This window comes from Gavia stellata, chromosome 2 (assembly GCF_030936135.1).
Source record: "Gavia stellata isolate bGavSte3 chromosome 2, bGavSte3.hap2, whole genome shotgun sequence".
Taxonomy (NCBI): domain Eukaryota; kingdom Metazoa; phylum Chordata; class Aves; order Gaviiformes; family Gaviidae; genus Gavia; species Gavia stellata.
The window spans coordinates 31,697,989-31,832,872 of NC_082595.1; the positions used below are offsets into that span (position 1 = coordinate 31,697,989).

Genomic DNA, 134,884 nt, shown 5'->3' on the forward strand with positions numbered 1-134,884 from the left:
GGTGTTGCACAACCAAAAAGTTAACCTGCATTACCTTCTTCCCTGCTTGGGCCCCTAAATGTTACTCACCAAGGGGCTACAAAAGGTCTCACTCATCTGGGGGAAGATTATTTCCTTGTGAGCTCTGCAGGGAGCAGCCACAAGGCTATATGCTGGGGCATTTGGCAAACTGGGCAGAGATGAGCTGGGGTATCATGAGTTGTGGGGAAGGGGTACATAAGGAAAGGGGAGGGCAGCTCACTCCACTGCCATTTCTAGACAGGACCCTTTCTCGTGGGAAAGTCCTGAGAACATGCCCCTTTGGACTCCAGCAGAGTTTCTGCGTTACTCAGAGCATTCTGGAACAACATGGGATGGGGTAACGTACAGGTGGCTAAAGGCTGCCATGCCTTGATCATAGAGGTTGTGAGCTCCCTGCTGTGCCTCTTACAGCTATTTTACTATGCAAGGGTGTGCTTACAGCTCGCTTGGGCTTCATCTAGCTGTCGCAGCATAGAGCGGAGCCACAGCTAAGCCCCATGTGTTTATTAAGATCCTGGACAGACTTTGCAGTCCATACTAAACCCCACATAGCTATATTCCTACTGTTTTTAATACCGAGCTAACGTAAAACTAGGTGTTCTATCAGCTGCAATTGGTACTCTGGCTTGTAATATATGCATAGCTGGAGGGATGGAGTACAGAAACTTACCCCAGCTGCAGGGGACATGAGCCAAAACTGGGAGCTGATGGGAAATGTGAAAAATGTGAGGGCTTCTGTGAGGACAATAGCCAAAAGCAATAAACATATAAGTAAATAAATCAGTAAATGGCTGAGGAAACATATTCCTGGGTGTAGTAAGAAAAGTAAGTGGAAGAAAGGATAGAATTAGAGAAAAGGACTGGAAGAGAAGGAAAGGAGAAGAGATGGGGAAAAAAAAGAGGATTTTACTGGGTGTTCATTTTTCTTAGGGGGAGTTGGGAAGGGAATTGGGGAATGGGAAGAAAGAAAATAGAAAAATTAAGAGCTGTGAAAGGAAGGTGAAAAAGGAAGATGCTGAAGGATGTAAGAAATCTTATATGGGATGGGAAAACATAGTCTATGAATGGAAGTAAAAAGCAAGTAGAACCAGACCTTACTGTCTTTATGCACAACATCTTGCTGTTCAGTGTGGGTAAGCCAATGAACCCAGGGGGATGCTCTGCAGAGCAAAGGACCTGTCTGCATGAGAGAAGGGATCAGAATCTGGCAGGAGGGTGAGGTACATGCAGAATTGGACGGCTGAGAAAGTGCAAGAGAAAAAAGAAAAATCAGTGTTACTGTGGAAAGGCTGATGCCAGAATGTTGTAGAAACAAATTTTGATTTTTCACTTTCTGCAATGCATGATTGCTGAGAGGCAGGAGAAAAACTGGTCAGGTCTGGTGGTGGCTAAATGGTGTGCACACGAGCCCCTGCATTTTGGGTGCAAGTGTGAATCTCCTCTTCAGAAGTTTTCTTGAGCTTTTCCGTGGTGGCTAGGGCTCACCTCACTGCATCCACGCAGTGACTTTTCTTGGTGCATGCGGATGTATCAGAAGCCCAACAGCTTGTTACGAGCAAATTAGAGTTCCACCAGGAGCCTTCCTTTAGTCTGACTTAAAATCTTTTTCGAACAAAAAACGTCCTCTGAAAATACAGGCAATTGCACTTTTTTATACTTTCCAAGAAAATAATTACTTGCATGAAAGCTTCTACATTTTGCTTTACTACCTCTTCACACAGATTTGGTTGTCTGTCAGAGTGGGGGAAGGATATTCTCCAACCATAACAAAAGCACTGCAGGGTGATGCAAGGAAGATCTCCAGTCTGTTTACCTCCACCAGTCTCAGTCCTGAGGCTGCCATCCAGCTTAACTCTCTGTGCTAACTGCATTGCTGGGGTTTTCGGGCTGCGAACAAAATAGTTTGTAAGAGCTACTGTGAAGCAGGGCAAATCAGCCTGTGCGGTACTCCATCTTTCTGCAGGTAAACCATTTCTCATAATTTGAAGCTCTCTCACACACATTGATACTGCACCACAGCCTGCAGCACACAACAGAGCAGAGACCAGGACAAACATTGCCCATACTACTCCCCACCACTAAGACAGGGAGCAAGTGTGGCGATGGTGGTTTCTTCATTTTCTTGCTGCACAGGCACTCCCTTGTGCAATATTACAAACCTGCATGGAGAAAGAGTCTGGTCCTTCCCTCCAGGACCCTGGATCATAAAGCTGTTGCAGGTCTGCAGTGCGGTGGGAGAGGGGGGAATTTGCCAGGGGTGCTGGGTTTTTGGGCTCTGGCAGAGACCTTCGTTTCACTCGACTCCTTGTGAAGCAGCATGCAGGGGGTAAACTGGAGCAATGCTGTGGATTCCTCATTTTCGGGGCTCTGGCAAGCAGGGATGCAGGACTCACAGCAGTTCAGGGCTCACACAGCACCTGCACAGCAGCCCACGGGTCAGGTTGGGGGGCTGCAGCATTCCACAGCTCAGGCTTTGCCTTCAGCGGGGTTGATCCTGGGATAGCGATTGGAGCCTGAGGGTCTTCACTGGCAGCTGAAGCCTGAATAAACCTTCTTTGCTTTCAACCACAGTGAGAACAAAAATTCAGCGTGACCTAGAAAATATTATGAGTAGAGTCCCACATCAGAACAAGATCTAGGAGTGACTGGAAAGGGAGTTTGTGTGACCACTTGAGTGTATCCATGTCATGTAGTTGGGAACATGCACAATGTGCTGGGGAGAAAAGGGGGAACGCAACCCCCTCAGGACTCTCACTGCTGGGAAACCCACGTGTGCAAGCAGGGAGCAGAGTTAGATGATGAGAACGGTCCCTGCTTGTCCAACAAAAGCATGAGAAAGGAAAGGTGTCTGATCCTGAATCTGTAACTGCCAAAGTGTTGAAGCGACTAAAAAGCACCTGCACCTCAGCTTCAACACTGCTGTTGCAAACAAAAAGGAACTGGATGGAGCTGTTGATAAAATAGGATTAGGAATGTTGAGAAGCTATATGAAACCACTGAGATAATTTCCCTGCTCCAAGTGGGATCAAATATACCTGTAGCACTGCCAGTTCTATTCCTAAAATCCTCCGCTAGCATGGAGACCCAAGTCTCCCTAAGGATTATTAGCCAGCCTTGGATTTTCCTCCAATATCTAACTGCAATTCTTCAGGATCTAGTGGATTCTTTCCTGAAAAAATGAGCAAAGGGAATAAAGGATTGTTGTCCTTTCTTGGACAGTCTTTCACATACTGGAAAACTATTATAAAATCTCCCTTTGGAGCTTCTAGAGTGGCCAGCCTAATTATCTGAGCTGTTTCTGATAGGCCACATTCTCTAAATGTCTTATATTGTTGTTGCTCTTTTTAAAAACCACCCAGAACTAGATCCAATACTCCAGCTGGGTCTTCACCAGTGCCTTGCAGAGCTGAATAATTCCCTGTTGCATATGACACTCCTGTAATAATACATCTCAGTATGGAATTTGCCTTTCAGGAGATTTACCTGCTTTGGTCGTACTTGCTTTGAGTCCTACCATAGCTCTCACATCCTTTTTTTTCAGTCCTGCCACCTCTTCTGTGATTCCTCATTTTGTATTTGTGCATTTGATCTTTCATTTCTTCATGTAGTGCTTTGTACGTGTTGTTACTAAATTCCATCTTGATAGTTTTAGACTATTTCTCCAACGTATTGAGATAATTTTGAATTCTAATCCCATCCTCTGAAGTGCTTGCATCCACTCCCACCTTGGTGTCATCCGCAAATTTTATAAGTGCACTCTCCACTCCATCATCTCTGAGGATGGCAAGAAAATACTGAGCTAGGTAATAAAACATTATTTTTAAACTTTGCAAAGATAAATAGTGAGTTAAGTTCTGATAAAGAACACTTCAGGATAAAAAAGATATGAATATATCTTACCCCTGGTTTGTGTGAATAGTTCGCACGTGTTACATACTTGAGTAAAGACTGGAAAAATGCAATCCTAATTTTTGTGAGGGGCTTTCTTCCCCTACCAGCCTAACTGCAAATGAAAAAGGATGCTAGTAAACTGAAGTATAAAAAGAGCCATATTGTATAGCACAAGATAGTACCAGAAAGAAGTTTAGTATTCAGGGAATGTACAGCACTAAAATACTTGTCAGTGCTGCAGTATTTTGACATATAAGTGGGACACATCTGAGGCCTTATCTTTGCCCTTCACTGCCTAGTGCTAAGAATTGGCGCAGTGACAGAATTCATCTTGCTCAGGAGTCAAGATGTTACAAGAGCCGTCTCTAGCAAAAAGAAATTAAAAAAAAAAATAAATGGCAACACCTATATATGTCTTGCAGCCCTAGGTTGGCAATTGCAGCATCTATACTTTTGACAAGCCTGGGAGGTTTTGTCTGAACTCAGAAATGCACAATTTGTGAACTTGCTCTCTGAGGTAATGTCAAGAAGCATTGGATGAAGAGGATACTTTCCTTAGCCTTTGGGATGTTGCCAGTTCTCCCAAATTGCTGTCAGCCTTGCCACTGCTTGTATGATTTTCCCATCTGTGTAATCAATTGACAAAATATATCTTTTTGCTTCCAGCAGGTATGCATCCTGACTTTACTTGATGCTGCTTTTTCTGTGTAGGGTGGAGATGTAACTGGAACAATGAGCTGCAAATACATTAAATTCCAATTGCATCTGTTCTTTTTGTTTTGTTGGTTTTAGCAAATTTAATGGTTCTGAATGGTGCCAAATCAACAGCCTCTGTACCTATGTCCCCTTTCTTTTCAAAAGATCAGGTACAGGATCAGTGCTGGCTTTACTAAGGCTTCCTTACCGGAGTGTATCTCAGCCCAGTAGCAGTGTACTCGCTCAGTTGTGGTCCCTGTAACAACACACAACGCAAGTGCAAACGTTGATCATAACCTATGCTGTGGACTCTGATCCACTACGAGTGGCCTGAGACCAGGCCATTTCACAGACAGCTATTGAACGGCTTTGGGGGACTGAGCAGCCCGGGCAGGTCTCTCTGGCAGATGCTGGGAGCTCTGTGTACTGTTACCAGCTGCCTGAGGCTGCCAGCTCTCACAGCAGACGCGTGGAGAGCCTGCTTGTGGCAAGACCAGCCTGAACGCTTCTGGGCTTTTCTCAAGGAAGCAGGGGAAAATCTTGGCGGGGAGATTTACATTGGAAGGGGGTAACTGGTTACACACTGAAAAGAGGACTTGGCTCAGCTGATTTATTTATTCAAACTTTTCTCAGCTCTAGGTAACGTCACTCCCCATGGGGCATGCAGAATAAAAGCACAGCTCTGGCAGGGTTTCCTACATTGAAAAGGTTCTTCTCTGAAGGCTTTATTTCCCTTGGAAGGAGAAACTCCTCCACCTGGTAAATCACAAATGCAGACCTCTGTTGTGTTTGTAGGTGTGAGCCTTTTGGTTCTGCATTTCTTGGGATGTTTGAAGCACATTGACTCCTCTCAGACACGTATCAGCTACTGCCTCAAGTTCCCACCAGGACCCTGTCCTTGGCTGGGGGAGTGGCGTGTGGGAGTCCTGTCAGGACCTCTTCTGGCTCTTGAAGGCCCTTTATTGCAAGTCTTTTTTCTGTACAGAAGCACAGTACAATTTTTCAAGAACTAAAAGAATGACATGTGCAGACTGACCCTGACAAGCACTCGAGATCTGTTCAGGTCTTTCGTATGCAAACTTCTCATCTTTCTTTCCTCTCTCTCTCTCTCTTCGTAAGTGTTGATATGAGATCATGGCTGATCAAATTCAGCAGCTGAAGTACCAGTGGGTTCCTGAAATAATTTGGTGTCCCATCAAATTCTTTGATACAGCCATACAACAGCTCAATGTTTTAGTCAGTAGAGGGAAAAAACAGCTCTCCTTAGTGTACTGGGCCTGCTGATGATTTTTGGCTTTTAGAACAGAAAATCTAACTGAAATAATAATCTTATGAACTGCCTCATTTTTCCTGTTTATTATTGTTACTCAAGCACATAGTATGCCTGAAGGTAACCTGGCCAAGAAAGCAGCGTAGACAGCAAGCAAACGCTATGGAGAGCCAGCACAGAGCATCATGATCTAACCCAGGGAAACTCCAACTGCTGGGTTAATTATTGTTATTTAGTCACATGCCAGAAAACATGTGATTAATTGCAGCAAGAAAACGCACTGCCCTTTGTCGAATTTAAAAGAAGTCTGCCTGCCAGAAAGACAGACAAAATCTTTGAAGCTGATAAACTGAAACAGAAGCAGGAAAGAGCAAGATAAAGGCTAACAGTGGTCCTGCAGCAGGTGAGGCTTCCCATTGCATTCAGCCCCTAGCAAGGTCCCATCAGAAAGCAAGGAAAACAATGACACCCAAGCACAGAGGATGTTGTTTTTGTTCTGGCTGAAATCCTGTACCAGTGGCTTGACAGAGCCCTGGGGAAGTGTGGGAGCACAGGGAGATAAATTTCTTAAATACAGGGTTTCTCTGCAGTGCGTAGGTGTGTGCCTGACTAACGTGCAGTGACACGGCTCTCTTCCTGATGGGATCCTTGCCTTCAGGTGTGATGGTGTCCGCAGTGTCAAGCTGCCATCTGCTCTGTGCTCACATCAGCGAGAGCTCTGGGTCTCAACTGCTCCAAGGCACGTAGCATGCAAGATCCTGAAAGGGCAGATGACTCGGCCAAATCATGGTTTAGGTGAGGCACTGCTAGGCTTGGCAGGGGCTGTACTGGTTAAAGGCAGGATTTCTGCTGGTGGGCTGCTAGGATTTCTGCTGGTGCTCCACATGGCATACAACTGCCAAGGTCAATATTGTGTATGCACATTTGTCTCACCACTGTCACGCTGTACCTCTGCGGGTACATCAGTGTCCCTAGGCAAGTATTTAGTGAGCTCTTCTGTAACAAGGACACGCAGAGAATAGCTGGTAAATGTTTTATACTGTGCAGTACAGTCAAGGATGTTTGTTCCCGTAAGATTGTCCTGGGACATCCATCTAGAGGGGATGACTCAGGCAGTACAAAAGAAAAATAAGTATACAGTAGAAGTGCCGCTTACAAAGATGCGACACCAGAAAGAGTGCTTTTCTTGTTCAGGATCACAGAGTTTTCTATTCCCAGCATCACAGCAGGAAGCATTTTCTAAAATGTGGGGGGTTTCCCTCCTTAACAAGTGATGTGTGAGAGGATACAGTGCGAAGGCATGTCTCTCGTGCTGGGCTTCCTGACACAACCAGTATATGCCCATATGTAACCACGCAGAGGGCATGTCCTCTCTTTTTTGATTCTCCCCTTCCCCTTCCCCTTCCCCTTCCCCTTCCCCTTCCCCTTCCCCTTCCCCTTCCCCTTCCCCTTCCCCTTCCCCTTCCTTCCTTACCCTTGCCTCCCCTGCCACCACCCCTCCCTGCACACAAGCCTTTGGGGCTGACAGTGGCCCCGTGAGCATTTCCATGGACAAAGTCTCCTGTGGTGACAGTTTTAAGACTGTTCTGTGCAAAGTATATGTAGAAGTGCCGTACTCTGTGTAAACGCCTTTTTCTCCACTGTGTATTACCACCTTTCAGTGAGAGAAGAAGCTGTATGAGAAACCTAATTATTTTTATCAACTTACATCAGTTTTAGTCTGTTGTAGTTACATGGCCTACTACAGAGTTACTCCCAATTTACACCAGTGCATGTGCAATGGCAATCAGATGAAGTATCTCTCTCTTGGACTTATAGAAGGAATGACCTCACTGGGGAATTCCTGAGGCTAAAAATGTTATTTCAATAGGGAAGGCCTCATTTACACCTGTACGCACTGGAAGAATCTAATTTACAAGTAAAAGTAAAATCATTATTTGACCATCTCTCCACGAGGTGCATGTCTCTCTCAGTTTAGAATTAGTTTTGAAAGCTAGAGAAAACAGTGAGTGATACTCTGGCAGAATGAGAAAGGAAAAAGAATCTTAACCTCAGTTCACAAACCCCCAGATCTTCAGCTTACAGAAACAGGACAGAAAGTTCTTTTATTTGCCATTTGACTTCTTGGAAGAATACACTTGCTCCTCCTCTACCTGAGACTCTTGAAAGAACAAAAAGGATGGAAAATACATGGTCTCCGCAGGGCAATCGCAGTTTCTCTTTCAATTTATTTTGTTTGTGTGATAGGCGTCGGGGCCAAGTTTGTTGTGGTTCAGTCGCATTACACAGAGGGTGGATTTGGCTACTTCTGTTGGAAGAGGAACAGTGTAAAACTGATTTCTCCAGGTTTGCTGGTTTTGGTCCTCTTTTCAGAAACAGTGTCTTTCATGATTTCAACAGATGATGATAAAGGTTTGAAGCCAAAAGGGTTGTGAAGACTACAGATGGGGTCAATTTCCATCCCCTGTGGTAAGTGAGCCTATTTACTGTCTGTTCCAAAGTACTGAAAGATTAAATCTGGGAGAAATCAATATATGACTTCTAGAGGGTATGTGAACTGAAATAGCTGTGAGCATCTCTTTTCCCTCTTACACGAAATATGCTCTTGAGTGCAATACAGAAGACCTGTGTAATTTGTTATAATGATTGTGGGATCCAAACACCAAATTTCGCAAATTGGCAAATATGCAAACGAACATGATAAAGTAACATATTTATTGATGATATGTGCTGTGTGAAAAGACTACTTCTAATTGCACAGTGCAAAATATTCTTGAGCAATATCCGGGAGTACAATCTATAGCATTGATAAAAATACATCACTGGGGTTTATTTGTTTAGCCACAGTTGTAATGCAAAAAGCAGACACGGTGCTAGGACAGGTGTGTGGGGAGTGGCGTCCTTCACCTGGTGCAGAGGAGTCTCTGGGGATGTACAGAACTGCTGACTGTCAGACTGCACTGTGTCCAGGAGGAATGCGTGGATAGGATGCTACGGGCAGCATGGGCTCCACTGTGTGCATCTGGGTAGGAGCCAACAGTATGAACATGGAAGAATGATATTTTTTTAAAGAAAGATTAATTAAAGTCATCTGAGCTGTATTCAGCCTGTCCACTATAGCACCTCTGGAAGTAACTTATCATTGTCAGTTATTAGGATGCTTCTTGAGAAAACTGGAGAGCTGCTTTCCATGTCTCAGGCTGAAAGCACTTTCTTTAACTCCTACTGTAAGGGAAGTGGGGAAGAAAGAGATGCTTTCTACTGTATAGCTGAAACTACAATATTGTATAGCAAGGAAAGATTTTCTCTCTCTGCCCCTCTGAATCATATACAGTCACTGCAGAGAAGCATTTGCAATACCCAGGTTGAGCATTCGCTAAGTGTCAGCTTCTCCCTGCCATCTGTATAAGAAACCAGGGTCTGACATCCTGGGGAGCTGGCGATCTGAATTACTTATCAGTCTTTTCAATTCAGACACTGCAAAGAGAGAGTCAGAATACGGTGCAGTAACTTTGGAAGGGAAAGGCCTATGTTGCTTCCTTGTGTTCTCACCTCCCTTCCACCACATCTCCTTCATTCATCTTTGCATTTGTTCTTTCTTTTTCCCTTTCCCTCACATTCCCTGTGGTGACCTGATGATGGTGCAATCAGGAAAAACTTTATTTAAAGAGAGAAGCAAAATCTGCTTCTGGTAGAACACTTTGACTTGGGGAAACCCTTTCTTGATCTCAAGGAATGTTATTGTAGGCTAATTTAGCTGCATTTTCTATGCCTTGCTATAGCAAAACTGTATCATAGATAGATAGCCTCATATTACTTGGCTTACTTACTGATCTGGATTATGAGTTTGAATAGACAAAGTACCAGCTGAGATTTCAGCACCGTTGTGTGATGCCTTCACATTTGCCTTTGTTGCTCAAAAATGGACTTTTGTATTATGCATTAGCACTTAGTGTTTACCCCTAGCCTCAAATGACTTACTGTACTACAGCCGCACATGACTGCAACGTGGTCTTGCTTGAGAGGAAAGGATGGAATTTCCTGCCCTGTCTCAGACTGTAGATCATCAGTCTTTACCACTCCTGGCAGCTATGAAGAATCCAGCATGACCCTCAGAATTCAGATAAATGCAATGAAGGGGGATCAAATTACTTCAATCAAAGGTGAGGTCATTGTTTCAGCAAGTCTCTCTCCAGAGATGATTCTTTCTTTCATCTATCATCACTCTCCTATGAGAGATGCTTCTGAGCTGTATCACATTTTGAAATCTGATCATCAGCCTACAGAATGCCACAAGAGGTTTTTTTTGTGCTGCTGAAGTTCAGTCCAACACGCTAAGTGACTCAGCTTGGGAAGAATAGTTGGCAATGGGACTGCAGTTTGTACTGGCTTCTGCCATCTTTAGCGGGAGGCCTACCAAAGGCTGAGTTGTTCTTTCTTTGTATTCACCACCCATAGGAAAAGAATCTGTTTCCTCTGTTTGTAGAATTGAACAACTCCAAGGAATGTTGAACCTTAAACTGTATTTAATAGAGAGGAAGGACTTCCAGATTTGGATCATTTGCTTTGGAAGCACAAGGGCTTAAGCTGGTACTGCAAACCTTTGTGAGAAAATGCAGTGTTTACAATATCTGCATTGTATGACGTAATGTGTTGATCGATCTCTAATGGGGAAACAGCATAAAAACCCTACTATCAGAGGAAATAGCCATTGCTTTATGCTTTGAAAGTGAAGACACTACCTTCCTGATACCAAAGTCTAGGATGAGAGAGCTTTAGTTCTAAAAGGCCTGAATGCATTCAGACCTTGCACGGCAAACCCTGTATAGGTCAGGCTGGGTGACACATTATTTTCAAGGTAAAATGTGCACGATGCAGTATTTGCTACTTGGGGTTTTAACAGCTCGAAAAACATTCTTGGAGGGTAACAAGTTTTTCTGGAAGTGAGCCACTTTTGAATGCTATTGCCAGCACGTCTGCCTACTCTGGGTAGCATCAGAAACTGTGCTGAAAAATTAAACAAACATAGTTCTTGGCATCTAAACAGATGGGAAAGGACATGTTGACTCCCAAGTCTTTAGCTGAGGAGGTAGTCTGTTTCTCATTGTTACCACTGTGCAGTGAGGAATTGCGAAACACCCACCCAGATTTTCAGACCTGCTAGCTGCACTTAACCTTTAATCCTGCAAGTACTCAGCCATGAGCATATAATTTTAAACGTCTGAGTAGTCTGACTGACTCCAATGGGAATATGCACTGAATGAAGTTAAACATTTGCATAAATGTTTGCAGGATCAGGATCTTTCACTACAAACACAAACTTGGCTCAGGCTGAGTACTCAGCTCAAGCTCTCAAGGCATTAATAAACCTATATCCACTACAGATATATTTTAAATTTCATGTTAATGTGTGATTTCTGTGTTATAAAACAACTTACATTAGGGTAATGAGTAACCTTTCTCATGAGAGCGAAGGAATGATATACTTTCTGACATAACTGCACAGGTTTCAAAGAACGTAATCGGAACTGGATCATTAACATGTTAGCTTCTGTGTATCAAAAAGGTTCAGGCATCTTGATCAGATTTTTGGCCTTTTAAAGTTTTTAAAATCTATTGTCTGTGGTTTAGACCTGATCTGAAAATCCTCCTTCCTGTCTTTGCAAGGACAAGATTGCTTGCATGAGTAAGGGATTGACTCACGTATTCCTAAAGGTGAGGACTACTTCCCATTCGCACTGTCGGAGGATTCATTCACCTCTGACTGAGTCATTGAACTCCAGAAAAGGATGAGCAAATTTGTGGTCTTTAGTTTTAAGAAGATGAACGCTAACACTCTGAATTAGACTGTGGTTGCAGTTGTGTCTGGTTTTACACCTGCTCTCAAATAAATTTGGTGAAATTCCCTCTGGTTTACACCCTAACTATCTAGATCAGAATTTGGCCCATCGAATTTAGGTGTCTGCATTACAGATCAGAGGCAAAGTTTTGATGACTCCTTCTGCAAATTTTACTCCTATTGGTACTCTCACGTGCTTGATCTCTCTTTTGTTTAAAAGGCTGTGGTTGATACAGAAGCATTGATATTCTGTGAATCATTCTAGCAACTCTGCTTTTAAAATATGCTAATACTTTCTTTTGAAATGCACTGGAAAAATAATTTAAAAATATCTTACATTTTTCTTGAATTCTTTGCTTTAATTGAAGTGCTTTTTTTTTTCCAGTTTTGCTTTGCTGACTAAACATGTTAGGACTTTTGAGGCAAAGAGGTATGTGCATGTAAATGTGTTGTAATAGAACAGGCAGCTTTTCCTAGAGTTAAAGCAAAGTAGCATTTTCCATTCTAAATCTCTGTGTTTTCTGTGGTCTCTGAAATATCAATGATTCAGGATGAAATCTGCCGGATTGGGACTTTGTCCAAATGTGAATATTTTGGAAAGATTTGAACAAAACTGGTTCAACCAGTTCAGAATATCAGGAGAGTGGGGAAAAAAAAAAAGTGTTTCTCGAGCTAAATAGGTTCTTAGAGCCTTTTTTGAGCATTTCTGTAACTTTATCAGCAGAAGGCTGAAAAATGAACTCTGACATGGAAGTAGCCTTCCTTGAAGCAGACATGTATTTGCTTGTTTGAGAAGAAATTAGTTCTGATTTGACTGAATTATAAACCTTTGAAAACTACGATCGAGCATGTGCAGTGGATTATTTTGTTAAGTTTGTGAAGTGTGCAGCTACAGAAGGATTTTCTGTACATGCATGGCTGGATAATTTTGCTGGAAAAGGAAAAATCTATCTGAGCACATTGCTAAAATCAGTAAAAATACCTGGGGCTTCAGGGAGACCATTGAAGACCGTCTCAAGATCTTTTAGATTATGAAAAGGGCAAGAAAAGATTCTGTAGGCTTTGCAAGGTGTTTGAAGAGTAAGTGGCTTGCAGATTTTGTAAGGTTAAATGGGATTATGGCTCCAGAATTGGGCACTTTACACATGCAAGTATATGATGTTTTCTGTGGGGGAGCATGTCACGCACAGCACCCTCTCCCTCAGCAGACCTGCCCAGTGAAGGAATCCCCCAGCAGCAGGGAAGATGCTTCTTCATCTCACTTCTAGCTGATGGTACAGCTTAAGTGGCAGGAGTTTACCGGCATGCTCACCATCCTGGGCTGCTGAGACTGCTCTGAATCATAAAGAAAATCTTGCTAATTAAAATTTAGCCTTTGGGGTGGTGTATGTGTGTCTTTTTAGATGCAGGTACTGCTCTCACTTGCATCAAACACACTTTGGATAAATCAAAAAATCTCATCCAGAACATCTGCTTGTCTCCTGGCTGCCTGTGCTCTCCATTGCACCTCACTTCACTAGATGCCCGTTATTCGATTCCAAAACTTGTATTTTGCACAAATTGGGTGTCTCTCTCCAAGTCCCTCCAAAACCAAGAATCGTAATGCTGAGTCTATTGAAAGAGTCATTTGCTCTGAAGAAAGAGATCTCTTTATTTTACATTCCCTGAACTAATACTTATTTGGGATTTCTTCCTTTGTCTTTTCACCCATCCTAGCTCTCCATCAGGGCTCTGGCAGGTGGAAGGTATGCAGTCATTCACTGAAATCTTTGCATGCCAGACAACTCCTGCTCAGGCAGTGCCAACACTGACACAAACCACCTCCCTGATGAGAATGTCAGCAGAGTGACTGAGCTGGTGAGCAGGTGAGCTTTTGATGCTATTTCTTTTGGCTGCTGGATCTTTTCCTGTTCATGCAACAGAATTTCAGCCAGACCCCTACCACATCCTGGCACAGCTTGGTGAGCAGTCTTCTGCAGAGGCTCTGTAGCCACTGGTGCAGATGGACTGGCAGAGGTCTGACATCGGTACAGACAGAAGGAGGACAGAAATGTGCGGTACAGTCGGAATGGGCGGCACTAAAACAGTGTATTGAAAAAAAGAGGTGACATGACAGAGAAAACCTTTAAAAACCTGGAATGTTCTGCTCTGAGTGGATACCATGGCTCTGAAATAGAGGTGCTTTTTAATTGTTAGGGAATGTGTCTCTTCCCTTCTTAGTTTTGTGTTCTCATTTCTTGATGTTTCAGAGTGGGATGAGATAGCAGCAAACGCTGAACAACAGGAAACAGTGGTGTGGAAAAACAGCAGCATGATCTGTGCACACACAAGTCAGTGAACCACAGTGAAAGCCAGCAGCAGTGTAGCGTCCGTCCTGAGATGTTTAAAGCTGGAACTGGGTAAGCAGAAAGAAAGGTAATTTTACCAGGCAATGAACCCGTATCAACAGACCAGCCCCTAAGAGTGGAGCCCCACTTGGGTCAGCCTCCTGGGAAGATCCAGGCAGAGCCCCCGAGAGGTCTCTTTAGCCCTGCATAGGAGTAACCACGCTTCAAGAATGGGTACTGCTACCTGAGTAATGCAGCGACCCCAAAAGTGCAAGGGGAACGGGTACGTGACCTCAGTGGGATGGCGGGGTTGCCAGGACCTTGACATCTCCTGTAAGGCTGTGGAAGAATCTCTTGAACGATGTGAGAAAGGCTTAGACTTATCAAATGAGATGCAGATACCTGTCACGCAGAGGACACTGGGCACAATCCAACATGACTTTGCTTTCTGACTTTGAGGTTTAATGAAGACCAGCCTCACTACCTGCCTCAAGTGACTTCAAGGACAACACCCTCATAAAGCATGTTCAGTAGGAACAGCAGGGAGAGAGACACAGATGGGACTCGTGGTGGCCAGCCTGGAGTTTCTGTGAACCTCGGAGTTTCTATATAATCAGCCAATATGGGTGGGAGTTGGACAACCCAAAAGAGGAGTGATCAACACATCAGTTGGCACTCGGATCAACACTACGTAGTTAGTGATCAACACTACGGCACTCGGAGACTGCACTGACCGGGGGTGCAGCTACCAGCAAACCCTGCAAGCCGGGATCACCCCTCATGTCAGCGGTCCCGCTCCCGGCGCTGCCCATGCCCCAGCTCCGCAGGGAGCCCGCACACCTCTCCACCGACCGCGGCCACCGACACTTCGCCGCTTTCGGCCAGAGGCAGGCGTGTGGGAGGCGGCGGGCCGGGCCCCAGAGCGTACCGCGCCCTCGAGGCGGCCCCCAGAGCGGCTCCGAAGCCACACGGCGGCGCGGCACCCGCGGGCCGCCGCTCCGGGCGCGGGCCGGCTGCTCTCCCCGCCCGCCCGGGGAAGACGCAGCCGCGGGAGCGGCCCCGCCGCCTCAAGGAGGGGAACCGGTTGCCCCCCGCCGCCCGCCCGTTGGCCGCGAGGCGCGGCACCAGCCTCACGGAGCGGGGGCAGCGCGCGCGCCCCTCAAGCAGCCGCTGGGGAGCCCGGCGGCCGGTGGCCGCCGGCAGGGAGGGGCCGGCGGCGGGAGGGGCTGGAGGGGCGGGCGGGGTCGGGCCGTGCCGGTGCGCGCCCCGCCGCCGCGGGCGGCGCGCAGTCCCTGGCCCGTGAGGGAGGGGGCGGCGGCCCGGCCGGCGGCCCAGCGTGCTGCAACCATGGCGACGCCGGTAGTCCCGCCCCGCCCCCCGCGGGGCCGGGCGGCGCGGGATTGGTCGGGGGGCGGGCGTTCGCCCTCTGCCCCCTGACCCTGCGCGGCGGCGGCGGCGGCAGGAGCGGAGGCTGCTGCTGGCCGTTTCCTGGTGGCCTGGCGGCGGCGCGGGAGGGAGGATGCGGCGCAGGTCTCGGCTGCTGCTCTGCTTCGCCTTCCTCTGGGTGCTGGGCATCGCCTACTACATGTACTCGGGCGGTAGCGCCGCGCTGGCCGGCGGCGGCGGCGGCGGGAGGAAGGTGAGAGCCCAGCCCGGAGCCCTGCGCGGGGCGGGCGGGGAAGGCGCGCCCGCTCCGTGTCCCGGCGGCGGGGCGGCTCGGGCCGGGCTGGGGGCAGCGCTGCCCGGTACTCGGGGCGGGGGCAGGGGCGGCGGAGGGATCTCCTCACCCCCGCGGGGCGGGGGGGCGCTCGCTTTCGGGCGGGGTGAAACTCCCCCGGGCTTCTTCCCCCCGCCCGCCCTTCCCCTGCCCGTTTCCCGGAGGCAGATGGCTTCTTTGTGGACTTCAGACCGGTTTCAGCCTCGTCACGTCGCTCCCTATCCAACTGCGGCCGGCCACGTCCCGGGCCGGGGGAAGTTGGTATCGGAGGGGAGAGCGGGGCGGGCGGCGGGGGGCCGGGGCTGCGCTCCGGGGCGGGGGGGGGGGCCCGCCTCGGCTCCCCTCCCCTCCCGGCAGATAACGTCTGCCCTTCCTTCCTTCCCCCGCCGGCACCGGAGTCGCTTGGGCTCCTGTTTGCACCTAGAGAATACGCAAGGAACCGAGCTGCAACTGCATTTTCCCTTTCTTTTCCCTCTTGGATGCACAGCGATTTCCCTTCTCCTTATCGCTACGCCTGAAAGATACCGTTTTCTGATCGGTTGTGCAGTATCTCAGGAAATAGCTGGATTTGTCACATTTCATATCCGTGGTGTGGAAGGTCTGTCTCTTCCTTTTTTTTAACGGCTCAGTTGCTAATGTTCAAGAAATTGTCTATTGACAGTACCGGAGTAATTCCGCGTTATTCTGTCCATCAGCTTATTAAGTAAATTTTTCAGTGTGTTGTAGTAATTCATCGATCAGGAAAACAGCTGGAAGTTAAGTACATCAGAGTTCACGTTTGTGTCAATCGGAACAGGTTTTTGTGGCATGATGTGGGAAGTGGCAACTTTATCCGCTAAGTCTGTTTAGAAAAATTAATTATGAATAAGTCTTTTTTTTTTTTTGCGGGCTCTTTTCCCACAAAGGCTAGCAAAACCAAGAGCATTTAGAAACTGTTGTTTAAACTTTATGTTTTGGAATAGGAAAGGTGACAAAGCATCTCATAATTGTGTCATTTTTCAAAAAAAGCCAAACAAACCCAGAAATGGGAAGAAGGCAAGTGAGCCACAGTTAAGCAGTGTTATTTGCTTATAAATGGCAGTCTCCTGTTAAATGAAAAGCCGTGTTTCTTGAGTCTAGCTGTGTATAAGAAGAAGAATCTTTTTATGTTGCTTTGATGCAGTTCAGTTCATCAAGGCATATATTCCCGGTAAAAATCTGCCAATGACTGGTTCCCGTGGCAGTCGTGGAAGCAAATACTTGCGTGATTACTTACAAGATTACGTAGGTGAGCAAGGGTCTAGAAAATGAGTCGCTGCTCGTTGATGATTGGCTCTCTGTTCTGATGCGTCCTGTTTCATTTTGTCCCTGTAGCTTAGGAATGTGTTCAACAGCAACTTTTGACGTAATGTATTAAAGTAAGTGTTAAGTGTGTATTGCTAAATACAAGCTCTTGGTCCTTCAGAGTAGATACAGTAGCAGAAATAGATCAAGCATGTGATTAAAAAGTAAGGCAGTAGCCTAAAGCCTTTCTTGAAGAACCACCAGAGTGTATTTAGGAAGTAAAAGCAATCTTACGCTGCTGCTGATGTATAATGGGATAAAGAAAAGCTGTCTAAGTCAAATATATCTGCAGATAGGGAAAAACGTTTTTAACTCTCATGGTGTGTTTCAGTTGGAGTTTCCAGACAGATTTGCAACTCTGTTCAATTCATTTTTGCTGCTGGGGAATCTGCAGTGTGGGGATAATGATTTGCCCAAGGTCACCTAGAAGACTAGGTGAGAATGAAATAGAAAAGAAACCAGGTTTTCTGAGTATGAGTCTGGTACTTAATCTACTAGAACCTACTGCTGTTTATTATTGATATTTGTAGGAGTTTTTATTATGGTTTTAAGATACCTGTGATCCTGATACTTGCTTCGGTAGTATAATTTGTTCTCATTCTGTGCAAAATTTAGTCAACCTTACTGGTCTAGGTAATTGAGAGAGTTTAGTAAAGAGAATTTAAAGAAAATGAGACATTTCGTAGGCCTGAGCTGAAGCTCAGTGCTAGGTTTAAAAATGTGAAAGTTTAAAGTAAGGCCGTGGTAAGGAAGAAAGTAGGTACTGTGACCACAAGAAACAAGTGGGGAAATTAACAATTATGTGTGGATTGGTGATTTAGGATTCTATTTTCTGTCAGCGAAGCGTAAAATTTAATCCTGGGCCTCAGCGTAGGTTAGCAAATGTAAGTAGAGGAATATGTGTGTAATGTAATAGCTTTTGAATCTCAATGAAAGGCTTATTAACTTAGTGTCAGACCCTGGTATAAAGCAAAAACACAAACTGTCTTAAACTTATGAACAGAAATCCTGCTGTAGTAAATTTCTTAGTGTATATGACTTCATGTAGTCCTTATTACTTGCCCACTATTTCAATATAATGGAAACAGAGTTGCTTACCGAAGAACATCACTTTTAATAAATTGAAGTCTCTGCTGTGTTCAGTCTGTAAAATTAATTTGTGTAAGTAATTTGCATGTTAATTACAGATCTGGTTATACAAACAGAATGTTTTTTTCCATAAAAATGATTTTTTTTTTCTCATACACAGACCTAGTGTGTTACCCAGACATACTGGACTTGTTTGGTACGGCAGCCAGTCCTGTGACGTGATGAACACCACCAATTCCCTTTCTCTTCAGTAGAGTTGAAGGTGTTTGCCCTTTGCCAGGATTGCACCTGAATAAGAGAAAAGAGTGATTTTTTTTTTTCTCTTTGCTTTTCTTATTAGAGTAGTGTCAGATTTAATGTAAGCTTCTACTTATTTTGGTTCTCCATTTACTACCTTTCTAATGAGATCTATGAAGCTCTTTCGATGTTGCAGTGTGCAGTACAGCCTTGCCTAAGTTTTTGGCCCCTGGCAGCAGTGGTGGAATCCATAGCCCTGTGTGCGGTGCTCTGGCCTGGTAGGAGCTGAGCAGGTGTGAAGGAGCTAAAGTACACAAAGTAGAAGCTGTCTCATTGGTAAATGTGTAAATAATAGTAACAGAAAAAATAGGAAGGTGCAATGCTTCTCATTCTGGACCTGGTCATAAAAACTGTAGTAGAAAGAAATGACGTCTTCCAGGTCTGGAATTTAGGGTGTGACAACCTTTTTCTTTTTTTTTTTCTTGAAAAGAAGAAAAGGGTAGAGTTGAAGCCTTTCATTCAAAATGTGCTTGGAGGAGGCAGAAATGTCTGTCTTTTTTTTTTTTTTATTCTCTCCTCCAGTGAATCTCCAATTAAAATGATTGTAAGCATGAGAGACCCATGCGTTCAGTTCACTCCTTTTGCAGCCAGATCACGGGATTGTAGATTGGAAAGAGTGAGTCTGATTCACTTGTTTAAAGGTTAGAGAAACAGTTCCCAAAACGGAGCCTGTGACACAGAAGAAAGCAAGTTGCAAGCCCAACAGTTGTGAGACTGAGAAAAATGTGGGCTACTTTTGTGCTCACTTAATGTGTTTTATATTAAAAAGCCTTTGGAGTGGAGACTGGAACTTCCCTTCTTTTTGTGGATGAATTTCCTAACCCGTAGCAAAAGCGGTTTGTGCTCTGTCTCAGGCTTGCACAAAACAGAGCAGCTTCTGCAAGGTGGTTAGAAAGCTACTCATACCCTCCCAAGCCGAAATCATCCTGGTGATGTGATCCCCCTCCTAAGACTGGTGTGAATTTGAATTTTTGTATTTGTCACACACGTTTTGAGTTCTTTAACTACTAAGCTCTTGCACAATAGAGTGACTGGATTGAGAAAACAACAACAAAAGAAAACCAGCCAAAAATCCCAGCTGTTTTCTAAAGAACCTACTCTTCTAGGCATTAAGAAAGTAGCCCCGTGTAATTGAACCTTTCAGGCAGGACAGAGGAATGTCTGCATCTTGCTGAAAGCACCAAAAGCTTCACTGCTGCCAAGAGTGAAATCCCCCTAGGCGTACCCTAAAGGAGACCTGTAGGCAGAAAGGGGATTTACCATTGAAAGCTAAGGCATCAAGAGAGGCCTGCTAGGTTAAGCTGCAGCTGAGCCAAGGTTTGGAGCCTCCTGGGTTTAGGTGCCAGAGAGCTGACACTCTTTTGCTTTTGTTGCCATGTAAAGAATGTCACTTGTTTTTAAGTTGGACCTCTGTCCCCTCCCACCCCTTCTTTGCTATCTAGAGGAGGAGGCTAAAAGCAATCTTTCAGTAATGAGAGATGGATAACTTATGCCAGTGCTTCTTAAAACTAGAAACGTCTTTCTTTTTCAAGAAGTCCCCCCCGCCAAAAAAACCCCACAACCCAACCCCCAAAAACCAAACAAAAAACCAAACCCCCAAGAAACCAAACCCCCAAACCACCTTGAACTAGAAGCTTGTTACCCTCTTGGCTTACCAGATTTACTGGGTGTAATGGAATGAATTGCAGAAATCTAATTTATGGTTAGTTGAGCCACAAGGAGGCAGGCTTCTCCTGTAGAACTCGTTATTGCCCTGTACATAGTGCTATTTTTCCTTTCCATATTCTGGTTTTGTTGGTTTTTGTGTGTGGTAGGTGTTTTTTTTTTTGAGCAGGCTTTTTTTGATAGGTGGCTGTATCATGGAGCTAGCTGAGATGAAATAATTCCAAAGGTAAAAGGTGATACTTTGCCTTGAGTACGTGACTGATTAAAAGTGACTCAATCACTTTGGGGAAAGCAGGGGAAAAAGAAGCAAGCTTTGTAAGTTCTTGTTCTACAAGGATAAAACTTTAGAATCACTCCTTTCAGCATAGGCAAAGCTTCCTTTTCCTCTTTCTTTTCTCCTTTTTTGGAACCCGTGAACCATTTCAGTTACTGTTAAATGAGGCTCTTGTTGCTGTTATACATAATGATGTACATAGGAGAGCAAGAGCACTACATGTACTACAGATTTAGTGTACCTAAGTTTCTTCTTGAAGGTTGAAGTAGGAGGAAAAAGGAAATGTGTTTTAATTTCAGGTGCATTAACCTGCTTTTGTCAGAGTATGAAACTGCAGAGTGTAACTTCTTTTGACTGTTTCTCTCAAGGTGTGTGAAGGCAGTAGAGCTGCTTTTTGGAAGGAGATTAAAAGTAACCTCTCCAGTTCTGTTGTTTTCTTTCATTTGAGGAAGGCATTGCCTGTTTTACTTGCTAAATACTAAGTTTAGTTTGCCACATAGTTTTTAAATGTAATTTCAGTCCCTTATAGGACGTGACATTGGATGTGATTTCTGATATCTTGATCTGTAGACAAGTAAAGATATCAAAGGTTAAAAAAGTCAAATTATCATGTGTCCTTTCTGTAGCATTCACTTCCTAGAAGATGCAAGGAGATAGAAAAGGGTGTTTCTCTGTATAACAGGTAACAGTTTCTGCTAGTAGATGTTTTTCTTCTATACAGCTCTAATAAACGGGAAAGAAATTAAATGCCCAGGCCCTTCAATAATAAAGCTCTCCTCTCACTAGAATGTAAAAATGAGTCTCTCAAGTTTGTCACGCATGTATGTTTTCTTAATCTAACATATGTCACTTGACAAAATCACTGTCTTGGCAATTCAGTCACTTATTTTTGTGGATTACTTCGTAAAATTTAACTTTGAGTGCGATGAAAAGACAGTCAAATGCAAATTTTGTGCAGTCTGTTTAGGTCTGTGGTTGTACTGGGCTCTTCCCTTTTTCTCCCCTGCTATTTGAAATGCTTCAGTGGGGTTTTTTTCCTGTTGATATGGAGGGGTAGTGAGAAATTAATTATTGGCTAGAAGACTAAAGTTGTGTTGTCCCCTGCAACCTGCCAGATTAGAAACTGATGACTCTGGCTTTGGTACAGATGCTATTGCTCTTGGTTTACTGATAGCTGTTTTGTTTCATAAATGGAGAAGTAGAGCAGGGCTGTAGTGATGGCAGAAGGGGTTGGGCAAACAAGAATAACTTCTTCAGTAGTTTCATACAAAACGTGGTAGTTAACCAGCTTTTCCCCTAGTTTTTCCCTTTCATGTGGGTATTGTAGTAGTTTGCTGTGCTTCTTCATGTTATTCCATTGCTGCTGTGGTTTGCTGCTTACTGTGATCTCCGTGTACAAAGTTTGTAAGTTGTAGTGATGTCCTTTGACAGATATAGTTTAAAAATTAGGTAGTGCACTAATGAACTGTGCCATGTACCTTACCTGTTCTTTCTTGTTGGTCTTGTGTTTTGAGGTGTATTGCTAATAAATGCCAGTCGTTCTTCCCATGTGTTCTAGATCCTTCCAAAAATACAACATGAAAAGCAATATAATAGCACTTTTTTCTAATTTAGAAAAGGTACAATATTACTTCATATGAAGTAAAAGAATATTAAAGAGCCATCGCAGTGATGATTACCAAAATGAAATTGTCATCACTTGGTCTTTAGACCAACCTAGAAAAACAAAATATAATCCATTTAAACATTTGTTAGAGAACTTCAATCTCAGTCTTCAGAATTACATGATAATTCCACATTTTTTCCTTAGAAATCCTGATTATTTTTTCCTCTTTTGTCTTATCTGTTCTTTTGGTCCCTTTTTCTTTGGTTTACAATGTTATGTGGCATCCAAGTGCTTGTGTATAACTGATACTGTTTTGTTAAGGTAATGGTAGGTCAGATAAGAGATGTGGTGTTGTCTGCTGGAAAGCTGCTCACAATTATACTCTACCACAGAATAGAAGAGAGACCTTTGTATTGGTACTGGGTGTCACAAGAGAGTAGCCCTTGTTGCATGCCTAGAAACTTTAAAAATAATAATTCCAGCAGACAGTCTAGAAAATGTTTTTGCTTGGCTTTTTTGTAACTACATGTAACTTACAAATAATATAATATACAGTACTTTTGGTTAAGTTAAATCTGTTTGAAAAGAAAACGTTAGGACACCGTTGATCCTGTGAAACTCAGGTGATGAATGTAAGCTGCTGAAATGAAGTCAATGCAAATGATAAATATAAACTTGTATTTTTGTTTATTTGGACCACTTAAATCTTTCCTTAAATAACCTGCTCCTGACAGTAGTTTAGCTATAGCGGTACAAATCAATGTATAGCCAGGTGTTGTACAGACAGTTTTTCAGCTCCCTGGCTATTGATAACCTGTTACTAAATGTGATTTTTATTAGGACTTAGTGGAAAAGCTGTGTATTGCTAATATGTTGGCAATGCCATGTGTTGGCAATACATTTGAATTCTAATAATGAATCTGCAGGAAGCAGTGAGACATTCGCATTTTTTTTGCAGGAATATGGGGCTGAATGTCATTGCCCAAATATATCGGGATAGTGTGGAAACAGAATATCAGCGTTGGCATTACAGAAGGAAACACTAAGCAGGTTGTTTCATTGTCATCGTGTAATGCACAGTGGTGGTATCTTAAGCTATATAAATTTTAAAACCTGGGTGCATTCCTTCATGCTGTTTGTTTTTTTTAAATTAGTAGGTGCTCATCTTCTCTTCTGCTTTTCCCTTTCATGTAAGCTTTCAAAGGAATAAGGGATGGATTGAGGAGGGAAGATTGAAAAAAAAAAAAAAAGTCTACATAAAAATGTTAATTTTATGTGTTTGGGAATTTAAAGGCATAGCATAAGGTAGTCTAGATAACACTAGAAACTGAAGCATTTCATGTTCCCTCTGGGTCCGTAAGGATCTTTCTGTGAAAACTTCATAGGGTAGATCTTTCATGCTAAGTGGAAGTGAACATATTTAAATGTGTGGTGTTTTTTTTTCTCCATTATTTGGAGAATGAATTATTTCATGAAACTGGTATGTTACTGATGCATACCGAGTACATGCTTACCTGTCATTCTTTTAAGTGTTCGTTCCAGTTGCCTTCTCATCTGTCTAAACTGTTTTTTTCCCCACTATCCCTTTTTTATATACTGGTTTTGTTAAGCGCCCAGGGTACCTTTATTTTCATTTAAACAAGTTAAAATATGCTAGTTCAATAGTTCAACATGACAGAGCACATGTGTGTAAAGGGACCATCCAGGCAGATGTTAGTTCTGAGCTCTGCTTATGAAATTCAAATGGGAAAGGAATGAGATAGTAAAAGAAGAGAAAGTCTGAATTTTAGGGCATTCTATATAGCCCAAAACCTGCTATGTAGTGCACATCAAAGGCAATAATTTGAATTTGTCTTCTTTATAACTATGGTCTCTTATGGAAAAAAAGAGCCTATTGGAAAGGTTGCAGGTTCGGTTGTTAAATAACTTCTCTGAAGTTGTAAAATGGTCATAAAACCTGGGCACTTTTTTAAGGAAAGCAAAGAATAACTAGAGATTCTGCTGAGTTCAGGCATTATCAAAGTGCAATAGACTGTACTGAGTAACAGATCTGCTTGAAACAAAAAGACTTTAGCCAAGGAAAGATTATACAAAGAACTGGCACTGAACTAATGCTATTGTGTGCAAATTCTCAAAGAGCTATGATTTGATGAGGAGAAAATGTTTTCTCCTTGTATAAAGTACCAAATGTTTAGCCACTGTGGAAATAATCAGCACAGCTGAAATTAGTTTCCATTACTAAAATAAATTTGCTGTAGCTGGTCTGTTGGTTTAAGGATGATCAATAAATATGAGTGTGATATGGATATATGCTTTACTGAGATGAAATGTTAAGGTTTTTAGGTAGCTTGGCTCTTCTTTTTCTTGCTTCTCTTAAGTGAAATGGAAAGTCTGTTCACTCAAGTACACTTAGGTTCTCTTAAGACCTTGGTAAGGAAAAGGAAAATTTTCTTCTCATTAATTACTTCGTTTGATAGCAAACTGCTACTGGCTAATGGTGGGCCAGCCTATATCCTTACAGGCCATTGTTCAACTGTTGGGAAATGTCTCTCTCACAAAACCACTACTGTGGTCTGCGGACCTACCAAAAATGTGGGGACAATTGAATTACAGTATATAGCTGCTGGAGTGTTTTGCAAAATTGGGTTTGTGTATGTTGTCCAGAGAGTGTTCTTGCTATGGGTGGTGGCATGTCTCCTGCTACAGTGGAATGCACCACTGGTTACCATAGCAGACCATCCATCAACAGCAACCTTGCTCATTTTCTCCTGTGTTATCTATTTGGAGCAAATAGGTGGTGTTCTTTAGTCCTCTGATTTGTGCTCTCACCAACACAATGTGTTGCTTTGCCAACAGCTGCTGACGTGAAGATGTGCTATGTCATTTAGCCTCAACAAATGGTCAACCGACTGTTCTACCATGTGGAATAGTTATTCCCCATACGCACTGTGTTAGTGAATACTTTTAAAAGTTTTTATTAAGGAAGTGGTCCTTTTTGTTTCCCTGACACAGCATCTAGCTTTCTTGCTGTGTCCTCTGTAGGTGCTGATGGTGAAGTGTAAATGTAGCAAGTGCCGTGAAGACCCTGTGAGCGAGCTGGAGCTTGGCTCTGTGACTTGGTTCACTTTTAAGAACCATTCTTAATACCTCTTAAACTGATAGATGTCTGTCAAAGACAATGCCCCCACCCCATTTGCTAAGCTGTGTGCTTTCTGTTAATAAGCACATCTTAAGAACTTGCAGGTCTTGACAGTTAAATAAAAAGGCATTTTGGAGTCTGAAAGAAGTATTTCAACTAACAGTGGTGGGCAGTGGCCTAGCAAAGAGCAGCACTTCTTTGCATCCTTAGGTTTCATACTTAAAGTTAACGTGCAAAAAGTGAAGGGGGAGAGACTTGGCTTCTTTGTACAGCAAAAAGTGTCCTGAACATTTTCTGAGGAAACGCCTTTCTTTTTTTTCTTTATAGAAATGTAAGTGCAAGTGTTGTTTAGCCTGGTAGATTCTTAGTGGGAAGATCGAACTGACTGGAAGATTGTTGATACCACCACTGAGCTATCACAAGAGTTAGAAATATGTTAGGACAAAACTTACACTGATCAGAGGAGAAAAAAATTTTTGAAGGACTTGTCCACAGTGACTGTCATGTTTGCGAGAGACTCGGTAAGGATGCGGTACGCCTCAATAAGGTGCAATTGTTCAGTTATTCTCAATACTTTCTGAATATTCTCTAGCAAAAATAAGCAGGAGATTGATCTTGATGTTCACTTTAGTCTAGACCTAAAGTACCTGGCTTTATACAGAACGAAAGCTATTTGCTTAAAAATCCATTTCAGTTACCTAGTGAGATAACTAATGCGGATCATAGTAGTGTTCTAGGAAAAATACTTCTTGCATCCTGGGAACAATAGCTAGAAAATCAAGATGATAAAATCAGTCTGCAATCATATAACGTCTCTCTCATGTGCTTGCAATTCCAAGAGCCAGAAACTTAGGGAAAAACTGCTTTTATACACAAGACCATCCTTGGAGTGTGACTTTTTATTTTTTTTTTTTAATTTGTCATTATTATTTCTTAATGGTTGCAAATGTTTCAAATTTGGCCATGATTGTTTCTTTATTTAGTGATATGCCAAAGTAGTTGTGTGTGTTTTGTGGGTTTTGGGGGCTTTTTAAGTTAAGCATGTAGAAAATACTTTTGACAATGTCAAGTAGTACATTTGCTAGGTTTTCTGTGTATAAGTAATCTTTTTCTTGATAAACTTGGCTGTTGTTAACACTGTCCAACAGTGTTGGAAAGTCTGGTGAAAAGATACCACCACTTGTTCAGGATACTTTTGACTGTTGTTTGCATTATAGCATTGTCTAGGGTCCCCGTTCTATTGTGCAAAAGATTGAATGGTCTTAACAGGTTATTTCTACACCATGAACTTAGAAAAGAGCTACTTCCTAGTAGGATTTGGATATCTGTGTCGGAATGCTAGCTGTGGTTTTACAGTAGAAATTCTCATGTGGTCATCTCTTGGTGTGGCCTTTTACTCAAAACCAAACCTTTTTGTTTATGTGTATCTCAAAAAGCTATATTAGACAATTGGCTTTTATGGATTAAAACTCAGTAATTGAATGGACTTTAAGAAATGATAATATCCCAAGTTATATATCATATGGAAAAGATAGCGCAAGCTTTTCCGTCTTAAGCATTGAAGTTTGATGGGATCTCATGCTGCTAAGCTTACTAGAATGTGGGTCTGGATCTGATACAGTAGTCAAGCTGTGCAGTGAACCACATCTAGTGTCTGTATCTTAGCGTGGTTGATGTTGACTACTTCTGAAACCTCCAGTTCATGCTTTTTCAGTTTTGTTTAGAATTGTGATATTCTAATATTTCCAAGAGCAGCTACAGCTCAGATGCAGGCAACAGTTTGGAAGTATCATGGCATGTGTTCAGATTAGCTGTGATTGTGGCTGTTGTCTCACGGTGTTGTTATCCCAGTTACTGAGAAAAGTTTCCAGTGACAGATCTGGATAAGTATGCAAGAAAATTGATTAAAAACCTCTTTCTTCTACTCGCTGAATGTTATGTATCCTGTAATGATTTTTTTTTAAACTTACAGAAATGTTCTTGGTGTTCCAAAAGGTGTATTTAAAAAAAAAAAAAGGCAGTTTAGGAATGTTGTTAGATGAGTCTTGGGGTATAGGAGTACTTTAGATGTTACTTCCTTTGAATACTTTACAATGCCTGAACTGATTGCTTTTCAATTGTAAATTGCTTTGAAGATTTTTTTTTTAAGGGAACTGCTGCAAGTAATTTGGTAAAGTCTTGTGAAGACTTCTAAAACTATGTTAAGAAACATCAGTTTTAGTGCACCCAATTTGTGATGAAAGCCAGTTCATAATGATGAATAAGCAAGGTGTTGGATGTTAGTGGGTGTATGTACTTGATAGTCTTCCAAGGTATTATCTTCTCTTTTTAAAAGATGTGACTAGTAGAACTTAAGGAGAAACCCTGTACTTAAGATGGCAATTTCTATTAAAATAATCCTTAGAAGCACTGAAATTATGGCACTTCTTCAAGACTCTTAAGCACTCATTTACGTATGCAAAACAACTAATAAGTGTCTGCAGTTTGCTTCAATAATTAATACTTTTCTGTTTGAGCGTTATATACCATCTTATTTTGAGTTTATCCCTAATTCCCCTTTAGCTATATGACTGTGTGACTTTTGTCTTGTTCTGACAAAGTATTATGACAGTACATCATGGCACATGGTGGATTTTTTTTTAACATTATTTCTTATGTAAGGCAGGTTTTTAGTAGAGATTCTATTTTATTATACAAGTGAGGATAGATGTAAAACTGCTTTTGGCAAAGTGTGTGTGGTTTTTGGTTTTTTTTTGTTTTTTTTTCTTTTTTTAAACTAAAGACAGTGGCCTCTATGTAGATACTGATACTTTGTTTGTTATTGTTTCTCCTAAAATATTTGAACAAGTCTGACTTTCTTCTTTTTGCCTAGAAGTGTGAACTTCGCAGTGATGCAGCTTGCTATTTGCCGTTTCAAGTGAGTTAAAGACATTTGTCTGCGTTCGTCTTCTGTAGGTTAAAGTAATGCGCCCCTTTTGTTGGAGGGAGGTGATTGGGAGCGTTAAATGATCAGTCCGGAAAACACGCTTTCACATAAGCATCTTACCAGAATAATTAAAAATAATTTTTTCTAGCTTTTTGTGATCAGCTAGTGCTTGCGGATATCAGTTTTCTAGCTCTGAATTTGTTTAGCTGGCTCTTTTGTCAGCTGAAGGAAGACGAGTCTCCAATGGGAGAGTGTTTTTGGAAGTATGTCAGTATAACTGTTGTTCTGGCAACTGTGCGGTGTTTCCATTTAGACTGTTCTCATGCTCTTACTGGCAGCAGGCTGTAGCAGCTGGGATGTCAGCATGTTTGCTTTCTTGTGACATGGTTTAGTCTTCTTTTTCAGGCTTATCAGTTTAAGACAATAACTTTGTAGTAATTTTTTTTCTCCTGTATTTGAATGGCCTTTGCCATTATACAAATAGTGAAGAAAATGGCAATGAGATGACAGGAAGTGCTAGTATTGGCTTCCCTTCTGGTTTTGGATGTTACAGTGGTTATTGCACGCCTGAATGGTATTTTTTGCCCATAGTTCAATGGTCAAGCAGTCGATTCTCTTCCCTCTCTTTCTGAATTCTGGATTTTGCCAGGAAAACAAAGCTTTTCTCAGCTCTTCCAGTAAACAGCAGTGCTTGCCAGTTAATGCAATGATGTTAGCGTGGATAGAACTACTGTTGAGATGGGTATTGTCCCAATTGTACTGTTTGAATAGGTGGATAACATGGTATGGGCTGTATTTCTACTGTTCCTTTGAGTGCTAGCATGCCTAAGTATGTGGTCTTAATTTGTCCATGTTAACTTTAAGGTTAATCCACTAAATGCTTTAGCCAAGAGTATTCTTGTTTGCTGTTGAAGAAAATGGTAATTACTGGCTCATGTCTAGTAAAAATGCAGATGCCTTTTAGCATTTTATAGTGGGAGTAATTAGTCCCTACCATGGTATTAGTAATCACAGTTTTTGTTTACTTTTCCTGGTATAATCTATCTCACATGTAGTACCATGTAGTTTTTCAACTGTTAACTTGATTCTGCCTGTTTTTTCTGGAAGCACAGTTCTAGCTCTTACGGCCGTTCCGGTAATAGAGGTGACTTGTAACATACACTGCCCTTTTACTCCTTTGAGGACTGAAGATGTACAGCAGAAGTTGTATTAGTTCTGTTTGCCCAGTTTCTGTGCTGTGCTCCTGGGTTTGTATTTGAATCTCTAGTGGCTGTACTCTTTATATCTTAGTTGAAAAAAAGTACCGCTAAATAAATTGCATGTTCTCTTTTCCCTGCAAGTACAAAAAGCTACTGATATTGACATGACAGTATTCCTGCCATGGAATAAAGAATGTATGGTGGATACTTCTTGGGAAATCTGCTATCTAACCAGGAACTTATAAAGAGAAAGTTAATGGTCACTTGATTATTTTCCATTAACTAGAACTTTATGATCTTAGATTTAAGCATTAAATAATTGCACACTGGTAGAATACAAAAAAAAGCTCAATGTTTCTGTTTCAGTAAGTAACTTAAACTAGGAACTGGCTGTTTCCCTTTCTGATGCCCAAAACTAGTGCTTCTGTGGGGGAAGAAGGGCTGCAAGTATCTAATAATTCTAATAGTATCTGGCACACACCAACACACATTTTATTTGTGTTCTGCAACAGAAAAGGGAAAGGTAATGATATAGGCTGCTACTTTGTTTTAAAAGGCATAGTATCTGTTGTATGTAATTTTCATTGGTCAACATCGTGTGTAAGAAAAGAGAGAAATGGGGTGAAGATAAACTGTAGGTCAAAAAGTGAAGAATGGTATGCTAAAGAAGCATAGACTTTTACTTCCCTTTTCTCGATCTCAGAAAATCATTACAAGTCATAGGAGAACAAATGTAGTTTTTACTAATCTTACCATTAGTATAAGACACTGCCTGTATTACCTGGTTTCTGCATGAAAGTCAAATCCAGTTGAACTGAAGGAAATCTGGGGAGAATACCATGCTGCAGATGTTTTTTTGGTTGATATTCATTTGTACTAATGACAACAATATATAATTTTAGTTATCCTATTAAATAAACTTGGCTTTTGAGGTTTACAAAACAATAAATAGTATCTGTGCTAAGAATAACAATGCAGTTTTAGACTGAGCTGTTCAGTATACCCGTTAACCAAGTTTACTTGTAGAGAAAACCAATTATTTCCCATTAAAAGCAAATGTGAGTGGAAAGTTGTTCTCTTCATGTTTGTTTTGTTGTTTGGGCTGTTGTATCCCTCTACTTGACCATTTGGTTGGTTCTTGACAACTTGACTGATCTATTTCTTTTTCAGTCATGTTTGGATTTTAATGATGACAGTTGGGTTTTTTCGTAGACTGTGTCAGCTGCCTTCAGATTTGCATTAGCAGAGAAGGAGGCTTCTAGAAACAGAAACCACATCCATCGTGATACTACAGTGTCTCTTTTGGCAGCTATAATGTGTGTGTATATAGAAAGAAATTAAATATATGGTGTAGGGGTGTACAAAACTAAGAAAAAAGATATGCCACAGTTGTGGTGCTTCATCCTAGGATGCCAGGTGATTTGGATTGTACCCACTTCTGGCGGGTACATTTCAAAAAAACTTTCAAGTCACAGTAATCTATAAAAATCTGAGTTTTGTGTAGCCACAAACCATGCTTCAAAAATCGCTGAAAAGATTCATATGGGTGGGAGAACCCACAAGAGAAGTTACAGCTTGAACTGTGGCAAAACTAAGGTACTGAAAAATCTTCTAAGAGAAGGGTCAGTTTACTCTGTAACCACCACAGTGACTCCAACCATTGAAATACTGGGTTTAGGTTATCTTTAAAGCTAGAATACATGTCTGAAAGCTGAAATGAAGCTGCTTTTTTCCATTGATGGCTGTTTGGGAATACACAATAACTTTTGGCAGGTAGTGAATTAGGTTCTGGTGAGCATGAGATGCCCCTGGCTCCCACCACATTCAGTGCCTCTCCATGGTACAAAACAGTTGGCGTTGAACTTGTTTTTCAGTCTTCTGTCTTCTTGGACCGTCGCTTCTACTAGTAAGTGGCACTGGTGCTAGAAATATCAATGGCTATCTTAATGTTGCACGACTTCAGCTTATTTCAAAATTGATCAGAAGGTGTTTTGTGAGGAGATCTGCAATTGTGAAAGGAAGGTGAAATTGCCAACTTAATTTTTTTCCTGTGGTTGGGTATCTACAAATTTTAACTTGTTTGCTATTTTATGATGTGGTTTTCAAACTCTACTCCAATGGTAGGCTTGGGATGTTCATTGAGAGAAGCTGTATATTTCACAACAATGTTAATTTGGCAAGGCTCCGTTTTGCGGCTGCCTTCTTAGAGATGCACTAATTCTGAATGTGTTTGCATGTTCAGCATCCCTCTCCATCCACCTTTGTTACTTAAAACAAAACCTCTCATGTAACATTGCTGTAAAAGAAATTGGAATGGAGATTTCTACTATTGCAGCAAGAAATAACAAGCAACATTTTTCCAAAATATTTTTACCATTTGATGTAAGCATGCTATTTTACTTTATAAACTGTCTACATTGAGTGCAAGTGGAAAGTATTATGTCTTATAAATAAAAGCTAATTTAATCTGCTTGTGATATTTTTGCTGTTGTACTGTTTACAGTCTTTAAGACTTAAGTATGTTGGAGCTTGTTTCTTTTTGAGGATGGCAAAATGTGTCTGTTCCCTCTTTCACATCACCATTTACTCTGTGCTACAGTTTGAAGTAACAGGGGTGTCAGAGCCTTCAGTTTTCTACATAAGGCTGCAGACCAACACCTTATTTTCTAGATCTCTGGTTACTAGACAGTTCTAGTTGAACATATTTTTCAAACCAGAGGAATGTTGACCTGAAATGTCAGAGATAAGGACATTGTAATAATTTCCTCTATAAAGGGCTGATGAAGTAGATTAAAATCCATGTGGACAGGTCATTTGTACTTTATTTTTGTCTATAGGAGGAAATGCACTGTTACTGAACTGTCTCATGGCACGATACTATGACCATATGGTCATGATTAATGCATAAGTATACATAATTAAGAATTTGACAGTCCTTTCTTTCTTTCCCCCTCTTGCTCTCTTGTTGTGTAGTGTTAACTAATAGGAAAGAAATCTTAATACACACAAATATTTTCCTCCTTGAGAGTTGCAGAAAGTGATAACCTTTGGGAGACTAAGTAACTCCTGGGAGTCCTTGAAGAAACACGTTGTTCTTTATAACGAAGTCTTTCTTTCTTCTGCAGAGCCTGAATGGCATCTTCTGCATATGGTTGTCATAATAAAAAAATCTTGGTGCATAGCCAATGCTTGAAATGAGAGTAAGGTTTAGTAGGCTTTCTTTGACTCTTTATATAGAAGTAGTACAGAGGCTACCAAACTTTACAAGTGAAAATTAATGTTGATTTTTCAAGACTGTACTTAAAAAATCAATTCTGCGTTCAGAGGGTTAGTTCACTGCTCTACCAAGGAGCATAGTCAGCTTTGCCCCAGGAAAGGAGCTTTGATTTGGTTTATAAAGATCACTGAGTAGGTTCTCCTGTGCTGATTGACTTTCTTTTGTATCTGGTAACTGTGTGTTGTCCCTCCGATTTTTATCTGTTTTCTTCCAGCTAATACTTGACTGCTGCAAATAAGGAGCCATGTAGTTCCTGTCCTCACAGATAGGTTTGTTTTTTTTTTTCCTGAGGATCTTCATACAAAGTTATGCTATTTTGTTGTTCCAGGTTTTAAAGAATTTGGCTGCCAGTAGGATTATGCTGGATTATCTATTTTACAGTAGTGCTTTTTCTGATGCAAGCCATAAATGTAGGCACTGACTTAAAAGAAAATAGAGTTCTTGCCTGTTGAGGTTTTTTGGCCACCAGTGCAGACCAGTACCCTTTGGGGAGGAAATAATGTAAAATGTTGTCATAAAACAATAACAATTTTTTGCTCCTCTTGCTTAGAGAATCCTCAAATTAGTGTGAAAAGGGGAAGTTCAGAAACAGCAAAATAACACGGTTATTTTCCTGCTGGGTGGTAAGTGTGACATAATGCTGTGCTGATGGAAACCAGAGCCCGAAGAATATAATGATTTTACTAAAAAAGCAGTGCTTCAGAGTGAGAGTGTGTGTGTTGGGTGGTGGGACGGTGGATGGCAAAGCTTCAATTTACTACGTCAGGCAATTTGATGTTTCAAACTGAACTTCGATATGAATTTATAGAAAAGATTTTGAATGAAGGTTAACTGAAAGATGGCTTCACAAGGACATTTTGAAAAACAGTTTCTGCCAGATCTGAATTTATTGTCATTGTGGGCTTTCTTTTTCCAAAGAAATCTGCTCTGTGGCAGTTTTGGAGTCTGTGTTTGTGTGGCATGGCATATCTCCAAAGGTTTGGGAGTTTGTTTTTGAAGAGTGGTGATGTAGCTATTTCTTTATTCTAGTTGCATACAAAATCAACCATCTTTGTTCTGCTCATTCTAATATATTCATTCCATAAACCAGATATAACCCTCAGTATTTTTCATTGAAGCTTCCCTTGCCTTTGTGACATTTTCAGTTGCTTGACTTGAAGAACTGGTTTTCAAACCCAGGAGTTAGTATTTACTGAGAGGGATATAAAACTTCACATTTCTGCTTTTCATGTCTGAGATTTGTCCATAGCAGGTACTGATGACAAAAGTACAGTAGTGAACTGCAGAGAAATATGCTCTGTTGGTGCAGATTATCAACACAGACATATGGGTAGAAATTACCATGATGCAGAAGCCCCTTCAAATGTAGCCTCTGATGCTGAAGCTGGACGTCAACAGCTAGATTCAGAAGTTGAAACATTACTTGGTTATTATAAGCAGTTGAGAGCGGCTTCTGGATTTTAAAAGCTTATTTTAACATCTTTGACTGTAAGCTGTACCTTTGTTGTACTTCTGTTCAGTGAAGCCAGTATAAGCATTCGTCTGATGTATGAAAAAAGGAAACTGTTCAGTGGCTTTTCTTTTTGAAAGCTACACGCAGGAATTCTTGCCTGTCATTGCTCCCTCTATCCATGTGACTGCTCTTCAGGGTTTTTGTCAATCTGGTGTGGTTTGCCAGTGGAAAGGTCAAATTTTTCAAGCAGTCTTTCTTTCCCATGGCCATAACAGTAGTTTTGCCATACTCTTGAGTAGCCTGTTTTCTGATCAGAAAGCAAGTCTTACGAAGTACTGCATGGGTACTTATCTGTTAAATGGGTGAATAAGTGGTCTCAATTTGTGCAGACAGCAAATAAACTGACATAATTATTTTGTTAAGAGACAGATTTTAAATGTGTCCAATTCACTGTAGTTACTGATTAACTAGTTCAGTAATTGGCCACTTCTGCAGAAGGTGCATCTGGTAGCCTCAGACCGCTGGTGGAATGGTCCTTGTCTTGAAGTTTTGGGAAACGGGACACTAATTGTCAGGCTGCCACAGACTCCAAAGGCAATCATTCTGGAAATAATGTTTCTAAAACAAAAGCTTTCTAATTCTGCACAAACTTTCCTGGAAGTTTTTTATAAAGAAAAAAAGCAGGTTTTCCTTGCCCTGTTTCAGAATTCAGTTTCTCAGGAAATGCTTGTACTGAGGGGAGTGGAATTCTTATGCTGAACACAGTATTGGTGCTCCTGTTTTTAATAAACTAATGTTTTTGATAGTTTTAACTGTTGCTACGTTTTAGAAAAATGTACTTGAAGAGCTGATTAATTGTTCACAACTGTTATGAGACTGAGAATTTTCACAACATTTAAATTTCTCTTTAATCAATATTGTCCTTTTAAAGAGGTAAGAACAGCTGTTTGTCAGTACAGGATATGTCTGAATGAAGGTTTTTCTTTTGAGTGCCCATATCCAGCCCCCAGTATTGTTATTCCCCCACACCTCCTTCCTCTCTTATTTGAGGTAGATTGAATTGATTTCTTCGTAACAGATTTTTTAGCTATAAATCTTTGTGGCTTTTCCTGTGGAGGAGGGAGAACATAAGGAGAAGAAAGAGTCTGAAGAGGGGTGTTACTGAATTCAAAGGGAGGTCTGGTGTTGGACTCTAGATAATTTTCCCAGTGTGTCTTGCTCAGACAACTGTGCATGAAAGTGTGTTTTTACAAGCAGCTATGAAGTTCTTTTCTTTGGTGGGTGGGAGAGGCTGCATGGTTGCAGATATTCTTACTAGCACAATAGTAGTATTATTTTTTTAAATCCAAGTGGTGAATTTCAAAATTCAAGGGCTGAATCTGTCAACTAATACTGAAGGTATTTCAGTACCTCTAAAAGTAAAATGATGTTCCTCCTGGGTAATCTAGATTTCCATTTCCTCCCTGCTTTGGGGGTATGCAGCATGATTGGTAGCATCTTGTACCTTATGTTTTAGTCTGTCTGGTTAGACTCCAAAGAGCAAGCCTATGAACAACTTCACAAACCCTGTGATTTTTTTATTATGTTGGAAGCTCTTTTGCTTTGAATCTAAAAAGGCAAGTAGTAAAGAAGAAAGCCTCACAGCCAGGCATACAAATACCCTTTCTTTGGTTTTGCTGTGTTGTACAGTAATAAGCGTAGCCTATAAAAAGCATTCTGTTTTTTTCTTAGCTCCCACTTGCTGTGAAGATCCTTTTTCTAGTAATGTGACAATTTTCCATTCTCGTATTTATGCTGGGATATGGATAGACTGTGAACTCTCTCTTCCTCATAGCTGCAAATGTCCTAGTGAGTGCCATTGAGAAAGGCTGTTGTAGATGTAAATAAGTCAAAATAATGGCTGTTTCTTGCAAGTTTGGCTGCGCTTTCTGTGAGATTTTTGTTGTCAAAGGACCGTGGGGTGAATCCATGACTGCAGTAGAGTGCAAGCCCACCGAACTGCTGCAGCAGCCATAGCTAGCACCTTCGAAACACAACAGCGTGCCTGTATTGCAATGGAGATTAGACCTGCTCTTCCTGCTTATGAATGACTGAGTACTGTCAGCCTTGGCTCTCTTAGATGAGTGGGATATGTTTTGCTGTTCTTCACCACATTAGGGTGGATTACAATAAACTTTTTGGGTTGTGGCTTAAACTGTCAGGAAGATTTGACTCTCTAGTCCATAAGACTGCATTTGCATGAGAGTATTGTAGAAAAATACTTAGCAGCACAGGGTAAAAGGGAGATTCTGGAAGCACCGAGGATGTTTGAGGGCTATTAATTTTCAAGTCAAGAAAATGACTAAAGCTCCTCACTCAGCTGTGCTCAGTGTGGTGGGTTAACCTTGGCTGGCCATGAGGTGCCTACCAAGCTGCTCTGTCACTCCCCCTCCTCAACAGGACAGGGGGAGAAAATACAATGAAAAGCTTGTGGGTTGAGATAAGGATGGGAAGATCACTCAACAATTACTGTCATTGGTAAAACAGACTCAACGTAACTGGCAATAAATTAAATTAATTTTCTTAATAACAGTAGGATCGTGAGAAATTAGAACAAAAACTAAAACCACTTTTCCCCCACCCCTCCCTTCTTCTCAGGCTCAACTTCACTCCCGACTCTTCTACCTCCTCCCTTCCTATTGTCATATAAGACTACTGTAAAATTCAGTTGTTTTTTAATTTTCAGCTTGTCCAACTTTTAAGTCAGTAGAAACTCCTGACATAACTTAAAAATGTGGAAAGGTAGTAAGGCAAGAGAGTAGTCAACAATTCCAGTGCACAGTTCATATGCATATGAAGTGCAAGCTTGTCTTGAACACAGGAACTATGACTGGGGATAAGGGGCTTCTGTATGATTAAGCGTGATCATGGACCTCTTTGTACAAATTTTATTGCAGATGGTATTGGCACATGCGTTATAAGATATAGATTGCTGAATGAAACAGCAGTGGTAATCAGGTCAGTAAGTGTGCGTGTGTAAAATCTAAACAGATATGTTCACTCTTACGTTTTGAGGAAATAAAAGTGCACAGGATAGCACCATTGATATAAAATAATTGCTAGTCCTGCTAGAGGTCCAGTGAGCACGTGTGAGGCCCGTCATCTAATAACTGGGTTGTTAGTCAACTGCAAGAGAACGTGGTAAGTGGCCATGGCTCTACCTTGCCATGCTGTTAAAGTTTGGTTGCCTTACAGTATCCGTCACTAACACTTAGGTGGTTTTTCAAGAGTTCTGAGCCAGTGCCCTTTATCTGTCTATAAATTCTGGTAAGGCAATGCATCATTTGGAAGCAAAGCAATAGTGATGAGGAAACAATTTTCTGTTTACCTTGACAGCCTAACTAAAAGCAGTCTAGTTCAGGTGTGAGCTGACTGCCCTGGGCTTTTGCAGGAACCCTCTTCGATCAGCTTATTAACATTAATAGTTTTATGTGATCTCAGTTACTATGTATAAATGCAAACTTAGCAAGAACAGGTAACTTAGTGGGCAGTAAAAGCCCTTTACTGGGCTAGTAAAAGAAACTTTGCTAGATCCAGCTGTTCTGCAACCCTTAAAGCAAAGAGGGAAGAAAGCAGAGTTTGGGAAGGGGGCAGAAAAGAGGCTTAAAAAAACCAATTAGGACTGAAGAAGGGCAGAAGAAGAAAATATGAACGGGTGTATACCAAAGGGGTATCATCAACACAGACCAATAGGAATAGTTGCTCTGCTTCAGGAGAAAATAGTTGGCAGAGCACAGGGAGTGGGCACTGTAGAGCTGAAGGAGCAGATGGGTCGTAGCGAAAAGAGGGTAGATCACAGAATGAATTTAAGCATGTTATTTTTGATCTTGTGCCTTTAAAGTGACAGTGAGTAGACCAAATAACAGTTCTTTATCATCACTTTTTAGGAAATGTGGATTAACATTTAGGCTTATTCGCTTCTAAAACTTCACCTCAGCTTCTAAAATATTTGCTGGTGTGTTTGTTCCATGCACAGATGGGGAATTTTGAGGAAACCCAAGATTTTTGCGAAAACACCCCACCCCCCAACCGTGACAACCTACAGTAATATAGGACAAGTTTAGGAGGTAGTTAACTTAGGAACCAATTAACCCATTTTGGTGTTGGTATGTATGTAGTACTGATATAAGAAGTTGGTTGAATGCGTCTCTGTTGTTGGTCTGTGTGGCGAAGAGAGGCTGTTTGCTGTGTTCCATTGTGGTTCTAGGACTTCGTACCCACGAAGTGACCCTCTCATGTCAGAAAAGTTTGCATTAGCTGTCAGTCCTTGGAGTGCACTGTGCTTGCGTAGAGAACAAACTGTTAGACGATCTCGCATCTTTGTTAAAAGTAGGGAACTACAGGAAGAGACCTGGGGTAGGGCTTCAGCTTTGGCTTTGCCGGGAGGGGGGATGCTTTGCGCATGCTTGGGCTATGCCTTAATAAATGCTGCAAAACTCCAGATACATGCACAATGCAAACTTGCACTAAGGAGTACTCCTTTGGCATGCTAAATCACTATTGTAGATGCAGCTGGTGTGAGCCACATCTATTACTTCACTGTTAATGTTTTCAACCAGCTGTAATCTGCTTACTGAATGCTTAATTTGTCCCAGATAAGTAAAGCAGGAGGACAGGGAGCACTTCAGAAGTTTAGAAACTGTTGTGATGCTAATTCATACTTGACAGGGTCAGATGTGACATGTCTCCTTTTGAAGTTTAAATGGCATCCAGGTAGTTGGGATCTGCAACAGAGTTCTTTGCCAGCAAAAAGTTGGTGCCAAAACAGTGTTGCCAGTTAGACGTAATAATTGCTTCTATGCTATGACGATATAGGCATTCAATTCCAGTGCTTAATATTGACCATGCTGGAAATCTGTCTGCATTTATTATGACATTGCATCTCCTGAAATCATGTTACTTGGTATTGTCTTAGAAAGGAAAATGCATCACATGAATTCATTCAAGTCCCAGGGAATGTGTTTTATTTGGTTCCTGGCCAGGATTAAAGGGAATAGTTGAGAACGTGAGTCTGGTCTGAACTCATTTGTGTTCAGTAACTCTAAACTGTTCCATTTGTTGAAAAGAAAAATGCTTCTGGGGTTAAAGCGGAAAAGAATTAAAACACAAACTCAGTGACTAACAAATTCCATGATTGTAGGCCTTGCGTGTTGTCTGTGGTGGTTTTTCTGCATGTGTATGTTCTTTCATTAGCCATCAGGGTATACGTGAGTATAAGCCTTACAAATTTACATGAAGAAACAAGTAGGTTTTATTTGATGTTTGTTTGCATCTTCAGAAACTCCTAGCACTAAATTGTTGTGCTAATTTCTATGAAATCAGAACTGTGAGATTTCTATAAGGTACAGCTAGCATTAAGCTACACAACTTGAAGTTGCGGTTTTTCTAATCATTCTTGATTGCATCTTCATCTTTTGCATGTCAGGGGTAATTAAATGTTGACTAATTATAGTGCTTTAGATTTTTGCTGACAAAATCCTGCTTTAGAAATTGTAAATTCCTGTTCTAGTCATAGCTGTCTTCTTCTAGCCTACATAAAAATATCACTGAGAGACTGTCTAAGCAAAAATGAAAACGATCTGAATCCCAGTGTAATTGGCTGCCCTGAACTACAGTAAGCTGTAGAATTAGCTGCCCTGAAATGGTGGTACTTACTGGGCACATCTCTCTGTACAGTGGTTCTTTTTATACCTGCCAGTCACTTCTACACTTCTTTTGCTGAAGTCCAGGGTAGCAAAGGGTTGGGCCACAGCAAGTGGATTTTAATTCCCATCAGTGGGATCTAGAGCATAGTCTTAGTAGAGAATTGGGTGGGTACGTAATGGTGTTTCCTTCCAGAAGATCAACAGTGTTATTCTCTGTCCCCTGCCATTCCAAAATACTGGGCAAACTTTTCCTACCTCTTTTACCAACACTCTTGAAATCTTGAAATTCTAGATGTACTTTTTTTCTGCTATGGATCAGTATGTTCTCCAGCGTACTTACTGACTAACTGAATTCAGGTGATGAAAAGTTCAGTTATGTTTCACAAAACAGCATACGAATTTGTGCTGCATAAAGCTGGAATATGGAGAAGCCATAAATGAGATCTAGTTGTGAGTTAGCAAGGTAACATTGCACTTTATTGTGGAAAGCAGCTACCTATGGAAACTGCAGGAAACTGGCTAGTGTTTGAGGACATCTTTCAGAAATATAGAAGAGGATGAAGTTATGGTGATGCTCTTCAGTATTTTAGAATGTAAGACTTGCTTTTTGGTATGCCAGCTGGCATAACTAACTTGTATACCTGAAGTGAGTCTCTAGAGGAGTAGAAGATAAAAGGTGATACCACTTTTGTCGATATAGTTCTATGATGTTCTGTTTGTTAAATTGGCACCTGTGTTCAAGAGTTAAGATATAAACTGCTTAAGATGGACCTCTAGTTCTCTTAAACTAAAAAAAAAAAAGGTTTTATGGAAATTCAATCATCAGTATCTTATGTTCAATATAGTGAGTTACCATACTAGAATGTCTTTTTTATTTAAAGAAGTACAAACTCTATATCCTGTATTTCTGTAACAATTTCTAAAAAAGTGTCACGTATAGACTTACACTTCTTCACTTACTGTGAATATATAGGGTTATAATTTTAGATAAGATAAAATATTCCTGGCACTTCTTGTGATAATTCTTCTTTAGTTGGTTTGGAAAATAGAGAGATTGCAGTGATTTCATGGCAGAATGACCACAGAAAAATTATTCTTAGTATTAAAGCAGATTTTGGTTTTGGCTTTTTTTTTTGTTTTGCTATAAGGGACACTCACAAGACATTGTGAAAACAAAACTTTACTTATCTAGCCTGCCTGGTGTGTTAGAAGTGTATTGATTGTTCTTGAAATTGATTTAGAGATGCAGCTTGCTGCATGCCTCTGTGATGACTATATAAAATCTGTGGATCTGTTCTAAACGGGTTTTTTCAGTGTTTGTATTATAAACAGCCTCCTGACTGTGCTATCGGCATTGCTCTGTGTGTGTTGCCCAGGAAATGGACTGAAGCTTTGATACAACCCTCCACTCCCTGCACCTTGTCAGTGGCAATTTTCAAAGCAACTTTTAATGGCCTTCTATTAGAGATTGAAAGCATCTTGCTGCAGGTATGAATGCTTCCATATTCCTTAATGGCTTGCTTGTAAAACTGTATCAGTAACATTTTCTTTGTTTAATGTTATACTAGGCAGATTAGGTTTGCACGAGATGTTGTATCTTGTTTCTGCAGTTTCAGAACTGCTCTTTGTCTTCCACTAACAAACAGTAGAGCCGGTCATACAGAGATCTGCCATTTTCTCAAAATGGTTTTGACAATCAAAATTTGATTTCTGTTGCTGAAGTCAAATGCTGCGTTTTCCCCTCTGCACTAATCTCCCTTGAGTGATGAGCTTTAAAAACTTTACTGTCAGTTAAAAACAAGAGTTAGGGCCTGATAGTCTGGGTGGAAATGCAGCTGAGCCGTTTTGGTTGGGACCTCTGAACTTGGTGGTTTTTAACTGGAAGTCTTGCATGGTATCTTAACTCTTCTCCTTAGTCACTTCACCCCTTCCTCTCTGTCCTATTACTGCAGGAAAGAAGCCTGGTAGGTGCATATAGTCAGCTCTTCCCTTGGTTGACAGGTTATGTGGTTGCTTAGCATATTGGCTGTAAATCATCTGTGTTCAGTCGGTTTCCTGATACTGCACCCATGAACTCCAATGAATCTTTCACAGACCTTAATGTTTCTGAAGACTCAGTTAGTAATTGGAGTACTAAACGAAGGTTTAATGGCTCTGATCCTGGACTGTTGTTCTGAGAAGAAATGGGTTTTACTGTCACCTCCTGCCTGCTGGGGCTCCAGAAGGCTGCCCAGACACCCCAGTTTCTCTAGGCTCTGGTAGCAGGTGTAGCATCCATCTGAATGGTGGAAGTGAGTGGTTTTTTCCAAGGGTACTGGAAAAAGGTCTCTAATCTAAAACTCTGTAATTGGTTTTCATAACTGTTGCAGCTATAGTTAGTAGCCAGATTTTTGTAGGTTCCGTAATTTCCCAGGTGACATTTAATAACATCTTTTGGATAAGTAAACTCATCTTTTTCTAGTGGTTTGGGAAAGTTTTGAGCAAGAATATCAGGATTTGAACAGGGATGCTTCACTGTGAATTTGCTTTCTCTTAACTCCTGAAAGATTATCTTTAGGAAAGGATAAATCTAATGTCTGACCCTCATAAAGGAAGTTGAGAGATGCCCCGAGACTCTTTCCTTTATTTGAGGTGATACTCTTCTTCCTAATGGTCTGCTGCTATTTTAGAAAATTTAGAGGAAATACTGTTATGATCTAGACAGTAGCCCTAGCTGAAAATGACTCTAACATATATAGAGATGTGCTTACCTGTTTAAATACTTGTTGCTAAAGGCTTGTTCTGTACCTTCTAAATTTCTTTGAAGAATAAGGTCCATAGGTAATAAATTTCTAGACCTGTTTGAAACTTTTTGATAATAATAGGAGGAGGAAAATGGAAAACAGTGCAAATTAATATGAAAAGTCAGCAGAAATTGAAATCTCTCTTTACATGTGATTCTTGCTTTGGCTAAAATTCAGTTATTACATTGTCTTTTGTCTGCCCTTAATTTCTCTGAGTACTTAAAAACTGACACAGAAATTATATTCCTGCTGAAGATTATTAAATATTGAAATGCAAACAGCCATAATGCTTAATATTCCTTGTGTTAGTTCCTTATGTTGTTACCTTTTCATACTTGATTCCCACAAATTATATGTAGGTCCCCCTGATGACAACTTTGTACAAATATACTTGTTTTTGAACTAATGTGGGTGCCACTTTCATGATGCTCTGAAGAAGTTATGTTTTTTAAGGCTGTCAGCTGCAAAATGATGTTTTTGAAAGTGCGTTTATGTGAGCTGAATAATGAAAGATGTGACTTCTAACGATTGTCAGGTTTTTTTGGATGGAAAGAAACTTTCACCAATTAAATGTGTGAGAAACATGAGCATATTCCAGCTGTGTCTGTGTAAATAGTGTTCCAGGCTAAGCAGACCCTCTATTTAACACACAGCTTGACAGTTCAGATTATCAGATAATTAGGAGAAAAGATGCACACAGTCTATCAGTTCAGTGAGGCGAGGAATGACTTCTTCCTTTACAGTTCAGTGAAGAAAAATGTTTTCTGCTCCTTAATGTGAAGGTGCACTATTTTTAAGAGTTTTGTTCTTTACTTCACCTATGCCGTCTACTAAGGTGTGGCAATTCATAGTCTATGTCCTTTGACAAATCTGAGACCACCAGAACTTGATGTTTTACCCTTTGTTCTCTCATTTTAAAAACTTTAAGAAAACTTATAGGACAGAGAGCCACTTTGCAAACAAACCTTTTTTTGGGTCAACGTTTAAAATGTTCAATTAAGCAAGACTTCACTTGGAAAAACTACGGTATCTCACTTCTTGCTGTTCTTTTATTGAAAGTTATTGGGAATAGTGTTAAAGATACCTTTGAAGCTTGTTTCTTTTTAAAGCTGTGAAATCTCCAGTGGTTTGGATTCCTGGTTATGAAAACATTTGTTCAGAGCCTGACTGATAAATTAAGACAAAGCTTCCTTCCTTAGCTTAAACTGGAAAGGAGTGTGGTTACTTTTGAAGACCCTGGGGGGCTAGGTTAGCTGGTATAGAATGTCTCTCTGGGAATTCTAGTTAGCTTCTTGCAGAGATGTTTCTTGAAATGCAGGTAGAGAAGGAACTACCCTTTCACTTGCAACTTTCTTCACTTGTGCCTGCAGGAGAAAAGAAGTTGCATCTCAGGAGCTTATTTTTGATCTGTATTGAAACCTATGGCAAGGATTGTAATATTTCAGTGGCTCTCAAGAGCTCCTTTGTAGAAGCATGATAATTATTCATTTAAGGTATTTTGTACCTTTTGTTAGGTCCTGGATGCTTTAAACATCTTCCTGGAGTTAAAATGGTTTATGAAACTGCTGCTCAGCATTTCTGGACTGGAAACTTCTATCTAACTTCTATATGCATGCTTATAAATCTCCATGGTTAATTTGCAAAGTATTTATACTAAGACCATGCCTTCTAAGGATCCATGGTATTGTCTGATTTTCTTCTGTTCCTCATAGTCACGATGATTTTGAATTACTCTGAAGGCACCACAGAGAGATCAGGTTTTCCCCAAAGCAACTCTGCAGAACTGACAGTTATTAGAAACGTCATAGTACTAATCTTCAATATTGCTTCAGTAATTAGGTGGATCTTAAGTGCTCAAAATCCCTTTACCAATTAATGATGGCAGTCTTCTAACAGCATGCATCTCTGAAAGGAGTTTTATACAAAGGACCTGCTTTTACATGGTAAATTACTTCCAATCTTCTTGCAGAGTAGGGTTTGGAATGCCTCTCATATAAAAGGTTTATCTTAAACTTATACCAAGTAGGCCTAATATATGGGGTACTAGAGATACAGATATATATTTATATATCTTTTTTCTTCCTCTAACTATTAAGGTTTGGGTGTCTTATCTTTTTATGGCACTGATGAAAATCATTCACTGATTTTTTTTTTTTTGTGTGTGTTTGTGTAACTATATACCAGAGCTGCTTTGACTTCTTTACCCTCCCCCAGATTATTCTCAGTATTAGCTCAGAGTTTTAAAGTAGAATAATTGTTATAGCTCTGCCTTTACTTCTGGCTCGTTCATGAATGACTTCTCTTCATCAAGAGCCCAGCTGTAGCAAATCCCTAAAGCTTTATTCCTTAGGCTTTTTTATTAAATTTCATCTGACTTGATTATGCATTTTGTATGATACAGTAAGCCAAATAGTTAATCTTTTCAAGCTTCAAACTTCTTACTGAATCTCAGTCAAAAAACGTTTGATTAGGACTCTTAGTTTTGTACAGATAAATTGTTGGTGGGGAGGGAAGGAAGGTAAGGGTTTAGGGAGGATTGCTTGTTTAAGATGAGAAGGAGCTGTCTTAATTGACTTCTGGTTAACTTCTTTGTCTCCATCTGTGTAATGCTGAAGAGGTTCTTAATCAATTTTTTAATTTTGTCTTATCTGGGGACCTGTGTGATATCTTGACTGTTATTTGAGTTCTTCCGTTCCTTGAAAGCGTTGCATATATATTTGTAGCATAGTCTTTTAATGCTACAGCATTTCTTGTAATCAAGATACCTGAAAATGAGGCTAATCCATCCGACCTCCCCAAATCATCAATTATCGCAGGGAACTAACAGTGATATGAAACAGTGACTTTTGTCCTCTAAAAGTGCTGTACAACTATTAAAGTAATAAATGAAGTACTGTAATGCAAAGTTTTCTTTCTTCCTCTAAATTTGCAGAAACTTAATTCTGTAGAGTTTTAATCTTTTGATCAATTATTTCTGTGTAAGTATAGAAGTTTTGCCTTTATTAAGAAAGGTTGGCTTCAGAAAAGTAATCCTTGGAGTAATTGGGAATTTCGTTGTCAACATGAACTAATTAGTATCACAATGTTTGTCTTTTAGGACTTACTAAATGAAATAAAATGAAATTGCACGTGCCTATTTGTTTCCAAAATAATAATTTTGGATGTTTGACAAATGGGCTTGCCTTTGTTATCACACACTCATTCTGGGATAGTTTCCCCATTAAAAATGAGAATAAGGTTGCCTGTGAATCTAACTGGAAAACTAGCAAAGTAGCTTTGTATTTAAACATTCAGTAGAGCTTAGGGCCCAATTGTGTCTTTAGATGTCATTTAGACTCTGCAGCAATACAGGTTAAGAAAAATCTAGCATTTCATCTTTTGACATGATGTCTTACCTCAAATAAGCAGTGAAGTCACAGCCCTGTGTGAGAATGTGCACTGTACAGTGCAAGATGGATCGCAAAACTGGCTGTTAGTCTGTCTTCTGCTTTTTATGCTATTTAGTTAAATATTTTTGACTTCTGTATGTCAACAGGTGAGTCTGTAGGCCATGCAATGTAGGCCATCCCTAGGGAAGTGAAGGGTTGCCTGTTTTTGAGGCACGTTTATTCAGTTGCATTGATTGCAACTAAGGAGTATATTTTCTAACAAATAATTTTTCTATGATTCTATGATTTATTGCTAATGTGGCTGATGAGCTGATTGGAGATCAGGCTAAAGTTGTATTAGTCATGAATAGCCTCACAAGAGGGGGACTAGGTGCACAGCAGATGTAAGTGGGGCAGGCATGTCCAGGCACTTCTGTCTTGAAACAATTAAACATCATAAAAACTGCACATAATTGATTTGAGCAGGCTAAGTGTAGCAGTGGAGCAAAAGCTGGTGTTCCTCCTGACTGCAGTAAATTAATGGTAGAAAATACGACTGGAGAAGAGCAACGTAGTCCACAGCGCTTGTTGCATTTAAAGATATTTTTAAGGAATAATTGGTTATCAGTTGTTCTCTCTCCCATAGGCTTGTATGAGTCCACAGAGTAATGGCTTCCTGGCAGAGCGTGCGGTTGAACTGGCAGCTCTGAGCAGGCATGTATTGCCAACTTCTGCTTGGTGCAGGGTCTGGCCTGGGGCCAAGCAGCGAGCTGTGAACTCTGGGGATAGCTCTTCTGTGGGTCATTGTGGAGGCACTGAAGTGAATTCTGCCCAAAACACAGCCTTTTGAATTAAGAGGGAAAACTACCATTTACTCAAGTTCTTGTTTGTGCTGGCAGATTGGCCTAACAATTTAATTCAGCTCTTGCTCTTCAGTTAATGCCTAGGAAAGATATGAATCTTGTTGTAGTACACGGCTGTCGTGCCTTCATTCTCAAGTCTTAAAATTCTCTTGCAAAAAAATTAATGTCAGGAGTATCTGTTCTTCTTCATTTAAAAAAACAAAACAAAAACAGGGAAAACTCCAAATGTAATATTAAAGTGTGTGTATAGACTTCAACGTTGGGAGCATTTTATAAAGAAATGCTTAAATCATTGATGCATTGCTGAGAATGTGGATGGGCTAGGATGTGTTAACTGCATGGAAAAGCTAGCTGTCGCTGTACATTTAACAATTCTGTAATAATAGAATTCTATTAGCTTTATCTTTTAGATAGTTGGAGTAATGTCTACAGTATGTATTCCTCCAAGGGTTTAAAAACAAAAGTTGAAAATACTTTCCTTTAAGGTCACCTTCTCAAGATGGAAAGGAACGTTACTAGCGATATTTTTATGTAGTAAATTAGACAACTCTGACAGTTTTGCCAAGTTATTCCTCAATTATCTGTAAAACAGAATAGTCTCAGCAACACTGCCTTAATTGGTAGACCAAGAAGTATATCTACTGTACTTCTAATAAATCTTAACTTAAACAGAGTGTTATTCAGAATAGGAATGTTGTCAACCCACAGATAAGCATTCACACAGAGACTTTAGGGTTAGCATGTTTCTTGCATTTTCCCTATCTTATTTTGATAAAGCCCTTTATCTTCTTATTTACACCTATATAAATCTTATCAGTAGTAATTTAATTAAAAATCATTTAAAAGGTGAAGATTTGTTTGTTTGGATGTGAGTCATTGGAAGACTAATACAAGAACTTGATAAGATCATGAGTAGGAGTTAAGAGGAAGCCAAACTTGGTTTTCTTGTGCTGCAATGAAACTTGGCAGCCTGAGGATTCTAGACTTTTCATTTCTTTATTAATAAATTTCTCACGATGGATGACATGCGGTATGTTTTTCTAGGATAAGAGAAGTACTGACTGCCAGAACGGCTATTTAATTTTCTGTTCTGTCCCTTGTAACTCTTCTTCCTATGAAAGGAATATGTTTCCATACAGTTTGCTCGCTGTGCAACAAAAAAGCTGTTAATCTAATAATTTTTTTGTTGGCCAGGGACTTTTTATGCATCTGCTGTGGTATTTGGCTTTCTGAAAGTACCATGAGGGACCAATGGAAAAGGAGAAATGTCTTTTTTTGTTGTATTAGTCAGTGTTGCTCTGTAAGGTGCTGTAGAATGATTAAGAATGGTTTCTCATAGGCAGTGTTAGCATCTGGAAAGGTAAGCTTCTGAGATGGAACCTGTTTTTACTTTTAAGCAGAATCTTATGATGGAAATTTAGTTTGTTTCCAACAGATTCTTGTTTTGTTACAAAAGTTCAGTACTTACTGCTCTTACAAGGAAGACCTGTTTGAAACTTTACCTGTACGTGGTAGGTGCCTGGAAAATGCATAGGACAAATGACATATTTTGAAGTTTTGTACCTTTTATAAGTGTTAAATATGTACTGTGGTTTTTATTTGCCCACCTCTTCAGTTTCCATTGTTCTTGTGTGTGTGAAAGCTTTTTTTTTTTAAAAAAATTAAATTCAGGGCAATTTTTGTGTAGAGGATAACATTCTGATGAGAAAATACATCCCTTCTTTAGGTCCAGTAGGGATCACTAAAATGCAAGTGAATTTACTACCAGAAAATTGAATTTACTTATGTACTTTCTAAAATGTCTTCCACATCCATCTTCTGGGTCAACCTAATAGATGAGATTTAGTAGTTCTTCCAATGGCTGGAGAGAAAGAGAGCAAAACTTCACAGGGCACAAACTCCTTTATTTCTAAGATCTCTGAGCAGTCAAGAATGCTGTCCTCATGACCAGATTCTCCCTTTGATTCAAGCCTGCTACCTTGGCTGGACCATGTCCTCCCCATACATTATCCGTATATGCTGTAACATTTTTGCTGCGGTGTGCACTCTGCTGTGCTAGCTCTGCCACATGAAGAGGACTTGTGTAATTGGCCTAGCAGAACAGACTTTTGTTGAGTGTCCGGGTTCACGTGTCAGTACTTGCATGCTCTTGAGCTTCACAGTTTTACCTGGGTCATAGCTAACACAGCTGTGCGGCTTCGATGCCAAAGCGTAATGTAATGGTGGCTTAGAGATGCCTGAGCCCGCCTTTAGTGGGAAATGAAACTGAAAACTGAAAAGTGGTGCTCTGTTGGCACTTGGTAAGATATTAATAGATATCTAGATGGAAGGCATGAGAAACACTTCTTGAAAGTATTTTCTAATAGTTTTGAGTCACTACGAGAAGAGCCCTATCCATCAAAGCAGAGCTCTCCTTCGTTCTCTGTTCTGCAGAGCCCTGATGAAGAGCTCCTGGACAGACACGCTCTTCTGTGTCTGCCAGCTCTGCTCCTTTGCCTTTATGTCATGTATGTCCTTAGTTCTTGCTAGCTGAGTCAATCACTACTTGAACGGGCTAATCTTCTGGTGGCATTGTGCATATGACAAAACCAGGTTTGCTTTTCTATGTATTCAGAACTAGATATCCGACGCTCATTAGAAATAAATTTTAAGGGTTTTTGAACTGTTTTTCAGCTGTAACTAAATATATTGCCAATGTGCATATGTAGCACATCCTTCTGTGTGCTGAACTAACATAGAAAGCAGATTAAGAATGCAAACTGCAAAATGTCTGGTGCAAGTGCTGGGAAAACTAATTTTAATCTAGTCCTTCATTGAAAGCCGGACATGTCCAGTTTATCAATAGTGTGGAGGAGGACGGTGGTATTGTTCTTCCAGTAGTGCTCTCATTTGGGTTCCCTGACACTTGGTGTATTTCCTGCTTCCTACACTGTATTTTTTACCCTAGCTACAGAAATTCATGCTTTTAGTATTTGACTGGGAATAAAGACGTTATTTTCTTCAAAAGGTTCTAGAAAGTATAGAACTAGCTTCTAGAAAGCTCAGAGTCCTGCAGCTTATACTGATCTTTGAGAAAATCCCTCGTCATCAGGGGTGCAGTTCTCCTTTTAAGGGGACTCAAAGTTAAGTAAAAAATAACCAGTATTTTATTTCATCTCCAAGGAATGGTTTCATTAAGAGAAGAAATATTTACTTTCTCTTATCTGGAATATGTATTATTCATACCGTTACATAGTTTGTAGATATTCGTGATTAAGGTTAATTTGGGACTTCAGAGCAGGTTTGTTTTCTCTTGATCCTGCTGGTGCAGAGCTCTAGGTTTCTTTTAATTTTGGAGAACCATTTCTTATGATCTCTGCTGCTTTCCAAGAGTTTATGGTAGAAATAATCCCAAGATGCTTTTCTTTTCCGTAATTAAACCTGAGTACGCAGCTTCTTTTTTTTTTTTGTCCTTAGATGAATGTGTTTGGGTTTTATGGGTAAACAGTATATTATATCCTCCTTTTTTCCCCTTTCCCCCCACCTCTAGAGAGTTCCAGACGAGCCCCTTTCTTCTGAAAAACCTGTTGACTTGGCTTCTGTCAGTTTTGCAGATTCTGCATTTTTCCTCAAATGCCTTTATCTCCGCTCTCACTGCAGAGTTTCCTGGAGTTTAACCTGGACAGATCCAAGTAGATACAAAGAACTAACCTGGTTAAAAAGTGAGACACATTTTCTTTTGTTCTTGATATCACATCTGAGGGCTGATAGGTTATGTTCTCCAGATCACCTTTTGTATCGATTGCCCTGCCCCATATGCTCACCCCCCTTGATATGGCCAAGATCTTCAATATGAGGTCATTGTTTGTGGTGGTGGTGGTGGTACGTGTTCCCCAAAGCTATCCCTGAGAATTGCCATCAGGTATGTAAACTGTTTGAGAGGTACTGTGTATTTTTCTTTGGGGAGGAGGGCAAGGAGGAATAATGAAATAAAAACTATTATGGGGGCAGTCTCTCTTTTTTATTTTAAATCACTCCGTATAGCAAAGTGGATGGAAAAAAAATAAAAAAACCTTTTTAATTCAGAAATCTACTGGAGTGCAAGATGGTAGTAAAAATCCATTAACATGCAGGAAAACTGGGCTAAGAAATCTTAATTAAACAGGAGTGGAAAAATGTACTACTTCAACTTGGAAGTGTTTCATGTGAGAAGATACAGGCATAGGTTCATCCCTGTGTAAAGGGACACTAAGAAATACAAGGTGCCGATTGCTATTCACAAGGCTTGAAGTGTAGTTGCCACTGAACTATTTCTGAATACTAAATTCAGTGGACAAGTCTTGAATAATTGTCAAAAGATTTTGTATCTCAGGCTTAAAAAATCTACTCTGCTTTTTACCTGCAGTGGTGTCAAGGGTATCTCATTATTCCATAAATACAATTTTACTATTAATTAAAACACTTCTGAAAAACAGCACAAAAGGATATTTGAAAATCTAAAAATTGAATTGCCTTGTTTCTCTTCAGTGATGATAGCAGCAGTGCTTTCTAGTCAGTGGAATAAACTGATGCTTAAGACAGAATTAATACCTTCTATTAAAGTGAGATGTAAACTGAAGTGTACGAGTTTCTGTGTAAGTTTGTCTCTGCCTCAAGTGCATTGATTTCATAAATGCAAGATCTTCCTGCGTCCAAAACTAATCAATAAACCTGTCTGTGTGCGCTGCTTCAGGTTTACTGTAACCAAGCAATGAACCAAGATTATTCTCAAAGTTGTTGTTTGTAGTCATGCGTTGTTTAAGATATTATTGTATCTGAAAAGCATTTAAACAGCCTGATTAAAAACAAATTACTTATAAAGGTGTTCCTTAACAGAAAACCTGTTAGGTTTTCGAACCATTGTAGGTCATGAATTTTAAAATATATTCAATATTCTATTGGTTTTCACCTACTTAAATATGATTTTCAAATTTAAGTTGTGCTTATGTCTGACAATTCACCTATTTCATCTTTAGCAATGGGCCAGTTGTTGTTTTCAGTAACTCCAGCCAAAAAAAGAATTCCTTTGGTAGTAATGAAAGCAGCTGTTACAGGAATAAACTCAATTATAATTTTATGCAACAAATATTTCAAACCAACTTATTATGTTCTTGTGCTTATGAAGGAACTCTTGCCCAGTTGCTTTAATCAGGGGCATTTCTCCCTATATAAGAAAGTTTAGAGACTCCCTTTATATAATCTCAGCAGCATTTATAAATATGTGCCATTGTAACAAATGGTTAACATTGGATATGTAGCTGGTGATGGGTTTTGAGTGTTTTGCCTTAAGTGCTGATGGTAAAGGAGTCACAAGCATGAGAAATTGTAAAATTGGTGGTGGCTGGGTGCATGACTTCAAAGCAGTAGCAGAAAATACGTAAACACAGTGTTCAGCACTGTTGTAGAACCAAGTATGGCCAACCCAAACTATAATACATAGGTTTTTCAGGTGCAGCTAATGCTGACTGTAAGCAACTGCTTTTTATAATGCCAGCAGTCAAAAACCTTTGCAGAAAGGGACAGCCTTGTGAAATACAGGATCAGAACAGGTTCTGATGTTAGGTTGAGGAAGTAGAGCTGGCAGCTTTCAAAAGCAGTGTAAGAAACCACTGCTATAACTTGCTCCTGTTTGTGTTGCAGCTTAATTCAGTGGCACCTGATCAGTTTGAGCATCAAAGAATTCAACTCTGGTTTTAAGGACAGATTCATCCTCTTAGAGGAAAGAAGTATGAGTGCATGAGTGAAAAGGAAAAAGGGGAAGAAAGCTGGAGTCACCAAGCAATATTGCTTGGGTCTGGCAGAAGTACCAGCTATTTGGCTTTTGGAAAGTAGCATTCAGTAGCTGGAGAAGTTAACATGTGTCTCCTCTTCCTTTCCACTTTTAACTTATTTGTGAGTGTTGCTTTTAGTGCTCGTGTAAATTTAAGGGGCTTTAGCTTTCAGAATTTTCTTTGGCACTAGGTTTTTTAAACTTTAATCTCAACGTGTGAGTAATATCCATCAACAGACAGCACACGCTTCAGGAGCAGGTGACCTAATCTATGTCTCTGTCTTTATCTGTGTTTTCCTGCAAGTGCAAAAAAATGAGTTTTCAAGCGGTCTGTGTTTTTAATAATGAACGTTTTAAAACTGCTGTTATCTGAAACATATGTTTCCAGTAGTGAGAATTAAATGTCAAGGAAATACTTGCTTTGAATTGTTTCTTGGTGGCTCTGAATTTTTTCTTAATTTTCTCTAGGAGTTGTTTTTGCATCGGTGTATGTCAGTGGTGGTTTTTTTAGCCTTCCTCCTGACCCAGAAAGCTCTTTTGATGGGTTGTCCCATTCTTTCCTTCCTTATTCTTCTTCCTCCTTCAGCTTTTGAACCTGTTGTTCAATTCAAAATAAACTTCAATATTTCATCTTTGTCAAGTTCTTTGAAACTAGACAATGTAGTAGATAAGGGCAGATCAGATTATGACTTCTGTGAAGGAACAGCTGTATTGTGAATTGAAATATTTGTAACTCCTTGTGGGTTAAGATTACAAAGCCTCATTTCTCATGGCCTTAGCTTATAAATGCTGCTGCTTGCATAGTTCTGTTATCTATTCTAGTCTTACTGAAGTCTTAAAAATGATGGTAATGCTACATTTAGGCTGCAACTCAACTGTTAATCTGGCTACGTGAGTCAGAATTTAAGGAATTTCAACAGATCATATTTACTCATTAGTCTTAAAAATAACTTTTGAATTATTAGTCTGTGTAAGTGAGAAGTATGGCTGTACTACCTCTCTGAAGCTCAGTTTCACTTGTATGCTGTGGCTCAATATTTTCGTGCTTTTTTCCAAAATACAGGCAAGATAGGGTGATAAATTAGAGCAACGTGGGGGTTTTCTAAAATCTGGTGGCTCTAACTTTTGAGTAGTGTGAGTGGTCTAAAAATTGAAGCAGGTTGACTATACCTGGTTTATTTATCCATACTATTCAAAACAAGTCATTAGGAAGATAAGACAGTGTCTGAGAACTTGTAACTCATGTAGTTTGAATCCCTCCAAGTTTGAACAACTTGTTTCTTATTTTCTCCTCTAAATCTCTTAGGTGAAACAAACTGTTCTAGGACTTAAGAAATATCTAGAAAAGGTGTTTTGGTTTGTGCGTGGTTTTTTGTTTTGCCTTAGAGGATCTAGTTTTCAGGCTCGAGATACTGGATGTCTACAGCTATAACCTGTTGCTCTCAGGAATATTATCATTCAGCCTTGAAGCGAAAGGACTGGCTGATAAAAATTGACACTTCTAATGCCTTATTGTGATGAGGAATTACGGATGATTTCAAAGAATATCAATGAAAGAAGTAGTTAAAAAGCCAATAATGCAACTGCCTTGATATATCTACGTGTAGTATCTCACATTACTACTTGTTCCCTTCATCCTCCTGTTGTCTAAACTGTTGGGGCTGGACAGCTGTTTTGTGTGTGTGAAAGGATGAGCCTGCTTAAAGTTCTACGTAAAATAAGATTTTGTATAAAAGAGAGATTAAACAGTCTCTACAATCAGTAGAAGAGGAGAATACAGCCATAGCAATCTGATTGCACAGTCCAGTGCTGAAAATTATTTTTTTTGGTCTGAGATGTGTCTGATAAATTTAGTCAACACAGTGGCACTTCATAATGGAGTGTGAGACTGATTTGAAGACAGCGGTCACCTTTTTAGCCAGAAGTAAGGTTGCTATCCTGTAGAGATGATGTTCTAGTCAGATAAGAATTGGAAAAGAGTAGATGACTCGGATTTCAGCTGTGAAGTGATGTTACTGCTGTGCAAAATGAGGACCACATTTGTAGTGTATGCAAGGGCATAAATAAAACCCATGTTTTCAGGCTGATGCAAGGAAAGAAAATGTCGCTGTCTCAAATAGTATTTTATGAAATAGCCAATACTAAAATAATCCTCACTCCTTTCGCACCACATCAGCTATTTTATTCTGTCAGTTCTGCTACTGTTTTGACTGTTACAGAAAATGAAATGAAAAATTATGAGAAATAAGAAGTAATATCCTATTAATGAAACACAAACTCTTTATGGTCATGGGAGTTGTGCTTTTTTTTAAAAAATGATTTGTAGTCTTAGGTCCTTACTGCATTACCTGCCTATATCTTGCTTGATTGAGCACCAACATATGAATGAGTTAGTATGTTCATATAGAGTAATTAAAATATTTGCAGCAGTGCAGTGATCTTTCTCAATATGAAGCCTGCTGGTCAATATAAGCATCAAACTGATAACCATATTCTTACTGGAGCTAATTTGTGATTTGGAGCTGCCTTCTGTTGAATGGACATACATTGTCTTTCCTGAGTATCATGTAGTCCTTACTCTCTCATTTTTAAAGACTTTTCTGATCCACATGACAATGTATTTTTCAGGAAGCTGAACACACTCTTTTATTCTACCAGCTAAATTTGAGAATGCTGCTGTGGCTTGGGTTCAAGACAGTTGATATTACTATTTTTTCCTTAGTTTTTGTGAAGTCTTGTTGCTTCTCCTTAGGTTTTTTCTGCTTTGGAGTAACGTATCTCTTAATTTTTTTTACTGTGATCAGAATTTCAACTCTTATCTCACTTGCCAGAGAGCAATGAAATTTTTTTTTGTCTGTCTTCTAGTGGTAGCTCAAATTACTTACTAGGATTTCTGTTGCGCTTTTGAAAGTGCACTTGGTCTCTCGCCCTGTGCCTGCTCTCATTTTTCTACCACAAAGTCTGTGATTTTAGTTCACTTCTGGCCGCTAATGTGAAAGGGTACTTCTCTCTGTGTGTATGCATGTGTGTATGTATTTTTGTGTGTGCATATATATATATGTATATATGCATGCACGCACATGAATTTAAGGAGTCATTCTCCTCAAATCCTTTTTTATTTTTTTTTTACGCACTTCGGGATGATTTCTGACTTAAATGTCTGTATATGGGCATATTTAGTGAGAGGAGACAGAAAGCTCACTGTTGAAAATAGTGGGGTAGTATGTATTGTGGAAACAGTAGGTGATAGGAGTGATGTTTTGCTCTTATCTTTTATATACCATTCATGACTTACAAAACAGATGATGGCTTTTACCTCATCTTTTGGCATTTTCCAATGTTAAGGCTAATGTTCCATCTCCACGTTGGTAATAAAAAACCTTGTTTGAGCTAATGAATTCTAGGAAATGGTAGCTTATAAAATCCTGCAGAAGGGTTTAAGTTTTGACTTTGAGAAGTTTCTAATAGTTTATGAGTTAGGCAGCCCTAAAGTGGAATTTGAATTAGAGTCATCTTTCCTGTCGGAGTCTTTTGAGTTGTTAAATTCCAAGACTTTTCCTTATTGGTAGGTTTGAGAGCAGCACAAAAGCTTTCTGCGCTGCACCTGGTTTAGCTGTCATGCTTGGATCAGCCTTTAGTTCTGGCTTTCCCCCCATAGGTCAGTTCCTATGATAAGGGCTCTTTGTGGAGGTTGTGCGAGATCTTTGCGAAGGGTGCACAGTTGGTGACCCCTCCTCTGAGGGAATGCAGATGAATAGGCCATAACTTGAGCAGACTTTAGCCCCCATCCTCTTCTTTCTAGGCCTTAACATCCAGGAGGTTTCCCACCTCTTTTTAGAATGAGATTAACTCCAGTGTGCATGTGTAGTGTGAAATTGCCTTCCAGCTTGCTGCTTGCAAGTGTGCAGAATTCCTGGGATGCTTCAGTAAATTGCCCAGTCCTTTCTAAACATATTCCCCTCGGTCCTGAAAAACTTGTTTTCCTATGAACAGGTTTGTGTATTGTTAGCTTTGTCTGACAACTGAAGGTTTTGTTCTCTCAGGCCTCATAGATTTCTGATACACGGTGGAAGTCTGGAAGGTTTTGCACACAGGACCTAAATCGTATCTAAAAGGCTCCATTTACACACTTGGTATAAAATTTAGCTGTGTAAAGCTGCTGCTCCCCTCTGCACCTCACTGTCTGCCTTTGCTCAAAACTGAACAAATGGGATCCCAGCTTGAGGGAATGTACTTTCTCAGAAAGTACAGACAAACTAATGAAGCTGAGATCAGGGGAAAAGCAGCGCTGTGGGCTAGGAGCAGAATGTATAACAGCAAGGCGAGGTGCCTGATATCCGCTCTTGAAGCTGTGGGGTCTGTGCATGGTCGAAATCTTACTAAGAGAGTGCTCTGATGTTGGTTTCCTGTAATAGCATCAGTTTGGGTGTTAACCTTAGTAGACAAAAAAACCAAGCTTTTTTTTCCAGTTGGTGCCTTATTGCAGAACGGTGTCTTTCAAAGGTATAATGTTGTATAGTTTTGTTCTGTGTCAAGCAGAGATACCAAGATCTACGTTGCCTACTTCAGATACAAATCTTAGCACTAAAATTTCGCAGAAATAATACGAAGGAAGTATAGATGTCCTTTATCTCTGTAGTAATTAGTATTTCTTCCTCCTGATGCAGGGGTCTGCATTTCATACTTCTTGGCTGGTTTGTGATAGGCATTCATTTCATTGTGGAATTGAGCTTTGATTTAATAGTCCAGAGTATTTCAGATGAACGATGCTGTCTAGGTCTGGCAAAATTGAAAGATGTTAATGGCAATTATCTGTGTGAATCTCATATTGTGGAGCCTTTAATGTTTGAATGCATTAGTAGATATTTACTGTCAGAATTTTTTGACTGTTCAAAACCTTTACACTTGCTGTGGACAATATTTTTTTTATTTGGATTTTTTAAAAATAAGAATCTGCAGTTAAACACTGATGCTAAATAGTGATACTACATGTACTGTGTCATGTGCCCAGAGCTGCAGAGGCTTGTCCATAAATCTTAATGTTGGGATGAAAGAGAAAATATGCAGAGTTATTGAAGGCACAAGTCATCTGTCAAATGCAGGCTTGTCATAAGGTTATTTAATTAGAGGAGTTACTAAGTAATTTTTCAGACTGCTGGGACTTATTCCATCTGTTGGTGTTCAAAAATGTCCTCCTTGAAAGAGGTAGAAGGAAATAGTTTCCTTGATTTTCAGTGGCTCAGTTTCTGAATCTGAAGATTAACCTTTTCTCCTTTTTAAAAAGGTCAAGATTTTAAGTCAATCTCGCTTTTTGTTTTCCTATTGTTTTCTTCGAGAACAAAGCAATGCTTTTGCATGCTACAGAAAAGATCCAAGACACAGCAACTTCAATTTCCTTGTCTCAACCTATCTTGAGTTTCCTTATATGCCTGTGATAACCTTCTTTTAGGGCTGAGAAAATGTGGTGTAATTTTGTGTTGCTTCATTGCTTCATAACCCTGTAGATCTGATCCAGCAAAACACTCAACTGCATCTCTTTTGTCTTTTATTCTTTTTGTTCTTTTCTCTTGCCCCATCCAAGATAGCTCTCTTGGATCCGATTTCTATGTTGTTTTGTTATAATAGTCACCTTGTTCACTTTACTAACAAACTGTGAATGCGACTGCCACAGCAGCTTTGCCTTTACATATACTTGCATTTCTGATAAATGTATATCCTTTTGATCTCAGTTACATTGGCAGGTTTAAATATTTATAAAACAAAACTAAGCTGAAAAGGGTTTAGTTCTAGTTTCTTTCCCTTTCTGCTCACTGTGCTTCAAGATGTGCGTAAAGGCATGGGAGCTTTATTTCTTCCATTTTTCCCTTCTGCCCCAGCTGGTTCTTGTATTGCAGCTGAGGGGATTGCCTTCTGCTTCCTTCAGAAGTGTATAGATGGAGAATTGGAAATACCTGGGTTATTGGAATATTTAAGTATACTTAAGTTATTGGATGCATACATTTTAAGTTGAGTTCTGCTTATTTATTCAATCCTTTGCTTTTTGTTTCAATTACTTAACTCCAGTTTGCTGGACTTCCAGAAAAAATGCAAGACTTTCTCCTGTGCATAAATAGTACAACAAAGCACCACTCCCTTTGCGTTCTCTGCTTCCCCCCTGCCCCTCCTGTGGAAAAGCCTTTTTTTTTTTACTTTTTTTAGAGAGTCAGTCTTGGAGCTAAGAGCAAGCAGTGATGAGTTGAATTGAAAGAGGATTAGGGACAGGACTTTGAAATGCAGGCTAATTCATCAGACACTTCTGATATTGTAGAATTAACAAGAGATGGCATTAAATCATGCCTGAGCATTTGTTGGAGTAATTGCCTTCTTTCAAGCAGAAAAAGTAGTGATTTTGAGTGATGGGTGGCTTAATGTTGTAACTAAACTTTCAATCCTTTACTTGTAATGGGAACACCCCTTTCAGCACTTTTTCCGTTACCCTGGTTGCTGCTTCCCTTGTATCAAATAACTCTGATAATTTAGTGGTTGATCTCATGGTTTAAAAAAAGACGAACGAGGGAAATAATACATCCATGCATCCACACCTCCCTGCCCAGCTCACTGTCAGGTCAGTTGAATGAATCAGATCACCTGATTTGCCACACCAGTGTCTATAAGGGGAGAAGTGGGGACAGGCCAGCAGCTCAGGATGGAGAGGTGGTGAAGTGTGAACAGCCCCTTTCAGCAGCAGCTGACTTGTCACAGTAAACAGCACAGGCTACATGCTTGCTTTGCAAAGCATTGCAGCAGTTTAAGATGATACTGTCCTTTTAGTTTCTTCACCTTGATGGACTAGTTGTTCCATGGGATCTTTCATCTGCTCTAAGTAAAATCAACTGGGATTGTTAAACAGGGGTTTAGTCTCATCTTGTTCATTATTTTAATGACTAACGTGCCCAATGTATCTCTTGGATCTGAATTGGAGTCTCTGTATTTGCATTAAGCTACTTCAGTGTTCAGATTTCACATCTTGGAAAGCGCTCAAGTGAGAAGATGAATACACACAGTAATTCTCAAACAAGAGCTATGGACTTTGAAAGAAGCACAGTGGGCAGATAACTGTTTGTGCATCAAGCCATGCCCTACATTTTTGAGACCTGTCACCACTTTTTCTACCTTGTCCCGTTCCAGAAACTGATCAATTAAAACAGTCAAACAAATGTTATAAAGTGTGGGAAAGGCAGCAGGTACGAGATAGGCATGCTAAAATTAATGCTGCTACCTAAGTATGTACCTCAAAACAGTTTTAACCCATATGAGACACGATGACAAAACGCTCCCTGGAGGTGGACATAGGACATACCAAGATACTTTTAACAAGTTGCAAATGGTAAAGTTTTGTGACATCTTCCTAGCTCTTCTTTTTTGCTGTTGAAGGTGGGTTTTTTTTTTCCCCCCTCAAGCATATGTATAACGGATCAGATCACTCAACTCCGTTGGATTGTTGACGATTTATGATTAATTTATTCTTGAATTTTTCCCAATCTAGTGCAACTAAAAGAGCAACGTAAACACCATTGCTGCTGGGAGTGCGCTTAGTGTGTAAATCATGGAACTATGTGTCTGCACTGACAATAACTTCAGAATAGAAGGCTGTTTTAAACATTATTTAAAAAAAACCATGAATGAACTATTGAAAGAAATGCCTTATTTTTGTTTCCATCAATCTTTCCTTTTGGGAATTAAAATTGAGTAATAATAGACTTAGATGTTATTTTGAATTTAAGGAGTCATTGCCAATATTTTGTGATGTTTTATTTCTATAGTCTGTGGCAGGTAGTGCAGACAAGTGAGATTTTTTTCCAAGACGTGATAAATCTAGCAGGAAATACTAGATACTGCTTCCAACTCCCTGCTGCCATCCTTACAGATGGTTATTCCTTGCTTTCAAAGTTACCGGTGCACTTGAGAGTTTACCCTTCCATCAGTCCCAGTACCCTTAAATGTTTCTCCTCGCCTTCCCTGCCATCCACCCTTATACATTTATGCAGCTTCATGAATCATGAGGATTGAATAGTCTTAAAAACCACAAAAAAACCCCCAAACCAGCAAAGCCTTTAATGGCTCCTCTGCAGTGTTTCCCTTGCATTCCTCTTCTTTCTGGTGCATGAGACTTCCCCTCACTTCTGCTGTTTCTGTGGAGAGGTGACAGTCTCTCCCACCAAGTCGGAGCAAGATTCTGTTTTGCTTTCTGGTCCTTGGGCACTTCACAGCAGGTGCCAGTCCTGCTTCTGCCTGCGGTAGTCTCTGGGGAGATTGTTGCTTGGTTGGTAGGGCTTCTTTAGGTGTGGTAGACTTGGGTTAGCTGATATTGTTAGAAGTAGCCTCTGGCAAGAAGATGTGTTCTTATCCACCCTCACTCTTATCTGAGTGGGGGTGTGTGTTATTGCACCCTCTTGACTGTCCTCTCAGTCTAAGGGCCACTTCAGCTCCAACAGCTTTTTTTCACCGTACAGCTGAAGAAAACAAAGGGTGTGTTGTAGTTTTTTGGGTTTGTGGGTTGTTTTGTAGGTTTTTTGTTTCCTCTTTCTGGTGGTATACTAGCTTGCCAATTTTGGAAGGCAAGCAGCATTTATTTTTATGCTTTCTTGGTACGTGATAAGGTTGACAACTTAGTTTAGAAACTTACTACTAGAGTGGATGAAATCTCCAGGTGAAAGGGAACATGATTTATTAGAGGTCACCTGGAGCTGGATACCTGAATTCTCATGGAGCTGTAAGAGTGTTGTGGTTTTTCTATACCTTTAGGATCACGTAATATGATGTCGGATGCTTACAGAAGAATTTGTTGTTTGCTGTAAAATATTGCAATACAGTCCAAAACTGCATAGCATTTGTGGGCTAATCAATTAACTCAGTGTATGTTAAACCAATGTTGGCATTTGGGTGATAAGTCATGCTGTTACTTCTAGGTTACCTTCAAATTTTAATTGGTTCCCTAAAATATGCTGAAATGCATATCTTCATATTTAACAGCTTACCTATACTTAAATGCCTACTGCCTGAATAGCCCTACCTGCCCTACCTGGGGGTTTCTGTTGCTTGTTGGCTCTCATCAGTTGAATAAATTTATTGTGCCCAGAAACCTTATATGTAGTTGAACCAGAACTTCCAGTTGATCCTATTTGCTGTATGAATAAGTCTTCTGCTGAAAAGTTGGATTGGACCTTCCTCAGAGAATATGTATACATATTCTCAGAGAAACTTTAGATGAAGCATTACTTTTATCTAATCCATTCTGGGTTTATAAAATGTCAGGTTTTATAGTTGTTTCGGTGCTTCAAATAGTGCCTATAAGCTCTAAAATATGTACTTTGCCCTAAGTAAAGGTAAAATTTACATGGAAGGTAGGACACTAAGGCATTTGATTTTTATCTGGAGACAACAGCTTATAGTAATTGGCACTTTCAAAATGTTTTGAGTGTATTCACTGAGAGTATATCTCAGTGAATACATATATCCTATATATGGAGCCATCAAAGTATAATCTTGATTACTTCCCCTTTTTTTTGATAATTTAAAATTGCCTTCTTGTATGCATGAGTGGGGGGTGTGTGTGCGCTTGTTCCCCCCTTCTGGAAGCTTGTATTTTTGTTTTGAAAATTGAAACATATGAAAGGAATGTATCTTTTGGCAGCAAATTACTTAATCTGAGTAAAGGAATAAAAATGAAAATTAAATCGTCTTTGCTGTAATAATTTCAGACATTATGCCTAACAGTGGTAATCAAATGTTGCAAAGTATATCTATATTTTCATTGTTTTTCTGGTTACTTATTTTTTGCTTATTCGTATACTTGAAAATGTCGGTTTCACTAATGCTAAGCAAGTTGGCAACCAAAAGAAGTCAGCATTTGTTTACGGGATATTTCCTGCTTGTCTTGCCTGTAAGAATCAGTGTTCCAGGCATTTTCAGAGCATGCTTTATCTCAGTTTCATGCAAAACATTTTTGCTGACAAGGGAAGACATAAGTGCCCCGTAACATAATTACATTAAATTGCTGGAGTGCTTGCCTGGCATGTAGGAAAGCTGGATTCATTTACTACAACAGGAGAAACTTGGAGCCACGTTCCTGAAGACCTCTTGGAAGGCAGTGATGGGTCAGAAAGCAAGCTGACACGCTGGACTCTGTTCTCTGCTGAAGGTCCTCCCATGTTAGGAGGAACTGGCACTTCAGAGCCTGCTTAGCTCTTCTATAAGCATCTAACGTGATGTCTAATTGAAAGATTGTAAACTGAATTGGGGGGAAAAAAGAGGCAGATATTAAGTGCCAGCAGCAGCAAACAAGATCGGGCTTTGGCTGCGTCTGTGGCTTCAGCAGCCGTCTGACGCTGCTCGGCTTTGAGTCCTTTTCTTAGGTGACTAAGCTCTGTAAGGAGCCTTCATGCTTGGTTTAGGGACCTGAATTGTAGCAGGCATTAAACTGTTGCAGTGCCAAGTGCTGCTCTACATAACATCAAAGTGCTTCTGTGTATCTGGCCCCAAGTACATGATCAGAACAGAAGTATATGAAGTGCTGAGAGGAGTGTCGGCTGCAGTGAGAGCACCCCTTCCAAAATCACTAGCTGATTTCACTGATCTGTACTCTGTGATGCAGTGAAGCCTTGTATCGGGCCAGCTGGATCAAATGATGCTCTTTGAAGATGCTGCCACTATTCAATTTCCTTTTAGAAAACCATCAATAGAAGAAAATCTGTCTGCAGTTGGCCCTTGGCCAACATCTTAAAAGCAAGTACCAAAAGAGATATTAAGCCTTAGCATGTATTTTGTCCCATGAAGCCACATTTCTCAATTACTCTATCTGAGTGTATGCTACCAAGGTAAGCAGAACTTCATTTTATTCTGTGAAATTCCCTGCTTTGTTTTCTGTGTGAACTTCTTTGAAAAGTTGTGCTGGTACATGGTGATGAGCAAAGCAGTTGGTCTGACGTGTGTCTAGGATAGCTGAATGGCTTTAGCCCTTGGATAGTGCTGTGTGTTAGTCTGTGAGATGTTTTCATCTGGCTTGCTTCCATTTCCATGGAAGAGACAGTGAACAGCTGTCCAGGTAGCACGTGGTGCCGTCATAGCTCCCAGCCACCTCCTGTGCCTGAATGTTGCGTGTTGCTCAGCATCTGGGTTGTCTGTGAGAGGAATGGCTGGTATTGGAGGCACACCCGGCTCCCACTTAAGATGTTTTCAACCACAAGAGCTTTGCTGAAGTCTGTGTTGAGTCGCCATTTGTAAGGCGTGTGATGTCTTAATATATCTAGTGATGTTACATGTTGGCAAGTTGTTCTCTTGTTGATAGGAAGCCAGTGTAGGATAGAAATCTCTGCTATAATGAGATACAATACATAGAAGTTAAATGTGAAATCTGTGATACTTGAAACTTTAAAAGAAAAAAAAAATGGACTACAGAAATAAGAAAAACAATAGTGGTTTTAAGTGTGTTTTATATAGGAGCAATACCTAGGTACTTGGATTGGTTTTAATATCTTTTTTTGGTGCCAGGTGAAATAACAATTGACAAAACACTAATTGCTTTGCAATGTTTGTAAGGAATATAGTATTCAATGCAAACAAGTATACCAAAACTAGAAGAGTTAGTGGTCTGGAAGATCTAAGTAGTGGTAATGAAATTACCCACTAATGCACGTCTGTGTATAATTACAGCTTTCTAAACTCAAATGGCACTAGTCTTAAATTTCTTGTTGAATATGATTGTGCCTTGTTGTAGATGTGTAGAAAAGCTGTAAAAATGTGTTTGAATCTCGTTTTGCATTTGTACTACCACATCCTTCCTGTCCCCGCACCAGTCAGAGCAGCTGCAAATGTGTAACTAATCATTTCTAGTTCTCGAAACTGGAGTTTCATATTGCCTCTTTGGCGTATCTCAAATTCAGTCTACAGGGTAGTCTTAATGGAGTGGCTGAATTGAGCGGGAAAAGTGGTAATAACAAGGTTCATAAACTGATGTAGGCTTTCTGAGGCATAGAGTTTACTGTATCCTGAAAGAAAAAGTTGCTGCACTTCAGTGATTAATCAGCCTAAAAAAAACCCTTAAAACCCCTCAAATTTATTTAATTGAACCATAATGAATTGTGTCTATGGTTTGCAAGGAATGTTTTAACAAATTGGTAAGTAAATGTACATCACCTTAACTTCTGAGCTTTTGGAGTAGCAATGGTATTTGGATAATTGAATTTAAAAGTTGCCTTTAATTTAGGTTTATTTGGTACATCTAAAATATTACTACTGTTACAAGATTTCAGACAATGGAGTTGAAAGGTTGCAATTTTTTCTTCATGTGTCATCTGGTACTGAATGGGGAATTACTGGGAAGCAGTGACACGATGTGTAAAACTAATGTATTCCACATCCCCGCAACACGTGCATTATAGCTGGTATGTACTTATTTTAATGTTGCTATATGTGTCCTCGCCTGAGAAAATAACTGCATGAATAACGACCACAAATGTATTACTCTAGTGGCGTTACACATGCATCTAATGTTTGGTTAGTATCTCTGCTAGTTGGCCAGCTACCTTTTTGTTTTTTAATAAGCTCAAAATACTTGTCCAGGTGTATTTACAGCATTTACATATTTAGGTTGTAGCCTGACGTGTCAGCTTTTTTAATATGTCAGGAAAACAGTGTTTTAAAGTATTAAGTACTAATAGTATTAATAGTATTTTAATACAGAAAAAGGCATTAGCCTTTTCACTTTAATTTTTATTCATTAAATCTCCCTCTTATGCTCTCATGATTAAAGAGCTGTGCTTCCTCTTAAATGGTTTCAGTTGCTTTCAATCTTGCCTTAAGCTTAGCTTTTTGTATGAATGACTTTTGTCAGTGCAAGCATTGTTATCTTCTACCAAGATTACTCTACAAATGCAAGCAGCTTTTAAAGATCATATTAGAAGTTGGGATTTTGTTTCACTCCAAGCAAGCTGAAAAAGCAACTCTGTCCTGTGATGATGACAACATAGGAATGTCATTTAACCATATGATTCATTCGTGTATTGCACCAACTTAACATGCTGAAGCAATTTACAATCAGAGATGTAAAGAAACTGGTTGTATTTATGTCTGTGGTTTTAATGTCTGCTTTCTTCTCCCTTTGTGTGCTCAAGTTCTCTCTAAAGGATATAACATATTGTTTGCCCCTAAAAGGCATGGGTTTCCCATGTGTACTTTCCAAATACTTTATCGGGTGAAAGCTGGTGCTTACAACAGAACATAGCTTTAGCTGAGTAGTCTAATTTAAAAATAATTAAAATAGACTTCTGTTGGAGAAGAAAAATACCACAAAGCCCTAATCTAGGGCACAAAGGTTCGAGGTTAATATCCCATACTCTCCCATCACTATGCTGTTCTATAGGGAGTCCTAGGAGGCAAGTGGGACATCCAGCAATCTGCAGTGGGAACTTTCATCCTGGCAGCTTGCCTCACCTCAGAATAGCTGAAGGCTATATCCAAGTAGTTTCCTAGAAGCCTCAAATTTATAAGAATTCAAAATGGCATTTAGCTATAAGATCTCTAAATCTAACTTTGCCTTTGGTAGTTTATGTTTATTAAAAAAAACAAAACACAACAACAACAAAATCCAAAGTGAAACTTGATAGATGATTATGCTTAATGGCACATGCCTTCAGCTAGAAGGAATAATGGGAAGGCAAAGTTTTCCCCTAAAGATTTGAAGAAGAAGGGAGGGAGAGAATGAGGAAGCACTCAATAGTTTTTGTTTAGTTTTATTTTGGGGATGATTGGCTGGAAAGCTGCCTGCCAGAAAAGGACTTGGGGGTGTTGGTTGACAGCCGGCTGAAGCTGAGCCAGCAGTGTGCCCAGGTGGCCAAGAAGGCCAACGGCATCCTGGCCTGTATCAGAAATAGTGTGGCCAGCAGGAGCAGGGAGGTGATCGTGCCCCTGTACTCGGCTCTGGTGAGGCCGCACCTCAAATACTGTGTTCAGTTTTGGGCCCCTCACTACAAGAAGGACATTGAGGTGCTGGAGCGTGTCCAAAGAAGGGTGACGAAGCTGGTGAGGGGTCTGGAGCACAAGTCTTATGAGGAGCGGCTGAGGGAGCTGGGGTTGTTTAGCCTGGAGAAGAGGAGGCTGAGGGGAGACCTCATCGCTCTCTACAACTACCTGAAAGGGGGTTGCAGAGAGGTGGGTGTTGGCCTCTTCTCCCCAGTGACTAGTGATAGGACAAGAAGAAGTGGCCAAAAGTTGTGCCAGGAGAGCTTTAGGCTGGATATTAGGAAAACTTTCTTCACTAAAAGGGTTGTCGGACATTGGAACAGGCTGCCCAGGGAAGTGGTGGAGTCACCATCCCTGGAGGTATTTAAAAGACGTGCGGATGAGGTGCTTAGGGACATGGTTTAGTGGTGGACTTGGCAGGGTTAGGTTAATGGTTGGAGTAGATGATCTTAAAGGTCTTTTGTAACCTAAATGATTCTATGATTCTATAGTTACAGGAGAAATCCTTGCAATTTTTTTGATTGCTTAATAGATGTTTTGCATTTATTTTTCAACTTAAGTAGGTATTTTTTTAGACTTGTTGCAGTAATTTGTTATAGCGAAGAGCTTTGTGGAATTTTGCAAAACTTGACATTCTCATTGGGAAGATTTTTTTTTTTTGTCCAGCTACAGTTGATACTTGCACTTGTTAAGTGTTTCCATAGTATTGCTATCTTTAACACAAAAGTTCTTTGGCACACGAAGCTAAATAACTAGTGAAATACAACTTTCTAGAACCATAGAAAGCTTCTGTTTCAATATGCTGGTGGGACTTAGTGCACAGTGACAGATAATTTCCCTCACCAGCATGAGCCATGATAATTTTCTTGAAATGTGTTGTGTGGGTTTGGGTGTGGTTTTTGTTTGTTTGGTTTTTGGTGCTTTTTGTTGTCTTAAATCTTTCTTTAAGCAAATTTATTGACCTCCACAAGGCCCAGTGGCCCAAAGCATGTACCAACATCGTGGAATGAAGTATAAGAACCTGGACAAATTCCTTCTCTCTGGTATCCTCAATGCATGATGCTATGAAAAACATGCATTTGTAGAACTTCATATATTTTTTTTTAACTAATTTAGTTTTTATATGTCTGTTTTTCTCTGAAAATGATTAACAGTAACAAAAAAAAAAATCAATATTCAGTTTTGCATTTCAGTATTTTAGAAATTGGATGCCTTTTTTCAACATATTTCCAAATATTAGTGCTTGCTTAATGTAGATGCTTAAGCTGAATTTACATTGGAAAATTCAGACATGCCTGGGGACATGCTGAAATTGTATCTTTTGTGGTTGAAATGTTCCCCAACATGTTTGGCCTGTTCCAACTACTTACTATTCCACTCAAAGAATTCCCAGACGTGGCTTAGGAGCTGGGATGGCAGAGGCAGTTTACAGTATGCAGTTTGTACACCATCACTCTGTTCTAGAGACTCTGACAGATTCCTAGAAGAGATACGAACTGTTCTGCACTGCTTGGCTTCGGTGCCTGGTAATGTTTTTAGGTGCACTTATTGATTAGTATAGGCGTAGTGTTGTATCTTCTTACATGATGTAGTAAAGGTGTTGTCTTTAGTAACGTTGTGCAAATAAAACTGGTATTATAATTGGGACTTCTTCAGTGCAGATGTAGAAAAGGAAACAATTTTCTTTGTCAAGCGTGCCAGAACATGGCACTTAAATCATTTGGCTAAGTGTAGTGTGCAAATTGGCATACAGTTGCTAATTATCTTTTTAAAAAAGTTACCCTCTTCTCTACTTCTTTCGCGTGCATATTGGGTTAATTCCAGCTTGACATTTTGTATTTTTGTGGTAATGAGCACACAAGAGTGTGGGGTGCTTTTTCTGTTGAAAGGAAAATGAGATTTACAGATTCAGAGTAAATGTTGGAAATTGGAGGAGGGGGGAGGTGAAACTTTTTTTTCCCCTCTCTAAATGGGTATTATCAATATTACTGGAATCACAAATCCCGTGGAGTTGCCTGTGAAGCCCAGAATAAGCTCCACTGAAATGAACACATGAAAACAGCAACTTAAAGATTTGGAAGTGTTTTTCCAATAGTAAGGCTTACACTCTGGATAGAACTGCTACATAACCTGACTTCTCTTTTTCAGATAACTTTCCTATTTGGGCTGTTCCTTGCTAGAGTAGGGCTTTCTTCAGGTGTTGTTTAATCTTTTTGCCTGTGTTGCTCAGTTGCGTATTACCAATTTAAAAAAAAAAAATTATTCCATCTTTCCTGATAAATTTCCTTCTTAAACTTTTTTTTTCCAAATAAGAATTGCTGCATAAATTAAATGCAAAAGCCTGTCTTAAATTTTTATTCTGTTTTTTATGTTTTTCAACTAATGGAGGAAATAATCATTCTTTCTCTTAAAATCCAAAGTTAGCTCTCTTGGACCACTTCAGGAGTTCAAAATTCACAAAACTTAGTTATTGCCGTTTGCTTTGAAAACACAAAATTAAATCAATTAAGGAGATTATTTTAAAGTTTATGTACTTTTTTTCAGGAGGACCCAAATGATATTGACCCCAAAAGGAAAGACATGCGTGGCAGTGATGGGGAGGACAAAGCACAAAGTGTGGAGACGCTACCTCCAGGTATTACAGTAATGTTTGTTATGAAAGATCTATAGCCATAAAACATTTATCCTTGAAAGCCATAAAACACAGCAGTTGTTCTGATTCTAATCATTCTTTGTAGTTTGGAAGCGCTAGGATTGTTTTAGCAATATGTACTTCTCTATTCTTAAAGCTTCAGCTTCCTTAAGTCTTACCTGCTTCACTCCTCCTTTGGGTTTAAAACCATAGAGAATGTGACTCTTTGCTAGTATGTTGGTATTATCCTGCAATGGGTTTGAGGTGCCATAAAAGTCTCTGGTACAAAAGTAGTCCATTTCTCTGGATGGATAATGCTGGCAGGCAACAGAGAGGTCGCCTTGGGACTGTGCTTCTTTCTGACTGAAGCATTCTGCCAAGGTTTTTACTTTTTTTAGTCTTGTCTAGCTGTTGATGTGGCAGATTTTCCTGAGTGTGCTGATGATGTACCTTGTTTTTCTCATACTTGCTCAGTATTTGTCACATGCTGGCAAATAACAGTGCAAAATGACTTTTGTTTTATTTCAGTGAAACGGTCTTATGCATTGAGGATGACCTAGGAAAATTGTTAAGGAATCTTCATTTCATGTGACTACTTCCATAAAATTCTTTTGCTGCTTTACTGTTTCACATGAACGTGATTTAATATATAGCTAGAATTGATGTACCAAGGAATACAGAAGTAGTAAAATGGATTTGAATATTTTACACTGCATTGAAAAAGTTTACCGTACAAGGAGGACAACTTCTGATCAGATAGCTTTACAACACATTGTATTCTTCTTCTATTAATCCTAATGTTTGGCTTACAAATTTGTCTTAGCCAAACATTTGAAATACTATGAGGTCTTGAAGAAAGAACTAACCAAGGTAGACTTTCCTTTAAGCAGCTGGAAACTTCCATCCCCAATAACATATGATTTTTGTTTTACAGTCTTAGACTCCTGGTACAGTATAAGCTGTTTGACATTCATGGCTTTTTTCCTGTAGCCTTTGGCCTACCTTGTCTTAGCTGCTTTCTGGAGAGGGGGAAAAAGACTCTGGTTATGTATGTATGCTTTTTTTGGCAAAACCTTTACTTTGTGTATGAATTGGGAAATAAATCCTGAAAAGTTGAACAGCCTGGCTTATTTAACTTGGTTTCTGGCAGATCTTTTCAAGTATTTTTTTCCCTTAGCAGAACTGTCTGCAAATACTGTTACTGGGATTATATAGGTCAGCCAATTTTGCACCTTCCAGCTACTATTCTTATTTCCCCTTTTTGACTGTTTGTGTATTCTGGGCCAAACCTTATATGTTTCCTCTAAGACCTTCCTTTCCCAGTGGCCCTAAGTAGCCATCTGAGTATTAAAATAAGTGGGAAGTGTCACAGGTTGAAAGGAAGAGATATCAGAAGCTGGAAGGGTTGAAGCTAGAAATAAAATTAAGTGTAAAATAGAGCAGGTCAGGGCTTTTTTCATTTCATCTGTTGATTAGTTATCTCTTATGGCCTGATTTAAAAGGTAGAAGAATCATTACTGCAAAGTAGTATGAGAGTCTCAAATCAAACCTCAAAGACTACACAGATAGAATTATGCACTCTTAGATCACTTGTGATTGTTTTCAATTTGTGTAGGCAAACTTTTGAATCCTTATGGCAATGAAGCTTGGAATTCATATTTCTGCAGATTCTTTGCACTGTTTTAAAACAAAGTGATCAAATTTTAGGAGGACTTTGGTTCAAAACTCACTTGCTTTTCCACTGAGGTTAGGAGACCTGTAGTTTAGGTTTCAGCATTATGCAGTGTAGTATCTTTCAGAACTTCTTGGAATTAAGGAATTGTTTATTATCTTTATCTTTAATCTTTATATGAAGCCATTTTAAACTGTTGCATTTTTTACCTTCTGTACATCAGAGTGTATCTATCCTTTGTCATTTGGTGACTTTTTTTATATGCTGCAAAAGTCTATTTCTTGTTTTGTGAAAATAGTGATGTTAGCTCTTGTAGTTAGAAAGACCAACCCTGAATTGTGTCTGTGGATAACTAAAGCAAAACTGTATAACCAGTTCTCTGTAATGATAACAGTTTCAGCAGTTACTCAAACAGGTCTTTCTGTTAGTTAATGAAGATGTGGAATCTCTTAATGCCTGTAAGTAAAAATAATCATATTTATATTGAGTATCCTACTGCTTTTAAGCTGTATTGAGTCAGTAAGAGGGAGTGCAAGCTATTCAGGGGATTTTGTATCCATCTGTTCCTACTCTTTGTTGCCTGCCGCTTAGTTGTGTGCAGATTTATCTGCTATGCATTTTCTCTTCTATCTTGCTTCAAGCTGCTCTTACTGTTTTCTGACTTTTCCCTAATAGATCTGATTTATATTGCACACGGTTGAGAGGGCCTTCTGCTGGAGCCAGAGCCAGGCTTTGCCTCCTTCCTGGCTCCTGAAGCCAAAATCAGTTGTTCTTATATTCTGTGGCCTGTTACTGCCTTTCCCTATTTCCCCCCCACCCTCCCACCCCCAATTTAGCCCTATGAAGTAGTCTCCTTTCTTTCTTCTTAAATTTACTCTATGCTTTCCGGACTAGTGTTGCATTTGCTGGTTTTGAAGTCTTGGAAAAAGGTGAACAATACATTTTAAATGATTTATATCAAGCTCTGCTTGGATGGAAACTGGAATGGAATAAAATGTGCCAAACTAGCACTATTTTTTAAATACAGCTACTTATTACAGAGCAAAAAAATCAAAATGTGCTTCCTATTTAAAATCAACCAGTTTATAATTAAAAATAATAGCAGTGAATTGCACTATTTTTGTTGATTGCCTTCATCAAGACTTCAGAGTTGGGAAATACCTGGGACAAAAAGAAGCAGCTTCACTGGATTTTACCTTTTTCTTGTTTCTATTCAGCTTCTCAGGCTCAGAACAGTCTGCAAAATAAGCACTTATTGTCAAAACCAAGGTTAGCACTGCAGCATACCCTGGTTCCAGGTTCTTAGCCCATTCAGTGACTTTTTTTTGTCTCTATTTGACTCTGGTAGTAAACTCTGCCATTCGTTTACTGCTGAGTTTAAAATACTAATTCATTGTCATGTTAGGTCTCAGTACAGGTAAACACAGATTTGCTTGAGTCTGAAGTTACAAACTTGCTTAATTTAAGTTTGAAATAATGTAGCTGCTTTTTCTGATACTCATTCCACCTGGCAAAGTCATTGAAACTCAGGAAACTACAGAGCCAGCTAACTCCCCAGAAGAAATTAAATCAAACGTGCTCCTATTTGTGTACCCTGGGGAAGCATACAATAGAAACAGTACCTATTATTGGAAAAGGTTTGTTAAACCACTTCTAACTTCAAAATTTAGTTGATAAATGAAAGTCAAGCCTTTCAGGAAAAGTAAGGCTGGACAGTATACTTAGCTTTGGGTCAGCCTTTCATTTTCTAGCAGTTAACTTGAGCTGTTAGTGCTTGTAACCATGTGGGCAGCCCACATTGCATGTTGTAGTTCATAAGGAACACAACCTGTTTAAGAAGAATGCTTGCGACGGCATCACCCTTATCACTGATGTGATGCTCTCATGACCTCTTGTGTTTTAGCTACTCTTTCCACTTCATGGAAGGTAATTGGAGGAGTGAATGGGGATGGCAGTCTTGAAGCAGGCATAGCATTAAAATCCATTGGAAGTTGGAGTGTTTGAAAGTTGAAAGTCCTGTATAAATGCATTTTAAGTGTAGATTGTATTTTTTAAAATGCTCTAAAATCTTTATTCTTAGACTGCAAAAGCAGTGACATTACATGTCCTATATTTCAGAAAATATTCAACATATGTTCCAGATTGAAGCTGTATTATAAATTAGAAGCAAGGGTGATAATATAGTTTATTTACCAAGGAGGTTGCAAAAACTTTAGGAAATGCTAAGGGGAGAGTTATATGGGGAGATGATCTTATGATCTCTGTTTCTTCCAGTTTCCTGAATTAAGCCACTCTTGCATTTTGTATAGTTTTGTTGTAAGTGAGGTTTGGTCTAATTTTTGTAAATAACTTTGTATTGGGTTATTTGTAGTGTGGTAGCTGGCTGAGGTGTAAACTTGTTTACAAAGCAAGTTCCTGGAAATATTTTGAAGAAAGAACTTGAAAGGCTAAGAAAAACTCTTGGCAGTCTGTGAGCTACCAACAGCAGCTGGAAGGTTTCCTTTTTAGAGTTCTTTCAGTAACTGGAATTTGAAATCTGTATTTCTCCCTCCAGTTATTTTCGTATAGTTTCCCCTCTGGGCTGCTTTACCAAGTGTCTATAAAATGTTCTGCAGTCTGCTAATGTTTAACTTTCTAGTCTGGCTTCTGTGTGTGTGTGTACATACATGTTTTAACTTCTTTAGGATGGTAATTCAGATGTAAAAATAGTTCCTTAGTATTAACTGGCTAGCTCTTAAACCAGTAATCCAAAAGTATGGGCACTTTTCTCTTACTCTGTGACTTTACTTGGATGTTGGAAGTTTCTTAAAAACAAACCAACCAACCCAAAACCACCTCCCCCCCAGCCCTGATATTTTTGCCTTACAACCTCCACTACCATTTGATAACCAAATCACACCTTGGATCCAAGCTGCTTTTGTAGATGAGCTCCTTGTGTGATCCTGAGACTATAGAGTTTTTAATCAAGTTGGTGGTATTTGTCTGGTTAAACAACAGACAATTACTTTGTTTAATGATGGAAAGTGTTCTTTCAGTATCAGAATCTTTTAGCAGGAGTTAATGCACTATAGTTGGGACATGGCTTATGGATAGAAAGCTGTAAATGAGGCCTGCCTTAGTTTCCGTGCTGTGCAGGTTGAGAGACGGAGCAAAGGCAAACCTTGAAACATCTGAGCAACCTCTGACTCTCATTAATAGCTGTTAGAGTAGTATTTCCTTTGTGCATATCAGATTAATTTAGGATATGGCTGAGCTATAATATTTGTCTAAAAGCTGAGCTTGAATAGAGTGCTATCTCTGCCACCTGCTACTTACTGAACTTAATTGAAAGTACCTCAAAAACTTTGTATATTAATTATGAAAACAATGAATATTAACTCCTCTCATCTGTAATAAACAGTGACCCCAAAAGACAGCTTTTGCTTTGTATCTTTTTTTTTTTATGCCAACGGCATGCTGTGTTCACCACAACATGCTTGCAGGAGATTCTGGTACGCATCCATTTTAAAACAAGAATGTCTGTATTGCATTAGAACTTGAGCTCGAGTTAAAGGTGGGATAAATTTTCTGTAGGTAGCATAGGTTTGACTGTCAATAGGCAAAAAAGTAAACATCCAACCAGAGGTAAAAACTGATAGTTTTAAGACATTTGGTAAATATCATACTCCTATTTTACTCCTGAAGACAGTGAGAATCCTGAAATTTCATTCCTGGTGGTTGGATGCTAATCTACCTTTCAGTGTTAGTGCCACAACCAGTCACAAATTAACACAGTCCTTGTTAAAGAGGGACTAATCTGTGAATTAATTCTGATTGTAAAGGAGGTTGCAGTTATGTCATATTGGAGAGTGTTCTAGTGCTCTGCGTACATGAAATGCTGGGTTTTGAGAATAATGTTGTCTTGTACTTCTAAAAGGCCTGTTCCTCAAATGGTTTGTTTATAACTGACTGTGTTTTTACTTATGTAATGAGGCAGTAAATCAAATTATAATGTCTTTCAAGTCTGGACTGGATCTTAAAAAACAAATAAATGTTTCTTGGATAACTTTATAGCCATATCATCTGCTATATTAATGCCTGTTGATATGTGGAGGGTTTTTTTAATTGGAAATTGTGGTAGTTGGAGTTAAAAAAAAAAAAACAACAAACAAAATGGACAAGATGAAGCATGGTCTGATGGTTACTTGTATAACCTGAGTTCTGTGAAACTGTTCAATCTCTTATTAATTTGCAGGGTGTTCTAGAGGAATTTAATATGCAAAAGTGGCTATTGATGTTACACTGTTAACAATACTGTTGACATTTAATTTCTTTGTTGCAAAATTAAAAGCCAAACTATTTTATCAGTTATGTTTGGATTGCTGAATGCTATTCTTTAAATTGCGAAGATTAAATTGGATTTTTTCCGTGGTTTCTGTTGTAGGAAAAGTTCGGTGGCAAGACTTCGATCAAGACGCTTATGTTGGCGCTACCATGGTGCGATCTGGTCAGGATCCATATGCCCGCAATAAGTTCAATCAGGTAGAAAGTGACAAACTGCGAATGGACCGAAGCATTCCTGACACTAGGCATGATCAGTAAGTGCCAACTGAGCCATGTTTGACTTGGATTAATCTTTTTGTATTTATGGCTTTTGAGCAGCAGGTGGTTTTTCTACAGCAGGAGCTTTCCAGCTTTTGAAATGCCAGGAACAGTAAACTGTTGTGCAGTCCTTGAACAGTGGGTTAAAGAACAATGAATCTTATTTAAGTTTTTCCGTTTCCATGACTTCCATCAGTGTGTATTCTATATCTAAACTGGTGCTGCTTTTTAATCTCTTTTTCTTCCTGTTTATCTGATGGCTTTTCTTGGTTTCTGCGTTTCTAAGTCTCTTTCACTGTGAGGATGATCAAACAGTGGAGCAGGTTGCCCAGAGAGGGTGTGAAGTCCCTGGACTTAGGGTTATTCAAAGCTTGATGCACAGCCTGCTGTGGCTGGCCCTGCTTTGATCAGGGAATTTGGACTAAAAGATTTCCAGGGGCCCCTTCCAATCTCAGTCGCTCTGTGATTCCATTCTTCTAACTATGTGATGATTTTCAACTCCAGACCTAAAGGAATCCATTTATGCATACCCTGGTCAACATAGGACAGAATTACACTTCAGATGTTTAAAAACTTCTGCTATGTCAGGCTGCTTGTGCTGATTCAGGAAATAGTACACTTCAGAGTAAGAAAACGTATTCCTTTCTTGTGGATAGAGAAGACTTTTTCATTTAAAACAGGGTTTGAGTGACTTGCACTGATCTTGTTTAAGCAGAGCTGGTTAATATTAAAACAACAGTAGCTCATTAGGACTTCCATAATTTAAAAATAACAAAAGCAGGTTGAACTTGGTTTTAAAAACTAGGCAAGCATAGTCTCATAGTTAATTTGCCTAACTAATTCTGCAGTTAGGATGAACATACATTTACAGCTTTGTAGGTAGATGAAGCTGGAAGAGACAACAGAGGGAGGGAGAAAAGGAAGGTGCCTCTTTTTTCCTCCATAAAGCTCTTTCATCCGGAGTGGCATAGTAAAGGAGATTTGTATAAAAACTCAGACACTTACTGTGTCATTTTTAAATCCCTTGGTTTTAGGTTCCTTTAAGCAGATGCTTTGTAGATAGAGTGAAGCAAGTCTTGTATAATTTGCCATTAATTGACTAGAAAAGTAGGAATAATCTGGTGTTTCGCTTCTTTCCATGAAAGCAGTGAAAAGCACAATGCTGACGGTATACTGAGGAGTTTAAAATTACTTTTGAATTTTCTTCATCACATACAGTTTTTTCTTTAGAAATGCATTCTAACTTTTTAGACCAGGTATTCTTTTCCCACAAGAGCAAAGCTCAGCTACCAACTTCTAGAAGCTTCTATGATTTAGATATGCTGAATTTGGAATTTTTCTAGATATTTAATAACCTCTGAGTGGGGTCTAACGGACACGTGCTCTCCTTTAAGAAGAATTTGAGAGATGACAGGAGACAAATTATATTACGGCGGCTATGTTTTAACTGTCAGTGTTGTGATTATATGCTGACGTGCCTGAGTTTTTTCACTAAATGGAGTTGGAAAAGAACCCTGCAATGAAGAGAGAGAGAGATATGTTTCTGGGGAAAGGCTGTATCTGTGCTGTGATTATTACTTAGATTTTGCCATGGAGCAGATTTAAGTGCCCATCAGTCTATAAATGGTCATCTTTTTAAAGAAAAAAAACAACCAAACAAACAAAAAAACCCCAAACCAAACTGAAGCAATCATTTCTGCAAACTGGCCATGATGCTTTCCCTGCCATGTTGCAATTAATTTTCCTTCTATATTGGCAAGGACATTCACTACAGAAGCTGAAAGTGTCACATGGAATATTTGTTTGGGAACTGTCCAATGAAAAGAGAAGAGCAACAGCCATAGGAAGAAGAATATGTTACAGATCTGAGCATGTGACACTTGGAAGCATGTTATTTTCAATAAAAATGGAGGGAACTGGGTTAATATTAAGATCTCTTGTGGAGCTGCTACAATCTTTAAGAAAAGAAACCTGGATGAGGAAATACTTGTTTCTGCTTGAGCAACTTTTTATTTATTATATTGATGTGTCTAAGAAGCTGTATGATTTTAAAATAACTGCATAATAATACTATTTAATTGCTAAAATTGTCTAGGCTGTTTAGAAGCAGTTTATCAGGATTCTACATTAAATATGTAAATGTATGTGTAATTATGCATTTCTTAATACTCCATTGTTTAGTCTTTTCTGCATCGGGCAAACTTTTACTAACATCAGGTTAAGACCAAAGTTTTCTACTTGTTTTTTGTGAGAGACTGCCAGCAGTACTGCAAAACACTTAGGTTTACCTGTTTAAGCTGCTTGCCTTTATTTTAAGCAAAAGGGAGATGTGAGAAACAAGCAGATAAAACATAAGAAAGGAAGCAGAGAGAAGAGGTCTGAGCAGGAATGCAGATTCTCACTCCAGCTGGTGCTCACAACTGCCACTTCCAACAACTCTGAGAAACCTCTGGGTTTCCTTCTGTTGCAGTCTGTTTGCGACGTATAGTTGAGAGCTATCCCTGTCATGGTAGCTTTTGGAGATCCAGAAAGTGAGTGTCACAGTCATAATAGGAAACTTCCAGAGCTGTCCTCCTGTCAGTGTAAAATAGTCTCCCAAGTGGGATGAAGGGTGAAATACTCCATGGTTTTTGTGGACCGATGTCTACCACGCTTACTTTGGACCAGTGGTTTCTGATCACATCTCTTACCTGATGTGTTGACATGATTCTTGAGAATTACTGGTAAGTACTTTAGCTGGACTAAACTGTGTTTTCTTTCTCATTTGGCAACTGTTAGAAGTTTCTCACCTCGTGCTCAAGTTTTATTCTTAAGTAGAGAAGAAACAAACTTTCCTGTCTCTTTGGCATCCAGATGTCTGTTGAGGTGAATGCTCTCCTTGCACTGGTTAAAGTGGATATTCCTGTCAAAAAATGGTTTCAACAAACCATGGAGGTTTCAGAAAATTTGATAATGATATGCACTAGTCCAGCGACTCAAATTACTAGGGGAAAGAATGTACTTTTTATGTTTTAACTGATTTTAATGACCTATGCTAAGCATTGAAGGTCTAGATTGAAGTTTTAAGTTCAAGGTCTAGTTTATGCAAATGCAGTTTCTCATTCTGCATGTAAAATTAAGTGCTGTAACTTGAGGAAAGAAAGTCTAATCTCTGTGCCAAAAGTGATGACATAGTTTCTTTCGTTTGAGTTTTAACTGTAGCGCTATTGACACAGCAGAATAGGAGGAGGACTGCTACTGAGTCAGTTAAAGCAGGGATTTTTGAAGAGCTGAGAGCAGAAATACTCAGTGAAACATTCCTCCAGTTTTATGTGGAAGTCTGAAAATCTTAATTTCTCCCTCAGAAATATACAGTAGTGCTCTTCTCTTGAGGTTTCTTTAAAATTGAGAGGCTTCATTGCCTTGAGTAATTCCACCCTAAGATGTGCTCTGGCTCAAGTGCTCTCTTCTGCAAAGAGATCAGTATAAGATTTAATGTGACTTTTTTAATTATTCTAATGCAAGTGCTTCATGTGATAACTGCTTGCACAGTAGGCTCGTCCTCTGGGGGCAATTTGAAAGTTAGCAGAAAAAAGAATATATTTTTTTGGCACCATAGGCTTTGGTATATAATAGCTGGATGTCTTGTAGCTGTCTAGATGAATTGCCAGCAGCTCACAATAGAGAAAGTCTTTATTTTCTTGCTTTCCAGGAACACACATACATTTGTGGTTTAATACTTCAACGCTGGGTGCTGGTTACAAAGCCATCTTGTACACCCACCGTTTGAGAAACAAAGCTAGATAAGGCCTTGCTAATCTGACACAGCAATTGTAGGGTTGGCATTGGCTTTGTTTTTCTTCAGAGTGAGTGAGGTCACCATGGCACAATAAAGTTTTGTTTCACAGAGGGCACTAATGTGTGTGACGTTATGGGTGTGTTGTATTGAAAATACTGCAGGACCTTGGGATTTTGTGGGGTGGGTGAGGGCAAGAAGCGCATTGCCACTTGCTCTCTGATTCCAAGAAGTTGAAGGTTGTGTGATTTATGATGCATGCTACAGAAGTTTAATCAGGTGTGGAGAGGCTTTTTATATAGGCAGAGGCCTAGTTTTGGAAGTGTAGGTAGCAATGTAACGTACCTCTCTTCCCTTAAAAGTTAGTTCGATGAATACTGCACAGAGTACAGAATTACTGCTGAATTTGCTATAGGTGTACGCTAGCTGTGTTTATCACCTCTGAAGACAACTAGGCCTGTTAAAACTCTACCCCTAATATTAAAGGATACATGAAGAAATAATCACTTGTCTATGTTACTGCATGAATGGCGATCAGTATCGTGACCTGTTAGACTGTAATGCGTTCAGCATAAACTCCATATACAGTGTTTTCTAGTACTGTTAGTTTCTAACACAACGAGAGTAGTGTCTTTTTTAGGTTTATTGCCTGTGCATTTAAACAGCTTGACTTTATGTAGTCCTGCAGGAAGTATTTTGGGATTTGCTTCTTTTTGCTTATTATATTAATTTCAGGCTACTAGAGGTGATGAAAAATGACTTGACGTAAATGGAATATTTCATTATCTTTATGGTTTGGAAGCATGTGGTTCTGTGTTTAGTTGGCTCAATGTTGTTGTCACACTAGCTGTGTTTTTCAAATTCTGAATGTTACAATCCTTACAACTTCTCATTAGAATAGAAAACTGTTTTTATCTATAAGCAAGACCAGGATGCTACAGGAGCTTTAAAAATAAAGGGAGAAGTGGACACATGCCATTCCAAAGAAGAGACATGTGGTAGCCTGTGAACTTCTGCATTTTCACTGAAAATATGCTCATTTGCTTAGATTTATTGAATGCTTTTAAGGTAAAATAAGCACTCTGGTTTCATACTCAGTTGCTTGAAAGGTATTTACAAGATACTGCAGTGATGATAGTCCAGTGACTTTTCTGAACCTGCCTGTATCTGACACTGACTTCCTACTCTGTTGTGTACTAAGACAACTACCAAAAGGGGCAGAAGAGGAATTGATTATAATCTCATCTGCAAACAAGATATTCCATTCTTCCTAGGTAGGTGTAACATACACATGAGTGTAATCGATAACTGCTTCATGATGAAGACTGTCTGCTAAGCTTGGGATGTAAATATAATGTTTAGATGACAGGGTATTATGTCTTTCAGGTGTCAACGGAAACAATGGAGGATAGATTTGCCAGCCACTAGTGTGGTGATCACCTTTCATAATGAAGCAAGATCTGCTTTGCTTCGAACTGTTGTCAGGTATACCTAAGAGAGACCTTGATTTTTATTTTTTTATTTTTTTCTTCCTTAAAAGCCATTCACTTGTGTCAGATAATAGCTTATGATAAGGAAGGGAAGTAACAATCAATTATGCTTTTCTGAACCATTTGCAGAGGGAAAGCGGAGCCTTAATTTCATTGATGCCTCCAGTTCTTACATTCTAAATAGTGGCATTAAACAAACAAAGTCGCTCCCCTTAACTACAAATGCAGGAAAGTGTGGAACCAATCGCTAGAAAATATTTGGAAGTTGGCTTTATAACTAGTTTCAAGAAAAACTCAGGAAAGATGGATTCCTAGGGGGTATTTGACCTAAAGCTATTTACAAGACTTCCATGTTACAAGTTGTCTAATCCACTTATTTCTGGAGGCTGGAATTTTGGGGGGAACAATTCTACCTGTGCCTCTCTTCACAAATGCTTTCTGTAATAATAAGCCAATACCCGTTGTTGAAGATAGGATCCTTGGCTAGGTTCTACTGTGGCTTAACAAAGTAACTGCTTTTATGACATTATTATGGAAAATTAACACTGCTTAGTATTGAATCTTTTTTTTTTGGTCTGTTTCAGTGTCCTTAAAAAAAGCCCATCGCATCTTATTAAGGAAATCATACTGGTGGATGACTACAGTAATGATTGTAAGTACTTTTACAGGGTTTTAACTTTATTTTGTTTATTCTGGTAAGACTTTCTGTAGATGCTAGTAGGTGACTCTGTTAAGAGTAGGTCACATGAATAGAAGTTTGCAGAAACTGATACAAACCCAGTTCTTAATTCTTCCATATCTGTCATTGTGGAAATGTGAAGAGTTCTGATAAATGCTTCAGGTATATTTTATTACTTCCTGCTAGCTGAAGGAGCAGGGTGTATAATTGACAACAGCGTTTACATAGTATGTTATCTGACGTAAAAATAAAACTCATGGTGCTTGCACCAAATATTTTTTGCGGCACTGCTTTAAATGAATGCTGGTCTCCATTAGTCTCTTGGAAAAATTCTTACCGAATCTAAAATAAGTCAAGGTTTTTAAAAGTATTAGGGTATCACAATACAAACTTTAACAATTGTAATGGACCTCTGAGTAACATTTCTTAAAGGAAGTTAATTGTCTACATTTGCATTGTTAGTTTATAGCTAATTTAGTGTAGGTTTAAGCCTTAATGTTGGTTAAAAAATGAACTTTATATGCAAAGAAAACGGTTTATTTCATCCTATAAAAGTTTTTTGTCTTAACGCAATGTAGAAACTGTCTAAAATAAGCAAAGAGAATATCATTAAATGATAATATTTTAAGAGTGTAAAATAATAATGAGCTTTAAATAACATGAGGGTAGTTTAATTTCTTAGCCTGGTAACTTTTCTTTATTTCTGGTGAGACAAGCAGGTATTGGTTTTTTTAAGCATATGTCTTATATTAACCATTTATGACCATAAACATTTTGTACTACAAACTTTTTTTTTGTTTTTCTTTTGAAGACAGCCTCCTTTATGCTTTACAGTGTTGGATATCATACTGGTTCTCATAACTTGATTTTTTTTTAAATTATTATTTTATTTTTCAAAGCTGAGGATGGTGCTCTCTTGGGAAAAATTGAAAAAGTGCGGGTTCTTCGAAATGATCGCCGAGAAGGTAGGCTTAATCTGGGGGAAGGAAGATACAAATTCTGCTGTGCTGCCTTATCTGTTAATCTTCATCAAGTCTTTTAAAGGAACATTCTGCTATACATTCCATATTGGAGGGAGGATTTTCACTTTATAAATCAACTTACTAGTGGAAGGAATAAAAACAAATGTATTTGTGCAAGTAAAAACAGTAAATCTGATGAATTCCATATTGTTGTGTGTGCAGTCGCCCATTGTTAGCTTTCGCCGACTTGAAATTCCCTTTCACCCTCAACCTCTCCTTTCTCTTGCTGTAACTGAATCCTCAGTTAAGCTGCTCCCATTGTGCGTAAGGTCTCACTGTAAACTGTATGAATATTTGAAACAATCCAGCTTAATATTAGTCCTCTTATTTTTTTGATGGCTACCTTACTAGAGATCGTTTTAAGGATCCAGTTGATGGACAGCCAGGCAAATAGTTTATTTGGCAGACTTGAGAGGGTTTGAGCAGCCAGGAGGGCCGGGACCACGTATGCCAGTTTTGCTGAAGCCAGTGTGCCGTGTAACAAACTTGTCTTACATTTTTTTTTCCTCTTTGTTGCTTTTTAAATTACGGTCTCATATCACTGAGCCCTTCAGTTGGCAGCTTCCTGGCTATGGAGCTTAAAGTATTAATACAGGCAACTGTTATTCTACAGCTGTTTGAAATAATAACCGAGAGCTGACAGTTGAAATAGCTGACTGAGTTAGCAGATATAAGCTTGTTTATTTTTATAGGCGCTGTATCTTCTAGGCTGCCAGCCTGGCCTGGGGAGCAGCTAGAATCATTAGATTGACAGAAACTGGAAATGACACGCAGAAAACCTGTGTTGTCCCATAATTAGTTATTGCAAACTGATGGGCTCTTAATGTTTAAATATTTTGTTTGGGATATACTTGTGAACAAAGGCTTGTTAGGAAAGCAGGTGTCTTATGACTTGCCATGGTTACAGGGTTCTGAGTAAGTTCATATAATTCCTCTGCTTAGTGTAGCACTTAGAGTTGGAGATAATAGTAATGGAAAAGTGGAATGAAGTAACACTTTTTTGATTTTTATTTTTTAGTAATTATAAATATTAACTTTGTACTGCATATACAGATGAACTGAATTTTCATTCATACTTAAAAATATGCATCAGTATATATGAAAATGAAATACGATTTGACAAATCTTTTTCTATATCAGAAAAGAACAATTATTTGCAAATCAAAGGCACAGAACTGCCTTACTTGGTATTTTTGTGAGATTAGAATTAAATTATTACCTGTGGGATCTACTGTACTGTTTTATAAAGTTTTGCCTAGGCATGCATATGTGCAACCAGGTGATAATTTTTTAAATTAAAATATTTTAAAGATTTCATTTGATTGCTGGCTTGTTATACTTGAGTTTGATAGTCATTTCACTTTTCATTTTCAAGTGTAGGCTGATACTGATATCTCAGACACATACAAAATAAAATTTAAGAGAATCAATAAAATCAACCAGTCTGTAGGACACTAAGAGTAACACATTACTATGAACAATGTATGTATGAACAGAGGAAAGCACTGTGCTTTAAAAGAAAAGTTAAAATAAAGGGATAGTGCCTGTGGAGGGCATGACATTGACTGCCTTGCTTTCAGGAATATGTGATAGTAGCTCTTGGTCTCATCTATAGGACCAGAGTTTGTTATGGGAACAGATGTGTTTTGGAGGGCATGGTAGTTTGTGAATAAAGAAATGTTCAGGGGAACCTTCTCAACATTCTGTTGTAAGACTGAATGTGATTGTAGAAGACTCAATGACCCAAGCGAGCACCTCAGATTCGGGGGGGGGGGGGGCGGGAATTAGAAACACTGTTACGTGTTTTCTGTGGAAGTAGAGCAAGACAGTAGGTTCTATAAGAGTGTAAGTTAGAAATAATAAGCTCTGGAAGGGAGGAATTGCAAAAGTAAAACAAACATAGCCAGAGTGCTTGAGGAATGGTTCAATGTGGAAAAACTGAACAGAACAGGTTCAAAGGTTGGAATAGGAAGGTAGCATAAAAACAATGAGGTATAGTTAGCTGGCGGTGTGCAACAGAGAAGTTGTAGGAAGTACTGTCGGGGAGCATCAGCACAGTGCCTGTCTACAACAGTGAAGCGCTCACATTCGTGCTAAGAGATAGTACAAGGGTCTTGATGAGGCTGTTTATTGCTGAATGTTAGACAGACCAAACAAGCTTTTCCTCTTAAGCATCTTGTATTCTGTTTGGCAGTGTCTTATTTTGCAGGTTTATTTTGTAAAGGGAATGGAAGGAAATGGGTTTGACTCTTTTACAATGTTTCATTTGGGGGGTGGGGTGGGGAACAACCAAAACCAGAACAGACTTGGTGGGAAACAATGTAGAAACAAAAAGAAAAAAAGTAATTACTTGGCTTTGGTCTTGAGTGACAATGAAATCTATGAATTTTGAATAGTAATAGAGAAAGGTAGGGAGGAAATTGGCAAAGGAATGAGAGGAAGCTTGCTATTTTCTGTACTGGAGTAAATGGTGGGGTGTTCTGGGGTATGTGTGTAAATATAGCAAGGGACTTTAAGGAATGGTGAGGTCATCCAATGAACAAATATTAAAACGGAAGGAAAGGAACATGGCAAATCAGTGAGGGCATCTGTGTAATTGAGGTGTAGAGAAGAGAAGAAACTTTTGGCTTTACCAGATGTTTCTTCTTTAAGAAGTCTTTTCAAGATAAGATTTTTAAGAAATCCAAACAAACATCCCCCCCCCCAAAAAAAAAAACAAACCCAAACCAAGCCCAAAACCCACCAACCTGAAAAACAAACAAACAAAAAACGCACCACCAAACCACAAAACAAGAGAGTTGCAAGAAACACAGGGGAAAGACAGTTGAAAGGGGTGGGGGGAAGGCTCTTGGACATGAATTAATGAAGCATGGTTGTTTCTGGAAGAAGTTGATAGAAGAATGGACAGACTGTGGTGAGAGCTAGTGGGCAGCAAAAAGGTGGGGAGGATAAGTTAATGATGGTGCTTTCCTCAGTTCTATCATAGAACTGTAGGAAAAGTGTTTGTTTTCAGGACTGATCTTGAGTAATGTTTATCAGTATAAATACCATTTGTTGTAATGCAGACCCAGCTGTACTTGTGTATCACTTTTTAAAAAAAGATACTTTAATTCTTCTACGTAAATCAGATTGAAACCTGTAGACTAAGGTGCAGGAGGTTGGAAGCTTGCAGACTGTTTCAGTGAAATGACTTCACAACAATTGTTAACTAGATTCTCATTTTGATAATGGAACTTGTATGTTTGTCCTGTGTGAATTCAAGTAATGTAATTCACGACTAACTTGAAATGCAATAGTTTCTCACTACTGTTGACTGTTTTCCTCAGTAAGTACTTTAAATATTTTATCTTGACTTCTCAGGCTTGATGCGCTCCCGTGTCAGAGGGGCAGATGCAGCACAAGCAAAAGTACTGACCTTCCTGGATAGTCACTGTGAATGCAATGAACACTGGCTGGAACCGCTTTTGGAAAGAGTAGCTGAGGTTAGTAAAGAGTTCTTCTAAAGTAATTTCCTGAAGGAGTAGCTTTTACATTTTAAAGCCATCTGGTTTATACTACATTAATTTTATGCATTTTTCTAAGGAAGCTTTTTCTCTGAAGTGAGATGATGGAGATGATTGGAGTGTTCAGTGATTAAAATCCACTTTTTGTTCATTTAATCTGTGAACACAGGAACATAAAATGTGAATATTTATTATTATCTTTACAAGCAATTCAAATATATGCCGCTTTGGTTCTTTAGGGACCTCCTCAGTAAGTGTTGAAAAACTTTAGAGCAAAGTATAGTTCTCCTCAACCAATATCATCTCAATGTGATTCAGTTTACCTGAGTATTTATGCCTCATTAAGATTCAGTGTGATAATAGGAGAGAGGTTGAGCTGTGAAACCAAAATTCTCATGGAAATTAGCAGGGACTGTGGGCTCTCAGCTTCTATGAAAATGATGCTTAGTCTGTGTCCCAGAAAAGCAATTGAGAGCATCGAGAGTGAAGGTTTACTGTTTTCTCCAGGGACTGGTTATACTTGTTAACTTGCTCTGGAGGAACTCAGTTGAAGTAGAAAGTGAATCAAGTGTGATCCCAAAAAGCACTGGGGAACACTCAAGACAATAGGCTTTTTCTTCTTTCTTAATTGCATTCCATTTCTGGTAAACTCCCCTTCCTGGAAAGACTTTCTTACAGAATGCTCCTAGCCAAAATAGTTTTGCTAAGCTGCTCTGTCTTGTTAATGCCCAGTTCTTCGTTTTTATCCTCCCTACACTTCCCTTTGCATTTTCCCCCAAAAAGGAGAAGGGAAAAAACAAGGAAGTAAAACCTATATACTCAACATGCTAATGCAGAAGCTATCAATTGATGACTGATTTTCCTTAGTCTGTTTGGTTCTATGATGCTTTACTGTGTATTCCAGAAATACTGTAAGTTGCCTAAGACATATCAGCAGTTAAAATCCTATTTTGGAGTAGAAATAACTTTAATCAGCTCAAACCTGGACATTATTAAAGCACCTAGAGCCTAACAAAGCCCTTGAGCTTGAGTAACGTAGCATTTCCTTCTATTTTTGTGTCTGTGGGAAGTGTTGCAGCCTCAGAAGGGTTGGGGGAACTTCTCTATAATTATTAACTAGGAAAATAAACTTGAAGGCATTAAATATAATCTCAGAAGGAAGTGGAGAATGCTTGCAGCTAAAGGCCTAATGGGTTCTAGGATGTGGGAACTGACAAGCCTTTTTGTGTAAATAGCTTGAAGCATCTACCTGTTTGAGAAATCAAGAGAAATGGTTAGTTTCGGTCAACAAAACCCTGCTTTTAGTAAGACAGCTATTTACCATTTACCCTTTTTCTTGTCTATGACTTTTTTCAGAGCATACTCATTTAGCTTTCTGAAACTGATATGTCATATGAAAAAGTGTTACTTTTTCATCATACCAGAATGTAAAACATCTTATCAAATTGCTGACAATTTTGTGAAGATCCAGCATTACACATGGTGTACTTGGTGGGAGAAACTGGTGCATATTTTGCTTTGTGCAGCAGCTACTTTTTAGCAGCACATGAATTATTTGATCCTTCAAAACTTGCTCCTCACAGTTGTCACTGTGGTACACACTAATCATGTGTGCCATTGAATAGTTTTCAGCTGTGTGAATACAGTTTTCTGTTCTTAAAAGCTTAATGTACTGTTACATAAGTAATTGATGTGGAATTCCAGTTTACTTTCATCTGGGAAGATTCCTAACCAACAGGTATGTGGTTTGTAAGCTTTCTGCTTGTTCAAATAATTAAGGCATGGATAGTGTTTACGTGTAGTATGTGATAGTTCTCTGTTACTTTAAATGGATTGATTCTGCTCACAGTGCAGACGGTATGTTACTTGATGTTAATTGGCAGCATTTTCTTGATGGTCTCAGTGACAAGAAGCTGAATAGACATGAACTCATTTCTGTTCTGGCCTCAAAGGTAACTTTTTCAGGTCAGGGCTACTATATATTAATACAGTATTTTCTGATGCGCTGCTGTATCTGTTCTATATGTGGTGGAAAGTGTGGGGTTTTTTCTTTTTCCCTTTTGTTCCAGAATTGCCCTCTTGGCATTTAATTCTGTCAGCATTTTGGGGCATTAGTTGTGTGTGTTACAACATAAAAATTTATAGCTTCCAAGAAATGGTCTGAATTGAATCTACAATATTCTATCTGATGTGCTGTAACCACTTCAGAAAGCTGTGTCTTTGACCTGTTGCTTGTGTTAGGAGCACCTAAGGCATCAAGCTCTCCTCTTCATTTGAAGGGTGATCCATCCCACAGTTTTCTTCTTTGAGATGGTTTCCTGGTATGACTACCTTTGTCTATTGACCTTGCTTGCTTAGCATACCTAGAGAGGTCTGACACGGCTAGGGATTTTTCTTCAGCAATTTGAGCAAAGGCTTAAAGCAGAAGCAACATACCTACAAGGTAAATATTTTCGAGTTCAGAACATAACAATACCTGTTTAACTTGCAGCTGGTATACCTTCTTTCGCTTTGCTCCCTCCTGGAGAATTGTTTTCTGCCTGATTCCCTAAGGCTACCTTTTATGCTGTCTAGATTTCTTTTGTGTATGCGTTGGTTAGGGGAGATTAAATGAGGAGCCGGTGGAGTTTAACCCTCTGATTCTCCCAAAATATCAACATAGTAATAAGTACACATAATCTTGAAAACATTGGTAACTACTAGCTATTTCATGAACATTTGTCCGCTTGGCCTTTCCATTTCCAATTTCTAATCCCTTTTATGTTCTATTCTTATAATGCATCAGTTACATGAGAAAAATAAAAATTGGAATATTCTGGTGCAGAACTGAACTAATCTGTTTTCATAGCATAGCTGTAAATCCTATATCACTTTTAGGAAGGTATTTTTAAACAAAGAATATCTTAAAAGGGAGAAAGAACTAAGATTAAGAAATGAGATGTGGATTCCTTTTTCATATCTGTCTCAGATTTTGTGAGCTTGAATGAGTCAACTTTTAACTGGCACAATGCTGAAAGGAAAATATTTATATTTTCTCTTAAGAGTGTTGTGAAGCTTAATCTTTGAAGTGTTTTGAGATTTTTAGAGGGGGGAGGAAGCAATGTATGCAGAATCTTGAGGATAATTTCTGATGATTTATGAGAATACTATATAATAGTCTAACTCTCTAGAGCATACATAACCTCCTTATGAAATATTAAAATGAAATAGTCTGCTACAAATTTCCAGGCGCTAGAGACTTGCAGTATTCACAAGCTATTTCTTTCCATTATCCTCACCAAGAAGCACATGGTTTTCCAATTGTGTGTTCCATTGTAAGTTATGGAGTCAACCCCTCAGAACAAAACAGGAGATTACAAAAAGAAGAGTTCCTTTTTTGCTTGTGTTTTTTGTTCCTAAAATGCACATCAGATTTCTAATTTAATCACACCATGGATAAATAAGTATCTTTCTTCAGGATAATTTGAAGGGAGCAGCTGCTTTTTAGTATTTTGAGTGAATGAACTCCCTGTACTTTGGAGATCCATAAGCTTTTTTTAGCATTAACAACTTTGTAGTGCCCTGCAAAGCATCACCTTAAGAATGTGCAAGTCTTTTGTCTGCTTTGCTGCTGAGCAAATCTATAATTTCAAATCATGGAAGGAAGAGCATGTTTCCAAGCCAACAATGTGGTGGTTGTACATGGAACTAAATGCTTACAACCTGGGTATTTGTCTGTTGGAGAAACAACTGTAAGTTGTTTAAATAATACGTTAGGTATAGCAAGTGGTGTTAGTGTGGTGTTGCACTTATATTGATAGAACTAATCAGACCAGCAGTAAAACCCTGAGGAAATCCCAAATGCATGGACACAGCATGCTACCTGCTTACTCAACACAGGGGAGGTAAGTTGAAGCCTAACTGAAGCCTACCTTATGTGATACCTGATAGCTTGGGCAACTTTTACTGCCAGGTTCAACTGTGCTAAGTAGAACCATTTGAGAAAATGCAAATTTTTGTCAGAAAATATTTTTGGAGATGGGCATAGATATATAAGCTGTCTCAATTTCAGCTAGGGAAAGAAGGAAAAAGAAAGGAAGGGGGGTTTTCATTTTTGTATTTTATGCTGATGGATATATTGTAAATAACTGGATATCTTCTGTCTCATCAGCCTTTAAATAAAGGAGTTTTCTAATTCTATCATGGTATACAGAATGCCTAAAATGAGGTCATGTGTGCAACCATGACTGCTTTAGTGGTGTAGGAGGGCACAAAAACACACTTAGTGTTTTGTGGTTAAGGTGCACTAAATCATAATTGCCTCCCAAGTGCAATACAGTTAGCAAAACTGTATGCTTGCCATTACAAACATGGACTTGGGGCTACAACTAACAGAAACAGGAGCTAAAGATGTAATCGATGGGGGAATAGGACAGGTTGGTCTTTTTTGTCTGTGTTTCTAGTTTGCTTTACACCAAGCTAATTAATACTTCACATCTAATCAGGTCTGCTGCTGTATTAAATCCCTCATAAAAGCAGATATTTGGCCTGGGTGGTATAGCTGCAGTGATACTTAATAGGAATGTAGAAATCAGTAATGAGTCTTCAGCTTTTAGCTTAGTCTTCAGCTTGGATTCTCTTGGGTTCTCCTTTTGGCTGATACAGACGTTAGTGGCCTTTTGCTCACTCAGGCAGAATGACCTAGTAAATGCCAACTATGTAGTAAGGGCTTATTAAAATCAGCACAAATCAAATATTTAAGATTCAATAAATGAAAACAGTTGTTTAATGTCCTTATTGGACCAAGCAAAGCATTTGAGTTTTTAAGAGAGTTGCCTTTAAGTCTCTTGTTATGAGCGCAAGCTATTCTCATACTAGTTTGGTTCCAATCTGTTCTGTATAATACTGATTAGCAAGGGGGATGCATTGCTGAACCCCTTTGTTGTTTGAGGACATACTTATGAAATAAATTCTTAAAATGGAGAAGTTTAGGTTGGTATGTTTTTTTAACCGTTAGAACAGTTTCTCTATAACAGAGTTACCAAAATATCTCCTGTTTGTTCAAAACACTTTTTTTTGGTGATACGCTGTTCTGAAGTTCTCTGTGCTCTCTGAATGATGTTAAATTGTGGAGCTCAAACTTTTATTTTGAACTCAAGCAAAATGTTCCATCAAGCTACCATAGAGGTTATGCTTCGGTGTGTAAATGTAACTTTTCCCCCCAATAATTCATGGAGACAAACAGGCTTAACCATGACATTGCATTTCTAATATTAGATGAGTCTTTTTTTTTTTTTAGAGTGCTGATGTCTTGTGATCCTACTTGATGTGTGTGGAGATGTTGGAAAGATTGTTGTTTTTTCTTAAACTGTTTTGACAAAAACATCAGCTAAAGTAATTAACATTGCTCAGAGTAGTGAACGAGACCATGGTTGGACAGAGAAATCTGTTATCTGTACCACTGGAATCTTGGCTGCTGGAGATTAATAGCATTCATTAGTCTGAGGTGTTTTTAGGTTCTCTTTCCTATCTAAGTATCTGATTGTGAAGTGCGATTCTTCTAGTGTGAAACGGGTTAGCATTAACCTAAGACTTTTCTGATTGCAGAAAGGCCTAAGTGTTCCTTAAAGGTTGAAATAGTAAGACTGTAGTACGCTGCGTGGCTAGAGATTTGCTGTGGAAAATACGAACTGCCTGGATGCTTCTTTTCTTTGAGCTGGTTTTAAAAGTGAGAATGGAAGTGCTGTTTGCTCGACTGCCTTTGGAACTACAAGTTTGCTGCCTTCTTCAAGAGCAAGTCAGAAGAGGGGGATTACTTGAATATAAGTAGCCTGGAATAGAAGGAGGATTCCGAGCCATATTGTGTGGTTTCTGCTTTCTGAAGCAGTGCTGAGCAATGCTATTCACAGCTCTGGCTATTCAGAGCCCTAAGTTGAAGTAGAGGGAGAGCTGGGGGAGACATGCTAATGAAATCCTGAACTGTTCAACATCTCATCCTGCCTGAATCTTTATATATTGATTTCATTATTTCAATATTACTTTCTAATATTTATTTTAGGACAAGACCAGAGTTGTGTCTCCTATTATTGATGTAATTAATATGGACAACTTCCAGTACGTGGGGGCGTCAGCTGATTTAAAAGGCGGTATGTACCTGTACTGGAATACAAATTTAAAAAAACACAAAGCATCAAGAATCAAAGCTCATAATCACTGCAGTTGTGGAATGGGCAGTTAACGCACTGTTCTTCCCTTTCATGTATCTGGTTTAAGTTCTATAAGTCAGTTGTTTCTAGGCTTGGATTTTAATTGGCCTTATTGTCTTCTGCTTTAAAACAGTTCTTCTTTTAATATACTAATTCTTATAAGTTTATGCTGCCTTTTACCAATGTGCAGTGCTCACTCCAATGTTTGTAGGATTGTGTAAATGTGTCAGAAGCAGCTTATGGTCAGAGCTTATGATTATCTTTTTAGATAAGACAGGCTTTAATTGCTCTGTAGCTTAGAAGCCCATCAGCAATGCAGTGCCTATGAGTTTTTTTCAAGATGCTGGTTTGCTTAAAAAAATAAACTCTTCTGAATAAGCAGAAAGCTTTGGAATGTGTTTACAAAAATAAATGTTTTTGTTAGCCATGATCTGTAATTGTGAAGAGAGTAACATGTGACCTTGAAAATTTGTAGTGTTTATACCTTTACAGTTACAAAATTTCCTGTTAAATTGAGTTTAGAAGTATTACAGTTTCACTATGTCTAGCTAGTGTAAACTGTTGACAGCAAATAGTAAAAAGACTTGTGAAGCCCTAAAAAAAATAAAAAAGCCTTCCCTTGCTTTTTTCACTGTAAGCAAGAATCTATAATTTAAAATAGCTGTTCTGTGTGGACACCCTCCCCCCTTTTTTTAAGTAATTAATAATTGTTCCCACAACCCTGGAAACTGAACTGTCTGCACAGAGATATGAGATAAGCCATGATACAGAAATTACACAGTGCTGTTCCCACAGTGTCTCAGCTTTTTGTGAATGGACTTTCTTGAGTGGGGAAGGAAAAAACCAATTTCAAGCCTGTTCTGTCAGTTACTAGTCTCTAACTGGCCACCAAGTGTTGTTCCAGTAAACTAAAATAAAAGCAATATTTGCATAATGTCACATATGCTTCAATTTCCAGTGAGTGATCTGGAGGTGAGAGGCTCTATATCCTTTTAATTAATGTTCTGAAATAACACCTACAGTGCATATATTCACAGTATGCTAACGTATAGTTCTGTGCTATTATCTGTGTGCCAGCTTTATTAAAACCTTAAGGCTTTTACCCAATCTATTCATTATGCCTCGAGTATGGAAATCTCTGTACCATTATGTGGCTTTTATTGTTGTCTGCAGTAAGAGGAGGAATTCTTTCATGGAAACCTTTGATTCATTCCTGCGGGGTTCATGCTCCTTAATTCTTCACAAGTGAAGTGGGAGAAGATTGAGAAATCATTTCACTTGTTACTGCTTTCATGCTTCATCTTTGGAACATTTCCCAGTTTTATTTATTTATTTATTCTTTTTTTTAGTGCTCATTTTCTCCCCTCGTACACAATAGAGATAGATATTACTATTTTTTTTTGAAGTGCATGGAGCCTCTGTACTTCTGGACTGAGGAGTGAGAAGCTGTCTTTTTTTTAATGTTAACAATAGAAATTTTGCACATACCAGTGTTTAAAGCTATTTGGGGGTCTGTTGAAATGTGAATAATATATTTCTTTTCAGTTCCCAGGGAACAGATTACCATGTTAGAGGCAGTACAGCATTTGGCATCACGGGACACTTTCACTGGGGCCAAGTTCTAAACATGGAAACCAAACTATGCTTTCAACCTTAGATACAGTATCTGTGTGGCTGAAGCATGGAGAGTTGAGACAGCTGGGACAGCATTTGTGCCTGGTCTGTTTTGAAAGGACTTAATCACCCAAGACAAGCAACCTAGCAAATGCTACAAACTTTTTAAAGCAGACGGGGTGAAATAATTCCCAAGTCTGGCCAATACTAAATCCATGCACTTCATGTTACAATTTTTTTTTGAGGGAGGATTTGCAAAAGTGTTTATGCTGCCCAGAGAAACACTTTAATTACGGGAATAAACTGTCGTTAACTGAGATCTAATAATTTAGAGTATGCCTAAGATGCAGTTTACACTGGATAGAATTTCATATTGCACATGCACTAGTGTTTAAAAATACTCCTTTTACAGAGTTACTGGTATTATCTCATTGAGTGCGGATTTTTCCCAGAGTCAGTGAAAATGGAGACGGAAAACTAGTTTTTATGGGTAGACAATTTATACACTTGTCCGGAGTTTGTAACAGAGTGCTGTGTTCCAAAAGAGACCCCTTGTGTTCACTGGAGTATATGTAACTGTACTGCTTCTGCTGGAGAACAGTAGGTTTTTTCATGTTCTCCCAGATGCAAGTAATTTTGCTGGGTATGTATGATGAAATGCAGTTTTTTACTGCATGGAAATATTGGACCTCATTTTACTTTTCATGCTGGAGGCTTTGCAGTACTATTGATTGTAGCTGTTCTACTGCTTTGCTACGTGGAGTTTTGGAGTAGCTAAACGGTATTTCATTTTTACACTGCAACACTTCATGAAGTACTTAAACATGGAGAGAAAGAGTTGACATGGATGTTGTAAAGACATTCAGGACAACTTCTGTACTGTGTGTGTGATAAATATCTTGTGAGTTAAAAGGAAAACTGTTTAGTTTTCAACTCTCCACATCAATCATTACTATGCACGTTTATGGATGCAGACACACAGTTTGTAGGACTGTAATTGTTGTCTGTTTACTTTAGCTTTTTCCTCACTTCCCCAGAAAATAATTGCTTTATCTTTATGCTGGAGAAAGAAAACGATTGACATCTGTGCACCAGAAATCTGGAAATCATTCATTACATGACCTCATAGGATCTAAATGTGTTTGGCAACAGGCAGTCTGTATAAGGCTGATTTGCTAGGTGTACTGGGAGAAGGCTATGGACCTTATGTAGATGTTTATGCTTATGGGCATAATCCAGCTCAAAAACTGTTATGAAAGTGTTTCCTATAGAAAATTTGTCTTATACCAGCTGTGTATTGTTGCCTAAAGGAGGTAATTCAAATGGTTGTCAGGTAGAAGGCTGCTGTAGGTGACCTATTGGTCTTGTCTATTCTAGTGATCTTTATGTGCTTCTGTGCTTAACTCACAAAAGGACCGGACCAGCTGTTGCTGTGTGTACACACGTATATGTACATACATAAGGGAAGTAAGATTTTGGTGCTCTAGCGCTTGCCTCAGGTTTAAAAAATGATGCACCCAGAAGCATGCAGTGGGAAAGCAGGAAGTTAAATGAATGTTAATAAAATAAGTAGGAGCTACATAACCTGTTGTGACCTTCATGGTAGAGAGCTCCTGCTGATAGAGGAGTACCAAGAGTACTGTGTAAAGCCTGCGTAAACATAAATATGTGATCGTTTGATAAGAGTTGAAATGCACTTGTACAGTAAAGACTGTTGGGAGCATTGGTAATGGCTGGAAGATCTTCATATGATCTATGTGATGTAAGGAGATGAGATGTTGGATTCATATGTAAGGCTTTTGCTTTGTCACTTGTTGACTGGGTTTTTTACTTTGTGTAATAGATGGCAACAAGAGAAATCAGAGTTATTTTGTATTTGAGAATACTTTTTTATTGTCCTGTCAACTTCTTTACCTTTCATCTGGACTCCTACTTGTTTGTTTTCTACCCAGAAGTTTGTACAAGTTTAAGTTTTTATTTTAATTTACAGTTCTCAGTGTTTTCAGTCAATATTATGTCGCTACAAGTTGAATGATGACCACAGTCTTTTTAACATCCTACTCTAATATTTTCTTCTTGAAGGCTTTGATTGGAACCTGGTGTTCAAGTGGGATTACATGACACCAGAGCAAAGAAGAGCACGGCAAGGAAATCCAGTTGCTCCCATAAAGTATGTTTATACCACCACTTCTCCCTCTAATAGATTGTAGTTTGCAACTAAACAAAGTTAGAAATCATCTTCTCTGAGTCTGAAAGGGGATCTTTACTATAACTTTCATTAATATTGAAATTTCATTCATACTTATGTAGCATTATGAGACTCTCAGAAATAAATCGTATTTTAAAAAAAAACTTCAAAGCACACGAGAGATTATTTACCCTTAGCAAAAAGTAGATGTCGCTTTGTTTAAAGCTGGTATGTTTTGAGGGGTAAAAATACAGCATCAGTTTTAATGTTTTTTTGCTGGCACAAATTGCCACCCTTTACATAAGGAACTTGTGAGTCAAATGGGGATTTGGAAACTGCCTCAGAAGGTGGTCATAGCACTATATATGCCATAGAAATGCATGCAGACAACATTTGAAGTGATAGATGCAAAATTAGTTGCATTTGAAAGCATTACAAATTTTTTCAAGGAGGTATTAACCTTGAGGCACAAATAATAGTTACCTTCCAGTTCATGGTTCTGTAAGTATTTAATATAATTTTTCTTGTTTGTTTAGGACACCCATGATAGCTGGTGGGTTATTTGTGATGGACAAATCCTATTTTGAAGAACTAGGGAAGTATGACATGATGATGGATGTTTGGGGTGGAGAAAACTTAGGTATGTATATTATTTACCTTTGGATCAGTCTTGAAAGAAAGCAGGTTTCATCATCCAAAAGGTTTATTTCAATGAAAGAATTAAAACAAGGTAATAATTATATGCAAAATATGAGAGAATAAAGGTATTCATTAATCAGTGAAATTTTTTTGTAATGGAAGTTGGCTGATAAAATAAAAAAATCTACAGGATATAGATAGGCAATTACTTTGAAAAATGCTATCTTGTTTGAAAGTCCCGTCCTCAACTAAAGTTATTGATTAAAATACAATAATGTTTAAATGCTGGCCATTTAAGGTGTGTATTAAGATGTTGCTGAAATTTAATTGTGAAAAGTTAAACTCATGAACTCCTGTGTTCTATGTTCTTACATACACCTTAAGAAATCAGTTAAAACTTAGCTGACTGAAGAATAATCTATTTCTTAACATTAATAATACTATACTGCCTGGCATCTAAACTTAGTGAGTTTTTTAATTTTATACCCCTACTTTAGCCCTATGAGATAATGATGGTTGAGAAGGTATTTTTGCTGGTATTTTTGCTGTAATTCCTTATTGTCAGACGTTTAAGTGAGTGGGATTTAGGAAAGAGGGAGGAGGGGCTGAGAGAACTTGTGCTTTAGCCATTTCTTCTTTGACCTGGTGGTTAGATCTGGCTTTAGTAGGTTTTTTTGGCTCGTTGCATTACAGTATTGTACAAAGTTTTTCTCCAGTTAAGACCAGTATACTTGCATTAAAACAGTAAAGATTTGGGAGGAGCAGAACTCTACAACTTCTCAAGACTTCCAGTCTGTCATTAACTTAGTTTTTTAGGGTAAAGATGCATCTCAGTCATTCTAAGTAGTGTGTTTTAGGACCAGTTCTAAGGATAGAAACTTCTCTACTGTGCGTGCTAGCTGCAAAATCCTAAAATACTTTGAACTTGTAAAAAGCCATGGATATTTTGAGTTACTGAAATATACATATGCATTGAGCATATGCTTGGCCTACAAGGAAATGTCTGCTGTGTACAGCACAGTAAGTATGGAGACATGGTAACCAAATGTTTAACACTCCTGTAAGGAACTTAAAGGCTGGAAGAGGCATCCTTACAGTCCAGTCTCTGACCTTCCTATGCAATACTTAAAGAAACCTCTTATGCATTTTGAACAATTACTTTCTGTGTGTCTGTTTTCTCACTATTTTGGCTGTATATTGCTAAATTGTATTAATATTAACATAATAATTTGTTCATTTTTTAAATGTCCTGGAAAGTCATTGGATAAACTTACTACAGCAATACTCACATTCACTCTGAAAACCTCTTTTGCCACTAGAGCACTTAAATATTCAGTTAGCTGCAAGCATGTACTTGAGTGACAGAGTTTTTTCTGAAAATTTAGCAGCTGCTTTTATGCTTTGATTGAGGCCTTGATAGCAGGAAAGGGCGCAAGAAACAGCTCCTCACTCAAGGTGAGAAGACTGCATGCAAAAAGCTGTTTATGTTGCTCCTGCTGCATTCTGTTCCCCCTCCTGCATGGCAAGGAGGAGATGGAGACTTTGGGGTGCCTTTTCTCTGCTCCCCGAAAAGGCAAAGTCAGTCAGTACAGCAGACAGCTAATGATTTGTTCACAGCTGCCAGACTAACTGAAGACAAGTAAAAATCACATGGCGTATGATTTAATCGGCAATAAATGACACATGCACTAGATAATGGAAATCTTGTGATGGGCAGTTTAAAATTCAACATGCACACTCATCAGGGCCTCTTTACTCTCAAGCATCTCTCTGGATCAGTGGCTTGATGTTACGTGCAAATAACCTGCTAGAGGGACTTGCAAAATAAACCTATACATTATATTTATGCTTTATAAAACTTAGCATTTTTCCTTCAAGCATGTACAGAGCAGCTGTTATATGAGATTTTGTTCACGTTAGTATAGTCTCAACTTTACAAATTTCAAGGTGAGCCTGCAGTATTTTGCCTAAATTAGCCAAGAGACGGCTCTTACTATGAAGATATGGTGCATTTTCAGATTGTTGCTAAATGTGACTGATAACATGTGCTTGCTGCACCAAACGTGGATCAAGGTTTGTTCAGTCTTGTCTTGGATTCGTAAACTCTAAGTCTCAGAATCTTTACAATGCTTTCTGATAAGCATAGGAGTACACTGGAGAACTGGATGGACCATTAGAAGGTTTGGGTCTAATTTGAAAACCTAGGCTTATTATTTTTCTAAAATCAGGGAGTGAGTAAGACATTCCCTATCGTCTTTATCAATGACACACTACAATAAAAAGAGCAAATCTGTTATTGAGAGGTGTAACATAATCTCATGCAACTGAAAAATGTTTGACATGCTGTTTATGCCTTTTTAATGAAAAACTGTGTCCACTGAAATTGTTACAATAGTAACATTTCTTCTCCCACTGTTTGAGTATGGCAAAAAAGATGTCTGAAGGGAGTCTGTGGGCTTTTTTTAAGTTTTAGTTGCTGTACATTCCTTTCGCTTTAAAAATCCACCCTGGCTTTAGAAGCCATGTTGGTGCAAATAAGAATTAGTTTGCTTCTCCCTATTTACTAGTCCTTTGCTGTGTTTCCCATAGAGCTGTTTTTCATCATTTTGACTTTTTTTGAGATTCTTCAGAATCTAAGATGCTGGAAAGTATACATGTAGGTTTACATTTCTGGGAATTTATGGAGGGAGAATCAATCAAATTAATGTACACAGTAGAGAAAGCTATGACTAATGAAAAAAGTTGACACAAGATATTTCTAAATTTCTTCTAAAACAAAAACACATTTTCAATGCCTACATACATTCAATAGATGACAGTGACTTTTTGGATTAAACCTTCAGATGAATCATTTAAAAAAGAAAGAGCTTTAGGCATACTGCATTGAATTTTATTTTTAACCCGAATCTCACTGTACCTAATTTCGGAGGCGTGTATTTCCTAATACTTAAATAAGTTTAATACTAGATTTCAAGCATTTAATATGCACTTGTTTTGTCTAATGCAAAAGCCTTTATCTTTGATCAGGTCTCCCTGTCGTCTTTCACTAGATTGTCCTCACTGAGTGCAGCATCCCCTCATGTTGGGCTAATAACTGTATGAACTTTCTAGCAAAACTCCATAAATAATGCTTCAGAGAGGTACAAGAAAACTATTACTCCTCTGCTTTCACAATTGAGCAGTATGGGACCAAATTTGAGCTAGATATAGATAGACTTCAGGCTTTCCCATGTGTAATTTATTCTGGTAGAAACATAGAAGTGCTTTTGTTACTAACTTGTTTAACAGAAGCAGTGACTAGTTGTTTACTGTGATTCTCTTTTTTTTTTTTTTTTTATTCTGAGCTCAAAAGAAGAGGTTTAAAACTGAAGTCAGTGCTGTGAAAAATGTATCGAGAGAATGTTATGTTCAGTTGCTTTAAAAATTATTTTTGCCTATTGTCCCATGTTAATTCAACTGGAAAATCAAGACCGTAAGTTACTGGCAATGAAAATATTGTCATTAATATTTTTAGCGGATGATCTGTCTATAGATTGGACTATGTTGACTATCTAGGATTCATGAATGTGCCTCGCTGGCCCCGATGCAACAGGAATTGTCACTGAAGTGAAACAAATAGGAAATGATCCTTGTAAAAGCAAAGACCATTCAGAAGAAACGCAGTTAACTTGCACTGTCAACAGTTGAAATCACAGCACCTCTTTGTTTTTTCTTTTTCCCTTTTTCTCTGGACAGAAGAAGACATGCTTTCTAACCTTTGGGGTTTTCTGTTTTCAAATTTAATTTTTGAAGGAATGCTATTTTTATGACTTATTTTGTGGATGTGGGAGGAAAGCTTCTGGGGGAAGCAATGGCACTTAGTATAAGTCATAAAAGGTAGACACTGACTTTGAATTAGAGATTATTATTATTAATATTTTTTAATCTGTGGAAAGATACTGAACAATTATGAAGAGACTTGAAAGTAAGGGTAGCACTTGGTAACTAGTAGCAGCTGCTGGAGTAAAGGGGGAATCATCAAAATTGAAACAGTGCCACTGGAGGCACCCTTCTTACTGTGCTTATTTGGAATGAATGAGGAAAAGTTCTCTGTGAGCACTAGCTGACTTCTGCTGTCAAAGGTCGAAGTTGAGAAAGGTGTATAAATATTTCTAGACCTTCTCGTCCTCACTAGCTGGGTCAGCTCACTAGATTGGCTTAGAAGTGTACTGTCCATAATCTTCAGATTACAGAAGTTGCATTGTTATTCAGTCTGTCTTCAAATCAAGATTGACTTTATATAACTCCTTCCACAACCAGTGTTTGGGAGTGTTTGGTTATCTGCTATAATAAGTTAGCAGCTTAAATCTATTGTTTTGTCATGCCTTGATTTTTGTCCACTGTATTATTCTATTTTTAGCTGAAAAATTTTATTATAAGCTAGATCATTAATTTATCTGTTAAGTGTACCTATTGTTGCTTACCCTTTAGGTAAAGCACAGTAACAGTACATCTAGACTTAACTTACTCTGGCAAATTGCAGTGTGGTTTATGAATTTGGGGAATGCTGGTAGCCTCAGGTAAGAGAAGACATATAGTTTTGCTTCCAAGTTAATAAGATTATTTCTCCTGAGCTTGGAGAATAATAAATGCTCAGATATGCCTTTGTTTATCCTAGAATTTCTTAGAAAACTATCTTATTGATCTTCTCAGCAATAATCACTAAAAGCCTCCTCTGTAATTAGTATACTACAAAATTACAGTATTTTGTGATGTTGGTCTTTCATTCATGTTTTTATTTCAGAGATCTCATTCAGAGTTTGGCAATGTGGTGGGAGCCTAGAAATCATCCCTTGTAGCAGAGTGGGTCACGTATTTCGCAAACAGCATCCTTACACGTTTCCTGGGGGGAGTGGTACCGTGTTTGCAAGGTAACTGTTAAGTCAAGTCTTCAGCTAAACAGCAATGTTTTGGATATCTTCAGATGATCAGCAGGTGGCAGTAATTTCATTTTAAGGATCTTTTCTTTAGAAAGATTTGTAATATTATCTAGCATGGAAAAATACTAATTAAAAGGAAATTAATTACTTTGAGGCAACTACGCAGATTGAGAGAAGAACCTGAGAGGTGGAAAAGGGAAACTTCTAGTAGACACAACCTGAGAATATGGAAAAGAAGGAAATGCTTAGCTTGGCATTCTATCAATTTTGAGAACTTTTTGTTTATTTGGTTTTAAGAAGGCTTTATTTTCAGAACTGTCCCATAAATCTTGATTTTGTATAAACAGTTTCATCATTCACTAAGAACCAGAATACACTAAGTTATGAATATGCTTTGCTTGCTCTTTGTTAATACGTGATCAGTATGTGATATGCAAGTGATTATGTAGACTGATTTTGGCATTTGTGCCAGCCTGTTGGCAACTTCATTCTATATCATATTTGCCTTTCCTGTGCTATGTTTAAAAATGCTTTTTATATAGACCTAAGAAACTGCAGTGTTAAGGGCTTAGATTAACAAGCCTGTAAATTTTGCTGTTGATAGAACGTACAGCAGTAGCTGAAATACTGAGCTATTTCCTCAGTTCCCTCTCGATAGAATGAGAATAGCAATTCTCGTTCATGTTCATAGTGGTTTTTAAGTAATGTGGATGAAGGTATTGCATGAGTGTATGGTGGATGTTGTGACCAAGGCTTCTATCAGTTGTAGCTGAAGAATCACTGTAGGTTTTGGTTTAGAGAATTGGACTTCATGCTCAGGGAGCTGAAGTACGAGTCTCAGCTAAACGTTCTGTGGGTTTAAGAGCTGCAAAGAAAATTGTTTATTTATCCATGAAGGGAAGTGGAGCCCAAACTCTGCTTAACATGAAGCAACACAGAGAGTGCAGGTGTACTTAAATTCATAAGAATGTTGTAAGCTGGCGATATATTTGGACTTACTCACCTTAGATTGAGGAACCTCCTTAGGGTGTAATTCTTCTCTTCCACGCTGGTTATGCCACCAGGATGACTCTAATGAATTTAATAGTCTGCTAAAATACAGTCACTGTCCTGTTTCTTCCAGTAGTTATAGTAGGGATTTTTCTGGTCCCCTATTCTTTGAGATCTGTGTTTTATGCTACAGTGAAAAATGAATACTAGTACTTATGGGAAAACAAAAGCTAGCAATAAAATATCCTCTCTTAATACATCACATCTCTATTCCAGTATTTATAGTGTGTATCAGGAGGGTAGAAATAGCTACCAGTTAAACTGTATTACGTAGGCTTAGGATGCAACTGTTCTAGTTTCACAGTAGGTTTTAAAATGACAAAGTCATAACAAGGAGCACGGTTAATAAAAACAGATAAATATATAAATTGTGCAGTTTTCCCATTCTGTAGCTTTTCCATCTTTAGGCTGTTGCCAAGATGCTGCCTTTCTTGTGATGTAAATAGGTACTCAAACATAGCTCAGCTGAAAAGTAGGAACAAGGTGTGTCTGTATGCATGTAAGGATACAGCAGACATCAGAAATGCATTGTATTAACAGGGGTTGAAGATTCTGCGTTTGTACTGGGATTAAAGCTGTTGGACTTTGTTGTGAAGTCAAATCATCATTGTGATTTGATTACTCAAATGCCCTGACAGCTACTAGGACAGGTTTTTTTTAAAGTCGCATTGTCTTTTCCAGTCATTTGTGTTCAAAATGATTTTGAAAAGAGATCCCACATGTACTGGAATGGTGAGGACAGCTGAAGCCTTCAAACTAGTGTCTTGGGTACTTATACCCCTTTCCAGATGTACCTTTCTCTGCAAGTGGTTTATTACCTGTGTCCTTAGTTGTCCAGCTGTCTCAAATTCTGGAATGCCATTAAAATTCTTTGTTTCATTGGAATTATTTTTGAATTGACCTAGAAACGTTGCATATCACTTAAAAGCAGGGTTGACAAGTTGCTGTATATTTAAAGGTTTCCTCCTCACTCAGCTTTCTTGGGTGTCAAACCAATGTAACAGAATGCCTTAAAATCAATTTTAGCAATGAGAGAATGACAAACCTAAGGTAATGAGATACCCTTGTAATACAGGTATTATCAGATATGTGTAGGACCATGGTGCCAAGAAACTTGGTGCATTGGTGCACTTGCTGGTCTTGCACTCGGGACTTGTTAGCTTATACCATCATCCGTCCCTTGACAGTATGCAATTTGTTCTGGAGTGTTCTGGGTAAGCATCCTATTTTTAGCTGGCTAGTCAGTATGCAGTGCCTTTTGGCAACCAAAACAAATTGGTGATTCTGGATGAGAGACTGGGAGTCCTGTTTCATGAGAGGGGAGACCACATCCTGGCTGTGTGGTGTGGGCAGATACAGTTTGTGTCTGGCAGGATTTGTTAGACCAGTATGCACTGCCTTAATACAGCACTTCAGATGAGCTAATAAACCTTGCAGACCCCAGTCTGCTCCGTGCAAAGCTACCTCTGATTGCTTGGTGCTAGGTTTCATTAACCGTGGCTCAGCATTGTGTGGAGTGCACCCTGCGCTGCATTCCTCAGTACCCTCCCTTCTTTGGGGTCGTACTAGTTTAGGCAGTTCTCGGCATCTACACAGTTTCTGTATTTGTGTCTCACTGAGCCTGAGCTGTTCATTCCTGTGTATGGGGAAGCATGATGCAGGCATGCATTCTGGCCTTGAAAGTGCGTTTGGAGTTGTTAAACCCTGGCAAGCCGAATAGTTCCTCTCCCATCACCAAAATCTGTTCGGCCTGTGGGCAGCCAAGCTGATTGCTGAGCAAGCAACAGGGGCAGGTGCCGAGTGGCTGTCTGACACTCACACAGGCCTGAGAGACTGTGAATGAAGATAAACTGAAATAGCTCTCTAATCTGGATTGAATGGGATTTTGCTTACAAAAAATTTAAAGGAATCTTTGCAAGGAAAAATTAGTCCTCAAACAAAAAACGATTGAGGTCTGTCTTGTGACTTCTTTTCTTCCTCATGTTCTTCCTTTTCAGGGACCTCAAGAAGAACCCTCTTTATCCTGATTATTTTTTGTCTTTTGAATTGGAAAATCATATTAAAGAAGTTATTGGCTGACTGAGTTTACTCCAGTTGCTTTAGATGAACTTACTGCCAAATGTAAAATAAGCTTGAGAGCATGGCAGTTGCAAGTGAAGTAAGACTTAATTTTCTAAGCATAAAATTACAAACAATACAAGTAAATGAGTTTTACATGGAAGCCAGGGGATGGAAAAAGACATTACCCTCTTGCAGTCCAAAAGGAGATTTAAAGACACCAGTTACATAAATACAGGAATTTTAGTCAGAGATGTGCTTGATTAGAAGTAAAGAATTTGGGTTAGTGTTTTTCACATTTATTGCAGTAATTAATCTCTCTTGAATTTTAAAGCATTGAAAATATTTTCTAATTGCTGGTTGTGCTCTGTTACCTCAGCTACAGCAGACTCGCTTGGTTCATAGCCTTTAGTGTCGCAACAGCTTACGTCTTTTTGGAACTTTGGGTGCTCTGTTGGTAGGAATAGATTGAAGACTGAAAATATGTCTTGTATATGTTAGCATATCTGCTTTCAGAAAGGTAAAAGACATCATTAAATATTGCCAGTTGTTGAGATTTTTATTTCCAATTAGCTTACTTATCCAGGTGAACACTCACTGAATTCGGCTTCTGTCAAGTTATTCTTCCAAAAAGAAAAAAATAAAACCAAACAGCAACCTAACAACTTCCGTAAAGCTTGCAGAAAGAACTCCAAGATGTGTATTAAATTCTGGATGAAAACCTGAAGCAGTGATGAGTGTGGAAAAGACATAAATATCATTCAAAATGCATTGATTTCAGTTATGTTACTCTCTAATGGTTTTCCATTACTTGGGTCTTTAACAGGGAATCTTCTGCCTGGCTTGAGGCAGCTGACTATGTAGTACTAGGAAGGATTAAAATCAGCCCAAAGATAAATGACATGGTTTAGTTGAAGCTAGAGAAAATATAATCTATGTGTTTCATGTGATTGTCCCTAGAAATACACGCAGGGCAGCAGAAGTCTGGATGGATGAGTATAAAAATTTCTATTACGCAGCAGTGCCTTCAGCCAGGAATGTACCTTATGGCAAGTAAGTTACAAATGCTTCTTTTCCCTATTCATTTATTCTTCATGAGGCAACACCTTCTGAGGTGAAAGCAGTGCTATGTCTCCTGTTATCTCTTTAACATACAGTTCTACAATTCTACTGTTCTTGAGTATTTTGTGTATTCCTTAATGTATATGAAGACAGCAGCCTGACTTTGAAAACTGCTCCTTTTTTTCCCCCCTCTAGTATTCAAAGCCGAATGGAACTCAGAAAGAGACTTAGCTGCAAACCCTTCAAGTGGTATCTTGAAAATGTTTATCCTGAGTTACGGTGAGTTTTGGGTGAATCAGAGATAGTATAGAGTTCTCTTTTTTTGCCCTCCCCAGAAATCATCAGTTTCTCTTTCTCCTTCCTTGATGTAAAGGATATTTTTTAATTTATTTGTGAAAGCAATGTGTGCAGGCGGGCTTACTTGCTTTCGTTTTTTATTAGCTCTAATATTAAAGAGCCATTTTTCCCTAGTAAGCTGCTTTTTCTTTTTCTGCTTGTTTCAACTACAGCTGCAGTAGCAGGTATTTTAGAGAACAGTGTCCAAAGGACTCAGTTTATCTGAGCCTGAAGTTAGTCTCCTACACAAGCCATTTGCTCAAAAGTGCACTGTTCTGTATCCTGTTGTCGTCCCTTTAAAGCTTTTGCCTTCGCCTAAGCGCATGCCTAGTTGAGTGAGGAGACTGAATCGCAGTACAGAACAAGTAATGGGAGTCAGCAGACAAGAGGGCCTTGTGTATTTGGTAGACAAGGGTAGATGCCTAAGACTCTGAGAAGCTGAGTCTTCTGCTCTTTCTGTCTGTTGTTCTCTGTCACTGGATAATCACTAACTTTGGTGGGAGGGAGGGTGAGAAGAGGGAAATGAGGGGTAACATTGCTAACAGTTTTTGTAACATGAATGCATCCTAACTAATGCAAAATCCTCAAAGAGAAACGTTATTATCACTTTTTGAAAGAATAAAAAGGTTTTTGTTCAATAACCTGTTAATAAGTATGTCTGTCAGGTCTGAGTCTATAAACTAGTTTATGTCTGCTGTCGTAGTGTAGTGGTAAGATACTGTGTGTGGCTTGTAAGAATACTTGTTTTTTTTCCTGGGGGCACTTCATGTCAGTAGAGTCAGGTAACTGCTAGTGGCATACAGGCTTGGAGTGCAAAAGCACCAGCCATTACAGCCCTAGTGAAATGTGTGCAGAACCACACATACTAAAGGGACTCATAAACCAGGATGATGCTGAGGAAGTAAGTTATTATATATTTTCTCATGAAAGTGCCAGAGGATATTTATTTTTGTTTAATTTGTCAGAAAAAATAGATCTTGCAAGCTCTCGCAGAAAACGTGCTACCATAAGCATTACTGAAGTGTAATGTCGTCTTACTCTGTCATCTCTCATGAACTCATTCTGCTGGCTTGAATTATTATATTATAGTCTGACGTTTTAAAAGGAACTAATATGCCCTTGCTTTACTGTTTGACATGAACTCATGGTCCCTACCCCACAACTATACTTTGTTGAATGGGTTTGCCTAGGTATTTCCATACTATATGAGAACATTTTATATGCAACCATTAGAAAATAAGTATCAGCAAAACATTGATTTTCTTTTTTAAATTCCTAACCAGTTTTCTAACACTTCAGTAAAAACAGTCTGGGAAAAATGTAGAATGTCATATTTCTGCCACAAGCTAGCTTGGATGAAAAAACAAGAGGGCTTGATGACCTTAACTGATAGCATTAAGCTTGAGTGACCTTAAATGATAAGTCACCTTTTGATTTGCTTTTTGTGCTAAATTTGTATGTTCATCCTCATTCTCTGGTACAAGTCTTTTTGTATTCTGTCCTAAGCTTGCAAGTTTACTCATGTTTGATCAGTTCATGATCAGAAAATTGCCTTTCCTCCTCAGAAGATGATTGAGATTTCCAGATAGTAGTCATCACTCATCTTTTAACCTGTCATCTTAGAAATAGTCTGAGTAAAGACAAGGAGTTTAAAAAAAAAAAAAAATTCTGAATTAAGCAGATATTTCTGGTTTTATTTTAGGGTACCTGATCATCAAGATATAGCTTTTGGGGCTTTGCAGCAGGGTACCAATTGCCTTGACACTTTGGGCCATTTTGCAGATGGTGTTGTTGGAGTTTATGAATGCCATAATGCTGGAGGAAATCAGGTCTGTATGCCATTAATTTTTTTACACAATATGGGACCTTAAAAAAAAAAAAAAAAGAAAAAGTGAAACTTTTTAACTCAAGCAGGTAGTGTGTATTGGTGATAGGAAGATGAACCCAAATCAGCAGATCAGTTATTATAACAGATTGGCTAAATAACTTCTCCTTCAAATATAATTTTGCATTTTTAGGCTTAGAATCTGAGCCCAGAGATAAATTCAGTGTGCATCAGATTATCCGCCCTCCTTTGTCTCTCAATATTTGCTTTTACACTAGAGGCCGGTAACTTCCTTCTCAGAGATTTATGCTTGTATAGAAAGCTTTTTTCAGTGACTTGGTGTGTTTGATTTTTTGGGGGGGATTTTTACAAAATAGAAGAATGCTTTACTGTGATGCCCTATTAGTCATTTCCAATTTGTGGTAGCAGGGTATAAAAAAAATCTGTCCTAAATCCCCATTTGGCTCTTCCAGAAAACAGAGGTGCCTAAATGTCATATCCTATTCACTCACAGTAAAGGGAGTGTTTCAACAAATCCTTTCTAATTCTACTCTTAAACTAATTGCAAATGTGTCAAATCTGTAAATGAGAGCATTAATTATTTCAAAGAATCTATTTATGCAGTTGTGACTCAGTTATCATTCACGGAATATATGCATACGTGCTCACTGTTTTGTGTGCTGCTTTGTCACTGAATTCTTTTCAAAATCAACCCAACTATAAATCAAATGTAAGATTAAAACTTCAAGTACATCTGTTAAAATAGGAGGTTGACCAATTACAAATCCAGTGTTGAATGAGTATCAGAATTTTGTTCTCTCTGATTTAAATTAGAAGGGGAAAACCCTAAAATCAGACGAAGCCTGAAATAAAGAAGTTATTTCCTGGAAGATGTAGCATGTTGTATGATGGCAATGCATTCAAATCATCTGAGCTATGCCTCTTTTCCCTATCATTAAAGAGTGTATCTGGGGAGGCTTTTTCGGGGTGTACACTCATGATGAAAGTACACTCATCTTTCAGAACACCACAGTGTTTTTTAGGAGAAAGGGTAGATGTGTCAGAATTGCCTTGGTGTAGAGATCTTGGAAGTTGCTGGTGATGTTGTGGGTTCTCTATAGATGCACAAAGTTAGCTTCCTCATTCAAACTCCCCTCCCCTGAAACTGTCCCTCTTTTCTGTGTAATTTCTTCTGTGAAGCTGACCTTGACAAACTAATACACACTTGCTCTGAACAGGTCCCTGTGAGAGGACATTCAGACAGATTAAGTTGCAGAATGGGTCAAAACCAGGTTTTATGTCCAAGCAGAATTCATATTGGATTGGAGGGAATGAACAGAGTGAGCTCAGCATGGGAGAAGAGGGATAGGGAACAAACCAGAGTCTTTAAATCTGTACTATCTGTTTTGCACCTGTTCTTAGCAAGAGGGTTTGGGGAGGCAAGGGGATTGGGATTAAGAGCACTCAGATATTATAAGCTGTGGAGACCTTCTCCTATAATTTGAAGAATGTATTTTGGCTTACGCTCAACACAACTTAAAATGCAAAATTTAAGTCAAAATGGGATTTCCGCTTCCCCCAATAGATTGGTGGAATTCAGTGATTAAAAAGGTAAATGTGCACCTCTAAAGAGCTGAAGAAATTGTGGTGTATTTGACAGTTATGTACAAATATGTAGGGTTATGATAAGGAGCTAAAGGTAAAGTTCAATGCACTTAGGTACAAGAGGAAGGTTTCAGTTAGTGGTGTTCTACTAACTTTATATTTCTGATTTATGACACAGGTTTTTTCCAGATGTCCTGGTTTTCAAATTGTTACACAGAGCTGTCCTATTTCCAGCCTGTGGCCTGAGCACATACACTGCTTTCAATTTTTCTTCTCTTCTGGTGTGGTGGAACTTACTTAATCTTATCACCATTACAGCTAGTCATAGTTCCTGATCACTGGAGGAAAGCATCTATACACTGTTTTGTACCATGAAGGACCATCACGTAGATGTCTCCAGCAGCACAGCTTGGAGCATTTGTGAAGCAGTACCTTTTGGCTTTTAAATGTGTTAATTTCTTGTGTGATGGCTGTTGTGTCTGGGGCTCTTCCAGCCTTCTGATGGAAGGGTGAAGATGTATAAAGCAGTATTTTCAAGGCTCTAACTTTCTCTGACTGCAGGGTTCTGAAACATAAGTTTTACCACTTCCCTGGTAGTATTTTTAACTGTCCCTATTCAGTATAAATCTTATAAGGGGGCCATCTTTTTCAGGGGCATTTGTGATTCCTGATAAGCTCGGAAAATAACTTCATTCCTTAAGTTGTTAAAAGTGGCTATTAATGATTCTTGCTGACATCTTATGAACTGGACAGAACTGAGAAGGCAAGAAATTTTGCTGTCATGTGAGAGTAACATAGTGGAAAATATTTGACATATTGAGAGTGAAAGGAAAAGTTTTTAGCTTATGGGTCTGGGAAACAAGTAAAGGGATACACAAGAGTTCTCCTGCCTTTGTTTTGTTTTGCATAGTTGTCATTATTCTAGTACTTGTATAATATGGTACCCATCTAATGGCTTGCTACCTGTACGATGGCAATTACTTGTAATCGTGTGGGATAGAAGTTATGATTGTTTCCTGATCATCTGCTCTCAAAGGAATTTAATCATTGTTAAATCTGCTGAGTTTAAAAGTGATTATGCAAGCTAAAAATTCAGTTATGGTATCAGAAAATAAGTAAAAAGAAAAATGGGATGGGATTAGTCATTTAATGTCTTTTGGAAACACTCATTGCTTGCAAAAGTAACATTTAAATGTAGCCAGGCTTGGCCCTGTGTATATAGGGTTTTGTATTACACAACTCTGAATCCTCTTTAGTTGCTGGAGAAAAGCTAATCATGCCTTTTTAAGTAGCAACGAGCATGATTTGAGTAATTAGCGTGGCTTTAGTTGGTAGATCAGCTTCCTTCCTCAAAGAATAATTAGACAAATGAAGACCAATCTGGATCCTGGAGACGAAACTTTGGGGAGAAAGGCATGGGGAGAATCTGAACATCAGCACAAGATCAGGCCCTGCACAGAAGAATGCTGAGATCAAACAATCTGGGCAACAGTACATACAGAATGGCTTTTCTTTTCTCTCTATTTAAGAAGTTGCAAATTTAAATGCATTTAAAAGAAATTCTGTTGTACGTCACGCCTTGGATAGGAAGTAACATTCTCCCTCTACCCTTGAGTTTGGCCCGCTTGTGTATTGCTTTCTAGTGGTCTCTATCATATTAAGAACAACTGTTTCCTCATTGTGGTATATATGCTTTGTTTAGTGTGTGGGTAGGGTGGCCAGTGATGCTGCAACCCAAGCTTTTAGGGGTTTTTTGTATATAATTATATATATATTTTGTACATATATATATATATAAAAATCTCTCCTACATAGAAGATACGAGGGGTGTGTAATACACACACATATATATATATAGAGAGAGAGAAAATATAGCTGGATGAGTATTTGGACAAGTATTTTAAACCTGAGGCCCTGTGTGACTGCTCGTTGTACTTGTGTAAAGCCGGCAGAGGGAGCAAACAGCCAAGCCCGGCACTGAGCTGACTTGGGCTTACTGAAGCGATTGGAATTACTGTGTTTGAAAAAGACCTTTTTTCCTCTTCTGCTCTGTGGGAAGCAATGAACTGTTTGAATGCTCATATGTAGCAATTTATAGGATTTTAACCTGTGCTATATATGCAGAGATAGCATGTGCACCTTGTGCATACGTTCGTATACACAATTTTGTACACTTTTTTTTTTCTAGGAATGGGCCTTAACAAAGGACAAGTCGGTGAAACATATGGATTTGTGCCTTACTGTTGTGGACAGAGCACCTGGTTCACTAATAAAACTTCAGGGCTGTAGGGAAAATGACAGCAGACAGGTTAGTATGTCGTGAATGCGCTCTGTAAACAGTGGAAAACAAGGGTTGTGAATGAGAATGCGAGAACATGCCCTGGTAATCATATCTGCTATCCATTCTACTCTTCACTCTGTCTCGCTGTTGTTTGTGTGCGTAAAGGTAGGATGTGTGACATCTGGACAGAGCAGCAGGAATAAGCTTGTGCACTGAGCTTTTCTTCTCACAGGCCAGTGACAATCTTTTATGAACCTATAGAGGTGTTATCCCAACACTGGCCTTATATAAAGGTTTCACCTTTATAAAGGTTTTATGTTGATGTGTAACAGCCTTCAACTGCCACATCTGTTTTCTGAAATAGAATATATATTCCACAATGTATTTTTGAAAGACCTTCTTCAGTGAAGTTTGAAGACTATGTAGTCTGTGCCTCAGAAGAATGTGGTTTGGCTTTCCTTTCTTCTTTTCAGCCGTGACATGTTTATAACAGCACTAAACTCCTTCAATGCATTTTTATTAATGCAGCATTGTAACTTCTTCTATATCCTATGCCTGAGGAAAATTACATTTGCGGAGTCATACCATCTTTTTGATGTAGTCATGTAACAATTCGTCTCTTTCTGCTAAGTCATCAGTTCTGATCGTCTGCCAGCTTCCTGGCTTCTGTATCTCATTTTTTGCAGACAGATAACTGAAATGCTGTTCCTTGATGAAGGAAGAATATTCTTGCCACTTTTCAGAAAAGGGAAGCAAGATTTTCTTGATAAGGTTTAAAGGCACAATATGTTAGAAATACAAGAAAAAAAACTTTTTTTTAACAACCTGTATTTGGGATTTACTCTATCCTTGGCATCACCTTGGGCAAAGAGCTTCTGACAGCACAGATTAAGTAATTGTCTTCTGTATAATTGAAAGGTGTCTGGCAGATTTCTGGATTTCTGTAAAGTTGTCTTTAGTGTTTGTGCTTCTTGCTTCTCTATGTTCAGAATTGTGGTGATACATGGATGGGTTTTGTGATTTTTATTCCCTTCTTCAGACTGAGGGTTTCACACAGGCAACATGATGTGACAGCATATTTGAGAAGTAGTGAAGTAGAGGAAAATGATTTGGGGTATTCTGTATTGGTTGCAGTGTGTTAGCTGAATGAATGGTTGTTTTGGCAAGGCTTGCCATAATTTATATACTCTTATTCAAGGATCATCTAAACTGTGTACTATTATTGCAGTTTTCACAGCTTTCCTGAGCACAAGCCAGGGAAGCTTATGAAGGCTTCAAAGACAGGGTATAGAACTCATCCTTTTCCTGCTTTTCCAGCTCAATAACTGTATTTTCTCTTCCAGAAATGGGAACAAATTGAAAGCAATTCTAAACTGAGGCACGTTGGCAGCAACCTCTGTCTAGACAGCCGAAATGCCAAAAATGGTGGTCTCACTGTTGAGATCTGCAGTCCTTCTTTGTCGCAACAGTGGAAATTCACACTTAATCTGCAGCAGTAGAAGGACTTACAGGCAAAATGCTGTTTTGATTCATAGACGTTGGGCAAAGTTTTGATTGAATTACTGATGTATTTCTTAAAACTTTCCACGGAACTTATATACCTCAGTATTCCACCTTTATCTGAAAGTAGGAGAGTGCTGAAGCAGACACCAGGGATCCAGGGGACTTGGAGCACTGCAAAGATGTCACTGAACATGACTGCAGCACAATTTCTTCTTGGTGTGAAGACTTCAATGGTTCCTTTCTGTCTTCAGTTATGTACTTGCACAGCAGATAATTAACTCTAGGAACAACTGATGTATAATTAAAAAAAGGATCTGAAGAAACACCTGTGGGGAACAGGGTGTGGGAGGGGAGGGTGGGAAAAATTACTAGAAGAAGGTCATTTGAAATCTCCATTTGCATAGAAATCATGGTTTGTCGTTTCCAGAAACAGAAGTGTCATTTTGAAGGGTTTTTCTCCTGTGTGTACTTGTAATTTGAATATGAACTTTTCTATTATGAACTCTAAATATAAATATATAAAAGTATATATATTGTCAGCTCCCAACGATTTATATCAGTTTTCATCATCCTATCATTATCAACAAAGTGATTGACATATGCATAACCAGAAATTGGGTTGGAGTGCTAGGAGAGTGAAACTTTATGAAGGTGCGGATTTTGTACTGCTGAGTATGATGTCCGTGCTAACACTGGATGCTTTTGCTTTGCAAACTGGATCTACTTCTTAACACTTCACCCTCACTGGAGATCACGAAACTCAGGAGGAGAAAGAAAATAGCAGAATAAGCCAATGCATCTGCACAGGTGATTGCTCGGATTGTTTATTCCAACATGGAAATTCATTACATGTGCTCTGGATAACGTTAGACTTGTACTTGATGTTTGTGTTGATCATTTCTGTAGTACTTCGTCTTTAAAATACTTCTTCCCTTGTTACAAAATTATATAAACAGTGCAGATCTTTCATGCAGCCATGTGGGTTCAGCACAGTTTTATTCTGGGCCCTAATGAGAAAAATTTCTTTGTCTCAAACTCCCCTTTTGAGTTGTAGAATAGTAACATCACTGTCGACAGCACAAGATCACAAGATCTGAATTTTAATTTGCAAGGATGAGCAGCTATGTAATATCTCTGAATTGCACTTGCTTAATTTATAGACCTACTACTGGGGAATTTTCTTCTGTTTTGTTTCTTTAAGTGGAGCTTTTGAATGGATTCAGGCTTGGCTCTGGGAATCAGCCTGGATACCAGCAGATCTTATGTGTTTTTAACCATAGAACCCGTGCATTTTGCAGCTTCAGTCCAGCTGATGTCATTTTTATATTAAAATAATATTGTCAAAGTTAACCCCAACTTTGACCTCTCCTTTCTTATGTTTGCGTAGACTATATACTTTTTTTATTAAAAGCAAATGCTTCAATGAGCTTTTAAAATGAAAAGAAAAGGTAAATAAATACTAATAAGCGAGACAATGTTGGCAAAACTTAGTGCAGACATGCAGTGCCAGGAAGTGGTTTTGGTAAGACGATGGATCTTGGAAAAATGTAAGGGTTGACCGTAAGGAGATGAAAAACATCTGCTGTACTGTAGTATGCTCATACAGTTCCTCTCTTTTCTTTGTTCCTGGAAGTAGAATAGTTCCCGATTTTTCAGTTTCCTTTGGCTGCATCTAAACATTGGGTATAGAGGTGGTACTCTTCTGGGCAAAATGGCTTTAACTGTGCCAGTCAACGTGCCCATAAATACCTTGTGTGTGTGAAGTTATGACTTGCAAGTACTTGCATACTTTTTGGGTGGGGGCATTAAATCCAGTTTTTCCCATCCATCATCTGACTTTTTAATGAATAATTAATACTTTTTTTTTGCTTCTTTACAGTCCACTTTCTCCAATACTTGCCTGTTTTAGAGGCCATACAGTGGAAAAACTGTTTCTCAGTTTTTAGTCTCTCCCTATCCGTAGCCTTTTAACCTAGCTGAGAACTTGAAGAACGTGATTCATAAACATAGCAGTAGATTTCTTCATATTCTGGAAAATAAATGCTGAAATATGGGCTCAGCAGCAAGTCAATTGTTTGAGGTTTTGAAAAACAGAATTTAAAAGAAGAAACCAAAACCCCAACCACTGAGCTTCTACCATGGAGGTATTTCCACTTGCAACTTTGTTCGTAATAAGGGTAGTACTAACTGAAATCAGCAATTGCAACTCTGAGTATTGACCTGCCTCTTAACTCTGAATCGGAATTGCTGGTAAGAAAATCTGTATTCCACCTCTTAAGTCTTTAATGTTAACTGCTATCATATGAAGTAGGAATATTTTCACTAATTCCCCATGGATGCTGTGCATAGGGGTTTTAATATAGGAGCTGTATGTTAAAGACAGCATTGCTTTTCTTTGAGAGAACAGACAAGAAGTGGTATCCTTTTGTTATGTTTACATGACAGTGTGCCAAAGTTACTTACTGTGATTTTAGGGGTTTTTAATGTTGAAGAAATTCGCCCATTTGAAAGATAAATTAAGAGCCCTTGAAGCAAACTGCGATGGAGTCTCCTGAGAACGTTTCTTACTGTCTTCAGAGCAAGAATGGTGATACTGTTTGTTTTGCAGATTTTCAAAACTTAGTTTGGAAACTGTTTTTTCAGTTGGTTTGAAAAGTCTGCTGTACAGAGCTTGTACTTTGTTCATTTTATAGATGGAAACCATCCTTGAAAAATTGTTTAACTTAAATAAAGAAGAATGCTTTATAGATAAATGTGTGGTGGTTAATATAACTGAGTTAAACCAAGAAGCCTGCCTGGAGCTTTTAGATCGAAGTAGTTTTCAAATGCTTCAGTTCACTTGGTTGTTTCATAAAGTTCCTGTTCTAAAAGTGTGTATACATGGGTGTATATTTGCATTTATGAGAAAAAAAATTGTTTGTATTTAAATTAATATGATAACTTTGAGGAAGTTGGATAATTGTGGAAGCTGCTTTACATTGAGGAGTGAGGTAATGCTGACTGTAGACACCTGAAAATAGTTAGGGCACCCCCCCCTCCTGCCCCGTTAGGCCTAATCTTCTCCAGACTTCCACTGTCCCTCTCTTTGCTGCCAGAAGCCACTATATCAAGGATGACAGGGCCTCCTGCAGTCTGCAGGGTGATTGCAGTAGCAGCTCTCGTAGTTGATTGGGGTGCCTGTCCTCATCTGCTCGTGGTGTCTTTCTCCTCTCTGTTGTGCAGGGTAGTGATTCTCATGTCTGTGGTGCACTTGAAGCTAGATCTTAAGTACTCCATATTTAAAACAAAAAATACCTTTTTTAAAGAAAGGTATTTTGGGGGGCAAACACTTCACAGGTCTAGTTTAGAGAGCTTCCAAATGAACTTGCACTGGCACAGTTGGGGAGGGGGCAAATCCTCTGTGGTAGGTGATGGGCAGCTGTGAAGGTGAGATCCTCCTACTGCTGTGGGTACTGTAAGTGGGGCTGCAGCCATGGCACGGTGCTTCCTTACAGCATCACCTTGGCAGAGCTGGGCTGCAAGCCAAATGGGTAGGGGACAGTACGATGCTCTCCGGGAGGGTACATGGGAAGCAGGAGAATGAATGAGGTAAAAAAATCTCATCTGTGATGTTTTGACCAATTTCAGAGATGCCTCAAGTCAGTACTTGGGGCACATCCTTCTCTCCCACTCTGTGGCATGCAGGACTAGGATCTTTGCTCCTGGACTAGGAGACTTAGCTTTACTGTTAGCACCAAGGACACGTGCAGGTAGTATAACTTGCAGAAAAATATATAAGAAAGATTTAAACACTACTTCTCTTTTAATTGTACCGATAGGAAGATTTTTACCTATGGGGCTGTAGGAAAGGAGAGTTCTTGGGTGCAAATTTACTCTCCCTGTGTGCCAGAAGTCGGTGACTAGTTGGTACCTTTCAGAGAGTCTAAATTAAATCATGCAGATAGATCTTTAATATTAATGGTTGGCAAAAATTTAAAGGCCCTGTTAAACTGCAGTAAACAACAGAAACAACCTTGCATTTGCAGATTATACCCAAGAACTCAAATGAAGATTCTCCATCTGAAATGTCCTTTGACACCTGTGAGCTGACAGGTAATACTAAAAGATAATTGTAACAGGCTTCTGGCAGTAAAAGCCTTTAATCTAATCCAATGTTAAATGTAGAAGCACGTCTTGTATGTCTCTGCCTACAGTCTTACACATTTTCTGTGCGTACTCTTCCCATTAAACTTCTGAGTATAAGTATCTGGACTGAATGAACCATCCAGCAAATTTCGCATTACTTCTGACCACAACTCCATTGTTTCCTTTGCCTTATACCCAAGAATATATATGAAAAAAAAAATCCCATTCGCTGTAATTCATTTTCTGGAATTTCAAGTCATGCTTTTTAGCCAGTTCCTATGCATGGGTTTACCCTGCTTGCCTATCACTGTGCATAAACCCAGATATTTTTATACCCCTTTTATAAGAGGACATTTAATCTTTGCTCTTTGTGGATTAACAAAACCGTATTTTAAATCCTGAATTTTCAAGAAGATGCCTGTGTGCGTTTGGAAAGGAAGCTGAATATTGGGAGAGATTAAAAGGCTGTAATCTGATTGAGGTAAGGACTGTTGTCTTGTTTAAGGTGGGTCCTATAGAGCATCGTCCAGTTCCTGTCTGGGGTGTTACTGCCATAACCTTAGTTATTTTAAAATGTTATGTTTTTTATACAAATATCAGCATCTACTTTGCCTCACTTAAATGTATATTAAATATAGATACTCTATAAAATTTATGTGGTCCTGAGTTGCATGCATGCATCAGCTGTGTCCTCATCCAGCCTGAAATACAGTGAATAATTTCATAGCAGTAACTTGTGGTAGAACGCTCTGGCAAGACACTTGTTCCTGTACAGAGTGATTTCAAATGAATAGAAACCACTGGAAAAAATAGTCTGGGATAATAAGCCGTGATTACAGAATGAACACAAACGTCAGGGTTGCATCTTTTGTTAGAATGCGCATTTTATTTACAGCTTAACATCCAGTAGCTATTTTAAGATCTGCTAGTAATCAAGCTTAAAAATTGGGAATAAAGTCAGTCCACAGATGTTCTCTCTGTACAGCCCTCCGAGAGGTTGTCTGAATGAGTGCAAAATACCCTTTTGATTTGATTTGATTTCTTGCAGCACAGCAGCATGTTGTTGCTCTGTGTGCAGAAAGAGGGACCTGTTTGATTTCAAGTCTCTATTTCTACTCAGCAGATGTTCTCAATCCAAGGATTTTTTTGGGTTTTTTTATTGAAAAGGATCAGGAAGTAGCAAATAGCTATGTTTTCTGCCATACCTGTATTAATTAAACCTCACCTTTGGTAATCTGGGCATTGTGGTAAAAAGAGGGTTAGAAAATGACTACCAAGAGTCTATTGTGCTCTGGTTGCGTGGTGAGCACCACTTCTGCAAAACACTTTCCTCTTAACTTTTGTGCCACCTTTCTTCCTGTTCAGCAGGTTGTTTTTGAAGTGGACGTGAGGTGGATTCCGAGGTGGCAGCTCCATGCTCAGCTGAGCCAGCCTATTTGTTGCTGCTGAGGGGGAGAGGGATGCTGACCCTGCCTCTCCTCCCTTGTGCTAGCCTTGGTGCCCGTTCCACCAGACAAGTCAATAAAGCAACACGATGAGATTAACTATTTTTTTTTCTGTCTATCTTGGAGAGTTGAGTTGGCCTTTTGAAGGGTCTAGAGAGCTGGAGCTGGCACAAAGTGCCAGGGTTTCATAACCAGAAGCAGTCCGGGGGAGAAGATGTTGAACTTCCCCCTTGCCCCCAGCACCAGCGAAACAGAAAAGCAGCTTGCCCATCCTGTGGAGCAGTGGGACCCAGCATCTGCTTAAGGCATTGCTCCTCCCTGGTCATCGCTGTGAGACTTTGGGTACAGTTTTGTCCCTGTCCCGTGCTGATCTGTGAGCTAGCAGCAGTTAAAAGGAGCATTAGGAATGCCTCGTGGTGAGCCAGCGTGGGGTGTAAGGAAGGCTGGCAAAAAAACCCCGTGGAAAGAGTAGTGTTACTTTCAGTAGCTGAAAGGCATTTGAGCTTGGCTTAACTAGACTGTAAAATCAAACCTCTTGTTTTCATGAGAGAGCCTGAGCTGAGGGATGTTCTCTTTTGCTTTCCAGTTGAGATGCCTTTAATAATGATAATAATAATTATTTATACAGAAACAGTCTAATTGCTGCTATCTGAGTCTTAAGCCAGTAGCGCCTGTAGTGGCAAAAGAGGAGGAAGAGAGAGAAAGAACGTGTTTTAAGTTGCATCAAGGTCTCAGTTTCAACATCAAGCTAATGTTTGATGGGGACTTTCCTACTGGAAGGGACATAACACTTTGGTTTAGACAATCTTGAGAAAGAAAGTGCCTCATCTTGCATGCCGTTTGTGTTTTGGGTGGTATGATGCAAACCATACTGGTGTTAGGCTCTCTGCCACCTGGTTTCAGAATTGTATGAAGACGTTGCTTTTACTTTTCCAATGAGTTGGTTGAAAGGGGGTGGTATCTTTAGGTCACTGGTGAGGGTCAGGGCTTCTGTCACAGTAGAAGCTACAAAAGAAGACAACATGCTTGCTGGTATCTTTATGTCTAGGTAGAAAAGATTAAAGAAAAAGTGAAGTGGAAGAAGAAGAGGTGCAAAGTGAGAGGGTATGGAGAAGCAGCTGCAGAGCTGCAGCTTAGAATGTGTTTTAAAATCAGTAAATTCATAGTTTAAGGTAAAATGAGATCTAGCTGTCCTGTGCTCTACAGCATAAGCTGTAACATCTTTGACAGTGATATCTGTGCCAAGTCCTCAGCTTCTGTTTGGATGTGACCTCTGACAAGAGCATTCAGCTCGGATGTAAAAGACTGCAAACGTGTAAGACGTGCACCAGGGAATCTGTAAGTCAGAGACTGATGGGAGTTTGGAGGGCAGTGGAGGAAATATTACCCAGTGTTAATCTCATTCCTTTGATCTTTCCTTAGGCATTTGCTGTTGTCAAAGTCTGGATCCTGGGTTAACAAGTCCTTTGGTCCATGTTGGCTAGCAGTTTCCAGCTGAAGTGCTCTGGGTAGCTCATACCCGAGGCTGGACAAACACAGGGATGCATAGAGCATCTTGGAGAGCAGCAGGCAAGGTAAGCAACAGTGCATCGCCAGGAAGGTGTGAGGCGGCAGTGCCAACTGAGCACACCCAGAAGTAATAACCAAGCAGCTGATATTGAATATGCTTTGTGGAGAATCCCATCTCCAGCTCTCGTTTCAAATTACCTTTTTGCTACGGCTTACTTACCAAGTTGTCTCCTTAACCTCTAGAATAATATGTGAAAAGGTTTTTGGTTGATTACGGTATTATATTGGCAAATGGCTGCAGAAAGTTTTTAAATTTCAGACTTTCACTTAGAAAGATGAAACATGAAAAAATGTGCCTAAGAAAGGTCAGGAAATCAATTTTGTATTTTATTGTGAATAGCAGAAATCTAGTGCCTTTGGGGATCAAATTCCACATGCCACTTTAAGAATTTTCTTCCTATCCAAAACTGCTGCAGATATAAACCCATAAGAATCAGCATTCTCAATAGCCTCTTAGGTAGAAGATGGCATCTTTGACATTCTGGCATCTCTTCGTTGCACAGTCCCTAAGGACAGTCTTTGAGAGTTCACATAGACTTCTGAAGAAAACAAGTTTTTACGAACTTCTGAAAACATGCTGTGGAATTTTCCATTAGCCTGAAAGCAGTCATCTTTGTGCTGTATCTGAATTTAGACCTTTATTAGTAGTGCTTGGAGAAAGGCTTGTACGAGCTTCTGAATATTGTCACCTGGCACAAAGTGGGTCCTGGTTCAGGATGGGGCACCCTGGGCTCCATTGATAGAGAAATAATGACAAAAAGGGGAAGTGGCTTTTGCAGCCTGGGAACTCTGGCACTGTGGGATTGGTGGCAACCGGCCCCACCATTTTTGTTAGTGCCAGTACTATACTTTTGTGACACGTTTCACACGGATGAAAACAATTTCTGGCAATGAAGCTGAAAACATGCCCAGCCTGTGTGGAGCAGAACTGAGCTTGGCAGGAGTGAGCAAGGACCATTGAGTGATTTTCTGGAAAGATTGGGAAAAAAAAAACCAAACACCAAGAGAGAAGCATTCACTTTAACATTGAAAGGAAAAAGAATATCTTATTTAGAGCTGGCCAAATAAAAGGTCATTTCATGGGGGACACAAAGGGTGGGCCCAAGTCCATGTGATTTGAACATGACCTTTTAGCCTGCTCACTCCATTCTGGCTTTGCCTGAATATTTGCATTGGAGGTGGCATTCATGTTGGCCTCGCTCCCTGCGTCTGCAAAAGCTGGAGCAAGAGTAGCCACAAATGTGTGTAAAGCACTTTGTTTAGCTGGGGTTGTAATGTGTGAAGAGCTCTGTTAGTGAGCTGATGCTTTCCGTTTTGTCAGGGGCTGCCTTTCAGGGCAGGGGAGGTTACCACTCTTGCCCCTCGCAGGAAAGATTTGGGGGGATTGTATATACAAAGGAGGATGTTGGAGCGTAAGGTATCCACAGAGAAAATGCTTCTCTGGTTCTCTGTATGGTAGGGTTATTTCTGTGTTCACCAATACATACCAGCCCGCTGCTTTTTTTATCCGTGGGAAGTGGCCTTGCCTTTCCCAGCAGAGCAGCCCCTGCTTGCCCGGCTTCCCTCGCGGGGAGGGCTCGAGCCGTGCGTCCTGCTGGGCAGCTCCGTTTTCTTTGACTGGGTGCCCTGGAGAACAAGTTTCCTTAGGAAAGCCAGAGATGGCAGCAAGACAAGTTTCCTGCTGGTTCCCTTGTTCCAGTTTCCTCCTTCTGGCAGAACAGAATTTGATCTCTCTTTTTTCGAGATTATTATGGGCTGCAAAGAACAGCTCTTAAATTAGCCCTGAGGAGGTGGAAAGGTAGAGAAAGCTCTCTGCGGGGAGTTTGGTCTGACGCATGTAATAAGCACAAACTCCACCTGATATGACTGACAAACCCTGTAGCCCTCTCTTTAGGTTGTTTTTGTTGTTTTAATTAACTTTTGGCAGCCACGCCAAGCACAAACACTGCGTCTTTTTCCAACTGCTGCTGCAAAGTTACAGCAAAGCTCTTCGGCCAGAGCTTAACTTGGGAGGCTCAGGTCCATCCAGGGACCATCCTGTGAAACTCAAGGCCTGTGTGAAGGTGCTGAAGGTCCAAAACTTCCCACGATAGTGACCCTTTATCACCCTTCCCTGAAACAGTCCTGCTCCATCTTCTTCCTGCAGCTCTGAGACACGTACAAATCTGCTGCTGCTCTCGCTACTTGTTCGGGACACTCGTGTGCTGTTTGGCCAGAGGTGCTCTCGCTGGACACGTGCAGAAGCAAACAGTTGCAGAGTGCTGCTGAGGGAGCTGGGAAGGGCAGAGTCGGGCCCGTCAGCTGTGCTGTGCCGATGTGCACCCATGTGGAGGAGGGCCTGGTGTGTGTGACACTGTCCCCCTTATCGGTGCCTTCAGAGGCTGTCCCTCTTGGGGGGGTGACTCTTCCTCAGCCCTGGGGACTGTGGAGCAGTTGCATTGCTCCAGGCTGAGAGGATGCCCCTGGGTTGTCCCGTGGTGCCTGCCAGGGGTGAAAGCATCCTAGAGCATCTAACGGGTGGGGAAGGGAGGAAAGGCAGCACACAAACCCCTTCAGTGCCCTGCAGCGTCGATGGGCAAAGCAAGGTTTAGATCACCTGCCTAGGGAGTGGTGTGCCCTCCGCCAAGTGCCTCAGTCACAGCTCTGAGGGGCTGACGGGAGGGAAGGGCAACTTTTGGACCAGACTGTAAATTGCCTAGACTCCAGAGAAAATGTTATTCTTTATTTTCAATGAGGGAAGATGACTTTGCAACCACCCGTTTTTAAGTAAATCTGTCTTAAGGAGATAGAGCTGCTCATGTGCTCCTGGGTGCTTCAGCCTTTGCGTAGGGTCCCGAAGAACAGCGGCAACAGCAAATCTCATCCACTGCTGATTTTCATTAACCACATGAGAAACTGGGTTAAGCTACCTCAGGCAATAAAATCCTGCAGGCTACTGCGAGGCTGTCATTGCTGGAGAGGCTCTGTCAGCTGGGAAAGGGCACTGCTGCCTTGCAACAATGAACCTAAGGATGTTATAAATAACTTCTCATTGTTCCAAAAGAAATAGGAAGAGGAAATTTATATTCTCTCTCGCACGTGCTCTCGCTTGCTCTCTTCTGTCTCCTCTCTCTCTCATGTGTGAGTGTGTACGTACTTACCCCAGGCCAGGCGGAAGGCAGATATTTTATGCAATGTAAAAGCAGCTTCTAAAAATCACTGTAGTGCACAATGCCTTCAAACTGGCTGCTGTCACCCCATGTAAGAGAGAGGATGCTGCAGAATATGGATGACTTGTTTATGGATGATTAGCAATTCTGTAAGGAATACAGATGTTTAGCAGCTGGTCTGGGTCCAACTGAAGTACCTTTCAGGTATGTCAGAGCTTCTCTGGTCCAGGGTCACATGCACCAAGCTCCTGGCTGCAGTAATGAATTTTCTCAATTAAAAGTGCTAGTATCTCTCATACTCTAAGTTTGTTAAACCTGGCTTGCAGTATTAAATAGCACTGATTGCTCAGTCCGGCTGCAGACTGTGGGTCATCATCCACGTTCAGTTTAGTAAATACTTGACATTTTCTCGTGTCTGAAAAGACAGAAACTGTGGAACTCAGCAGTGGCACTTTTGAAATTGCTTTTCTGAACAGTGCAGTGCTCTACCTGCTCTACATTAATCATGGGATAGGAATAAAAAAAGGTGATTATTTGAATACAAAAATGTTATGCTAATCTAGTTGCTGGGATGCCTCTTCCATCCAATCTTAGAAGTAGCTCTGTACCAGGTGGTAGTGGGTTGTTGGGCACAGTAATGGAGAGGACTGAAAAAAGATCAATCAGAGAGACAATGAGAAGACGAACAGCATGTACAAACTGGAGGAAAGCTGACGGGTACAGAATTACATTTATCGTTGCGAGTGTTGGATGGGGACTTTCTTCTGTGGCTGGGTGGAGACACAGTTGCTTATGTTTGGAGACCAGCTTTTTCAGTTCAAATGTTCAAGAGAGATATATGTACATTAATTCATGTATTTGTCTTTATTTCCAACAGTTTTGGTGTTACAAGGCTTTGGGATACAGATAGACTGTAGGCAATGAAGCTTTCCAATTCCTGAGAGTGATTTGCAATTTATTCCGGCCTGGCTGGCTGCAGATGCTAATCCTATTCACAGCAAATTAAAGACATGTCTCTCCTCTCCTCCCCTTTCCCTCACAACTTTCCATTTTATTTAGATTATTATTTGGCATCATTGTACCTGGCTGCTGGAAGCTTGACAAGATTCTCCTTTTTTTTTTACATTTTGTGTCTGTCCAGAACAGATGAAAGTGGTTTGCTTTTGCTGTTTCCCCAAAGGGTACAAGACAATGCTGCAATTTTAAATCCTGCCTTGTTGTTCTCGAGGAGTCCAAATCTGGCAGAAGGAACATCTAACCCTTCTTTTAAGGTTAAAATCCGCCCCCGAGTCATGGAAGTATGAAAAGGAGTAGAGTGTATTTTGGCTTGTTGCACCTTGGCGTGTTCACACCGCAGCTGGTACCAGCTGCCTCCGGGTCGGTGTGGGGCGTGGGCTGCGCTGCAGTAGATGAGCCTGTCTGCTCAAGGGAGGTTGTTCTCATCTAGGTTTGTGGACCACCACTTCCCCTGAGCCTGAGAACTTGTCTTGCTAGTGGTCTTGCTTCTTGGATGAAGGAAGGGCTTTGGGTTCCCAGGCAAAACCTTAAACAGGAAACAAATTCTGCAAAGAAAGGCTAAAGCTGGTAAAATACTTGGATCCTGTAAAATACCTGAATCCCGTGCCAATATCTCTGGTGACGTCAGTGCAGGTGTTCATGGGGAATCCCATCCAAGCTCTCACCTGGGGAAGTGGGAACAGCAGAGAGGGAAAGAGGTCTCTGGCTCCTCAATTCTCATCTCCTTTTGCCTTTTTTTTTTTTCTTAAATTCTCATTCCCAAAGATGAAAGTGGCTGGCTGTGCATCTGACCTGTGCTGTAATCTAGGGAAACTGGAGCGTGGAGATGGTCTCTGAAGAGACTTGAGATGGGTTTGCTTTGTAGGGGTCTGATGAAATGCAGTTCGTTACTGCGTGTAAAGTGCTTTTTCAAGTCTCGGATGAGGGTTTTAAGAGTGCCTGTGTTTTGACTTAGTGATCGCTGGCGGCATCCGTCTCTGCAGCGTCTGTGACTTGGCACTTTTTTCTCTCTGATCCTCTCTGGGGATGAATGGGCAAGTGGAACAGGATGTTAGAAAACACTGCAAAATGGGATGTTAAGTTTGGCTTAATTAAGAAAGACTACAGTGCTGGAATTATTAATTGCAAATTCTCTTGAGAATAATTTAATGGGAGATTGAGTTACTGCAGACCCTGCCCAGTTCTGAACGGATGGCATAGTTTTAAATGACAGCGCTGAGGTTATGCGCGCGTGTGTGTGTCTCGGTGTTAATCAGATCCTGGATTTCATAATTTCACAAATTAAATTCCTTGTTTTATTCAATTAGTGTGTAAAAGATGATTCACATTGCTTCTCGCAACTCTGTTCATGTAGCCTGATTACACACAGCATTAGCTCTGGTCACGGCGCATCCAGGGACCAGGGAGCAAAGCGATATGCTGCTGGGGGGGGGCTCTCCAACCGTGACAGTGAACTGGGAGAAGCTCTTATTTGGTTTATGACACAGCTGAACATCTCGACTGGTGTGTGGCTGGTCCGACTGTAGGGGTTGTAATCAACTCCTTGGGTCCCTCCTGCCTCTGCATACCTATGGAGTGATGTATGGAGTCACCTGTGGGTGCAGGCGCTGTGCATGGCTGGTTGCATCTTGGGGAGCCTGGCCACCAGCCGGGGTGTGTTCATGCCCACCCATTACTCCGATGATGCACCTACACGTTTCCAGCATCGGCACGCATTTGGGATGAGCCAGCCTCCGCTGTGTGCTGCAGGCTGGGGTTTGATTGCTTCTTGATCTTGGCTGTGATGTCTCCAAGTAGAAACCTGTGTGTTCCTCCCCAGCTACTCCAGCAGTGACCATTGTGGCACAAAAAATACAAGGCATAGGAGAAAAGGAGCCTGTTTCTTGGGGGAGCTGATTGTGTGAAGGGTCCAGACTGTCTTTTAGATAGCACTAAAATGTCTTTCAGACCAGCACACTAAGGGCTGTCAATTCAGCTACCTGTATGTTGAAAAGACTTCTGAGATCTCCGAGGTCTTGAATATGCCTGAGTATCTTCTCCTCCCCTTTTTTGATACTAGCTGAGCAACTTAAGAAAAATAGTCACCTACTAGAAACCGGGTCCATAGAAATATTACATGGCTAAGGTCAAGGGGCTCACTGCTGGTCGCTTCTGCTAATGTTTTTCTTAAAACATTCCCTGAAATTCCGGATTTTTCTCTGAACAACTTAGATGCAAACTACATTTATTCCTGTGGAAAACAGAAGTTACTGTGAAGAAATACCCTAAGCAGCATCCTGAGCAAGTTAAGACATGGCAGACCCTGGACACATCCCAGCAAGAGGTCAGTGTTGAGCCACGCTAGCACACACCTGGAGGATGCTCTGCAGCCTGGTCCCTGGTCTATGGCTCTGGGGCCACGGGGGCATGAGGAACACAGGTCCAAGGCCTGGGGGAAATCTTTACTGTGGTGGTTGGTAAAGACCCACTGTAATCCCACTTAGGTGTTCTCCTGAAAGGTTTCTGCTCCCTTTGTGGATTAAAGTTTAAATCAGGTCGTAGTAACTTGTTGACTTGGAGCTGTGAAACAGAGGTCATCCGCAGATGATGCGTGTCTGGTTTTGCCTGCAAATGCCACACATTTGTCGTGCAGGTCATGGTTTCAGCGGGTACCACTGGTGGTACAGACAAACCTTGCCAGGAAGAGTCAGAGGGGTAAAAACAAAGGGCTGGTACTGTTCAGCAGAGATGTCTGAGAGCTGGGACAGCCGCCTGCGTCCTTGTGTCCACCCCTCCCTGCCCAGGGGCGGCTGGGAAGCATAGCTTGTGGGTGTTAGGAAGGCATGGGGGGGCAGCAGTCCCCTTTCCTATGCCTGTGTGCAGACTGCACTGAAAGGCTTTTTAAACTCAGTTCTTTCTAAAGAAAATGCCTTTGTCCCCAAAGGCTGGATAAAGATGTCAGGCTTTTGCGTCTAATGGTCTTAGAGTGAGAACCTGTAATTTATCTAGCAGTATTTTCTCCATGTCCTGTCATCTACGCACCCAGAGGATTACCAAACATCTTCCCCATCTATTCCAGAAAAGAAGGAGACAGAAAAGCACCCAGTAATATATCTGACTGTATTTCAAAGTAAGTTGTTGATTGTAAACAAACTTTGTTGAAGAAATAAAATCACATGACAAGATATCAGAGTGATACTATAAATCCATTTTGTTATTGTTGCCACATTTCACATTTTCGAAACTCAGAATTTAGCTCATGGTGTACAAAACTTGTAAAAATTTATTGCAAGCGTGCCTTTGTGTAGAACAAAACCAGTGTCACAAAAGTAGTTCCCTGTCCCATGTAGAAACACAGTTGTGTATCTCTTACTGGGAAGAAGTCACACACCTGCATTTCCTGAAAGACTTGGCTGTTACAAAACTGCTCTGAGAAGTTTTTAAACAAAAAAAAAAGGAAAAAAAAAAAGCAATTGCAGTGTATGCTTTACCTCTGGAATTTACATTTTCAATGGAAATCTTAATTATAAAGAATATGGAACTTTGCAACAGAACTGCAGTCGCTGATCTTGTGAGCACAGCCCGATGGAGTCGTCTTAAAAGCACTCGGCCAGCTAAGGCTCATCTTTGCGTTTGGTACCGTCACTGCATTTGATGGAATGTAAGTTGTGCATATTGAAAATAAATGAAAACGAAATGTAGAGGGGGAGATTCCTTTTCCAGAATCCCCATTGTTCCTGTTTCTACAGTGGTGCTTCCTCAGACTGTTGCTTCCATGCTGTGCTGACATGCAGCAGTGCTTTGACTCCAAGGTCGATGACTGCTGAACATGTATAGTATAAGGAAAGGCATGGAGTGAGGCCAGTGATGTAGCTAAAGCAGGGTTTATGTCACTAAAGCAGCTGTGCAGACTGGTTGTGTTAAACATCAGCCTTTTCTTTTTAATTCAAAGGCAGCAGCGGAAGGGGTACACATGCTGGAAAGATGAGAATTAGAAGGGATCACCTGGCTCTTCTCTCTCTGCATGCCCAACCTCTGAACTTTCCTCTGCCTCCTCAAACCTGCCGTTCCCCTTAAACTCCTCCTTGTATCAGACTGTGCTGATTAGCCTCACCTATACCGGATCAGGTTAATCTCTGGCATAAATCTGAGTTTTGCTATCTCTAATCTCACCCTAGATCATGGGGTAAAGTTATTTTTAATTTCAGTACTGAAATGCCAGGCAAAGATTTGGCTTCATTATAACTAGAGGAAAAATCCAGGTTGTAAAAGTTAAGTCCAAGCGACCTGCAATTTGTTTTCCATCAAATGAGTAACTGTTTCATAGGGAGGTGTGAATTGTTCAGCAGTCACGTTTTGCATACACCTTGACATGGATTAATTGGAGAACAAGACCACAAAGTTACTTTGACACCAAGTGGGCTGGGGTTCTGGACAGATGAACCTAGTGTACTGGGCTTCACTTTTTGGTTTCTAGACTTTTGATAACTAATGAAAACAGGACAAAATGCTCTGTTTGAAATCCAAAGCATGCTGTAAATACTTGAAAGCATTTGCCAGCTTCTTCATTTTAGAAATAGAGTTGCCAGGGTTGGGAGCAAACTGGTATCTTCCCTTCCCTAGTAAAACTTAATTTGGCTCCCTTCAGAGTCCCTGTCATGCCCAGGTATGAGACTAGCTTGACTACGAAGTCTGTTTGTCCAAGGAGCTTGGGTCCCAACTCGCACTCATCTCTCCCCTCTTTGTTTATTCAATCGGGTCCTGCACATCATGGCCCTACAGGATGGCGCTATGGTCCTTTCCCACTAGGTTCTTCATCCAGGTCCCCCACGTGTTCAAGCGTTGTAGCAGTTACATCAAATGAGCACTTTTGCAGTGATGTTTTCATGGGTAAGGTTTTTGCACTACACATCGTGTGGACCACCTTGACATCTAATACAAACAATTATTACTTCAGAAGAGTGATACAAAAGGGATTTACCACTTAAGGCCTTTTTGTGATACCTAACAGCTGTTCACCAGACCCATCAGAGTTAAAGGGTTTAAAAAAAAAAACCCAAAACACCAGAAAACCCCCCAGACCATGTCAAAGGTCACTCTTTGACAGAAATCCACAACTGAGGACCATTACAGCCATTCCAGTGGGAGCAATGGGCATGGTGATGCTGATACCTGTTCTGGGTCCATACAAACCTGATGGGTCAGCACTAATGGGGCAAAGCAGGCAACACCTTCACAGTGATTGATTGCAATTAGTATAGGCTTCAGAAACAATACCCTGTTTCAGCTGAGATTTGCAAAACAGCAGAAAGGATCAGCAAAGTAATACTATAAAAGTAAACTGAAAGGCCAACTCTGTGTCTTCACCTCTTCCAGACTGACCAAGTACCTGCGGGATGACTTGGATGTGCTCTAAATCCATGGAATGAAGGAAGCAAACAAAAGCGTAAGGCAGACAACTTCTCCAGGCCTAGATTTCTGAAGACACAGTGCCATCTCTCGAAAGAAGAGGAAGAGACCCTTTTTGTACAAAGCACAGCTAGTCTCAACTGCTCCCTAACAGTGAGATGACGATATGGGGGCTTTTCCAGCTCATAATGCTTCTGGAAACAAAGGTAGGTTTGGGAAGAACTGCTACAAGAAGGAATATATATCAAGTAGCACTGGTGATAGGCTTGCATTTGAGCAGATGATGACATGATCTGTCTGTGCGAAATACCCTAGTTGATGACAGGCCAAATATATCCATGTTTCGAGCTTAAGAGTTCTTTGCCTTTGTGAAATGTTGCTAATAGTCCTTTGACAATTAACTGTTTTTCTCAATCAGATTAAGATAAGCTTGTTTTACAAACAACTAATCTTACATCAGTCCTAGCAACAAGAAAGTACCATGGCAAACGCCACAACAGAGATGGAAGGAAGACTTCGTATTCCAGTGACTTTTCTCAAGTCAGTCTTAGTAATTATTTGTCTGAATTTCACATTGATTACTGGACTATAGCAGAGTTTCAGATTCTCCATTTATCTCCTCTAGGCAGGTTGGGCTGCTATGTTTTATCCAGTTTTTCCTCTTACCTTCAATGCAACTTGATTTTGACTCATAGCAGCCTTTATGGAGTAAGGAACCTGTGCTGACAAAGTCCCACAGCCCTTACTTCAGGGTGGGAACGATGTTCACCATGTTTTCATTTCTAGTTTGGAAAAGTGCATTTGAACAAGAACCAAGTCACTGAAAATGCAGAACATGGACTTAATCAGCAGAAGTGCAAACTCCACTTTATAGTTTCATCACCCCCTTACCTGTGCTGTGTCTTGGTGTCTGATTAGGGAAGGGGAAACTCCTCTTTGAGGAGCTAATGATGTCTCATGAGAGCTGAGGTTGTTAAAGCACTTTGCAATCCTCACATGGAAAGTAGCACAGATGCACATAATTATCAGTGCAGCATAATCCTCCACTCATCACTAAATCAGCTCCAGGACTAGGGGACTAAGACTTGTAAGACTGAGATATTGGAGGCTTCTTTCACTACTCACCACCTCAAGACAGACTACTAAATAAATGTTAGAAGTAAAAAAGCCACATAAGTGTAGCTGAAGGTAAAGAATGGGAATGCTGTTTTGAGTTGCTGTCCTTAATGTCAGTCTGGAAACAGCTAAATTCATTTTTCTCTAGGAAGTGTCTGAAGAAAACTAAGTTATTCCTATTAGGGACACTGAAACATCTATAAATTGGGATTCTTGAACTACCTTGTAAATGCAGAAGGGCTGGGGCTAGAGAATAGGAATGGAAAACAGAAATGAGATTTCTTTAAGTTGTACCCTCGTGTCAAGTGCACAAATAGGCTGAAGTCAAAAGTGGCAGAGTTTCTGCAAGCCCTTGAAATGTTTTTTCAACTCAGACAACAGCCGTGGAAACCATTTCACAGGGGCTTCTAAGCTGTAGTGAGTGTTATATTACACCCTGGGAAAAGAAATATTTTCCAAGAATGGATCGTGGCACAATAGACATTTCTTGAAAGAAGTACGGTGCATAGAAGGTGGTCAGTATGTCTTGCTGATGGTCTCATTCTTTGAAACAAAAGTTTGCAACCATAAATAAATAATTTTCAGTTTTCAGAAGTATGTGTGAATGAAAATTCAATTCAGCAGGAGAGAAATGAGCCTTCCTGCTCCCTTGTCTACTTTAGCTTCAAACCCTTTTTTTCCTGGAAAAAAGTTAAGAGACATGGTTGGCATTTCCACTGTATTTTAACTACTGCTGAGCTTTAAGATCTCCTACCCAGATTGTCTCAAGGCTACAAAAAACCTCCCCAAACAACCCAAACTTGGTATCATTTCACAAGCCATTGCACAATTAACACACACACACACATACTATAACTAACACCCTTGCACTACTTTGAGACTAACCCTTTTTAGTTCCTTTAACTAGGGAGAAGCTTTAATGTTACAAGCAGGTGGGGAACCAAATCTGTGTAAGCCAGTTTGCAGTAACGGAAATGCTACAGAAGCAGAGCTGCGGTTAACAAACTTTTGCCTTTTAAAAGTGATTCTGTATCTGCCTTAATTGCCTCATTTGTAGTAACATAGAGAAAGTGCAAGATGCGTTTTCAACAAGGAGAAATCTTAACTTTCCCCATCCCTATCCACTCCCAGTCAATAAATGGAGAAGAGAGGTGGAATAGTCAGCTGTAGATATAGACTATGCTTTGGTGGCTTTTGCTTGTTGGCTTCAAGAGCCAAAGTTCAGGCATTTTGTACATATAAATATATATAAATATTTTTGCTTATTTATGGAATGTTTGTGCATGTTTAGGGCACCAGTTCAAAATTATGAGGGATGGTTAAGGCTAAGAAAATGAAATTCATTGCAAAGCTATAATTTTTGTCTTCATTTTTTCTCCTCTACAAAGGAGACTAAAGCATCTTCCCTGTAATAGTCAGCCACTGTGTAATCCCCCGTCAACATCAATTCTAGGGAAAACTACTCAGGACCCAGTCCCTGAGGCAAAAAGCTAGGACCTCATGATTTTAGCTCAAGTAATCCACATAATTAACAGCACACATCATTAGTGGAAAAATTAAACATTCCAAGGCCTTGGACCTACTGTCACCTGAAAAAGAAAAGGCATTTTTCTGTACGAGATAGTCTACATCCAAGCCTTTAAGCATACATAGTAATGTAACAATTGGCCAAGGGCTCCAGACCTATCTCAGGGGACTATGACGTAGCTGGAGAGTGCTGTGCTTACTCCTCAGAAGTGCCAAGTGACTCGTAGGAGGTCCTGCAAACCTCTCCACCTCTGCTGAGGGCATGTGCATCTTGCAAATGCTCCGGCATTGCGGGGGAATGCAAGGAAGCTGGACTCCCAGCAGCTACTGTTCATTCAAGCTGCCCCACCAGCAAAGTTCCAGCCAGACCTTGCCTTATTGCCCCAGTTTTGACTAACAAACACATCAATTTACAGGACTGGCATTGTCTGAAGCAGGGAGCTAACACTAAGAACACCATTTGCCTTCGGGTACCTCTGTGGAGTTTCCTAAAAAGACCAGAAACTGTGCGCTTATATTGCTGAACATTTGTTTTTCATGCTATCATCTCCTCTCCCCCTTTGAATACTTAGAAAACTGATAAGAACCAGCTACTGCACACACTCAGTCTGAAGAGAGGTAGTCTCAGTTCTCTGCAGGGACAAGAAGTTTTGAACTCATCCTTGGGCTCCTACGCAGTTGGCATTGCCAAGGACTGGAGTGGCACAAACCCCCTCCTTCCTTTTGAAAGTAGGAGGCCTCAGTGCGCAAGGTTTTTGTCCTTTCTCACACATCTCCTGGATGGAGACCTTGTGGACTGAGAGGTGAAAAGGGATGCTTAGGAAACCCACTGCTGTACATCATGCAGCTGGCAGGCAGATCAGGACGTGTGGGACAGTCTCCAGGCTGTATTGCAAGCAGATCCACCATAGAGTTGGCCATCCCCTCACTCTCCCTGCAACCAGGTGAGATCTGCCTCTAAATCTACTCCAAAAAAATAAGACTTTGGTGGAAATAGAAAGATGTCAGTGCAAGGATGTTCTTTCTTTGGGCTAGTCAGTAATTTACTAACCCCTGCTAGATTCTTCCTCTGTTATGACTTCCATGCGATGCATTTGCATATCACATAATGATGAAATTTGAGGAGTTCTCAAAATCACGTTGGTTACCCTCTATTGTCTCTTGCCGGATAGATACATATAACCTGGTGAGGTTTACCCTGATAAAGAAATCAATCAATCACTCACTCACTCCATTCCTCTTGAATCAACCCAAGTCATTCTTCAGTAAAACTTTTTAGGCTTGGGGACCTAAAACCAGCTGGTCCTCTAAGCAACATGGTTTCTGCCCTGTAAGTTAATGCAATTCTGTTTGTGTCCATCTCTGCTAACCTTTAGAATACAGAGGTTTTTGCTGATTGAGTTGTGGAGGACTGAAATCAAGAATGTGTAGAGGGCAGGGTAGTATTTCACCTCAGTATCAATTCTCCCATTTCAATCATACCTCTCTCAATCATACCTTCCAAAGCTTCAGCACCCTTCAGAGTCCACCAGCACCAAAATGTGGCATTTCAGCCACGGGCACCAGCTCATGAAGGTGCTTGTCTGCTACAGTGTTACTCCAAACAGGAGAACTCATTGAGCTTGCTCTGTTTTAGTGAGGTTTAAGGTCTGGTTGCAACTGGACTTCTTTCTTTTTTGTAAAACACAATGCTGTGTTATTTTGCTAAACATGTAATCTGCTTAATTACAACTACTGTGACAAGCCCTGAATTTGAACCAAGAAGAATTCCTACAGAACACCCCACAGTGATAATGGGAAACACACTGCTACCAGTGACTTTTTGTTTTCCTGCCAACTGTGTGCCAAATGAAGTTCTAAAACGGACCAAAAAAGTCTTGACAGTTACCACAGGAAAAGAAAGAAATCATTGTTCCTAAAAACTTAACAGTCCATTACATTAGATTTTTAAGCAACATTTAAGATACACTTGAAATCAAGAGAAAATATAGTTGTTATACTCCGATTTCTCACCTGTACACTGACCGTGGCAGTTAAGATGCGAGGCAGTATTACCTACTGGTTTACTCACTGTTAATACTTACAGTATTACTCACTGTTTGTTTGTGTATAAAATGTTTCATCCTGGTTAAAAAAGAAAATCCATTTAATGTATTTCCATTTCCATTTTAAATTCACTAATGTATTTGGTTTCTCCTAATTTTGCTGTGTTCTACCTGGAATCAAATTGCCTTACATTACATTAATAAAACCAAAGAAAAATAAAAAGACAGAAAGAAGAAGTCTTAACTGGTCCTCAGTTCCTGGCTGCCTGCCTGTGAAGGTTTTGTTTGTCAATACGCTTGCTTCAGTGTTCGTGTATCTATCTGAACTGCTTTGTTTAGCACACTGGGAGGACAGCAGCGAGGCCTTACAGGATGGCAGGCACTCTCAACC

General features: G+C 39.6%; 1 protein-coding gene across 1 annotated transcript; it reads left to right on the plus strand.

Annotated features, from left to right (window-relative positions):
• Positions 1–15,563: 15,563 nt before the first annotated feature.
• Positions 15,564–113,256, plus strand: GALNT2 (polypeptide N-acetylgalactosaminyltransferase 2). The gene is made up of 16 exons (XM_059831347.1): positions 15,564–15,683; positions 69,038–69,128; positions 75,221–75,374; positions 80,540–80,638; positions 81,228–81,295; positions 82,222–82,287; positions 85,705–85,826; positions 91,885–91,972; positions 95,729–95,816; positions 96,371–96,474; positions 101,257–101,383; positions 105,461–105,553; positions 105,758–105,841; positions 107,601–107,727; positions 111,517–111,636; positions 112,953–113,256. The coding sequence occupies exons 1-16, from the start codon at positions 15,564–15,566 to the stop codon at positions 113,106–113,108; spliced, it is 1,707 nt and encodes a 568-aa protein (XP_059687330.1). The 3' UTR covers positions 113,109–113,256.
• The last annotated feature ends 21,628 nt before the right edge of the window (positions 113,257–134,884 follow it).

Bases quoted from the DNA above. Each gene is read 5' to 3' on its own strand.
- GALNT2 (XM_059831347.1), top strand. From the start codon at position 15,564: ATGCGGCGCAGGTCTCGGCTGCTGCTCTGCTTCGCCTTCCTCTGGGTG. The intron at 81,296-82,221 runs GTAAGTACTTTT...TATTTTTCAAAG, and splicing joins GGATGACTACAGTAATGATT to CTGAGGATGGTGCTCTCTTG. The intron at 91,973-95,728 runs GTATGTACCTGT...TTCTTCTTGAAG, and splicing joins GTCAGCTGATTTAAAAGGCG to GCTTTGATTGGAACCTGGTG.